Source organism: Pan troglodytes, chromosome 19, assembly GCF_028858775.2.
Source record: "Pan troglodytes isolate AG18354 chromosome 19, NHGRI_mPanTro3-v2.0_pri, whole genome shotgun sequence".
Classification (NCBI taxonomy): Eukaryota; Metazoa; Chordata; class Mammalia; order Primates; family Hominidae; genus Pan; species Pan troglodytes.
The window spans coordinates 5,111,563-5,255,741 of NC_072417.2; positions in this window are offsets into that span (position 1 = coordinate 5,111,563).

Below are 144,179 nucleotides of genomic sequence, written 5' to 3' on the forward strand. Positions count from 1 at the left end.
CTGTAGAAACCTGGAAATATCTACACTGCCATCTCTATACACATGGAAATATCTACACTGCCAACTGTATAAGCATGGAAATACCTACACCACTATCTCTATAAACATGGAAATATCTACACCGCTATCTGTATAAACATGGAAATATCTACACCGCTAACTGCATAAACATGCAAATATCTACAGCGCTATCTGTGTAAACATGGAAATATCTCCACCGCTATCTGTATATACATGGAAATATCTACACCGCTATCTTTATAAACATGGAAATGTCTGCACTGCAATCTCTATAAACATGGAAATATCTACAACACTATTTGTGTTAACATGGAAATATCTTCACAGCTGTCTGTGTAAACATGGAAATATGTACACCGCAATCTGTGTGAAGATGGAAATATCTTCACCTCTGTCTCTGTAAACATGGAAATATCTACACCACTATCTGTATAAACATGGAAATATCTACATCGCTATCTGTAGAAACATGAACATAGCTAAACCGCTATCTGTCTAAACATGGAAATATCTACACCGCCATCTGTAAAAATATGGAAATATCTTCACAGTCATCTGTATAAACATGGAAATATCTCCACCGCTATCTGTAAAAACATGGAAATACCTACACCACTATCTGTATAAACATGGAAATATCTACACCGCTATCTGTATAGACATGGAAATATCTCCAATGCCATCTGTATAAACATGGAAATATGTACACCGCTATCTGTATAAACACGGAAATATCTACACCGCTATCTGTATAAACATGGAAATGTCTATACTGCCATCTGTATAAACATGGAATTATCTGCAGCGCTATCTATATAAACATAGAAATATCTACACCGCCATCTGTATAAACATGGAAATATCTACAACGCCATCTGTATAAACATAGAAATATCTACACTGCCATCTGTAGAAAGACGGAAATCTCTACACCACGATCTGTATAAACATGGAAATATCTATACCTCTACCTGTATACACATGGAAATATCTACACCGCTATCTTTATAAACATGGAAATATCTACACTGCTATCTGTATAAACATGGAAATATGAACAACACTATCTGTGTAAACTTAGAAACATCTACACAGCTATCTGTGTAAACATGGAAATATATGCACCGCTATCTGTTTAAAGATGGAAATATCTACACGGCAATCTCTGCAAATATGGAAATATCTACACCACTATCTCTGTAAACATGGAAATATCTACACCGCTATCTGTATAAACATGGAAATATCTACACCACTATCTGTATAAACATGGATATATCTACACCACGATCTGTATAAACTTGGAAATATTTACACCGCTATCTGTATAAACATGGAAATATCTACTCCGCTATCTCTGTAAACATGGAAATGTCTACACCGCTATCTGTATAAACATGGAAATATCTACATGGCTATCCCTATAAACATGGAAATATCTACACCGCCATCTGTATAAACATGCAAATACCTACACATTCATCTGTATAAACGTAGAAATAACTACACCACTATGTGTATAAACATGGAAATATCTACAATGACATCTGTATAAAGATGGAAATATCTACACAGCCATCTCAATAAACATGGAAATACCTACACTGCTATCTGTATAAACATAGAAATAGCCACACCGCTATCTCTATAAACATGGAAATATCTACACCGCCATCTGTAAAACATGGAAATATCTACACAGTCATCTGTATAAACATGGAAATATATACACGTCCATCTATATAAACATGGACATATCTACACTGCCATCTGTATACACATGGAAATTTGTACACTGTCATCTGTATAAACACGGAAATATCTACACCTCTATCTCTATAAACATGGAAATAGGTACACCGCAATCTGTATAAACATGGAAATATCTACGCCGCTATATGTATAAACATGGAAATATCTCCACCGCTATCTGTATAAACATGGAAATATCTCCACCGCTATCTTTATAAATATGGAAATATCCATGCCGTTATCAGTATAAACATGGAAATATCTACAACGCTATCTCTATAAACATGGAAATATTTACACTGCTATCTGTATAAATATGGAAATATCTTCACCGCTATCTGTATAAACATGGAAATATCTACACCGCTATCTGTATAAACATGGAAATATCTACACTGCTATGTGTATAAACATGCAATTATGTACAACGATATCTGTGTAAACATGGAAATATCTACACCGCTATCTGTGTAAACATGGAAATTTCTAGACCACTATCTGTGTAAAGATGGAAATATCTACACCGTAATCTGCGTAAAAATGGAAATATCTACACCTCTATCTGTGCAATGATGGAAATATCTACACCGCAATCTGTGCAAAGATGGAAATATCTACACCGCTATCTGTGCAAACCTCGCAATATCTACATCGCTATCACTATAAACATGGAAATATCTACCCCATCAGCAGTATAAACATGGAAATATCACCACCGCTATCTGTATAAACATGGAAATATCTACACCGCCATCTGAATAAACATGGAAATATCTACACCGCTATCTGTATAAACATGGAAATATCTAGACCGCTGTCTGTATAAACATTCAAATATCTACCTTGCTATCTGTATAAACATGGAAATATCTCCTCCGCTATCTCTATAAACATGGAAATATCTACCCCGCAATCTGTATAAACATGGAAATACCTACACTGCTATCTGTGTAAATATGGAAATATCTACACCGCTATCACTATAAACATGGAAATGGCTACACCGCTATCTGTATAAACATGGAAATATCTACATGACTATCTCTTTAAACATGGAAATATCTACAACGCCATCTGTATAAACATGGAAATACCTACACAGTCATCTATATAAACATGGAAATATCTACACCACTATCTGTACAAACATGGAAATATCTACACTGCCATCTGTATAAACATGGAAATATCTACAACTACATCTGTAGAAACCTGGAAATATCTACACTGCCATCTCTATACACATGGAAATATCTACGCTGCCAACTGTATAAGCATGGAAATACCTACAGCACTATCTCTATAAACATGGAAATATCTACACCGCTATCTGTATAAACATGGAAATATCTACACCGCTAACTGCATAAACATGCAAATATCTACAGCGCTATCTGTGTAAACATGGAAATATCTCCACCGCTATCTGTATATACATGGAAATATCTACACCGCTATCTTTATAAACATGGAAATGTCTGCACTGCAATCTCTATAAACATGGAAATATCTACAACACTATTTGTGTTAACATGGAAATATCTTCACAGCTGTCTGTGTAAACATGGAAATATGTACACCGCAATCTGTGTGAAGATGGAAATATCTTCACCTCTGTCTCTGTAAACATGGAAATATCTACACCACTATCTGTATAAACATGGAAATATCTACATCGCTATCTGTAGAAACATGAACATAGCTAAACCGCTATCTGTCTAAACATGGAAATATCTACACCGCCATCTGTAAAAATATGGAAATATCTTCACAGTCATCTGTATAAACATGGAAATATCTCCACCGCTATCTGTAAAAACATGGAAATACCTACACCACTATCTGTATAAACATGGAAATATCTACACCGCTATCTGTATAGACATGGAAATATCTCCAATGCCATCTGTATAAACATGGAAATATGTACACCGCTATCTGTATAAACACGGAAATATCTACACCGCTATCTGTATAAACATGGAAATGTCTATACTGCCATCTGTATAAACATGGAATTATCTGCAGCGCTATCTATATAAACATAGAAATATCTACACCGCCATCTGTATAAACATGGAAATATCTACAACGCCATCTGTATAAACATAGAAATATCTACACTGCCATCTGTAGAAAGACGGAAATCTCTACACCACGATCTGTATAAACATGGAAATATCTATACCTCTACCTGTATACACATGGAAATATCTACACCGCTATCTTTATAAACATGGAAATATCTACACTGCTATCTGTATAAACATGGAAATATAAACAACACTATCTGTGTAAACTTAGAAACATCTACACAGCTATCTGTGTAAACATGGAAATATATGCACCGCTATCTGTTTAAAGATGGAAATATCTACACGGCAATCTCTGCAAATATGGAAATATCTATACCACTATCTCTGTAAACATGGAAATATCTACACCGCTATCTGTATAAACATGGAAATATCTACACCACTATCTGTATAAACATGGATATATCTACACCACGATCTGTATAAACTTGGAAATATTTACACCGCTATCTGTATAAACATGGAAATATCTACTCCGCTATCTCTATAAATATGGAAATGTCTACACCGCTATCTGTATAAACATGGAAATATCTACATGGCTATCCCTATAAACATGGAAATATCTACACCGCCATCTGTATAAACATGCAAATACCTACACATTCATCTGTATAAACGTAGAAATAACTACACCACTATCTGTATAAACATGGAAATATCTACAATGACATCTGTATAAAGATGGAAATATCTACACAGCCATCTCAATAAACATGGAAATACCTACACTGCTATCTGTATAAACATAGAAATAGCCACACCGCTATCTCTATAAACATGGAAATATCTACACCGCCATCTGTAAAACATGGAAATATCTACACAGTCATCTGTATAAACATGGAAATATATACACGTCCATCTATATAAACATGGACATATCTACACTGCCATCTGTATACACATGGAAATTTGTACACTGTCATCTGTATAAACACGGAAATATCTACACCTCTATCTCTATAAACATGGAAATAGGTACACCGCAATCTGTATAAACATGGAAATATCTACGCCGCTATATGTATAAACATGGAAATATCTCCACCGCTATCTGTATAAACATGGAAATATCTCCACCGCTATCTTTATAAATATGGAAATATCCATGCCGTTATCAGTATAAACATGGAAATATCTACAACGCTATCTCTATAAACATGAAAATATTTACACCGCTATCTGTATAAATATGGAAATATCTTCACCGCTATCTGTATAAACATGGAAATATCTACACCGCTATCTGTATAAACATGGAAATATCTACACTGCTATGTGTATAAACATGCAATTATGTACAACGATATCTGTGTAAACATGGAAATATCTACACCGCTATCTGTGTAAACATGGAAATTTCTAGACCACTATCTGTGTAAAGATGGAAATATCTACACCGTAATCTGTGTAAAAATGGAAATATCTACACCTCTATCTGTGCAATGATGGAAATATCTACACCGCAATCTGTGCAAAGATGGAAATATCTACACCGCTATCTGTGCAAACCTCGCAATATCTACATCGCTATCACTATAAACATGGAAATATCTACCCCATCAGCAGTATAAACATGGAAATATCACCACCGCTATCTGTATAAACATGGAAATATCTACACCGCCATCTGAATAAACATGGAAATATCTACACCGCTATCTGTATAAACATGGAAATATCTAGACCGCTGTCTGTATAAACATTCAAATATCTACCTTGCTATCTGTATAAACATGGAAATATCTCCTCCGCTATCTCTATAAACATGGAAATATCTACCCCGCAATCTGTATAAACATGGAAATACCTACACTGCTATCTGTGTAAATATGGAAATATCTACACCGCTATCACTATAAACATGGAAATGGCTACACCGCTATCTGTATAAACATGGAAATATCTACATGACTATCTCTTTAAACATGGAAATATCTACAACGCCATCTGTATAAACATGGAAATACCTACACAGTCATCTATATAAACATGGAAATATCTACACCACTATCTGTACAAACATGGAAATATCTACACTGCCATCTGTATAAACATGGAAATATCTACAACTACATCTGTAGAAACCTGGAAATATCTACACTGCCATCTCTATACACATGGAAATATCTACACTGCCAACTGTATAAGCATGGAAATACCTACACCACTATCTCTATAAACATGGAAATATCTACACCGCTATCTGTATAAACATGGAAATATCTACACCGCTAACTGCATAAACATGCAAATATCTACAGCGCTATCTGTGTAAACATGGAAATATCTCCACTGCTATCTGTATATACATGGAAATATCTACACCGCTATCTTTATAAACATGGAAATGTCTGCACTGCAATCTCTATAAACATGGAAATATCTACAACACTATTTGTGTTAACATGGAAATATCTTCACAGCTGTCTGTGTAAACATGGAAATATGTACACCGCAATCTGTGTGAAGATGGAAATATCTTCACCTCTGTCTCTGTAAACATGGAAATATCTACGCCACTATCTGTATAAACATGGAAATATCTACATCGCTATCTGTAGAAACATGAACATAGCTAAACCGCTATCTGTCTAAACATGGAAATATCTACACCGCCATCTGTAAAAATATGGAAATATCTTCACAGTCATCTGTATAAACATGGAAATATCTCCACCGCTATCTGTAAAAACATGGAAATACCTACACCACTATCTGTATAAACATGGAAATATCTACACCGCTATCTGTATAGACATGGAAATATCTCCAATGCCATCTGTATAAACATGGAAATATGTACACCGCTATCTGTATAAACACGGAAATATGTACACCGCTATCTGTATAAACATGGAAATGTCTACACTGCCATCTGTACAAACTTGGAAATAGCCACACCGTTATCTGTATAAACATGGAAATATCTACACCACCATCTGAATAAACATGGAAATATCTACAGGGCTATCTGTATAACTATGGAAATATCTACACCGCTATCTCTATAAACATGGAAATGTATACACAGCTATCTGTATAAACATGGATATATCTACAGCGCTATCCCTATAAACATGGAAATATCTACACAGCCGTCTGTATAAACATGGAAATATGTACACAGTCATCTGTATAAACATGGAAATAACTACACCGCTATCTGTATAAACATGGAAATATATACACCGCTATCTGTATAAACATGGAAATATCTACACCGCTATCTGTATAAATATGGAAATATCCACACCGCTATCCCTATAAACATGGAAATGTCTACACCGCTATCTGTATAAACATGGAAATATCTACATTGCTATCTCTATAAACATGGAAATATCAACACCGCTATCTGCATAAATACGGAAATATCTACACCGCTATCTGCATAAACATGGAAATATCTACATCGTTATCTGTACAAACATGGAAATATCTCCACCGCTATCTCTATGAACATGGAAATATCTCCACTGCTATCTCTATAAACTTGGGAATATCTGCACTGCTATATTTATAAACATGGAAATATCTACTCCACTATCTGTATAAACATGGATATATCTACAATGCCATCTGTATAAACATGGTAATAGCCACAACGCTATCTGTATAAACATGGAAATATCTACACCACCATCTGAATAAACATACAAATATCTAAACTGCTACCTTTATAAATATGGAAATATCTTCACCGCTATCTCTGTAAACATGTTAATATCTACACAGCTACATGTATAAACATGGACATATCTACACGGCTATCTCCAGTAACATGGAAATATCTACACCGCTACCTGCATAAACTTGGAAATATCTACACAACCAACTCTAGAAACATGGAAATATCTCCACCGCTATCTGTATAAACATGGAAATATCTCCACCAGTCCCTGTATAAACATGGAAATATCTCCACCACTCCCTGTATAAACATGGAAATATCTACATCGCTATCTGTATAAAGATGGAAATATCTACACCGCTATCTGTATAAACGTGGAAATATGTACACGGCAATCTGTGCAAATATGGAAATATCTACACCTCTATCTCTGTAAATATGGAAATACCGACACCGCTATCTGTATAAACATGGAAATATCTACACCGCTATCTGTATAAACATGGATATATCTGCAGCACGATCTGTATAAACATGGATATATCTACACTGCTATCTGTATAAACATGGAAACATCTACACCGCTATCTGTATAAACATGGATATATCTACACCGCTATACATATAAATATGGAAATATCTACACCGCTATCTCTATAACCATGGAAGTGTCTACACCGCTGTCTGTATAAACATGGAAAGATCTTCATGGCTATCTATCTAAACATGGAAATATCTACACCGCCATATGTATAAACATGGAAATATATACACAGTCATCTGTATAAACTTAGAAATATCCACACCACTATCTGTATAAACACGGAAATATCTACACAGCCATCTGCATAAACATGGAAATATCTACACAGCCATCTCTATAAACATGGAAATATCTACATCGCTATCTGTATAAACATGAAAATAGCTAAACCGCTATCTGTATAAACATGGAAATATCTACACCGCTATCTGTATAAACATGGAAATATCTACACCACCATCTGAATAAACATACAAATATCTACACCGCTACCTTTATAAATATGGAAATATCTTCACCGCTATCTCTGTAAACATGGAAATATCTACACCGCTACCTGTATAAACATGGACATATCTACACCGCTATCTCTATAAACATGGAAATATCTACACCGCTACCTGCATAAGCTTGGAAATATCTACACAACCATCTCTAGAAACATGGAAATAACTCCACCGCTATCTGTATAAACATGGAAATATCTCCACCACACCCTGTATAAACATGGAAATATCTACACTGCTATCTGTATAAACATGGAAATATCTACACCGCTATCTATATAAACATGGAAATATCTACACCGCTATCTGTATAAACATGGAAATATCTACACTGCTACCTTTAAAAACATGGAAATATCTACACCGCAATCTCAATAAACATGGAAATATCTACAACACTATCTGTGTAAACATGGAAATATCTACACAGCTGTCTGTGTAAACATGGAAATATGTACACCGCAGTCTGTGTGAGGATGGGAATATCTACACCGTAATCTGTGCAAATATGGAAATATCTACACCTCTATTTCTGCAAACATGGAAATATCTACACCACTATCTGTGTAAACGTGGAAATAACTACACCGCCATCTGTATAAACATGGAAATATCCACACCAAAATCTCTATAAACATGGAAATATCTACACCGCAATCTGTATAAACATGGAAATATCTACACCAATATCTGTATAAACGTGGAAATATCTACACTGCCATCTGTATAAACATGGAAATAACTAAACCACTATCTCTATAAACATTGAAATATCTACACTGCCATCTGGATATACATGGAAATACCTACACAGTCATCTGTGTAAACATGGAAATGTCTACAGAGCCATCTCTATAAACATGGAAATACCTACACCGCTATCTCTATAAACATGAAAATAGGCACACCGCAATCTGTATATATGGAAATATCTACTCCGCTATCTATATAAACGTGGAAATGTCTACACCGCTGTCTGTATAAACATGGAAATATCTACACCACGATCTGTATAAACATGGATATACCTACACCGCTATCTGTATAAACATGGAAACATCTACACCGCTATATGAATAAACATGGAAATATCTACACCGCTATCTTTATAAACATGGAAATATCTAAACTGCAACCTCTATAAACATGGAAATATCTACAACACTATCTGTGTAAACACGGAAATACCTACACAGCTGTCTGTGTAAACATGGAAATATGTACACTGCAATCTGTGTGAAGATGGAAATATCTTCACCTCTGTCTCTGTAAACATGGAAATATCTACACCACTATCTGTATAAACATGGAAATATCTACACCGCTATCTGTATAAACATGGAAATATCTACACCACAATCTGTATAAACATGGATATATCTACACTGCTATCTGTATAAACATGGAAATATCTTCAATGCTATCTGCATGAACATGGAAATATCTACTCCGTTCTCTGTATAAATATGGAAATATCTACACCGCTATCTCTATAAACATGGAAATGTCAACACCGCTATCTGTATAAACATGGAAATATCTACATGGCTATCTCTAAAAACATGGAAATATCTTCAGCGTATACAGATCTAAAACGCTATCTCTATAAACATGGTAATAGTTACACCGTGAGCTCTATAAACATGGATATGTCTACACCGCTATCTTTATAAACTTGGAAATATCTACACTGACATCTGTATACACATGGAAATATCTACACAGCCATCTGTATAAACATGGAAATATCTACACCGTTATCTCTATAAACATGGAAATACCTGCACCACTATCTCTATAAACATGGAAATATTTACACTGCCATTTCCATAAACATGGAACTATGTACACCGCCATCTGTATAAACATGGAAATATCTACACTGCCATCTGTATAAAGATGTAAATATCTACACCGCGAGCTGTGTAAACATGGAAATATCTACACCGCTATATATGCAAACAGGGAAATACCAACACCGCTATCTGTATAAACTTGGAAATGTCTACAACGCTATCTGTATAAACATGGAAATATCTACTCCGCTATCTCTATAAACATGGAAATACCTACACCGCTATCTCTGTAAACAAGGAAATATCTACACCGCTATCTCTATAAACATGGAAATGTATACACCGCCATCTCTATAAACATGGAAAATCTACACCGCCATCTACATAAAAAAGGAAGTATCTACACAGCCATCTCTATAAACGTGGAAATATCTACCCCGTTATCTGTATAAACATGGAAATATCTACTCAGCTGTCTGTGTAAACATGCATATATGTACACCGTTATCTGTGTGAAGATGGAAATATCTACACGGCAATCTGTGCAAATATGGAAATATCTATAACTCTATCTCTGTAAACATGGAAATAGCTACACTGCTATCTCTATAAACATGGAAATATCTACACCGCTATCTGTATAAACATGGAAATATCTACACAGCCATCTCTATAAATATGGAAATATCTACACCACTATCTCTATAAACATGGGAATACCTGCACCGCTATCTGTATAAAGACGAAAATATCTACACCTCTATTTGTATAAACTTGGAAATCTCTACCCCGCCATCTCTATAAACATGAAAATATGTCCACCGCTATCTGTATAAACTTGAAAATACCTCCACCGCTATCTCTATAAACATGGAAATATCTACACCGCTATCTGTATAAATATGGAAATATCTACACCGCTATCTGTATAAACATGGAAATATCTAGACCACTCTCTGTATAAACATTCAAATATCTACATTGCTATCTGTATAAACATGGAAATATCTCCTCCGCTATCTCTATAAACATGGAAATATCTACACCGCTATCTGAATAAACATGGAAATATCTACACCGCTATCTGTATAAACATGCAAATATCTAAAGCGCTATCTGTATAAACAGGGAAATATCTCCACCGCTATCTGAATAAACATGGAAATATCTACACCGCTATCTTTAAAAACATGGAAATGTCTACAATGCAATCTCTATAAACATGGAAATATCTACAACACTATCTGTGTAAACATGGAATTATCTTCACTGCTCTCTGTGTAAACATGGAAATATGTACACTGCAATCTGTTTGAAGATGGAAATATCTACACCCCTGTCTCTGTAAACTTGGAAATATCTACACCACTATGTGTATAAACATGGAAATATCTACACCGCTATCTGTATAAACATGGTAATATCTACACCACAATCTGTATAAACATGGATATATCTACACCGCTATCTGTAAAAACATGTTAATATCTACACAGCTACCTGTATAAACATGGAAATATCTACTCCGCTATCTGTATAAACATGGAAATATCTACATCGCTATGTCTATAAACATGGAAATGTCAACACCGCTATCTGTATAAACATGGAAATATCTACATGGCTATCTCTAAAAACATGGAAATATCTTCACCGCCTTGTGTATAAACATGGAAATATCTACACTGCCATCTGTAAAAACATGGAAATAACTAAACTGCTATCTCTATAAACATTGAAATGTCTACACTGCCATCTGGATATTCGTGGAAATACCTGCAGAGTCATCTGTGTAAACATGGAAATATCTACAGAGCCATCTCTATAAACATGGAAATACCTACACCGCTATCTCTATAAACATGAAAATAGCCACACCGCAATCTGTATAAACATGGAAATATCTACAGTGCCATCTGTATAAACATGGAAATATCTACACTGCCATCTGTATACACATGGAAATATCTACACAGTCATCTGAATAAATATGGAAGTATCTCCACCGCTATCTGTCTAAACATGGAAATATCTCCACAGCTATCTGTATAAACATGGAAATATCTACAGCGCTATCTGTATAAACATGGAAATGTCTACACCGCTATCTGTATAAACATGGAAATATCTACACCGCTATCTGTATAAACATGGAAATATCTAAACCGCTATCTGTATAATCGTGGAAATATGTACACCGCAATCTGTGCAAATATGGAAATATCTACACCACGATCTGTATAAACATGGATATATCTACACTGTTATCTGTATAAACATGGAAACATCTACACCGCTATCAGTATAAACATGGATATATCTACACCGCTATGTGTATTAACATGGAAATATCTCCATTGCTATCTGTGTAAACATGGACATATCTCCACCGCAATCTGTATAAACATGAAAATATCTACACCGCTATCTCAATAAACACGGAAATATCTACAATGCCATCTGTACAAACATGGAAATATCTACACAGTCATCTGTAGAAACATGGAAATATCTACACCGCTATCTCTATAAACATGGAAATATCTACACCGCTATCTCAATAGACATGGAAATATCTACAACGCTATCTCCATCAACACGGAAATATATACACCGCCATGTCTTTAAACATGGAGATATCTACAATGCCATCTAGATAAATAAGAAAATATCTACACTGCCATATATATAAACATAGAAATATCTACACCGCCATCTCTATAAACATGGAAATATCTACACTGCCATTTGTAGAAAGATGGAAATAACTACACCGTCATCTGTATAAACGTGGAAATATCTACACCTCTATCTGTATAAACATGGAAATATCTACACCGCAATCTGTATAAACATGGAAATATCTACACCGATATCTGTATAAATATGAAATATCTAAACCGCTATCTCTATAAAAATGGAAATATCTACACCGCTGTCTGTATAAACATGGAAATATCCACACTGCTATCTCTATGAACAGGGAAATATCTACACCACTATCTCTATAAACATGGAAATATCTACACTGCCATCTCTATAAACATGGAAATATCTACACCGCCATCTGTATAAACATGGAAATATCTACACCGCGATCTGTATAAACACGGAAATATCTACACCGCGATCTGTATAAACATGGAAATATCCACACCGCGATCTGTATAAACATGGAAATAACTACACCGCAATCTGTATAAACATGGAAATATCTACACCGCGATCTGTATAAACATGGAAATATCAACAATGCCAACTGTAGAAAGATGGAAATATCTACACCGCCATCTGTATAAACATGGAAATACCTACAAAGTCATCTGTATAAACATGGAAATATCTACACCGCCATCTGTATAAACATGGAAATATCTACACAGCCATTAGTATATACATGGAAATATCTACACCGCTATCTGTATAAACATGGAAATAAGTACACCGCTATTTGAATAAACAAGGAAATAACTACACCGCCATCTGTTTAAACATGTAAATATCTACACAGACATCTGTTTATACATGGAAACATCTTCACCGCTATCTGTATAAACATGCTAATAACTACACCGCTCTCTGTATAAATATGGAAACATTTGCACCGCAATACCTATAAACATGGTAATAGCAACACCGCGATTTGTATAAACATGGAAATATCTACACCATGATCTGTATAAACATGGAAATATCAACACCGTGATCTGTATACACATGGAAATACCTACAATACCGTCTGTATACACTTGGAAATATCTACACAGACATCTGTATAAATATGGAAATATCTACACCGCCATCTCTATAAACATGAAAATATCTACACTGCCATCTGCATAAACATGGAAGTATCTACACCGCCATGTGTATAAACACGGAAATATCTACACCACCTTCTGAATAAACATGGAAATATCTACACCGCTAACTGTATAAACATGGAAATATCTACACCGCCATCTCTATAAATGTGGAAATATCTACACCGCTATTTCTATAAACATGGATATATCTACAACGGCATCTGGATAAACATGGATGTATCTACACCACTATCTCTATAAACGTGGAAATATATACACAGCCATCTCTATAAACATGGAAAATCTACACCGCCATCTACATAAACAAGGAAATACCTACACCGCCATCTATATAAACATGGAAATATCTACACTGCCATCTGTGTAAACATGGAAATATCTACACTGCCAACTGTAGAAAGATGGGAATATCTACACCGTGGTCTGTTTAAACATGGAAATATCTACACCGCTATCTAGATAAACATGGAAATATCTACAACGCTATCTGTATAAACATGGAAATATCTACACCATGGCATGTATAAACATGGAAATATGTACAGCGCTCTCTGTATGAAGATGGAAATAACTAAACCGCTATCTGTATAAATATGGAAATATTTACACCGCTATCTCTATAATCATGGAAATATCTACACCGCTATCTCTATAAACATGGAAATATTTACACCGCTATCTCTATTAACATGGAAATATCTACACAGTCATGTGGAGAAAGATGGAAATATCTACACCACCATCTGTATAAACCTATAAATAACTACACCGCTATGTGAATATACATGGAAATATCAACACCGTGATCTGCATATCCATGGAAATATCCACGCCGCCATATGTATGAACATGGAAATATCTATGCGGCCATCTCTGTATAGATGGAAATATCAACACCGCCATCTGTACAAACATGGAAATATCTGCACCGCTATCTGTATAAACATGTAAATATCTACACCGCGGTCTGTATAAACATGGAAATATCTACACTGCTATCTGTATAAACATGGAAATGTCTACACCGCTATCTGTATAAACATGGAAATACCTACACCGCTATCTCTATAAACATGAAAATATCTACACCGCTATTTGTATAACCATGGAAATATCTACACCGCTTTCTGTATAAATATGGAAATATCTACAATGCTATCTCTATAAACATGGAAATATCTACACCGCCATCTGTATAAACATGGAAATAACTACACCGCCATCTCTATAAACATGGAAATTTCTACACTGCCATCTGTAAAAACATGGAAATACCTATACAGTCATCTGTATAAACATGGAAATATCTACGCAACCATCTGTATAAACATGGAAATATCTACAATGCCATCTGCATACACATGGAAATACCTACACTGTCATCTGTATAAACACGGAAATATCTACAATGCTATCTCTATAAACATGGAAATATCTACACTGCTATCTCTATAAACATGGAAATATCTACACTGCCATCTCTTTAAACATGAAAATATCTACACTGCCATCTCTCATAAACATGGAACTCTCTACTCCGCCATCTGTATAAACATGGAAACACCTACACCGCCATCTGTATAAATAAGGAAATATCTACACTGCTATCTGTATATAGATATAAATATCTGCACCACGAGCTGTATAAACATGGAAATATCTAAATCGCTATCTGTATAAACGTGGAAATACCAAATCCGATATGTCTATAAACATGGAAATACTTACACCGCTATCTCTATAAACCAGGAAATATGCACACCGCTATCTGTATAAACATGGAAATATCTACATCGCTATCTGTATAAACATGGAAATGTCAATATCGCTATCTGTATAAACATGGAAATATCTACACCGCCATCTGTTTAAACATGGAAATATCTACACAGACATCTGTTTAAACATGGAAATATCTACACACACATCTCTTTATACATGGAAATATCTACACCGCTATCGGTATAATCATGCTAATAACTACACCGCTATCTGTATAAACATGGAAATAACTACACCGCTATCTCCGTAAACATGGAAATATCTACACGGCAATCTCTATAAACATGGAAATATCTACAACGCCAGCTCTATAAACATGAAAATATCTCCACCGCCATCTCCAGAAACATGGAAATATCTACACCGCCATCTGGATAAACATGGAAACATCTACAGTGCCATCTGTATAAAGATGGAAATATTGACACCGAGCGCTTCATAAACATGGAAATATCTACACCGCTGTCTGTATAAACTGGAAATAACAACACCGCTATGTGTATGAACATGGAAATATCTACACCGCAATTTCTAAAAAGATGGAAATATCTACAACGAAATCTGTGTAAACATGGAAATATCGACACAGCTATCTGTGTAAATTTGGATACATCTACAAAGCTATCTGTGTAAAGATGGAAATATCCACACCGCAATCTGTGCAAAGATGGAAATATCTACACCGCTATCTCTGTAAACATGGAAATATCTGCACCGCTGTCTGCATAAACATGGATATATCTATAGCGCTATTTGTAAAACGTGGAAATATCTACACCGCTATCTGTGTAAACGTGGAAATATCTACACCGCTATCTGTATTAACGTGGTAATATCTATACCGCTATGTGTATAAACATGGAAATATCTACACTGCTATCTGTATAAACATGGAAATATCTACAATGCTATCTTTATAAACATGGAAATATCTACAATGCTATCGGTGTAAACATGGAAATATGTACACCGATATCTCTATAAACATGGAAATGTCTCCATCGCTATCTGAATAAACATGTAAATATCTACACCGCCATCCCTATAAACATGAAAATATCTACACCGACATCTGTATAAACATGGAAATACCTACACAGTCATCTGTAAAACATGGAAATATCTACATCACCATCTATATAAACATGGAAATATCTACACTGACATCAGTATAAACATGGAAATATCTACAAAGACATCTGTATAAACATTTAAATATCTCTATCGCTATCTGTATAAATATGGAAATACTTACTCCGCTATCTGTATAAACATGGAATTATCTACACCGCTATCCCAATAAACATGGAAATATCAACACAGCTATCCGTATAAACATGGAAATATCTACACCGCTATCTGTATAAACATGGAAATAACTACACCGCTATCACTATAAACATGGAAATACCTACACCTCTATCTCTATAAACATGGAAATATCTACACCGCCATCTCTATAAACTAGGAAATATCTACACTGCCATCTGCATAAACATGGAAATATCTACTCCGCAATCTGTAGAAACATGGAAATATCTACACGTCTATCTGTATAAACATGGAAATATCTGCAACACTATCTGTGTAAACATGGAAATATCTACACAGCTATCTGTGTAAAAATGGAAATATGTACTCGGCTATCTGTATAAAGATGGAAATATCTACACCGTAATCTGTATAAAAATGGAAATGTCAACATGGCTATCTGTATAAACATGGAAATATATACACCGCTATCTCTATAAAGCTGGAAATATCTACAACGCCATCTGCATAACCTCGAAATATCTACACCGCTATCTCTATAAACATAAAAATATATACACAGCGATCTCTATAAAGAGGGAAAAATCTGCACCGCCATCTACATAAAAAAGGAAATATCAACACCGCCATCTATATAAACATGGAAATATCTACACTGCTATCTTTATAAATATGAAAATACCTACACCACCATCTCCATAAACATGGAACTATCTACACCACCATTTGTGTAAATCTGGAAATATCTACACCGCTATCTGTTTAAACATGGAAATATTTACCTTGCCATCTGTATAAAGATGGAAATATCTACACCGTGAGCTGTATAAACATGGAAATATCTACACCGCTATCTGCATAAACACGGAAACATCTACACTGTCATATGTATAAACATGGAAATAGCCACTCCGCTATCTGTATCAACATGGAAATATCTACACCGCCATCTGTGTAAACATGGAAATATCTCCACCGCTATCTGTATAAACATGGAAATATCTCCACCACTATCTGTATAAACATGGAAATATATACAACGCTATCTCTATAAAGATGGAAATACCAACACCGCTACCTGTATAAACATGGAAATATCTACACCGGTATCTGAATAACCACGGAAATATCTAAACCACTATCTTTATAAACATGGAAATACATACACCGCCGTCACTATAAAAATACTATTTCCTACACCACTATCTCTAAAAACATAGAAATATCTGCACCGCCATCTCTATAAACGTGGAAATATCTACAGTGCCATCTGCATAAACATGGAAATATCTACACCGCTATCTGTATAAACATGGAAATATCTACACCATGATCTTTATACACATGGAAATATCTACACCTCTCTTTGTATAAACATGGAAATATCTACACCGATATCTGGGTAAACATGGAAATATTTACACCACTATTTGTATAACTATGGAAATATTTACACCGCTATCTCTATAAACGTGGAAATGTCTACACTGCTATCTGTACTAACATGGAAATATCTACATGGCTATCTCTATAAACATGGAAATATCTGCACCGCCATCTGTATAAACATGGAAATACCTACACAGTCATCTGTATAAACATGGTAATAGCTACACCGCTCTCTGTATAATCCTGGAAATATCTACACAGCCATCTGTATAAACATGAAAATATGCACACTGCCATCTCTATAAACATGGAAATATCTACACCGCTATCTGTATAAACTTGGAAATAGCCACACCGCTATCTGTATAAACATAGAAACATCTACACCGCCACCTGTTAAAACATGGAAATATCTACACAGTCATCTGTATAAACATGGAAATTTCTACACCTCCATGTGTATAAGCATGGAAATACGAACTCTGCCATCTGTATTCTCATGGAAATATCTACACAGCCATCTGTATAAACCTGGAAATATCTACACCGCTATCTCTATAAACATGGAAATAACTTCAGCGCAATCTGCATATATATGGAAATATGTACAACGGTATCTGTATAAACATGGAAATATCTACACTGCTCTCTGTATATACATGGAAATATCTACACCGTGATCTGTATAAACATGGAAATATCTACACCGCTATATGTATAAACATGGAAATATCTACACAGCTATCTGTATACACATGGAAATCCCTACACCCCTATGTGTATAAATATGGAAATATCTACACCGCTATCTCTACAAACATGGAAATGTCTTCACCGCTATCTGTATAAACGTGGAAATATCTACATGGCTCTTTCTATAAACATGGAAATACCTACACCTCCATCTGCATAAACATGGAAATACTTACACAGTAACATCTGTACAAACATGGAAATATCTACACCACTATCTGTATAAACATGGAAATATCTACACAGACATCTGTATAAACATGGAAATATCTACACCGCTATCTGTATAAACTTGGAAATAGCCACACCGCTATCGGTATTAACATGGAAATATCTATACCGCCATCTGAATAAACATGGAAATATCTACACCGCTATCTGTATACATATGGAAATATATACAACACACTCACTATATACATGGAAATGTCTACACTGCTATCTCTATAAGCATCAAAATATCTACACCACCATCTGTATAAACATGGAAATATCTACACAGTCATCTGTATAAACATGGATATATCTGCACCACCATCACTATAAACAAGGAAATAACTACACTGCTATCTGGGTAAACATGGAAATATGTACACAGCCATCTGTATAAACATGGAAATATCTACACCGCTATCTCTATACACATGGAAATACTAACACAGCTATCTCTATAAACATGGAAATACCTACATCGCGATCTCTATAAACATGGAAATATCTACACCGCCATCTCTATAAACATGGAAATATCTACACCGCTATCTTCATAAATATGAAAATATCTACACCACCATCTCCATAAACATTGAAATACTTACACAGTAACATCTGTATAAATATGGAAATAACTATACCACTATCTGTATAAACGTGGAAATATCTACACTGCCTTCTGTGTAATCATGGAAATATCTACACAGACATCTGTATAAACATGGAAATATATACACCGCTATCTGTATATACATGGAAATAGCCTCACCGCTATCGGTATAAACATGGAAATAACTATACCACCACCTGAAAAAACATGGAAATATCTACACTGCTATCTGTATAAATATGGAAATATATACACCGCACTCTCTATAAACATGGAAATATCTACACCGCTATCTACGTAAACATGGAAATATCTACAATGATATGTCTATAAACATGGAAATATCTACACCGCCATCTGTATAAACATGGAAATATCTGCACCACCATCACTATAAACATTGAAATATCTACACTGTCATCTCTATAAACATGGAAATATGTACACAGCCATCCGTATAAACATGGCAATATCTACACCGCTATCTCTATACACAAGGAAATAGTTACACAGCCATCTCTATAAACATGGAAATATCTACACCGCTATCTTTATAAACATGAAAATATCTACACAACCATCTCCATAAACATGGAACTATCTTCACCACCATTTGTGTAAATATGGAAATATCTACACCGCTATCTGTATAAACATGGAAATATCTACCTTGCCATCTGTATAAAGATGGAAATATCTACACTGTGACCTGTATAAACATGGAAATATCTACACCGCTATCTGCATAAACACGGAAATATCTACACTGTCATCTGTATAAACATGGAAATAGCCGCACAGCTATCTGTATAAACATGGAAATATCTACCCCACCATCTGAGTGAACATGGAAATATCTACACTGCCATCTGTATCCAAATGGGAATATCTACACAGACATCTGTATAAACATGGAAATATCTACACCGCTATCTGTATAAACATGGAAATATTATTACAGCTATCTGTATAAACATGGAAATATCTACACCACCATCTGAAAAAACAAGGAAATATCTACGCAGTCATCTGTATAAACATGGAAATATCTACACCTCCATCTGTATAAACATGGAAATATCTACACTGCCATCTGTATACAAATGGGAATATCTACACAGACATCTGTATAAACATGGAAATATCTACACCGCTATCTCTACAAACATGGAAATACCTACAACGTTATCTGTATAATCATGGAAATATCTACACCGCTATCAGTAAAAACATGGAAATATCTCCACCGCTATCTATATAAAGATGGAAATATCTGCACCGTTATCTTTATAAACATGGAAATATCTACACCGCTATCTGTATAAACATGGAAATATAGAAAACACTATCTGTGTAAACATGGAAATATCTACACAGCTATCTGTTTAAACTTGGAAATATATACACTGCTGTCAGTGTAAAGACGGAAATATCTACATCACAATCTGTGCAAATATGGAAATATCTACACCGCTATATGTATAAACATGGAAATATCTACACCGCTATCAGTATAAACATGGAAATATCTACACCGCTATTTGTATAAACATGGAAATATCTACACCGCTATCAGTGTAAACATGAAAATATCTACACCGCTATCAATATAAATATGGAAATATCTACACTGCTATCTCTATAAACATGGAAATATCTACACCGTTATCTGTATAAACATGGAAGTATCTCCACTGCTGTCTGTATAAACATGGAAACATCTACACCGCTATCTGTATAAACAAGGGAATATCTACAGCGTTATCTTTGTAAACATGGAAATATCTACAACGCTATCTGTGTAAACATGGAAATATCTACACAGCTATCTGAGTAAACATGGAAATATCTACAGCGCTATCTGTGTAAAATGGAAATATGTACACTGCAGTCTGTGCAAAGATGGAAATATCTACAACTCTATCTCTGTAAACATGGAAATATCTACACCGCTATTTCTATGAACATGGAAATGTCTACACCGCTCTATGTATAAACATGGAAATATCTATATTTCTATCTCTATAAACATGTAAATATCTACACCGCTATCTGTATAAACCTGAAAATATCTGCATCACTATCTGTATAAACATGGTAATATACACACCGCTATCTCAATAAACATGGAAATATCTACACTGCTATCTGTATAAACGTTTAAATATGTACACCACGATCTGTATAAACATGGAAATAGCTACACCGCTATCTGTATAAACATGGAAATATCCACACCGCTATCTCTACAAACATGGAAATGACTTCACCGCTATCTGTATATACATGGAAATATCTACATGGCTATCTCTATACACATGGAAATATCTACACCGCCATCTGTATAAACATGGAAATACCTACATAGTCATCTGTATGAACATGGAAATATCTCCACGGCAATCTGTATATATAAGGAAATATCTACACCGCCATGTGTAAAAACATGGAATCATCTACACAGTCATCTGTATAAACATGGAAATATCTACACCGCCAACTGATTAAACATGGAAATATCTTCATGGCTATCTGTATAAATATGGAAATATATGCACCGCTATGTCTATAAACATGGAAATATCTGCACCGCCATGTGTATAAACATGGAAATATCTACACCGCTATCTGTATAAACCTGGAAATATCTGCATCGCTATCTGTATAAACATGGAAATATCTACACCACTATGTCTATAAATATGGAAATTTCTACACCGCTATCTTTATAAACATGGAAATATCTACAAAGCTATCAGTATAAAGATGGAAATATGTACAACACTATCTGTGTATACATGGAAATATCTACACAGCTATCTGTGTAAACATGGAAATATGTACACTGCTATGTGTGTAAAGATGGAAATATCTACACCGCAATCTGTGTAAACATGGTAATATCTAAACCGCTATCTGTAAACATGGAAATGTCAACACCGTTATCTGTATAAACATGGAAATATCTACACCACGGTCTGTATAAACATGGAAATATGTACACCGCTATATGTGTAAACATGGAAATATCTACACCGCCATCATTATAAACATGGAAATATCTACACCACCATCATTATATACATGGAAATATCTACACCGCCATCTGTATAAACATGGAAATATCTACACCACGATCTCTATAAAAATGGAAATATCTACACCGCTATGTGTATAAACGTGGAAATATCTACACCGCTATCAGTATAAACATGGAAATATCTACACCGCTATCTGTATAAATATGGAAATATCTACACCGTGATCTCTATAAACATGGAAATATCTACACCGTTATCTTTATAAACATGGAAATATCTCCACCGCTGTCTGTATAAACATGGAAACATCTATACCGTTATATGTATAAACATGGAAATATATACAGCATTATCTGTATAAAGATGGAAATATCTACAACGCTATCTGTGTAAACATGGAAATATCTACACAGCTATCTTTGTAAACATGGAAATATACACACCGCTATCTGTATAAACATGGAAATATCTGCCCTGCAATCTGTATAAAGATGGAAATATCTACAAGTCTCTCTGTATAAACATGGAGATAAATACACCGCTGTCTGTATAAACATGGAAATATCTATACCGCCCTCTGAATAAACATGGAAATATCTACACTGCTATCTCTATAAATATGGAAATATATACACCGCTATCTCTATAAACATGGAAATATCCATGCCGCCATCTGTATAAAATTGGAAATATCTACACAGCCATCTGCATAAACATGGAAATAACTACACCGCTATTTCTATACAGATGGAAATAATTACACAGCTATCTCAATAAACATGGAAATATCTACACCGCCATCTCTATAAACCTGGAAATATCTACACTGACATATTTATAAACATGAAAATATCTACACCACCATCTCCATAAACATGGAACTATCTACACCACCATCTGTGTAAAATGGAAATATCTAAACCGCTATCTGTATAAACATGGACATATCTTCACTGCTATCTGTATAAAGATAGAAATATCTACACCGCGAGCAGTATAAACATGGAAATACCTACACCGCTATCACTATAAACATGGAAATACCAACACGGCAATCTGTATCAACATGGAAATATGTATACCGCTATCTGTGTAAACATGGAAATATCTACACCACTATCTAAATAAACATGGAAATACCTGCATTGCCATCTCTATAAACATGGAATTATCTACACCACTATCTCTATAAACATAGAAATACCTACACAGACATCTCTATAAACATGGAAATATCTACAACACTATCTCTACAAACATATAAATATCTACACCGCCATTTCTATAAACATGGAAATATCTACACCGCCATCTGCATAAACATGGAAATATCTACACCGCCATCTGTATAAACATGGAAATATCTATGCAGCCGTCTGTATAAACATAGAAATATCTACAATGCCATCTGTGGAAAGATGGAAATGTCTACACCGCAATCTGTATAAACTTGGAAATATCTACACCGCTACTTGTATAAACATTGAAATATCTACACTGCTATCTGTATAAACATGGAAAAGTCTACACCACTATCTGTATAAACATGGAAACATCTACAAGGTTAACTCTATAAATATGGAAATACCTAAACCGCCTTCTGTATAAACATGGAAATTACAACACAGTCATTTATATAAACATGGAAATATCTACAGCGCCATCTGTGAAAACGTGGAAATACCTACACCGCCATCAGTATAAACATGGTAATATCTCTAGGGCTATCTGTATAAACATGGAATTATCTCCACTGCTATCTGTATAAACATGGAAATATCTACACCACGATCTGTATAAACATGGAAATATCTCCACCGCTTTCTGTTTAAACATGGAAACATCTACACTGCTATGTGAATAAACATGGAAATATATACACCGCTATCTATATAAACATGCAAATATCTACAACACTATCTGTGTAAACATGGAAATATCAACTCCGCTATCTGTGTAAACATTGAAATATCTACACTGCTATCTCAGTAAAGATGGAAATATCTACACTGCAATCTGTGCAAAGATGGAAATATCTACACCGTTATCTTTGTAAAGTAGGAAATATCTACACCGCAATCTGTGCAAAGATTTAAATATCAACACCGCTATCTGTGTAAACATGGTAATATCTACACCACTCTCTGTATAAACATGGAAATATCTACACTGCTATCTGTATAAACATGGAAATATCTACACCGCCATCTGTAAAAACGTGGAAATATCTACACCACCATCTGAATAAAAATGGAAATATCTACACCGCTAACACTATAAATATGGAAATATCTACACCGGTATCTCTATAAGCATGGAAATATCTACACCGCTATCTGTATAAACAAGGAAATAACTCCACCGCTATCTGTATAAACATTGAAACATCTACACAGCTATATCTATATACATGGAATTATCTACACCGCTATCTGTTTAAACATGGAAATGTCTACAACGCTATCTGGGTAAACATGGAAATATCTACACCGCTATCTGTGTAAAGTTGGAAATATCTACTCCACAATCTGTACAAAGATGGAAATATATACAACACTATCTCTATAAACATGGAAATATCTTCACCGCTATCTGTATAAACATGGAAATATCTACATTGCTATCTCTATAATCATGGAAATATCTACAACACCATCTCTATAGACATGGAAATATCTACACGACCATGTGTATACACGTGGAAATATCTACACAGCCATCAGTATAAACATGGAAACATCTGCCCCGCTATCTGTATACACATGGAAATACCTACATCCCTATCTCTATAAACATGGAAATAACTACACCGCTATCTGTATAAAAATAGAAATATCTACACCACTATCTACATAAACATGGAAATTACTACACTGCCATCTATATAAAGATGGAAATATCTACACCGCGAGCTGTATAAACATGGAAATATCTACACAGCTATGAGTATAAACATGGAAATACCAACACCACTATCTGTATAAACATGGAAATATCTACAGCACTGACTGTATACATGGAAATATCTACCCCACTATTTCTATAAACATGGAAATTCCTACACCGCCATCTCTATAAACATGGAATTATCTACACCACTATCTCTATAAACATAGAAATATCTACAACGCAATCTCAGTAAACATGGAAATATCTACACCGCCATTTGCATAAACATGGAAATATCTACAACACCATGTGAATAAACATGGAAATATCTACACCGCTATCTGTATAAATATGGAAATATCTACACCGCTATCTCCATAAACATGGAAATATCTACACCACGATCTGTATAAACATGGAAATATCTCCACCGCTATCTGTATAAACATGGAAACACCTACACCGCAATCTCTATAAACATGGATATAGCTACACCGCAATCTGTAAAAACATGGAAATATCTACACCACCATCTGTATAAACATGAAAATATCTACACAGCAATCTTCATAAACATGGAACAATCTACACTGCCATCTGTGGAAACATGGAAATTTCTACACCGCTATCTGTATAAACATGGAAATACCAACACCACTATCTGTATAAACTTGGAAATATCTACAGCTCTATCTGTATAAACATGGAAATATCTACACCACTATCTCTATAAACATAGAAATACCTACACCGCCATCTGTATAAACATGGAATTATCTACAACGCTATCTCTACAAACCTTGAAATATCTACACCGCCATCTCTATGAACATTTAAATATCTACACCGCCAGCAGCATAAACATGTAAATAACTTCACCGCCTTCTGTATAAACATGCAATTATCAACACTGACATCTCTATAAACATTGAAATATCTACACTGCCATCTGTATAAACATTTAAATATCTACAAAGCTATCTGTATAAATATGGAAATATCTACACCGCTTTCTTTATGAACATGGAAATGTCTACACCGTTATCTTTATAAACATGGAAATATTAAACCGCCATCTGTATAAACATGGAAATAACCACACAGTCATCTGTATAAACATGGAAATATCCACATCACTATATGTCTAAACATGGAAATATTTACACAGCCATCTGTATAAACATGGAAATATCTACAAAGCCATCTCTATAAACATAGAAATATCTACACCGCTATCTGTATAAACATGGAAATATCGACACCACGATCTGTATAAACATGGAAATATCTACAACGCTATCTGTATAAACATGGAAATATCTACACCGCTATCTGTTTAAACATGGAAATATCTACACCACCATCTGTGTAAACATGGAAATATCTACACCGCGATCTGTATAAACATGGAAATACCTCCACCGCTACCTGTAGAAACTTGGAAATATATACACCGCTATCTTTATAAATATGGAAATATATACACTGCGATCTCTACAAACATGGAAATGTCTACACTGCTATCTGTATACACATAGAAATATCTATATGGCTATCTCTACAAACATGGAAATATCTACACCACCATCTGTATAAACATGGAAATACCTACACAGCCATCTGTATAAACATCGAAATATCTACAACACTATCTGTATAAACATGGAAATATCTACACTGACATCTCTATAAACATGCAAATATCTACACAGCAATATCTATAAACACGGAAATATCTACACAGCTATCTGTATAAACATGGAAATATCTCCACCGCTACCTGTATAAACATGCAAATATATACACCGCTCTCTTTATAAATATGGAAATATATACACTGCTATCTCTATAAACATGGAAATGTCTACACCGCTATCTGTATAAACATAGAAATATCTACATGGCTATCTCTAAAAACATGGAAATATCTACACCACCATCTGTATAAACATGGAAATACCTACACAGCCATCTGTATAAACATGGAAATATCTACATCACTATCTGTATAAACATACATATATCTACACTGACATCTGTATAAACATGCAAATATCTACACAGCAATATCTATAAACATGGAAATATCTACACCACCATCTGTAAAAACATGGAAATATCTTCACAGTCATCTGTATAAACATAGAAACATCTACACCTCCATCTGTATACACATGGAAATATCAACACCACCATCTGTATAAACATCGAATTATCTACACCGCTATCTCTATAAACATGGAAATACCTATACCGCTATCGGTATAAACATGGAAATATCTACACCGCTATCTGAATAAACATGGAAATATCTACACCGCTATTTTTATAAACATGGAAATATCTACACCGCAATCTGTATAAACATGGAAAATCTACACCGCTCTCTGTATAAACATGGAAATATCTACATGGCTATCTCTATAAACATGGAAATATCTACACCACCATCTGTATAAACATGGAAATATATCCACCGCTATCTGTATAAACATGGAAATATCTACATCGCTATCTGTATAAACATGGAAATATCTCCACCGCTGTCTGTATAAACATGGAAATATCTGCACCGCAATCTTTATAAACATGGAAATATCTATACCACAATCTCTATAAACTTGGAAATATCTACAAAACTATCTGTGTTAACATGGAAATATCTACACCGCTATCTGTGGAAACATGGAAATATGTACACCTGTATCTGTGTAACGATTGAAATATCTACACCGCTATCTGTGCAAATATGCAAATATCTACACCGCTATCTGTATAAACATGGAAATATCTACACCATTATCTGTATAAATATGGAAATAACTACACCACGATCTCTATAAACATGGAAATAGCCACACCGCTATCTGCATAAACATGGAAATATCTATACCGCCATCTGTAAAAACATGGAAATATGTACACCGCTATCTGTATATACATGGAAATTACACCGCTACCAGTATAAAAATGGAAGTATATACACTGCCATCTGAATAAAGATGGAAATATATTACACCGCTATCTGTATAAACATGGAAATACCTACACCATTATCTGCACCAACATGGAAATACCAACCCTGCCATCTGTATAAACATGGAAATATCTACACCGCCATCTGTAAAAACATGGAAATATCTACACTGTCATCTGTATAAACATGGAAATACCTACACATCCATCTGTATAAAAATGGAAATATCTACACTGCCATCTGTATACACAAGGAAATATGTACACTGCCGTCTGTATGAACACGGAAATATCTACAACTCTATCTCTATAAATATGGAAATACCTACACCGCCGTCTGCATAAACATGGAAAAATCTACACCGCTGTCTGTGTAAAGATGGAAACATCTACACCGCTATCTTTATAAACATAGAAATATCTGCACTACTATCTCTATAAACATGGAAATTTCTACAACACTATCTATGTAAACATGGAAATATCTACACCGCTATCTGTGTAAACATGGAAATGTGTACACCGCTATCTGTGTAAAGATGGAAATATCTACACCGCAATCTGTGCAAAGATGGAAATGTCTACACCGCTATCTCTGTAAACATGGAAATATCTACACTGCTATCTCTATTAACATGAAAATATCAACACTGCTGTCTGTATAAACATGGAAATATCTACACCACGATCTGTATAAACATGGAAATATCTACACCGCTATCTGTATAAACATGGAAATATCTACAACACTATCTGTGTTAACACGGAAATAAATACACTGCTATCTGTGTAAACATGGAAATATGTACACAGCTATCTGTATAAACATGGAAATATCTGCAACACTATCTGTATAAACACGGAAATATCTCCACCGCTATCTGTATAAACATGGAAATATCTACATTGCTATCTTTATAAACATGGAAATATCTACAATGCTATCTGTATAAACATGGAAATATCTGCAACACTATCTGTATAAACATGGAAATATCTACACCGCTATCTGTATAAACATGGAAATATCTACACCACGATCTGTATAAACATGGAAATATCTTCACCGCTATATGTATAGACATGGAAACATCTACACCGCTATCTGCATGAACATGGAAATATCCACACCGCTATCTGTATAAACCTGGAAATATCTACAACGCTATCTGTGTAAACATGGAAATATGTAAACAGCTATCTGTGTAAACATGGCAATATCTACACCGCTATCTCTGTAAAGATGGAAATATCTACACCGAAATCTGTGCAAAGATGGAGATATCTACAATGCTATCTCTATAAACATGGAATTATATGCACCGCTCTCTGTATAAACATGGAAATAGCTACACCGCTATCTGTAATCATGGAAATACCTACAAGGCTATCTCTATAAATATGGAAATATCTACACTGCCACCTGTATAAATATGGAAATATCTGCACCGCGAGCTGTATAAACATGGAAACATCTACACTGCTATCAGAATAAATATGGAAATATCCACACCGCTATCTCTATAAACATGCAAATGTCTACACGGCTATCTGAATAAACATGAAAATATCTACATGGCTATCTGTATGAACTTGGAAATATCTACACTGCCTTCTGTATATTCATGGAAATACCTACACAGTCATCTTTATAAACATGGAAATATCTACACAAATATCTGTATAAACGTGGAAATATCTACACTGCCATCTGTATAAACATGGAAGTATCTACACCGCTATCTCTATAAACATAGAAAACCTATACCGCTATCTTCATAAACATGGAAATATCTACACCGTGAGCTGAATAAACATGGAAATGTCTACACTGCTATGTGTATAAACATGGATATATCAACACCACTATCTGTATAAACATGGAAACATCTACACCGCTATCTAAATAAACATGAAAATACCTACAACATTATTTCTATAAACATGGAAATACCTACACCACCATCTCTATAAACATGGAATTATCTACACCGCTATCTCTATAAACATAGAAATATCTACACCACCATCTCTATATACATGGAAATATCTACACCGCCATCTGCATAAACATGGAAATATCTACACCACGATCTGTATAAACATGGAAATATCTACACTGCTATCTGTATAAACTTGGAAATATCTACACGGCCATCTGTATAAACTTGGAAATATCTACACGACCATCTGTATAAAGATGGAAATATCTCCACGGACATCTGTATAAACATGGAAAGATCTCCACCGCTATCTGTATAAACATGGAAATATCTAAAACACTAGCTGTATAAACATGGAAATATCTACAACACTATCTGTGTAAACATGGAAATATCTACACAGCTATCTGTGTAAACATGGAAATATGTACACCGCTATCTGTGTAAAGATGGAAATATCTACACCGCAACCTGTGCAAATATGGAAATATCTACATCGCTATCTCTGTAAACATGGAGATATCTAAACCGCTATCTGTGTAAACATGGAAATATCTACACCACTATCTGTATAAACGTGGAAATATCTACACCACTATCAGTATAAACATAGAAATATCTACACCACCATCTGCATAAACATGGAAATATCTACAACACCATGTGAATAAACGTGGAAATATCTACACCACTATCTGTATAAATATGGAAATATCTACACCAATATCTGTATAAACATAGAAATATCTACACCACTGTCAGTATAAACATGGAAATATCTACACCACCATCTGTATAAACATGGAAATAACTTCACCGCCTTCTGAATAAACATGGAAATATCTACACAGCTATCTGTATAAATATGGAAATATCTACACCGCTATCTCCATAAACATGGAAATATCTACACCACTATCTGTATAAACATGGAAATACCTACACGGCTATCTGTATAAACATGGAAACATCTACACCGCTATCTGAATAAACATGGAAATACCTAAACCGCTATCTGTTTAAACATGGAAATATCTACACTGCTATCTCTATAAACATAGAAATATCTAAAACGCCATCTCTATAAACATGGAAATATCTACAACGCTATCTGTGTAAACATGGAAATACCTACTCCGCTATCTGTATAAACATGGAAATATCTACATCGCTATCCGCATAAAGATGGAAATATCTCCACCGCTATTTTTATAAACATGGAAATATCTACACTGCTATGTTTATAAGCATGGAAATATCAACACCGCTATCTGTAAACTTGGAAATATCTACAACACTATCTGTGTAAACATGGAAATATCTACACAGCTATGTGTGTAAACATGGAAATGTGTACGCCGCTAGCTGTGTAATGATGGAAATAACTACACGGATATCTGTGCAAATATGGAAATATCTACAGTGCTATCTCTGTAAACATGGAAATATCTTCACCGCTATCTGTATAAACATGGAAAGATCTACACTGTTATCTGTATAAACATGGAGATATGTACACTGCTATTTGTATAAATATAGAAATATGTACACCGCTATCTCTATAAACATCAAAATATCTACACCGCTATCTGTATAAACATGTAAATACCACACGGCTACGTCTGTAAACATGGAAATGTCTACACCGCCATCTGTATAAACATGGAAATACCTACACAGTCATCTGTATAAATGTGGAAATATCTACAGCACTATCTGTATAAACATGGAAATATTTACAATGCCATCTGTATAAACTTGGAATTATCTACACAACCATCTGTATAAACATGGAAATATCTAAACAGCAATCTCTATGAACATGGAAATATCTACACAGCCATTTCTACAAACATGGAAATATCTACAAAGCTATCTATATGAACATGGAAATAGTCACAACGCTATCTGTATAAACATGGAAATATCTACACCACCATGTGTATAAACATGGTAATATCTACACTGCCATCTGTATACATATGGAAATATCTACACAGCCATCTGTATAAACATGGAAATATCTACACCCCTCTCTCTATAAACATGGAAATACCTACACCGCAATCTGTATAAACCTGGAAATATGTACACCGCTATCTGTATAAACATGGAAATATCTACACCAATATCTGGACAAATATGGAAATAACTACACAGCTATTTCTATAAACATGGAAATGTCTACACCGCTAGCTGTATAAACATGGAAATATCTACATGGCTCTCTCTATAAACATGGAAATATCTACACCGCGATCTGTATCAACATGTAAATACCTACACAGTCATCTGCAGAAACATGGATATATCTACACCACTATCTGTATAAACATGGAAATACCTATGCTGCCATCTGTATAAACATGAAAATATCTACACAGTCATCTGTATAAACATGGAAATATCTACACCGCGATCTGTAAAACATGGAAATATCTACACTGCCATCTGTATACATATGGAAATACCTACACAGCCATCTGTATAAAAATGGAAATATCTACACCGTTATCTCTATAAACATGGAAATACCTGCACCGCCATCTGTATGAACATGGACATATCTAAACCACTATCTGTATAAACATGCAAATATCTACAGTGCTATCTATATAAACATGAAAATATCAACACCGCTATCTGTATAAACACGCAAACATCCTCACCGCTATCTGCATAAACATGGAAATATCAACACCGCCATCTGTATAAACATGGAAATATCTATACCGCAATTTGTAAAAACATGGAAATATCTACCCGCTCATCTGTATAAACTTGGAAATATCTACACCTCCGTGAGTATAAACATGGCAATATCTACACTGCCATCTGTATACACATGGAAATATCTACACAGCTATCAGTATAAACATGGAAACATCTACACCACTATGTCTATAAACATGGTAGTACCTACACTGATTTCTGTATAAACATGGAAATGACTACACCGATATCTGTATAAACATGGAAATACCGACACCACTATCTGTATAAACTTGGAAATATCTACACTGCTATCTGTATAAACATGGAAATATCTACACCGCCATCTGTATAAACATGGAAATATCTCCAACGCTATGTGCATAAAAATGGAAATATCTACTCCGCTATCTGTATAAACATGAAAATATCAACACCGTTATCTGTATAAACACGCAAACATCCTCACTGCTATCTGTATAAACATGGAAATATCTACACCGACATCTGTATAAACCTGGAAATATCTACACATTCATCTGTATAAACATGGAAATATCTACACCACCATCTCTATAAACATGGAAATATCAACACTGACTTCGGTATAAAAATGGAAATACCTACACAGCCATCAGTATAAACATGGAAACATCTACACCGCTATCTCTATACACATGGAAATACCTACACCGCTATCTCTATAAACATGGAAATATCTACAGCGCAATCTCTATAAACATAGAAATATCTACACCGCCATCTCTATAAACATGAAAATATCTACACCACCATCTCCATAAAGATGGTAATATCTACACCACCATTTGTGTAAACATGGAAATAACGATACCGATATCTGTATAAACATGGAAATATCTACACTGCCATCTGTATAACGATCGAAATAACAACAACGTGAGCTAAATAAACATGGAAATATCTACACCGCTATGTGTATAAACATGTAAATACCAACACCGCTATCTGTATAAACATGGAATTACCTACACCACTAGATGTATAAACTTGGAAATATCTACACCGCTATCTGTATAAACATGTAAATATCTACATCGCCATCAGTATAAACATGGAAATATCTACACTTCCATCTTTATAAAGAGGTAAATATCTACACCGCGAACTGTATAAACAAGGAAGTATCTACACCGCTATCTGTATAAACATGGAAATACCAACACTGCTACCTGTATAAACATGGAAATATCTACACCGCTATCTCTATAAACAGGGAATTACCTACACCGCTATCTCTATAAACATGGAAATATCAGCACCGCTATCTCTACAGACATGGAAATATATACTCTGCCATCTCCATAAACATGGAAATACCTACACAGCCATCTACATAAACAAGGAAATATCTACACGGCCATCTATATGAACATGGAAATATCTACACCGCTATCTCTATAAATATGGAAATATCTACACCGCCATCTGTATAAACATGGAAATATGTACACCGCCATTTGTAAAAACATGGAAATATCTACACGCTCATCTGTATAAACTTGGAAATATCTACACCTCCGTGAGTATAAACATGGAAATATCTACACTGCCATCTGTATACACATGGAAATATCTACACAGCTATCACTATAAACATGGAAACATCTACACCGCTATCTCTATAAACCTGGAAATACCTACCTGCTTTCTGTATAAACATGGAAATGACTACACCGATATCTGTATAAACATGGAAATACCGACACCACTATCTGTATAAACTTGGAAATATCTACACTGCTATCTGTATAAACATGGAATTATCTACACCGCCATCTGTATAAACATGGAAATATCTCCAAAGCTATGTGCATAAAAATGGAAATATCTACTCCGCTATCTGTATAAACATGAAAATATCAACACCGCTATCTGTATAAACACGCAAACATCCTCACTGCTATCTGTATAAACATGGAAATATCTACACCGACATCTGTATAAACCTGGAAATATCTACACAGTCATCTGTATAAACATGGAAATATCTACACCACCATCTCTATAAACATGGAAATATCAACACTGCCATCGGTATAAAAATGGAAATACCTACACAGCCATCAGTATAAACATGGAAACATCTACACCGCTATCTCTATACACATGGAAATACCTACACCGCTATCTCTATAAACACGGAAATATCTACAGCGCAATCTCTATAAACAGAAATATCTACACCGCCATCTCTATAAACATGAAAATATCTACACCACCATCTCCATAAAGATGGTAATATCTACACCACCATTTGTGTAAACATGGAAATAACGATACCGATATCTGTATAAACATGGAAATATCTACACTGCCATCTGTATAACGATCGAAATATCAACAACGTGAGCTGAATAAACATGGAAATATCTACACCGCTATGTGTATAAACATGTAAATACCAAAACCGCTATCTGTATAAACATGGAAATACCTACACCACTAGATGTATAAACTTGGAAATATCTACACCGCTATCTGTATAAACATGTAAACATCTACATCGCAATCAGTATAAACATGGAAATATCTACACTTCCATCTTTATAAAGATGTAAATATCTACACCGCGAACTGTATAAACAAGGAAGTATCTACACCGCTATCTGTATAAAAATGGAAATACCAACACTGCTAAATGTATAAACATGGAAATATCTACACCGCTATCTCTATAAACAGGGAATTAACTACACCGCTATCTCTATAAACATGGAAATATCAGCACCGCTATCTCTACAAACACGGAAATATATACTCTGCCATCTCCATAAACATGGAAATACCTACACAGCCATCTACATAAACAAGGAAATATATACACGGCCATCTATATGAACATGGAAATATCTACACCGCTATCTCTATAAACATGGAAATATCTACACCGCCTTCTGTATAAACATGGAAATATCTACACCGCCATTTGTAAAAAGATGGAAATATCTACACACTCACCTGTATAAACTTGGAAATATCTAATCTGCTTTCTTTGTAAATATGGAAATATCTACACCTCTATCTCTATAAACATGGAAATATCTACACCGCTATCTCTATAAACAGGGAATTACCTACACCGCTATCTCTATAAACATGGAAATATCAGCACCGCTATCTCTACAGACATGGAAATATATACTCTGCCATCTCCATAAACATGGAAATACCTACACAGCCATCTACATAAACAAGGAAATATCTACACGGCCATCTATATGAACATGGAAATATCTACACCGCTATCTCTATAAATATGGAAATATCTACACCGCCATCTGTATAAACATGGAAATATGTACACCGCCATTTGTAAAAACATGGAAATATCTACACGCTCATCTGTATAAACTTGGAAATATCTACACCTCCGTGAGTATAAACATGGAAATATCTACACTGCCATCTGTATACACATGGAAATATCTACACAGCTATCACTATAAACATGGAAACATCTACACCGCTATCTCTATAAACCTTGAAATACCTACCTGCTTTCTGTATAAACATGGAAATGACTACACCGATATCTGTATAAACATGGAAATACCGACACCACTCTCTGTATAAACTTGGAAATATCTACACTGCTATCTGTATAAACATGGAATTATCTACACCGCCATCTGTATAAACATGGAAATATCTCCAAAGCTATGTGCATAAAAATGGAAATATCTACTCCGCTATCTGTATAAACATGAAAATATCAACACCGCTATCTGTATAAACACGCAAACATCCTCACTGCTATCTGTATAAACATGGAAATATCTACACCGACATCTGTATAAACCTGGAAATATCTACACAGTCATCTGTATAAACATGGAAATATCTACACCACCATCTCTATAAACATGGAAATATCAACACTGCCATCGGTATAAAAATGGAAATACCTACACAGCCATCAGTATAAACATGGAAACATCTACACCGCTATCTCTATACACATGGAAATACCTACACCGCTATCTCTATAAACACGGAAATATCTACAGCGCAATCTCTATAAACAGAAATATCTACACCGCCATCTCTATAAACATGAAAATATCTACACCACCATCTCCATAAAGATGGTAATATCTACACCACCATTTGTGTAAACATGGAAATAACGATACCGATATCTGTATAAACATGGAAATATCTACACTGCCATCTGTATAACGATCGAAATATCAACAACGTGAGCTGAATAAACATGGAAATATCTACACCGCTATGTGTATAAACATGTAAATACCAAAACCGCTATCTGTATAAACATGGAAATACCTACACCACTAGATGTATAAACTTGGAAATATCTACACCGCTATCTGTATAAACATGTAAATATCTACATCGCAATCAGTATAAACATGGAAATATCTACACTTCCATCTTTATAAAGATGTAAATATCTACACCGCGAACTGTATAAACAAGGAATTATCTACACCGCTATCTGTATAAAAATGGAAATACCAACACTGCTAAATGTATAAACATGGAAATATCTACACCGCTATCTCTATAAACAGGGAATTAACTACACCGCTATCTCTATAAACATGGAAATATCAGCACCGCTATCTCTACAAACATGGAAATATATACTCTGCCATCTCCATAAACATGGAAATACCTACACAGCCATCTACATAAACAAGGAAATATATACACGGCCATCTATATGAACATGGAAATATCTACACCGCTATCTCTATAAACATGGAAATATCTACACCGCCATCTGTATAAACATGGAAATATCTACACCGCCATTTGTAAAAAGATGGAAATATCTACACACTCACCTGTATAAACTTGGAAATATCTAATCTGCTTTCTTTGTAAATATGGAAATATCTACACCTCTATCTCTATAAACATGGAAATATCTACACCGCCATCTGCATAAACATCTAAATATCTACATCCCCATCTGTATAAACATGGAAATATCTACACTGCCATCTGTATAAACATGTAAATATCAACACCGCCATCTGTATCAGCATGGAAATATCCACACGGCCATCTGTATAAACATGGAAATACCTAAACCGCCATCTGTAAAATCCTGGAAATATCTACACAGTCATCTGTATAAACATGGAAATATCTACACTGCCATCTGTACACACATGGAAATATCTACACGGACATCAATATACACATGGAAATATCTACACCGCTATCTCAATAAACATGGAAATTACTACAACGCTATCTGTATAAACATAGAAATATCTTCACCGCTATCTGTATAAATATGCAAATATATACACAGTCATCTGTATAAACATGGAAATATCTTCACCACCGTTTCTATAAACATGGAAATAACTACATTGCCATCTGTATATACATGGAAATATCTACACAGCCATCTGCATAAACATGGAAATATCTTCACCGCTATCTCCATAAACATGGAAATATCTACAACGTTATCTGTATAAACATGGAAATATCTACATCGATATATGTTTAAACATGGAAATATCTCCACCGCTATCTGTGTAAATATGGATATATCTAAAATGCTATCTATGGAAAAATGGAAATATCTACACTGCTCTCTGTGTAAACTTGGAAATATCTACACCGCTATCGGTGTAAAGATGGAAATATCTACACCGCATTCTGTGCAAAGATGGAAATATCAACACCGCTATCTCTGCAAACATGGAAATATCTACACCGTTTTCTGCATAAACATGGAAATAACTTCACCGCAATCTGTATAAACATGGAAATTTTTACACAGACATCTGAATAAACATAGAAACATCTACACCACCATCTCTATAAACATGGAAATTTGTTCACTGTCATCTGTACACACATGGAAATATGTACACAGCTATGTGTATAAACATGGAAATATCTACACCGCTACCTGTATAAACATGGAAATATCTACACCGCCATCTGATTACACATGGAAAAACCTACACTGCTATCTCTATAAACATGGAAATATCTACACCGCCATCTGTATAAACATGGAAATAACTACAAAGTCATCTGTATAAACATGGAAATATCTACACCACTATAAGTCTAAACATGGAAATATTTCACTGCCATCTGTATAAACATGGAAATATCTACAAAGCCATCTCTATAAACATGGAAATATCTACACCGCTATCTGTATAAACATGGAAATAATTACTAAGTTATATGTAAAAACATGGAAACTCCTTCGCAGTCATCTGTATAAACATGGAAATATCTACACCTCCATCTGTATACACATGGAAATATCTACACTGCCATCCGTATAAACATGGAATTATCTACACCGCCATCTGTATAAACATGGAATTATCTACACCGCTATCTCTATAAACATGGAAATATCTACACTGCTATCTCTATAAACATGGAAATATCTACACCGTTGTCTGTATAAATATGGAAATATCTATACGACGATCTCTATAATCATGGAAGAAGCCACACCGCTATCTGCATAAACATGGAAATATCTACACCGCCATCTGTAAAAACATGGAAATATCTACACCGCTATCTGTATAAACATGGAAATTACACCGCTACCAGTGTAAAAATGGAAGTATCTACACCGCAATCTGAATAAACATGGAAATATTTTACACCGCTATCTGTATAAACATGGAAATATCTACACCATTATCTGTACAAACAAGGAAATATCAAGCCTGCCATCTGTATAAACATGGAAATATCTACACCGCCATCTGTAAAAACAAGGAAATATCTACACTGTCATCTGTAGAAACATGGAAATAACTACACCTCCATCTGTATAAACATGAAAATATCTACACTGCTGTCTGTATAAACATGGAAATATCTACACCACGATCTGTATAAACATGGAAATATCTACACCGCAATCTGTATAAACTTGGAAATATCTACAACACTATCTGTGTTAACATGGAAATAAATACACCGCTATTTGTGTAAACATGGAAATATGTACACAGCTATCTGTGTAAAGATGGAAATATCTACAGCACAATCTGTGCAAATATGGAAATATCTACACCACTCTCTCTGTAATCATGGAAATATCTAAACCGCTGTCTGTATAAACACGGAAATATCTACACCGCTATCTTTATAAACATGGAAATATCTACACCGCTATCTGTTTAAATATATCTAAACATCTACACCGCAACGTCTATAAACCTAGAAATGTCTACACCACTATCTGTATAAACATGGAAATATCTACACAGTCATCTGTACACACATGGAAATATCTACACAGACATCAGTATAAACATGGAAATATCTACACAGTCATCTGTATATACATGGAAATATGTACACCACCATCTCTATAAACATGGGAATATCTACACTGCCATCTCCATAAACATGGAACTAACTGCTCCGCCATCTGTATAAACATGGAAACATCTACACCGCCATCTGTGTGAATAAGGAAATATCTACAATGCCATCTGTATAAAGATATAAATATCTGCAATGCGAGCTGTATAAACATGGAAATATCTACATCGCTATCTGTATAAACGTGGAAACACCAACACCGCTATCGGTATAAACATGTAAATATCTACAACGCCATCTAAATAAACATGGAAATATCTACACCTCTATGTCTATAAACATGGAAATACCTACACCGCTATCTCTATAAACATGGAAATATCTACACCGCCATCTGTATAAACATGGAAATATCTACACCGTGATCTGTATAAACATGGAAATATCTACACCGCTATCTGTATAAACATGGTAATATCTACACCACCATCTATATAAACATGGAAATATCTACACCGCCATCTGTATAAACATGGAAATATCTACAATGCCATCTGTAGAAAGATGGAAATACCTACACCGCAATCTGAATAAACATGGAAATATCTACAACACCATCTGTAAAAACATGAAAATATCTACACAATCATCTGTATAAACATGGAAATATCTACACCTCCGTCGGTATAAACATGCAAATATCTACACTGCCATCCGTATACACATGGAATTATCTACACCGCTATCTCTATAAACAGGGAATTACCTACACCGCTATCTCTATAAACATGGAAATATCAGCACCGCTATCTCTACAAACATGGAAATATATACTCTGCCATCTCCATAAACATGGAAATACCTACAAAGCCATCTACATAAACCAGGAAATATCAACACGGCCATCTACATGAACATGGAAATATCTACACTGCTATCTCTATAAACATGGAAATATCTACAGCGCCATCTGTATAAACATGCAAATATCTACACCGCCATTTGTAAAAAGATGGAATTATCTACACACTCACCTGTATAAACTTGGAAATATCTACACCGCTCTCTGTGTAAATATGGAAATATCTACACCTCTATCTCTATAAACATGGAAATATCTACAACGCCATCTGCATAAACATCTAAATATCTACATCGCCATCTGTATAAACATAGAAATATCTACACCGCCATCTGTATAAACATGTAAATATCAACACCGCCATCTGTATAATCATGGAATTATCCCAACGGCCATCTGTATAAACATGGAAATATCTAAACCGCCATCTGTAAAAACCTGGAAATATCTACTCAGTCATCTGTATAAACATGGAAATATCTACACTGCCATCTGTACACACATGGAAATATCTACACGGACATCAGTATAAACATGGAAATATCTACACCGCTATCTCTATAAACATTGAAATTACTACACCGCTATCTGTAGAAACATGGAAATACCTACACCACTATATCGTTAAATATGGAAATATCTACACTGCTATCTCTATAAACATGGAAATTTCTACACCGCTATCTTTATAAACTTGGAAATATCTAAACCGCTATCTCTATCAATTTAGAAATATCTACAATTCTATCTGTGTAAACATGGAAATACATAAACTGCTATCTCTATAAACATGGAAATATCTACAACGTTATCTGTGGAAACATGGAAATATCTACACCGCTATCTGTATAAACATACAAATACCTACTCCGCTATTTGTATGAACATGGAAATATCTACATAACCATCTGTATAAACATGGAAATTTCTATACCGCTATCTCTGTAAACATGGAAATACCTACACCGCTATCTCTATAAACATGGAAATATCTACAATGCCATCTCTATACTCATGAAAATATCTACACTGCCATCTCCATAATCAGGCTACTATCTACAACGCTATCTGTATAAATATGGAAATATCTACACTGCCATCTGTATGAACAAGGAAATATCTACACCGTTATCTCTATGAACATGGAAATAAATACACCACTATCTCTAAAAACATGGAAATATCTACGCCGCTATCTGTATAAACATGTAAATATCTACACCGCCATCTCTAAAACATGAAAATATCTACACTGCCATCTCCATAATCGTGGAATTATCTACACCGCCATCTGTGTAAATATGGAGATATCTACACCGCCATCTGAATAAACATGGAAATATCTACAATGCCATCTGTGTAAAGATGTAAATATCTACTCCGCGAGGTAAAGAAACATGGAAATATCTACACCGCTACCTGTAAACATGGAAATATCAACACCGCCATCTGCATAATCACTGAAAAATCCTCACTGCCATCTGTATAAACATGGAAATATCTACACCGCAATTTGTAAAAACATGGAAATATCTACACAGTCATCTGTATAAACTTGGATATATCTACACATCCGTGAGTATAAACATGGAAATATCTACACTGCCATCTGTATACACATGGAAATATATACACAGCTATCAGTATAAACATGGAAACATATACACTGCTATCTCTATAAACATGGATATACCTACACCGCTTTCTGTATACACATGGAAATGTCTACACCGATATCTGTATAAACATGGAAATACCGACACCACTATCTGTATAAACTTGGAAATATCTACACTGCTATCTGTATAAACATGGAAATATCTACACCGCCATCTCTAAAACATGAAAATATCTACACTGCCATCTCCATAATCGTGGAATTATCTACACCGCCATCTGTGTAAATATGGAGATATCTACACCGCCATCTGAATAAACATGGAAATATCTACAATGCCATCTGTGTAAAGATGTAAATATCTACTCCGCGAGGTAAAGAAACATGGAAATATCTACACCGCTACCTGTAAACATGGAAATATCAACACCGCCATCTGCATAATCACTGAAAAATCCTCACTGCCATCTGTATAAACATGGAAATATCTACACCGCAATTTGTAAAAACATGGAAATATCTACACAGTCATCTGTATAAACTTGGATATATCTACACATCCGTGAGTATAAACATGGAAATATCTACACTGCCATCTGTATACACATGGAAATATATACACAGCTATCAGTATAAACATGGAAACATATACACTGCTATCTCTATAAACATGGATATACCTACACCGCTTTCTGTATAAACATGGAAATGTCTACACCGATATCTGTATAAACATGGAAATACCGACACCACTATCTGTATAAACTTGGAAATATCTACACTGCTATCTGTATAAACATGGAAATATCTACACCGCCATCTGTATAAACATGGAAATATCTCCACCGCTATGTGCATAAAAATGGAAATATCTACTCCGCTATCTGTATAAACATGAAAATATCTACACCGCTATCTGTATAAACATGGAAATATCTACATCACCATCTGTATAAACATGGAAATATCTACACTTCCATCTTTATAAAGATGTAAATATCAACACCGCAAACTGTATAAACAAGGAAGTATCTACACCGTTATCTGTATAAACATGGAAATACCAACACTGCTACCTGTATAAACATGGAAATATCTACACTGCTCTCTGTATAAACATGGAAATATCTACACCGCTATCTCTATAAACAGGGAATTACCTACACCGCTATCTCTATAAACATGGAAATATCAGCACCGCTATCTCTACAAACATGGAAATATATACTCTGCCATCTCCATAAACATGGAAATACCTACAAAGCCATCTACATAAACAAGGAAATATCTACACGGCCATCTACATGAACATGGAAATATCTACACCGCTATCTCTATAAACATGGAAATATCTACAGCGCCATCTGTATAAACATGCAAATATCTACACCGCCATTTGTAAAAAGATGGAAATATCTACACACTCACCTGTATAAACTTGGAAATATCTACACCGCTGTCTGTGTAAATATGGAAATATCTACACGTCTATCTCTATAAACATGGAAATATCTACAACGCCATCTGCATAAACATCTAAATATCTACATCGCCATCTGTATAAACATGGAAATATCTACACCGCCATCTGTATAAACATGTAAATATCAACGCCGCCATCTGTATAATCATGGAAATATCCCCACGGCCATCTGTATAAACATGGAAATATCAAAACAGCCATCTGTAAAAACCTGGAAATATCTACTCAGTCATCTGTATAAACATGGAAATATCTACAATGCCATCTGTACACACATGGAAATATCTACACGGACATCAGTATAAACATGGAAATATCTACACTGCTATCTCTATAAACATTGAAATTACTAAACCGCTATTTGTATAAACATGGAAATACCTACACTACTATATCGTTAAATATGGAAATATCTACACTGCTATCTCTATAAACATGGAAATATCTACACCGCTATCTGTATAAACTTGGAAATATCTAAACCGCTATCTCTATCAATTTAGAAATAGCTACAACGCTATCTATGTAAACATGGAAATACATAAACTGCTATCTCTATAAACATGGAAATATCTACAACGTTATCTGTGGAAACATGGAAATATCTACACCGCTATCTGTATAAACATAGAAATACCTACTCCGCTATCTGTATGAACATGGAAATATCTACATAACCATCTGTATAAACATGGAAATTTCTACACCGCTATCTCTGTAAACATGGAAATAACTACACCGCTATCTCTATAAACATGGAAATATCTACAATGCCACCTCTATACTCATGAAAATATCTACACTGCCATCTCCATAATTAGGCTACTATCTACACCGCTATCTGTATAAACATGGAAATATCTACACTGCCATCTGTATAAACAAGGAAATATCTACACCGTTATCTCTATGAACATGGAAATAGATACACCACTATCCCTATAAACATGGAAATATCTACACCGCTATCTGTATAAACATGTAAATATCTGCACCGCCATCTCTAAAACATGAAAATATCTACACTGCCATCTCCATAATCGTGGAACTATCTACACCGCCATCTGTGTGAATATGGAGATATCTACACCGCCATCTGAATAAACATGGAAATATCTACAATGCCATATGTGTAAAGATGTAAATATCTACTCCACGAGGTAAAGAAACATGGAAATATCTACACCGCTATCTGTAAACATGGAAATGTCAAAACCGCCATCTGCATAATCATGGAAAAATCCTCACTGCCATCTGTATAAACATGGAAATATCTACACCGCAATTTGTAAAAACATGGAAATATCTACACAGTCATCTGTATAAACTTGGATATATCTAAACATCCGTGAGTATAAACATGGAAATATCTACACTGCCATTTGTATACACATGGAAATATATACACAGCTATCAGTATAAACATGGAAACATATACACTGCTATCTCTATAAACATGGATATACCTACACCGCTTTCTGTATAAACATGGAAATGTCTACACCGATATCTGCATAAACATGGAAATACCGACACCACTATCTGTATAAACTTGGAAATATCTACACTGCTATCTGTATAAACATGGAAATATCTACACCGCCATCTGTATAAACATGGAAATATCTCCACCGCTATGTGCATAAAAATGGAAATATCTACTCCGCTATCTGTATAAACATGAAAATATCTACACCGCTATCTGTATAAACCTGGAAATATCTACAACTCTATCTGTATAAACATGGAAATATCTACACCGCCATCTGTAGAAACCTGGAAATATCTACACATTCATCAGTATAAATATGGAAATATCTACACCGCCATCTGTATAATCCTGGAAATATCTACACAGTCATCAGTATAAACGTGGAAATATCTACACCACCATCTCTGTAAACATGGAAAGATCTACACTGCCATCGGTATACAAATGGAAGTACCTACACAGCCATCAGTATAAACATGGAAACATCTACACCGCTATATCTATACACATGGAAATACCTACACCACTATCTCTATATACATGGAAATAACTACAGTGCAATCTGTATAAACATGGAAATAACTACACCGCCATCTCTATAAACATGAAAATATCTACACCACCATCTCCATAATGATGGAAATACCTACACCACCATTTGTGTAAACATGGAAATAACGATACCGATATCTGTATAAACATGGAAATAACGGTACCGATATCTGTATAAACATGGAAATATCTACACGGCCATCTGTATAATGATGGAAATATCAACAACATGAGCTGAATAAACATGGAAATACCTACACCGCTATCTGTATAAACATGGAAATAACAACACAGCTATCTCTGTAAACATGGAAATACCTACACCACTATCTGTATACACTTGGAAATATCTACACGACTATCTGTATAAACATGGAAATATCTACACCGCCATCTGTATAAACATGGAAATATCTCCACCACGATCTGTATGAACATGGAAATATCTACACTGCTATCTGTATAAAGATGGAAATACCTACACCGTTATCTGTATAAACATGCAAATACCTAAACCGCTATCTGTATAAACATGGAAATATCTACACCTCCATCTGTAAAAACATGGATACACCTACACAGTCATTTGTATAAACATGGAAATATGTGCACCGCTATCTGTATAAACATGGAAATATCTACACCAGTATCTGTGCAAAGATTGAAATATCTACAGCACAATCTGTGCAACGATGGAAATATCTACACCGCTATCTGTGTAAAGATTTAAATATCTACACCACAATCTGTGCAAAGATGGAAATAACTACACCGCTATCTGTGTAAACATGCAAATATCTACACCGCGAGCTGTATAAACATGAAAATATCTACACCACTATCTGTATAAACATGGAAATACCAACACCGCTATCTGTAAACATGGAAATATCTACACTGCTATCTCTATAAACATGGAAATAATTACACCGCCATCTCTATAAACATGGAAATATCTACACCGCTATCTGCATAAACATGGAAATATCTACACCACCATCTGTATAAACTTGTAAATAACTTCACCGCCATCTGTATAAATATGGAAATATCTAAACAGCCATCTGTATAAACATGGAAATATCTCCACCGCTATCTCTATAAAAATGGAAATATCTTCACCGCCACCTGTATAAACATGGAAATAGCTACAACGCTATCTGTATAAACATGAAAATATCTACACCGCTATCTGTATAAACATGAAAATATCTACACCGCTATCTGCATATACATGGAAATATCTACACCGCTGTCTGTATAAAAATGGAAATATCTCCATCGCTATCTGTATATACATGGAAATATCTCCATCGCTATCTCTATAAACATGGAAATATGTACACCGCTATCTTTATAAACATGGAAATATTTACACCACTGTCTGTATAAACATGGAAATATCTACAACACTATCTGTGTAAACATGGAAATATCTACACCGTTTTATGTATAAATGTGGAAATATCTACAACGCTCTCTGTATAAACATGGAAATATCTACACCGCTATCTCTATAAACATGGAAATATCGACACCGCTATCTGCATAAACACCTAAATATCTACACCGCTATCTGTATAAACATGGAAATAACTACACCGCTATCTGTATAAACACGGAAATATCTACAGCCCTATCTCTATAAACATGGAAATGTTTACACTGCTATCTGTATAAACATGGAAATATCTACATGGCTATCTCTGTAAACATGGAAATATCTATACCGTCATCTGTATAAACATGGAAATAACTACACAGTCATCTGTATAAACACGGAATTATCTACAACACTATCTCTAAAAACTTGTAAATATCCACACTGCATCTGTATAAACATGCAAATATCTACACTGCCATCTCCGTAAACATGGAAATATTTACAGCACTATCTGTATAAACATGCAAGTAGCCACTCCGCTATGTGTATAAATGTGGAAATATGTACACCGCCATCTGAATAAACATGGAAATACATACACCGCTATCTTTATAAATATGGAAATATCTACACCACTATCTCTATAAACATGGAAATATCTTCACAGCTATCTGCATAAAAATGGAAATATCTACACCGCTATCTGTATAAACATGGCGGTATCTGCACCACTAACTGCATAAACATGGAAATATCTACACCACTATCTGTATAAACATGGAAATATCTCTATCGCTATCTGTATAAACATGGAAATATCTCCACCACTATCTGTATAAACATGGAAACATCTACACCGCTATCTGTATAAACATGGAAATATCTACAACGCTATCTGTATAAACATGCAAGTATATACAATGCTATCTGTGTAAACATGGAAATATCTACACCGCTGTCTGTGTAAACATGGAAATATCTGCGCCACTATCTGTGTAAAGATGGAAATATCTACAGCACAATCTGTGCAACGATGGAAATATCTACACCGCTATATGTGTAAAGGTGGAAATACCTACACCGAAATCTGTGCAAAGTTGGAAATATTTACACCGCTAACTGTGTACACATGGAAATATCTATACCGCCATCTGTATAAACATGGAAATATCTACACCACTACCTGTATAAAAATGGAAATATCTACACCGCTATCTGTATAACCATGGAAATACCAACACCGCTATCTGTAAACATGGAAATATCTCCACCGCTATGCGTATAAACATGGAAATATATACACCGCGATCTCTATAAACATGGAAATACTTACACCGCCATCTCTATAAACATGGAAATATCTACACCGCTATCTCTATAAACGTAGATATATCTACACCGCCATCTCTATATACATGGAAATATCTACACCGCCATCTGCATAAACATGCAAATATCTACTGCGCCATCTGTATAAACACGGAAATATCTACAAAGCCATCTGTATAAACATGGAAATATTTACACCGCAATCTGAATAAACATGGAATTATCTACACCGCTATCTGTATAAATTTGGAAATATCCACACCGCTATCTTTATACACATGGAAATATCTACACCGCCATCTGTGAAAACATGCAAATATCTACACAGTCATCTGCATAAACATGGAAATATCTACACTTCCGAGACTATAAACATGGAAATCTCGACACTGCCATTTGTATACACACGGAAATATCTTCACAGCCATCTTTATAAACATGGAAATATATACACCACTATCAATAAAAAAACGGAAATTACTACACCGCTATCTGTATACACCTGGAAATATCTTCACAGCCATCTGTATAAACATGGAAATATATACATAGCCATCAATAAAAAAAACGGAAATTCCTACACCACTATTTGTATAAAAATGAAAATATCTACACCGCTATCTGTATAAACATGGAAATACCTACCCCACTGTCTTTATAAACTTGGAAGAAACTACACCACTATCTGTATAAACATGGAAATATCTACATCGCCATCTGCATAAACATGCAAATATCTACAACGCTATCTCTATAAACATGGAAATACCTACAGCGCTATCTCTATAAACATGGAAATATCTACACCGCTATCTCTATAAACATGGAAATATCTACACCGCTATCTCTATAAACATGGAAATACATACAACGCCATCTCTATACACATGGAAAAACCTACACCGCCATCTACATAAACAAGGAAATATCTCCACGGCGATCTGTAAAAACATAGAAATATCTACATCGCTATCTCTATAAACATGGAAATAACTACACCGCCATCTGTTAAAACATAGAAATATCTCCACAGGCATCTGTATAAACATGGAAATATTTACACCACCATCTGTATAAACATGGAAATATCTACACCAACATCTGTATAAACATGGAAATATCTACAGTGCCATCTGTGTACACATGGAAATATGTACACAGCCATCTGTAGAAACATGGAAATATCAACACCGCTATCTCTATAAACATGGAAATACCTACAACGCTATCTCTATAAACATGGAAATATCTACACTGCTATCTCTATAAACATGGAAATATCTACACGATCATCTGTATAAACATGAAAATATCTACACTGTCATTTCCATAATCATGGAACTACCTACATCGCTATCTGTATAACAATGGAAATATCTACACTGCCATCTGTATAATCATGGAAATATCTACACAGACATCTGTATAAACATGGAAATATCTACACAGCCATCTGTATAAAAATGGAAATATCCACACAGCTACCTGAATAAACTTGGAAATATCTACACTGCTATCTGTATAAATATGGAAATATCTACACCAATATCGTTATATACATGGAAATATCTACACCACTATCTGTATAAACATGGATATATCTACAATGATATCTGTATGTACATGGAAATACCTACACCGCCATCTGTAAAAACATGGAAATATATACACCGCTATCTCTATAAACATGGAAATGTCAAAACCGCTGTCTGTATATACATGGAAATATCTACATGGCTATCACTAAAAACATGGAAATATCTTCACCGTATACAGATCTACAATGCTATCTGTATGAATATGGAAATAGCTACCCCGCGATCTCTATAAACATGGATATGTCTACACCGCTATCTTTATAATCATGGAAATATCCACACTGCCACCTGTATAAACATGGAAATACCTACACTGCCATCTGTATACACATGGAAATATCTACACAACCTTCTGTATAATCATGCAAATATCTACACCGTTATCTCTATAAACATGGAGATACCTGCACCACCCTCTGTATAAACATGGAAATATCTACACTGCCTTCTGTATACACATGGAAATATCTGCACAGCCATCTGTATAAACATGGAAATATATACACCGCTATCTCTATAAACATGGAAATTCCTATAGCGGTATCTCTATAAACATGGAAAAATCTGCACCGCTATCTCTATAAACATGGAAATATCTACACCACCATCGCTATAAACATGAAAATATCTACACTGCATTTCCATAATCATGGAAAAATCTACACCGCCATCTGTATAAAAATGGAAATATCTACACCACCATCTGTATAAACATGGAAATATCTACGCAGCCAACTCTATAAACATGGAAATATCTACACCACCATCTGTATAAACATGGAAATATCTACACCGCAATCTGTGTAAACATGAAAATATCCACACCGCTATCTCTATAAACATGGAAATATTTACACCGCCATATGTATAAACGTGGAAATATCTTCAGGGCTGTGGAAACATGGAAATATCTATACCGCTATGTGTATAAACATGGAAACACCAACACTGCTATCTGTATAAAATGGAAATATCTACACCGCTATCTCTGTAAACTTGGATACCCAACACCGCTTTCTCTATAAACATGGAAATATCTACATCGCAATCTCTATAAACATGGAAATATCTACACCACCATCTCTATAAACATGAAAATATCTACACCGCCATCTTCAGAAACATGGCTGTATCTACACCGCCATCTGTATAAACATGGAAATATGTACACCACTATCTGTATAAACATCGAAAAATCTTCACTGCCATCTGTATAAAGATGGAAATATCTGCACTGCGGGTTGTATAATCATGGAAATATCTACACCACTATCTCTATAAACATGGAAATATCTACACCGCTATCTGTATACACCTGGAAAGATGTACACAGCTATCTGTATAAACAAGGAAATATGTACAACGCTGTCTCTCTAAACATGGAAATGCCTACACCGCTATCTGTATAAACATGGAAATATCTACATCGTTATCTCTATAAACATGAAAATATCTACACTGACATATGCATGAACATGGAAATAACTTCACAGTCATCTGTATAAACATGGAAATATCTACACCACCATCTGTATAAACATGGAAATATCTACACGGAAAGCTGTATAAACATGGAAATATCTAGACAGTCATCTCTATAAACATGGAAATATCTCTACCGCTATCTGTATAAACATGGAAATACCCACACCGCTATCTGTATAAACATTCAAATAGCCACACCGCTCTCTGTATAAAGATGGAAATGTCTGCACCGCTATCTTTATAAACATGGAAATATCTGCAACTCTATCTGTGTAAACATAGAAATATCTACACCACTATCTGTAAAACGTGGAAAAATCTACACCGCTCTCTGTATAAACCTGGAAATATCTACACCGATGTCTGTATAAACAAGGAAATATCTACACCCCCATCTGTATAAACATGGAAATACCTACACCGCTATCTGTGTAAATATGGAAATATCCACACCGCTATCTCTATAAACATGGAAATACCTACATCGATTTCTCTATAAACATGGAAATATCTAGACCGCAATCTCTATATACATGGAAATATCTACACCGTCTTCTCTATATACATGAAAATATCTACACCGCCATCTTCAGAAACATGGATGTATCTACACCGCCATCTGTATAAACATGGAAATATCTACACCGCAATCTGTATAAATATGGAAATACATACACCGCTACCTCTATAGACATGTAAATATCTACACCGCCATCTATATAAACATGGAAATATCTGCAATGCCATGTGTATAAAAATGGAAATATCTACACTGCGAGCTGTATAAACATTGAAATATCTACACCGCTATCTGTATAAACATGGAAATACCAACACCGTTATCTGTATAAACATGGAAATATGTACACTGTTATCTCAATAAACATGAAAATACTTACACCACCATCTCTATAAGCATGGAAATATTTACAAGGCTATCTCTATAAACATAGAAATAACTACAACGCCATCCCTATAAACATGGAAATATCTACACCGCCATCTGCATAAACATAGAAATACCTACACAGACATCTGTATAAACATGGAAATATCTACACTGCCATCTGTATAAACTTGGAAATATCTACACTGACATCTGTAGAAAGATGGAAATGTCTACAAAGCGATCTGCATAAACATGGGAATTTCTACGCTGCTACCTGTATAAACGTGGAAATATCTACACCGCTATCTGTATCAACATGGAAATAACTACACCGCAATCTGTATAAACATGGAAATAACTACAATGCTATCTCTGTAAACATGGAAATATCTACACAGCTATCTGTGTAAACTTGGAAATATCTACAACGCTGTCTGTGTAAATTTGGCAATAATTACACCGCAATCTGTGCAAAGATGAAAATATCTACACCTCTATCTCTTTAAATATGGAAATATATACACCGCTATCTGTATAAACATGGAAATATCTACACTGCCATCTGTATAAACCTTTAAATATGTACAGCGCCACCTGTATAAACATGGAAATATCTACACTGCCATCTGTACACACATGGAAATATGTACACAGCAATCTGTATAATCATGGAAATATCTACACCGCTATCTCTATAAACATGGAAATATCTACACCGCTATCTGTATAAACATGGTAATATCTACACCAGTATCTGCATAAACATGGAAATATCTACACCGCTATCTGTATAAACATGGAAATATGTACAATGCTATCTGTGTAAACATGGAACTATCAACATAGCTATCTGTGTAAACTTGGAAATATCTACCCAGCTATCAGTGTAAAAATGGAAATATTTACACAGCAATCTGTGTAAAGATGGAAATATCTACACCGCTATCTCCGTAAACATGGAAATATCTACACCGCTATCTGTATAAACATGGAAATATCTATACGGCAGTCTCTATAAACATGGAAATATCTCCACCGCTATCTCTATAAACATGAAAATATCTACACCGCTTTCTGTATAATCATCGATATATCTACACCGCAATCTGTATAAACATGGAAATATCTATCACGCTATGTGTGTAAACATGGAAATATCTACACCGCGGTCTGTATAAACATGTTAATATCTAAACCACAATGTGTATAAACATGTAAATTTCTACACCACGATCTGTATAAACCTGGAAATATGTACACCGGTATCTGTATAAAGATGGAAATACCTTCACCGATATCTGTGCAAACATGAAAATATCTACACCGCCATCTCTATAAACATGGAAATATCTACACTGCCATCTCTATAAAGATGGAAATATCTACACCGCGAGCTGTATAAACATGGAAATATCTACACCGCTATCTGTATAAACATGGAAATACCAACACTGTTATCTGTATAAACATGGAAATATCTACACCGTTATCTCAATAAACATGAAAATACTTACACCACCATCTCTATAAGCATGGAAATATTTACAAGGCTATCTCTATAAACATAGAAATAACTACAACGCCATCCCTATAAACATGGAAATATCTACACCGCCATCTGCATAAACATAGAAATACCTACACAGACATCTGTATAAACATGGAAATATCTACACTGCCATCTGTATAAACTTGGAAATATCTACACTGACATCTGTAGAAAGATGGAAATGTCTACAAAGCGATCTGCATAAACATGGGAATTTCTACGCTGCTACCTGTATAAACATGGAAATATCTACACCGCTATCTGTATCAACATGGAAATAACTACACCGCAATCTGTATAAACATGGAAATATCTACAATGCTATCTCTGTAAACATGGAAATATCTACACAGCTATCTGTGTAAACTTGGAAATATCTACAACGCTGTCTGTGTAAATTTGGCAATAATTACACCGCAATCTGTGCAAAGATGAAAATATCTACACCTCTATCTCTTTAAATATGGAAATATATACACCGCTATCTGTATAAACATGGAAATATCTACACTGCCATTTGTATAAACCTTTAAATATCTACAGCGCCACCTGTATAAACATGGAAATATCTACACTGCCATCTGTACACACATGGAAATATGTACACAGCAATCTGTATAATCATGGAAATATCTACACAGCCATCTGTATAAACATGGAAATATCTACACCGCTATCTGTATAAACATGGTAATATCTACACCACTATCTGTATAAACATGGAAATATCTACACCGCTATCTGTATAAACATGGAAATATGTACAATGCCATCTGTGTAAACATGGAACTATCTACACAGCTATCTGTGTAAACTTGGAAATATATACCCAGCTATCAGTGTAAAAATGGAAATATCTACACAGCAATCTGTGTAAAGATGGAAATATCTACACCGCTATCTCCGTAAACATGGAAATATCTACACCGCTATCTGTATAAACATGGAAATATCTATACTGCAGTCTCTATAAACATGGAAATATCTCCACCGCTATCTATATAAACATGAAAATATCTACACCGCTTTCTGTATAATCATGGATATATCTACAACGCAATCTGTATAAACATGGAAATATCTATCACGCTATGTGTGTAAACATGGAAATATCTACACCGCGGTCTGTATAAACATGTTAATATCTAAACCACTATCTGTATAAACATGTAAATTTCTCCACCACGATCTGTATAAACCTGGAAATATCTACACCGCTATCTGTATAAACATGGAAATATCTTCACCGATATCTGTGCAAACATGAAAATATCTACACCGCCATCTCTATAAACATGGAAATATCTACACTGCCATCTCTATAAAGATGGAAATATCTACACCGCGAGCTGTATAAACATGGAAATATCTGCAATGCTAGTTCTATGAACATGGAAATACCAACACCGCTATCTGTATAAACATGGAAATACCTACACCGCCATCTGTATAAACATGGAAATATCTACACAACTATCTCTATAAACATGGAAATACCTACACCGCCATCTCTATACACATAGAAATATCTACACCGCTATCTCTATAAACATAGAAATATCTACACCGCCATCTCTATAAACATGGAAATATTTACACCGCCATCTGCATGAACATGGAAATATCTATGCTGCTATCTCTATAAACATGGAAATATCTACACTGTCATCTGTATAAACATGGAAATATCTACAACGCTATCTGTGTAAACATGGAAATATCTACACAGCTATCTGTGTAAACTTTGAAATATCTACACAGGTATCTGTGTAAAAATGGAAATATCTACACCGGTATCTCTGTAAACATGGAAATATCTACACCGCGGTCTGTATAAACATGGAAATATCTACTCCGCTATCTGTATAAACATGGAATTATTTACATCGCTATCTGCATAAACTTGGAAATATTTCCACCGCAATCTGTGTAAACCTAGAAATATCTACACTGCTATCTTTATAAACATGGAATTATCTACACTGTCATCTGTATAAACATGGAAACATCTTCACCGCTATCCGTATAAACATGGACATATCTACACCGCTATCTGTATAACTATGGAAATATATACACCGCAATCTCTATAAACATGGAAATGTCTACACCGCTATCTCTGTAAACACGGAAATATCTACACCGCTACCTGTATAAACATGGAAGTATCTACACTGTCATCTGTATATACATGGAAATAGCTACACTGTCATCTCTATAAACATGGAAACATCTACACCACTATCTGTATAAACGTGGAAATATCTACACTGCCATCTGTATAAACATGGAAATATCTACACAGCCATCTCTATAAACATGGAATTATCTACAACGCTATCTGTATAAACATGGAAATATGTAAACCGCAATCTGTGCAAATATGGAAATATCTACACCTCTATCTCTGTAAATATGGAAATATCTACACTGCTATCTGTATAAACATGGAAATATCTACAGCGCAATCTGCATAAACATGGATATATCTACACCGCTATCTGTATAAACATGGAAATATCTACACCGCTATCTGTATAAACGTGGAAATATCTACACTGCTATCTGTATAAACGTGGAAATATCTACACCGCTATCTGTATAAACGTGGAAATATGTACAACGCATTCTGTGCAAATATGGAAATATCTACACCTCTATCTCTGTAAATATGGAAATATCTACACCGCTCTCTGTATAAACATGGAAATATCTACACCGCTATCTGTATAAACATGGAAACATCTATACCGCTATCTGTATAAACATGGAAATATCAACACCACTATCTGTATAAATATGGAAATATCTACACCGCTATCTCTATAAACATGGAAATGTCTACACCGCTGTCTGTATAAACATGGAAATATATTCATGGCTATCTCTCTAAACATGGAAATATCTTCACCGCCATATGTATAAACATGGAAATACCTACACAATCATCTTTATAAACATAGAAATATCTACCCCACTATCTGTATAAACATGGAAATATCTACACTGCAATCTACATAAACATGGAAATATCTACAGAGCCATCTCTATAAACATGGAAATATCTACACTGCCGTCTCTATAAACATAGATATATCTACATCGCTATCTGTATAAACATGGAAATATCCACACCGCTATCTGTGTAATATGGAAATATTTACTCCGCCATCTGTAAAAAACATGGAAATATCTACACATTCATCTGTATAAACATGGAAATATCTACACCACAATGTGTATAAACATGGAAATATCTACACGGCCACATGTATACACTTGGAAATATCTACACAGCCATCTGTATAAACATGGAAATATCTACACCGCTATCTCTATAAACATGGAAATACCTGCACCGCTATGTGTATAAACACGGAAATATCTACACCGCTATCTGTATATACTTGGAAATATCTACACCGCCATCAGTATAAACATGGAAATATCTACAATGACATCTGTATAGACATGGAAATGCCTACACCGCAAACTGTGTATAGATGGAAACAGCAACACCGCCATCTGTAAAAACATGGAAATATCTAAACCGCTATCTGTATAAACATGGAAATATCTACAATGCGGTCTGCATAAACATGGAAATTTCTACACCACTATCTGTATAAACATGGAAATATCTACACCACGATCTGAATAAACATGGAAATATTTACACCGCTATCTGTATAAACATGGAAATATCTACACCGCTATGTCTATAAACATGGAAATATCTACAAAGCCATCTGTATAAACATGGAAATATCCACACAGCCCTCTGTATAAATATGGAAATATCTGCATAGGCATCTGTATAAACATGGAAATATCTACAACGCTATCTGTATAAACATGGAATTACCTACACCGCTGTCTCTATAAACATGGAAATATGTACACCGCTGTGTGTATAAACATGGAAATATCTCCACTGCTGTCTGTATAAACATGGAAATATCTCCACCGTTATCTGTATAAACATGAAAATATCTACAGCACCATCTCTATAAACATTGAAATATCTACATTGCAATCTGTAAAAACATGGAAATACCTACACAGTCATCTGAATAAACATGGAGATAACTACACCGCCATCTGTATAAACATGGAAATATCTACACAGCCATGTGTGCATACATGGAAATATCTACACTGCTCTCTATATAAACATGGAAATGACTACACCGCTATCTGTATATATATGGAAATATCTACACTGCCATCTACATATCCATAGAAATATCTGCACCGCCGTCTGTATAAATATGGAAATATCAACACGGTCATCTGTGTATAGATGGAAATATCAACACCGCCATCTGTACAAACATGGAAATATCTGCACCGCTATCTGTATAAACATGGAAATATCTACACCGCGGTCTGTATAAACATGGAAATATCTACACCGCTATCTGTATAAACATGGAAATATATACACCGCTATCTCTATAAACATGGAAACATCTACACCGTGATCTGTATAAACATGGAAGTATTTACACTGATATCTGTATAAACATGGAAATTTCTACACCGTTATCTGTATAAATATGGAAATATCTACACCGCTATCTCTATAAACATGGAAATATCTACACCGCCATCTGCATAAACATGGAAATACCTACACAGTCATCTGTGTAAACATGGAAATATCTACACCACCATCTGTATAAACGTGGATATATCTACAATGCCATCTGTATACACATGGAAATACCTACACGGCAATCTGTGTATAGATGGAAACATCAACACCGCCATCTGTACAAACATGGAAATATCTACACTGCTATCTCTATAAACATGGAAATATCTACACTGCGGTCTGTATAAACATGGAAATATGTACACCGGTATCTGTATAAACATGGAAATATCTACACCACGATCTGTATAAACATGGAAATATATACACCACGATCTGTATAAACATGGAAATATCTGCACCGCTATCTCTATAAACATGGAAATATCTACAAAGCCATCTGTATGAACATGGAAATACCTACAGAGTCATGTGTAGGAACTTAGAAATATCTAAACTGCCATCTGTATAAACATAGAAATATCTACACAGCCCTCTTTATAAATATGGAAATATCTGCATAGGTATCTGTATAAACATGTCAATATCTGCACCGCTATCTGTATAAACATGGAAATACCTACACCGCTGTCTCTATAAACATGGAAATATGTTCACCGCTATGTGTATAAACATGGAAATATCTCCACTGCTGTCTGTATAAACATGGAAATATCTCCACCGTTATTTGTATAAACATGGAAATATCTCCATCGCTATCTTTATAAACATGGATATATCTACACCGTTATCTGTATAAATATGGAAATATCTACACCGCAATCTGTATAAATATGAAAATAACTGCACCGCCATTTTTGTAAACATACAAATATCTACAGAGTCATCTGTATACACTTGGAAATATCTACACAGCCATCTGTATAAACATGGATGTATCTACACAACTATCTCTATAAACAAGGATATACCTACAGCGCTATCTCTATAAACACGGAAATATGAACACCACAATCTCTACAAACATGGAAATATCTACACCGCCATCTATATAAACATGAATATATCTACACTGCCATCTCCATAAACATGGTACTATCTACAACGCCATCTGTATAAACATGGAAATATCTACACCACTATCTGTTTAAAGATGGAAATATCTACAACGCAATCTCCATAAACATGGAAATATCTACACCGCCATCTGTTTATACATGGAAATATCTACACAGACATCTGTTTATACATGGAAATATCTACACCGCTATCTGTATAAACAATCTAATAACTACACCGCTATCTGTATAAATGTGGAAATATTTGCACCGCTATCCCTATAAACATGGTAATATCAACACCGCGATCTGTATAAACATGGAAATATCTACACCATGATCTGTATAAACATGGAAATATCTACACCGCCATCTCTATAAACATGGAAATATCTACAATGCCATCTGTAAAAACATGGAAATACCTATACAGTCATCTGTATAAACATGGAAATATCTACACAGCCATCTGTATAAACATGGAAATACCTACACAGTCATGTGTAGAAACATGGAAAAATCTACACTGCCATCTGTATAAACATGGAAATATCTACACAGCCCTCTGCATAAATATGGAAATATCTGCATAGGCATCTATATAAACATGGAAATATCTGCACCGCTATCTGTATAAACATGGAAATATCTACACTGCAGTCTGTATAAACACGGAAATATCTACACCGGTATCTGTATAAACATGGAAATATCTACACCACGATCTGTATAAACATGGAAATATTTACACCGCTATCTCTAAACATGGAAATATCTACACCACTATCTCTATAAACATAGAAATATCTACACCGTCATCTGTATTAACATGGAAATATCTACACACTCATCTGTAGAAACCTGGAAATATCTACACTCTCCTCTATATAAACATGGAAATATCTGCAATGCCATCTGTAGAAAGATGGAAATATCTTCACCGCAATGTGTGTAAACATGGAAATATCTACACCGATATCTGTAAAAATATGGAAATATCTACACCGCTATCTATATAAACATGGAAATATCTACACCGCGATCTGTATAAACATGGAAATATCTACACCGCTATCTGTATAAACATGGAAATATCTACAAAGCTATCTCTATAAACATGGAAATATCTACACCGCTATCTGTATAAACGTCGAAATATCTACGCTGTCATCTGTATAAACATGGAAATATCTAAACTGCCATCTGTGGATAGATGAAAATATCTTCACCACGATCTGTATAAATATGAAAATATCTACACTGCTATCTTTGTAAAGATGGAAATATCTTCACCGCAATCTGTGCAAAGATGGAAATATCTACCCCGCTATCTCTGTAAACATGGAAATACCTACGCCACTATCTGTATAAACATGGAAATATCTACATCGCTATCTGTATAAACATGGGCATATCTACACCGTTATCTGTATAAACATGGAAATATCTACTGTGCTATCTGTATAAATATGGAAATATCTACTCAGCCATTTGTGTAAACATACAAATATCTACATAGTCATCTGTATACACATGGAAATATCTACACAGCCATCTGTATAAACATGGATGTATCTACACAACTATCTCTATAAACAAGGAAATACCTACAGCGCTATCTCTATAAACATGGAAATATGAACACCACAATCTCTACAAACATGGAAATATCTACACCGCCATCTATATAAACATGAAAATATTTACACCGCCATCTCCATAAACATGGAACTATCTACACCGCCATCTGAATAAACATGTAAATATCTACACTGCTATCTATATAAATATGGAAATATCTACACTGCTATCTCTACAAACATGGAAATATCTACACCGCTATCTGTATAAACATGGAAATATCTACACCGCCATCTCTATACACATGGAAATAACTCCACCGCTGTCTCTATAAACACGGAAATATCTACAAAGCCATCTCCATAAACCTGAAAATATCTACACCGCCATCTCCATAAACATGGAACTATCTTCAACATCATCTGTGTAAAAATGGAAATATCTACACCGCTATCTCTAGAAAGACGGAAAATTCTACACCGTGATCTGTATAAACATGGAAATATCTACAACGCTACCTGTATAAACATGGAAATACCTACACCGCTATCTGTATGAACATGGAAATATCTACACCACGATCTGTATAAACATGTAAATATCTACACCGCTATCTGTAAAAACATGGAAATATCTACACCGCCATCTGAATAAACATGGAAATATCTACACCGCTAATTGTATAAATATGGAAATATCTACACCGCCATCTCTATAATCATGGAAATAGCTACACCACTATCTGTATAAACATGGAAATATCTACAGCGCTATCTCTATAAACATGGAAATATCTACACCGCCATCTGTATAAACATGGAAATATCTACACAGTCATCTGCATAATCCTGGAAATATCTACAACACCATTTCTATAAACATGGAAATACCTACACCGCTATCTGTATAAACATGGAAATATCTAAACCGCTATCTCTATAAACATGGAAATGTCTACACCGCTATCTCTATAAACCTGGAAATACCTACACCGCTATCTGTATAAACATGGAAATATCTGCACCGCTATCTGTAAAAACTTTTAAATAGCTACACCGCTATCTGTATAAACTTGGAAATATCTACACCGCTATCTTTATAAACATGGAAATATCTACACCACCATCTGTATAAACATGGAAATATCTATACAGTCATCTGAATAAACATGGAAATATCTCCACTGCTATCTGTATAAACATGAAAATATCTACACCGCTATCTGCATAAACCTGGAAGTATCTACACCGATATCTGCATAAAAATGGAAATATCTACACCGCCATCTGTATAAACTTGTAAATATCTTCACCGCCATCTTTATAAATAGAGAAATATCTACACAGCCATCTGTATAAACATGGAAATATCTCCACCGCTATCTGTATAAAAATGGAAATATCTACACCGCTTTATGTATAAACGTGGAAATATCTGCACCGCTATTTGTACAAACATGGAAATATCTGCACCGCTATCTGCATAAACACCTAAATATCTACACCGCTATCTGTATAAACATGGAAATAACTACACCGCTATCTGTATAAACATGGAAATATCTACACCCCTATCTCTATAAACATGGAAATGTTTACACCGCTATCTGTATAAACATGGAAATATCTACATGGCTATCTCTATAAACATGGAAATATCTATACCGTCATCTGTATAAACATGGAAATACCTACACAGTCATCTGTATAAACATGGAAATATCTACACCACTATCTGTGTAAACATGGAAATATCTACCCTGCATCTGTATAAACATGCAAATAGCCACACCGCTATGTGTATAAATGTGGAAATATCTACACCGCCATCTGAATAAACATGGAAATACATACACCGCTATCTTTATAAATATGGAAATATCTACACCGCTATCTGTATAAACATGGAAATATCTACACAGCTATCTGTATAAAAATGGAAATATCTACACCGCTATCTGTATAAACATGGAGGTATCTGCACCGATATCTGTATAAACATGGAAATATCTACACCACAACCTGTATAAACATGGAGCTATCTACACCACTATCTGCATAAAAATGGAAATATCTACACCGCAATCTGTATAAACATGGAAATATCTCCATCGCTCTCTGTATAAACATGGAAATTCCTACACCGCTATCTCTATAAACATGGAAATATCTACACCGCAATCTCTATAAACATGGAAATATCTACACCGCCATCTCTATAAACATGAAAATATCTACACCACCATCTCCATAAAGATGGAACTATCTACACCACCATTTGTGTAAACATGGAAATAACGACACCGATATCTGTATTAACATGCTAATATCTACACTGCCATCTGTATAACGATGGAAATGTCTACATCGTGAGCTGAATAAACATGGAAATGTCTACAACGCTCTCTGTATAAACATGGAAATACCAACACCGCTATCTGTATAAACATGTAAATATCTACTCCGCTATCTGTATAAACATGGAAATACCAACACAGCTACCTGTATAAACATGGAAATATCGACACCGCTATCTGTATAAACATGGAAATTTCTACACCACTATACCCATAAACATGGAAGTACCTACAACGCCATCTGTATAAACATGGAATTTTCTGCACTACTATGTCTATAAACATAGAAATATCTACACCGTCATCTCTATAAACATGGAAATATCTACAACGCTATCTGCATAAACGTGGAAATATCTACACCGCTATCTGTATAAACTTGGAAATATCTACAACACGATCTGAATCAACATGGAAATATCTACACCACTATCTGTATAAACATGGAAATATCTACACCGTTATCTCTATAAACATTTAAATAACTAAACAGCCATCTGTATAAACCTGGAAATATCTACAACGGGATCTGTATACACATGGAATTATCTAAACCACTATCTGTATAAACATGGAAATATCTACACCACTATCTCTATAAACATGGAAAATCTACACCACCATGTCTATAAACATGGAAATATCTACACTGCCGTTTGTATACAAATGGAAATATCTACACAGCCATCTGTATAAACATGGAAATATCTACACTGCTATCTCTATAAACATGGAAATAACTACACAGGTATCTCTAGAATCATGGAAATATCTACAACGAAATCTCTATAAGTATGGAAATATCTACACCGCCATCTCTGTAAACATGAAAATATCTACACCGCAATCTACATTATCATGGAACTAACTACACCACCATCTGTATAAACTTGGAAATATCTATACTGCTTTCTGTATAAACATGGAAACATCTATACTTCCATCTGTATAAAGATGGAAATATCTATACCGCAAGTTGTGTAAACATGGAAATATATAAACTGCTATTCGTATAAACATGGAAATACCATCACCGCTATCTGTATAAACGTGGAAATATCTACACCGCTATCAGTATAAACATGGAAATATCTCCACAACTATCTTTATAAACATGGACATACCTACACCGCCATCTCCATAAACATGGTAATATCAACACCGATATCTGCATAAGCATGGAAATATCTTCACCGCTATCTGTGCGAACATGGAAATATTTACATCGCTATCTGTATAAATATGGAAATATCTGCAGTGCTATCCCTATAAACATGGAAATTTCTACACCGCTATCTGTATAAACATGGAAATATCTACACTGATATCTCTATGAACATGAAAATATCTACACCAACATCTGTATAAACATGGAAATATCTCCACAGCCATCTGTATAAACATGGAAATATCTACACTGCCATCTGTACAAACATGGAAATATCTACACAGCCATCTCTGTAAACATGGAAATATCCACATCGATAACTGTATAAAAATGGAAATACCTACACCGCTATCTGTATAAACATGGAAGCATCTATAACGCTATCCCTATAAACATGGAAATAACAACACCACTATCCGTATAAACATGGAAATATGTACACTGCTACCTCTATAAACATAGAAATATCCACACCGTTATCATTATAAACATGGAAATACCAACACCGCTATCTCTATAACATGGAAATATCTACACCGCCGTCTGTATAAACATGGAAATATCTACACAGCTATCTGTATAAACATGGAAATATCTGCAATGCTATCTGTGTAAACATGGAAATATCTACACTGCTATGTCTATAAATATCGAAATATCTACAACGCTAATTGTGGAAACATGGAAATATCTACACAGCTATCTGTGTAAACTTGGTAATATCTACAACGCCTTCTGTATAAACATGGAAATATCTACACCGCTATCTGTATAAATATGGAAATATCTACACTGCTGTCCATAGAAACATGGAAATATCTACACCGCGATCTGTATAAATATGGAAATATCTACACTGCATTCTCTATAAACATGGAAATATCTACACCGCCATCTCTATAAACATGAAAATATCTACAGCGCCATCTCCATAATCATGGAACTAACTACACCGCCATGTGTATAAACGTGGAAATATCTACACCGCTTTCTGTATAAACATGGAAACATCTACACTGCCATCTGTATAAAGATGGAAATAACTATACCGCGAGCTGTATAAACATGGAAATATCTAAATTGCTATCTGTATAAACATGGAAATACCAACTCCGCTATCTGTATAAACGTGGAAATATCTACACCGCTTTATTTATAAATATGGAAATATCTACACCAATATCTCTATTAACATGGAAATACCTACACCGCTATCTGTATAAACATGGAAATATGTACACCGATATCTCTATAAACATGAAGATATCTACAGCAACATCTGTATAATCATGGAAATATCTACACCGCCATCTGTATAAACATGAAAATATCTACACAGCCATCTCTATGAACATGGAAATATCTACAGTGCTAACTGTATAAAAATGAAAATACCTACAACATTATCTGTAGAACCACAGAAATATCTACACCGCTATCCCTATAAACATGGAAATATTAACACCGCTATCTGCATAAACATGGAAATATCTACACCGCTACCTGTATAAACATGGAAATACCTTCACCGCTATCACTATAAACGTGGAAATACCTACACCGGTATGTCTATAACATGGAAAAATCCACACCGCCATCTGTACTAACATGGAAATATCTAAACCGCTATCTGTATAAACATGGAAATATTTACAACCGTATCTGTGTAAACATGGAAATATCTACACCGCTATCTCTATAAAGATGGAAATATCTACACCGCTATCTGTATAATCGTGGAAATATCTACACTGCTATCTGTATAAACGTGGAAATATCTACACTGCTATCTGTATAAACGTGGAATTATCTACACTGCTATCAGTATAAACGTGGAAATATCTACACCGCTATCTGTATAAACATGGAACTATCTACACCGCTATCTTTATAAACATGGAAATATCTACATCGCCATCTGTAAACAGGAAAATATCTACATCGCTATCTGCATAATCATGGAAATATCTACACCGCCATCTACATAAACAAGGAAATAACTACACCGCCATCTGTATAAACATGGAGATATCTACACCGCGACCTGTATAAACATGGAAATATCTACACCGCTATCTGTATAAACATGGAAATATCTACACCACGATCTGTATAAAGATGGAAATATCTACACCACGATCTGTATAAACATGGAAATATCTACACCACTATCTGTATAAACATGGAAATATCTGCACCACAATCTGTATAAACATGGAAATATCTACAGCGATATCTTTATAAATATGGAAATATCTACATGACTATCTCTATAAACGTGGAAATGCCTACACCGGTATCTGTATAAACATGGAAATATCTACATGGCTATCTCTATAAACATGGAAATATCTACACGGCCATCTGTTTAAACATGGAAATAAGTACACAGTCATCTGTATTAACATGGAAATATCTACACCACCATCAGTATAAACATGGAAATATCTACACTGCCATTTGTATAAACATGGAAATATATACACAGCCATCTCTATAAACATGGAAATAGCTACACCGCTATCTGTATAAACATGTAAATATCTACACCAACATCTGTATAAAGATGGAAATATCTACACCGCGAGCTGTATAAACATGGAAATATGTACACCGCTATTTGTATAAACAAGGAAATATGTACACCGCCATCCGTTTAAACTTGGAAATATATACACAGACATCTGTTTATACATGGAAATATCTACACCGCTATCTGTATAAACATGCTAATAACTACACTGCTATCTGTATAAATGAGGAAATATCTGCACCGCTATCCCTATAAACATGGTAATATCAACACCGCGATCTGTATAAACATGGAAATATCTACACCATGATCTGTATAAACTTGGAAATATCTACACCGTGATATGTATAAACATGGAAATATCTACACCGTGATCTGTATAAACATGGAAATATCTACACCGCCATCTCTATAAACAGGGAAATATCTACACCCATATCTGGATAAACATGGAAATATCCACACAGCTATCTCTATAAACATGGAAAAATCAACACCGCTATCTCTATGAACATGGAAATACCTACACCGCCATCTGTATAAACATGGAAATATCTACACCGCGGTCGGTATAAACATGGAAATATCTACACCGCTATCTGTATAAACATGGAAGTATCTCCACTGCTATCTCTATAAACATCGAAATATCTACACCGCCGTCTGTATAAACATGGAAATACTTACAAAGTTATCGGTATAAACATGGAAATATCTACACCGCCATCTGTATAAACATGGAAATATCTACACCATGATCTGTATAAACATGGAAATACTTACACCGCTATCTGTATAAACATGGAAATATCTACACAGTTTTCTGTATAAATATGGAAATATCTACAACGCTATCTCTATAATCATGGAAATATCTACACCGCCATCTGTATAAGCATGGAAATATCTACACTGCCATCTGTATAAAGACGGAAATATCTACACCGCGAGCTGTATAAACATGGAAATAGCTACACCGCGATCTGTATAAACATGGAAGTATATACACCACGATCTGTATAAACATGGAAATATCTACAATGCCATCTGTATTCACATGGAAATACCTACACGGCAATCTGTGTATAGATGGAAACATCAACACAGCCATCTGTAAAAACATGTAAATATCTACACCGCTATCTGTATAAACATGGAAATATCTACACAGCTATCTCTATAAACAGGGAAATATGTACACCGCCATCTCTATAACCATGGAAATACCTACAAAGTCATCTGCATAAACATGGAAATATCTACAGAGCCATCTGTATAAACGTGGAAATATCTGCACAGCCATCTTTATATACATGGAAATATCGACACCGCTACCTGTATAGACATGGAAATAACTACAACGCTATTTGTATAAACAAGGAAATATCTACACCGCCATCTGTTTAAACATGGAAATATATACACAGACATCTGTTTATACACGGAATTATCTACATCGCTATCTGTATAAACATGCTAATAACTACACCGCTATCTGTATAAATGTGGAAATATTTGCACCTCTATCCCTATAAACATGGTAATATCAATACCGCGATCTGTATAAACATGGAAATATCTACACCATGGACTGTATAAACATGGAAACATCTACACCGTGATCTGTATAAACATGGAAATATCTACACCGCCATCACTACAAACATGGAAATATCTACACCCCTATCTGTAAAAACATGGAAATATCCACACCGCTATCTCTATAAACATGGAAAAATCAACACCGCTATCTCTACGAACATGGAAATATCTACACCACCATCTCTATAAACATGGAAATATCTACACCGCGATCAGTATAAACATGGAAATATCTACACCGCTATCTGTAAAAATATGTAAATATCTCCACTGCTATCTCTATAAACATGGAAATATCTACACCGCCATCTGTATAAACATGGAAATACCTATAGAGTCATCTGTGTAAACATGGAAATATCTACACCACCATTTGTATAAACATGGAAATATCTACAATGCCATCCGTATACACATGGAAATACCAACACAGCAATCTGTGTATAGATGGAAACACCAACACCGCCATCTGTACAAACATGGAAATATCTACATTGCTATCTCTATAAACATGGAAATATCTACACTGCGGTCTGTGTAATCATGGAAATATCTACACCGGTATCTGTATAAACATGGAAATATCTAAATCACGATTTGTATAAACATGGAAATATTTACACCGCTATCTGTATAAACATGGAAATGTCTGCACCGCTATCTCTATAAACATGGAAATATCTACAAAGCCATCTGTTTAAACATGGAAATAACTACAAAGTCATGTGTAGGAACATGGAAATATCTACACTGCCATCTGTATAAACATAGAAATATCTACACAGCCCTCTGTATAAATATGGAAATATCTGCATAGGAATCTGTATAAACATGGAAATATCTGCACTGCTATCTGTATAAACATGGAAATACCTACACCGCTGTCTCTATAAACATGGAAATATGTACACCGCGATGTGTATAAACATGGAAATACCTCCACTGATGTCTGTATAAACATGGAAATATCTCCACCGTTATCTGTATAAACCTGGAAATATCTACAGCGCCATCTCTATAAACATTGAAAAGTCTACACTGCCTTGTGTGAAAACATGGAAATATCTACCCAGTCATCTGAATAAACATGGAAATATCTACACCACCATCTGTATAACCATGGAAATAGCTACAATACCATCTGTATACACGTGGAAATATCTACACAGACATCTGTATAAATATGGAAATATCTACACCGCCATCTGTATAAACATGGAAATATCTACAATGCCATCTGTAGAAAGATGGAAATATCTACACTGCTATCTCTATAAATATGGAAATATCTACACCGCAATCTCTATAAACATGAAAATATCTGCACTGCCATCTCCATAAAGATGGAAGAATCTACTCCGCCGTGTGTACAAACACGGAAATATCTACACCACCATCTGTGTAAACATGGAAATATCTACACCGCTATATGTATAAACATGGAAATAACTACACCACCATCTGCATGTCCATGGTAATATCTACGCCGCCATCTGTATAAACAAGGAAATATCTACACGGCCATCTGTGTATAGATGGAAATATCAACACCCCCATCTGTACAAGCATGGAAATATCTACATAGCCATCTTTATAAACATGGAAATATCTGCACTGCCATCTGTGAAAACATGGAAATACCTATACAGTCATCTGTGTAAACATGGAAATATCTACAATGCCATCTGTATACACATGGAAATGTCTACACAGCCATCTGTATAAACATGTAAATATCTACAATGCTATCTCTATAAACATGGAAATATCTACACCGCCATCTCTATAAACATGAAAATATCTACACTGCCATCTCCATAATCATGGAACTAACTACTCCGCCATCTGTATAAACATGGAAAGATCTACACCGCCATCAGTGTGAATAAGGAAATATCTACAATGCCATCTATATAAAGATATAAATATCTGCACCGCGAGCTGTATAAACATGGAAATAACTACATCGCTCTCTGTATAAACGTGTAAATACCAACACCGCTATCGGTATAAATATGGAAATATCTACAACGCCATCTATATAAACATAGAAATATCTACACAGCTATGTCTATAAACATGGAAATACCTACACCGCTATCTCTATAAACATGGAAATATCCACACCACCATCTGCATATCCATGGAAATATCTACAACGCCATCTGTATAAAGATGGAAATATCTACACGGCAATCTGTGTACAGATGGAAATATCAACACCGCCATCTGTACAAACATGGAAATTTCTACACCGCTATCTGTATAAACATAGAAATACCTACACTGCAGTCTGTATAAACATGAAAATATCTACACCGGTAACTGTATAAACATGGAAATATCTACACCACGATCTGAATAAACATGGAAATATTTACACCGCTATCTGTATAAACCTGGAAATATCTACACTGCTATCTCTATAAATATGGAAATATCTACACCGCCATCTGTATAAACATGGAAATAACTACACATTCATGTGTAGGAACATGGAAATATCTACACCACCGTTTGTATAAAGATGGAAATATCTACAACGTTATCTGTATAAACATGGAAATATCTACACAGTGATCTGTATAAACATGGAAATATGTACAGCACTCTCTGAATAAAGATGGAAATATCTACACCGCTATCTGTGAAAACATGGGAATATCTACACCACTATCTGTATAAATATGGAAATATTTACACCGCTATCTCAATAAACATGGAAATATCTACACCGCTATCTCTATAAACATGGAAATATCTACACCGCTATCTGTATTAACATGGAAATATCTACACAGTCATCTGCATAAACCTGGATATATCTACACTGTCATCTATATAAACATGTAAATATCTACAGAGAACTCTGTATAAACATGGAAATATCGACACAGCCATCTGTATAAACATGGAAATATCTACACCGCTATCTCTATAAACATGGAAATATCTACACCGCTATGGCTATTAACGTGGAAATATCTCCATTGCTATCTGTATAAACATGGACATATCTCCACCGAAATCTGAATAAACATGAAAATATCAACACAGCTATCTCTATAAACATGGAAATATCTACATTGCCATCTGTACAAACATGGAAATATCTACACAGTCATCTGTAGAAATATGGAAATATCTACACCGCTATCTCAATAAACATGGAAATAACTACACCGCTATCTCTATAAACATGGAAATACCTACACCGCTATCTCCATAAATATGGAAATATATACAACGCCATCTGTATAAACATGGAAATATCTACACCGATATCTGTATAAACATGGAAATACCTACAAAGTCATATGTATAAACATGGAAATATCTACACAGCCATCTGTATATACATGGAAATATCTACACCGCTATCTGTATAAACATGGAAATAACTACACCGCTATTTATATAAACAAGGAAATATCTGCACGTTGATCTGTATAAACATGGAAATATCTACACCGCTATTTGTATAAACAAGGAAATATCTACACCGCTATCTGTATAAACATGGAAATAACTACACCGCTATTTGTATAAACAAGGAAATATCTACACCGCCATCTGTTTAAACATGGAAATATATACAAAGACATCTGTTTATACATGGAAATATCTACACCGCTATCTGTATAAACATTCTAATAACTACACCGCTATCTGCATAAATGTGGAAATATTTGCACTGCTATCCCTATAAACATGGTAATATCAACACCGCGATCTGTATAAACATGGAAATATCTACACCATGATCTGTATAAACATGGAAGTATCTACACCGCGATCTGTATAAACATGGAAATATCTACACCGTGATCTGTATAAACATGGAAATATCTACACCGTCATCTCTATAAACATGGAAATATCTACACCTCTATCTGTATAAACATGGAAATATCCACACCGCTATCTCTATAAACATGGAAAAATCAACACCGCTATCTCTATGAACATGGAAATAGCTACACAGCCATATCTATAAACATGGAAATATCTACACCGCGATCAGTATAAACGTGGAAATATCTTCACCGCTATCTCTATAAACATGGAAATATCTCCACTGCTATCTCTAGAAACATCGAAATATCTACACCGCCATCTGTATAAACATGGAAATACTTACAAAGTTATCGGTATAAACATGGAAATATCTACACCGCCATCTGTATAAACATGGAAATATTTACACTGCTATCTGTATAAACTTGGAAATATCTACACCGTTATCTGTATAAATATGGAAATACCTACACCGCAATCTCAATAAACATGGAAATATCTACACCGCCTTCTGTATAAACATGGAAATATCTACACTGCTATCTCTATAAACATGGAAATATCTACAATGCCATCTGTAAAAACATGGAAATACCAATAGAGTCATCTGTAGAAACATGGAAATATCTACACCACCATCTGTATAAACATGGAAATATCTACAATGCCATCTGTATACACATGGAAATACCTAAACGGCAATCTGTGTATAGATGGAAACATCAATACCGCCATCTGTACAAACATGGAAATATCTACACCGCTGTCTGTATAAACATGGAAATATCTACACTGCGGTCTGTACAAACATGGAAATTTCTACACTGTTATCTGTATAAACATGGAAATATCTACACCACGATCTGTATAAACATGGAAATATTTACACCGCTATCTGTATAAACATGGAAATATCTACACCGCTATCTCTATAAACATGGAAATATCTACAAAGCCATCTGTATAAACATGGAAATAACAACACAGTCATGTGTAGGAACATGGAAATATCTACACCGCGAGCTGTATAAACATGGAAATATCTACACCGCTATCTGTATAAACATGGAAATAACAACACCGGTATCTGTATAAACATGGAAATATCTACACCGCTATCTCTATAAACATGGAAATGCCTACACCTCTATCTGTATAAACATCTAAATATCTACATGGCTATCTCTGTAAACATGGAAATATCTACACCGCCATCCGTTTAAACATAGAAATACCTACACAGTCAACTGTATAAAGATGGAATTATCTACACCATTATCCGTATAAACATGGAAATATCTACACTGCCATCTGTATAAACATGGAAATATCTACACCGCTATCTGTATAAACATGGAAATGTCTACAAAGCTATCTCTATAAACATGGAAATAACTACGCTGCTATCTGTATAAACATGGAAATAGCCACACCGCTATCTGTATAAACATGGAATTATCTACACCACCATCTATAAAAACATGAAAATATCTACAGAGTCATCTGTATAAACATGGAAATATCTACACCTCTATCTGCATAAACATGGAAATACCTACACTGCCATCTGTATAAACATGGAAATACCTGCACCACGAGCAGAATAAACATGGAAATGTCTGCACCGCTATGTGTATAAACATGGAAATATCAACACCACTATCTGTATAAGCATGGAAATGTCTACACCGCTATCTGAATAAATATGGAAATATCTACTCCACTATCTTTATATACATGGAAATACCTACACCACCATCTCTATAAACATGGAATTATCTACACCGCTATCTCTATAAACATGGAAATATCTACACCACCATCTCTATAAACATGGAAATATCTACACCGCCGTCTGCATAAACATGGAAATATCTACACCGTGATGTGTATAAACATGGAAATATCTACACATCTTCCTATATAAACATGCAAATATCTACACCACTATCTGTATAAACATGGAAATATCTACACCGCCATCTGTATAAACAGGGAAATATCTCCATGGCCATCTGTATAAACATTGAAAGATCTCCACCGCTATCTTTATAAACATGGAAATATCTACAACGCTATCTGTATAAACATGGAAATATCTACAACACTATCTGTGTAAACATGGAAATATCTACACAGCTATCTCTGTAAACATGGAAATATGTACACCGCTATCTGTGTAAAGATGGAAATATCTACACCGCAATCTGTGCAAATATGGAATTATCTACATCGCCATCTCTGTAAACATGGAGATATCTACACCGCTATCTGTATAAACATGGAAATATCTACACCACTATCTGTATAAACATAGAAATATCTACACCACTGTCAGTATAAACATGGAAATATCTACACCGCTATCTGTATAAATATGGAAATATCTACATCGCTATCTCCATAAACATGGAAATATCTACACCACGATCTGTACAAACATGGACATATCTCCACCGCTATCTGTATAAACATGGAAACATCTACACCGCTATCTGTATAATCATGGAAACATCTACGCCTCTGTCTGTATAAACATGGAAATATCTACAACACTATCTGTGTAAACATGGAAATATCTACGCCGCTATCTATATAAACATGGAAACATATACACCACGATCTGTATAAAAATGGAAATATCTACACTGCCATCTGTATAAACATGAAAATATCTGGACTGCCATCTGTATAAACACAGAAATATCTACACTGTCATCTGTATAAACATGGAAATACCTACACAGTTATCTGTATAAACATGGAAATATCTACACCACTATCTGTGTAAACATGGAAATATCTACACCGCAATTTGTGTAAACATGGAAATATCTACACCGCTATCTTTGTAAACATGGAAATATCTACACCGCAATCTGTGCAAAGATGGAAATATCTAAACCGCTATCTGTGTAAACATGGTAATATCTACCCCACTGTTTGTATAAACATGGAAATATCCACACTGCTATCTGTATATACATGGAAATATCTACACAGCCATGTGTAAAAACATGGAAATATCTACACCGCAATCTGTATATACATGGAAATACCTACACAAACATCTGTATAAACATGGTGACATCTACACAGCTATCTGTATAGTCATGGAAATATCTACAGAGCTATCTGTATAAACATGCAAATAGCCACACCGCTATCTGTATAAACATGGAAATATCTACACCGCCGTCTATAAAAACATGGAAATATCTACACAGTTATCTGTAAAAACTTGGAAATATCTACATCTCCATGAGTATAAACATGGAAATATCTACACCGTCATCTGTATACACATGGAAATATCTACACAGACATCTGTATAAACATGGAAATATCTACACAGCTATCTCCATAAACATGGAAATACCCACACCGCAATCTGTATAAACAGGGAAATATCTACAACGCAATCTGTATAAACATGGAAGTATCTACAATGCTATCTGTAAAAATATGGAAAAATCTAAATCGCTATCTCTATAAACATGGAAATATCTACACCGCTAGCTGTATAAACGTGGAAATATCTACTTGGCTATCTCTAGGAACATGGAAATACCTACACCGCCATCTGTATAAACATGGAAGTATCTACACTGCTATCTGTATAAACATGGAAATATCTACACCGCTATCTGTATAAATATTGAAATATCTACACCGCGATCTCTATAAACATGGAAATGCCTACACCTCTATCTGTGTAAACATGTAAATATCTACATGGCTATCTCTGTAAACATGGAAATATCTACACCGCCATCCGTTTAAACATAGAAGTACCTACACAGTCAACTGTATAAAGATGGAATTATCTACACCATTATCTGTATAAGCATGGAAATATGTACACTGCCATCTGTATAAACATGGAAATATCTACACCGCTATCTGTATAAACATGGAAATGTCTACAAAGCTATCTCTATAAACATGGAAATAACTACACTACTATCTGTATAAACATGGAAATAGCCACACCGCTATCTGTATAAACATGAAATTATCTACACCGCCATCTATGAAAACATGAAAATATCTACAGAGTCATCTGTATAAACATGGAAATATCTAAACCTCCATCTGTATAAACATGGAAATATCTACAATGCCATCTGTAAAAACATGGAAATATCTACACAGTCATCTGTATAAACATGGAAATATATACATGGCTATCTATATAAACATGGAAATACCAACACCGCAATCTGTATAAACATGGAAATATCGACAACGCTATCTGTATATACATGGAAATAACTACACCGCTATCTGTATAAATATGGAAATTTCTACACCGCTCTCTCTATATACATGGAATTGTCTACACCGCTATCTGTTTAAAAATGGAAATATCTACACCGCTTTTTGTATAAACAAGAAATATCTCCACCGCTATCTGTATAAACAAGGAAATATGTACACTGCTATCTGTATAAATATGGAAATAACTACACGGCTAATTCTATAAACATGGAAACGTCTACACAGCGTGCTGTATAATCATGTAAATATCTCCATGGCTATCTCTATAAACATGGAAATATCTACACCGCCATCTCTATCAACATGGATATAACTACACCGTCATCTGCATAAACATGGAAATATCTACAACACTATGTGTATAAACATGGAAATACTTTCACTGCCATCTGTATAAACACGGAAATATCTACACAGCCATCTCTATAAACATGGTAATATCTACAACGCTATCTGTATAAACATGGAAATATCTACACCGCCATCTGTAAAAACATGGAAATATTTACACAGTCATCTGTATAAACATGGAAATATCTACACCTCCATTTGTAAAACATGGAAATATCTACACTGCCATCTGTATACATATGAAAATATGTACACAGCCATCTGTATAAACATGGAAATATCTACACCGCCATCTCTATAAACATGCAAATACCTACACCGCCATCTGTATACATTTAAATATCTACACCGCTATCTGTATAAACTTGGAAATATCTACACCGCCATCTGTATAAACATGGAAATTTCTCCACCGCTATCTGTATAAAAATGGATATATCTCCACCGCTATCTGTATAAACATGGAATTATCTACACTGCTATCTGTATAAACATGGAAATACCTACACGTCGATCTGTATAAACATGGATGTAGCTACAACGTTATCTGTATAAACATGAAAATATCTACATTGCTATCTGTATAAACATGGAAATATCTCCACTGCTATCTCTATAAGCATGGAAATATCCACAACACTATCTTTATAAACATGGAAACATCTACACAGCTATCTGTATAAACATGGAAATATCTACCACGCTCTCTGTGTAAATATGGAAGTATCTACACAGCTATCTGTGTAAACATGGAAATATGTACACCGCTATCTGTGTAAAGATGGAAATGTCTACACTGTAGTCTGTGCAACTATGGAAATATATACACCGCTATCCCTGTAAACATGGAAGTATCTAAACCGCTATCTGTATAAACATGGAAATATCTACTCCACTATCTGTATAAACATGGAAGTATCTACACCACGATCTGTATAAACATGGAAATATCTACACCGCTAACTGTATAAACATGGAAATATCTACAACGCTATCTGTAAAAACATGGAAATATCTCCAACGCTGTCTGTATAAACATGGAAATATCTACATCAATATCTGTATAAACATGGAAATATCTACAACGCTATCAGTATAAACATGGAAATACCTACACCGCTATATGTATAAACATGGAAATATCTACATCGCTATCTCTATAAAGATGGAAATATCTCCACCGCTATTTTTATAAACATGGAAATATCTACACCGCTATGTTTATAAGCATGGAAATATCTACACCGCTATCTGTATAAACATGGAAATAGCTACAACACTATCTGTGTAATCATGGAAATATCTACACAGCTATCTGTGTAAACATGGAAATATGTATGCCGCTAGCTGTGTAATGATGGAAGTATCTACACGGCAATCTATGCAAATATGGAAATATCTACAGCGCTATCTCTGTAAACATGGAAATATCTTCACCGCTATCTGTATAAACATAGAAATATCTACACATCTATCTGTATAAACATGGAAATATCTACACTGTTATCTGTATAAACATGGAGATATGTACACTGCTACTTTTATAAATATAGAAATATCTACACCGCTATCTCTATAAACATCGAAATATCTACACCGCTATCTGTATAATCATGTAAATATCCACATGGCTATGCCTATAAACATGGAAATGTCTACACCGCCATCTGTATAAACATGGAAATACCTACACACTCATCTGTATAAACGTAGAAATATCTACACCACTATCTGTATAAACATGGAAATAACTAAAATGCCATCTGCATAAACTTGGAAGTATCTACACAACCATCTGTATAAACATGGAAATATCTAAACAGCAATCTCTATGAACATGGAAATATCTACACAGCCATTTCTATAAACATGGAAATATCTACAAAGCTATCTATATGAACATGGAAATAGTCACACCGCTATCTGTATAAACATGGAAATATCTACACCTCCATGTGTATAAACATGGAAATATCTACACCGCTCTCTCTATAAACATGGAAATACCTACACCGCAATCTGTATAAATATGGAAATATCTAAACCGCTATATGTATAAACATGGAAATATCTACACCGCTATCTGTAAAAATATGGAAATAACTACACAGCTATTTCTATAAACATGGAAATGTCTACACTGCTCGCTGTATGAACATGGAAATATCTACATGGCTATCTCTATAAACATGGAAACATCTACACCGCCATCTGTATCAACATGGAAATACCTACACAGACATCTGCATAAACATGGATATGTCTACACCACTATCTGTATAAACATGGAAATACCTACCCTGCCATCTGTATAAACATGGAAATATCTACACAGCCATCTCTATTATCATGGAAATATCTACAACGGTATCTGTATAAACCTGGAAATATCTACACCGCCATCTGTACAACATGGAAATATCTACACTGCCATCTGTATACATATGGAAATACCTACACAGCCATTTGTATAAACATGGAAATATCTACACCGCTATCGCTATAAACATGGAAATACCTGCACCGCCATCTGTATAAACATCGAAATACCTACACTGCTATCTCTATAAACATGGAAATAACTACACCGCTATCTCTATAAACATGGAAATATCTCCACCGCTATCTGTATAAACATGGAAATGTCTCCAATGCTATCTGTATAAACATGGAAAATCTACACCGCTATCTGTATAAACATGGAAATATCTATACCACTCTCTGTATAAACATGGAAATTCCTACACCGCCATCTGTATAAATATGGAAATATCTACACCGCTATCTGTATAAACATGGAAATATCTACAACACTAACTGTGTAAACATGGAAATATCTACCCAGCTGTCTGTGTAAACTTGGAAATATGTACTCCGCTATCTGTGTAAAGATGGAAATATCTACATCGCAATCTGTGCAAATACTGAAATATCTACAGCTCTATCTCTGTATACATTGTAAAATCTACACCGCTATCTGTATAAACATCGAAATGTCTCCACCACTATCTGTATAAACATTGAAATATCTACACGGCAATCTGTATAAACATGGAAATATCTACACAGTCATCTGTACAAACATGGAAATATCTACACCTCCATCTGTATAAACATGGAAATATCTACACTGCAATCTGTAAACACATGGAAATATCTACACAGCCATCTATATAAACATGGAAATACCTATACCGCTCTCTCTATCAGCATGGAAATAGTGGCACCGCAATCTGTATAAACATGGAAATACCTACACCGCCATCTGTATAAACATGGAAATACCTACACAGTCATCTACATAAACATGGAAATATCTACACCGCTGTCTGTATAACCATGGAAATACTTACACTGCCATCTGTATAAACATGGAAATATCTACACAACGATATCTATGAACATGGAAGTAGTTCCACTGCTATCTGTATAAACATGGAATTAGACACAACGCTATCTGTATAAACAATGAAATATCTACACTGCCATGTGAAAAAACATGAAAATATCTACACAGTCATCTGTATAAATATGGAAATATCTACACCTCCATCTGTATAAACATGGAAATATCTACACTGCCTTCTGTATACATATGGAAATATCTCCACAGCCATCTGTATAAACATGGAAATATCAACACTGCTATCTCTATAAACATGGAAATACCTACACAGCCATGTTTATAAACATGGAAATATCTACACCGCTATCTGTATAAACATGGAAATATCTACACCGCTGTCTGTATAACCATGGAAATACTTACACTGCCATCTGTGTAAACATGGAAATATCTACACAACGATATCTATGAACATGGAAATAGTTCCACTGCTATCTGTATAAACATGGAATTAGACACAACGCTATCTGTATAAACAATGAAATATCTACACTGCCATGTGAAAAAACATGAAAATATCTACACAGTCATCTGTATAAATATGGAAATATCTACACCTCCATCTGTATAAACATGGAAATATCTACACTGCCTTCTGTATACATATGGAAATATCTCCACAGCCATCTGTATAAACATGGAAATATCAACACTGCTATCTCTATAAACATGGAAATACCTACACAGCCATGTTTATAAACATGGAAATATCTACACCGCTATCTGTATAAACATGGAAATATCTACACCGCTTTCTTCATAAACTTTGAAATATCTACACCGCCATCTGTATAAACATGGATGTATATCCACCGCTATCTATATAAACATGGAAATACCTCCACCGCTATCTGTATAAACAGGGAAATATCTACAACATTATCTGTATAAACATGGACATATCTACATGGCTATTTCTATAAACACGGAAATACCTACACCGCAATCTGTATAAACATGGAAATATCTACACCGCTATCTCTATAAACATGGAAATATATACACTGCAATCTGTATAAATATGGAAATATCTACACCGCTATCTCTATAAACATAGAAATGTCTACAACGCTATCCGTATTAACACGGAAATAGCCACAACAGTATCTGTATAAACATGGAAATATCAAAACCGCCATCTGTAAAAACATGGAAGTAACTACAAAGTCATCTGTATAAACATGGAAATATCTACACCTCCATCTGTATAAACATGGAATTATCTACACTGCGATCTGTATAAACATGGAAATATTTACACCGCTATCTATATAAGCATGGAAACACCTACACCGCAATCTTTATGAACATGGAAATATCTATGCCGCCATATATATAAACATGGAAATATCTACACCGATATCTGTATAAATATGGAAATATCTACACTGCTATCTTTATATACATGGATTTGTCTATACCGCTATCTGTATAAACATGGAAATACATACACCGCTATCTGTATAAACATGGAAATATCTACACCGCTTTCTGTATAAACATGGAAATATCTACAGCGCTATCTGTATAAACATGGAAACATCTACATGGCTATCTCTATAAACATGGAAATATATACACGGCCATCTGTATAAACATGGAAATACCTACAGAGACATCTGTATAAACATGGAAATATCTACGCCTCCATCTGCATAAACATGGAAATATTTACACTGCCATCTGTATACACATGGAAATATCTACACAGCCATCTGTATAAACATTGAAATATCTACACCGCTATCTCTATAAACCTGGAAATACCTACACTGCAATCTGTATAAACATGGAAATAACTGCACTGCTATCTGTATAAAAATGGAAATATCTAAACCGCTAACTCTGTAAACATGGAAATATCTTCACTGCTTTCTGTATAAACATGGAAATACCTACATTGCTATCTCTATAAAGATGGAATTATCTACATCGCTATCTGTATGAACATGGAAATATCTCCACCGATATCTCTATAAACAAGGAAATATCTACACCTCCATCAGAAGAAACATGGGAAATCTACAGTGCAATCTGTATACACATGGAAATATCTACACAACCATCAGTATAAACATGGAAATGTCCACACCGCAATCTCGGTAAACGTGGAAATATGTACACCGCTATGGGTATAAACATGCAAATATCTACACCGCTATCTGCATAAACATGGAATTCTCAACACCGCTATCTGTATAACCATGGAAATATCTACAGCGCTATCTCTATAAATATGGAAATATCTACAACGCTCTCTCTATAAACATGGAAATGTCTACACCGCTATCTGTATAAACATGGAAACATCTACATGGCTATCTCTATAAACACGGAAATATATACACGGCCATCTGTATAAACATGGAATTACCAACACAGACATTTGTATAAACATGGAAATATCTACACCACTATCTGTATAAACATGGAACTATATACTCTGCCATGTGTATAAACATGGAAATATCTACACAGCCATCTCTATAAACATAGAAATAGCTCCACTGCTATCTGTATTAACATGGAAATAGCCACACAGCTATTTGTATAAACAATGAAATATCTACACCGCCATGTGTAAAAATATGAAAATATCTTCACAGTCATCTGTATATTCATGGAAATACCTACACCTCCATCTGTATAAACATGGAAATATCTACACTGCCATCTGTATACACACGGAAATATCTACACAGCCATCTGTATAAACATGGAAATATCTACACCGCTATCTCCATAAACCTGGAAATACATACAATGCAATATGTATAAACATGGAAATAACTCCACTTCTATCTGTATAAACATGGAAATATCTACACCGCTATCTGTAGAAATTCGGAAATATCTACACCGCCGCCTGTATAAATAAGGCAATATCTCCACCACTAACTGTATAAACATGGAAATATCTCCACTGCTATATGTATAAACATTGAAATATCTACACCGCTATCTCTATAAACATGGAAATATCTTCACCGCTATCTGTATAAACATGGAAATACCTACACTGCTGTCTGTATAAACATGGAAATATCTACATCGCTATCTGTATAAACATGGAAATATCTCCACCGCTATCTCTATTAACAAGGAAATATCTACACCTCCATCAGTATAAACATGGGAAATCTACACTGCCGTCTGTATACACATGGAAATATCTACAAAGCCATCAGTATAAACATGGAAATATCTACACCGCAATCTCTGTAAACGTGGAAATATATCCACTGCTATGGGTATAAACCTGCAAATATCTACACCGCTATCTACATAAACATGGAAATATCTACACGGCTATCTGTACAAACTTGGAAATATGGACAACGCTATCTGTAAAAACATGAAAATATCTACACCCCGATCTGTATAAAAATGGAAATATCTCCACAGCTATCTGTATAAACATGGATATATCTCCACCGCTATCTGTATAAACATGGAAATATATACACTGCTATCTGTATAAATATGGAAATATCTACACCGCTATCTGTATAAATATGGAAATATGTACACCGCTATCTGTATAAATATGGAAATATCTACACCGCTATCTGTGTAAAAATGGAAACATCTACACCACAATCTGTGCAAAGATGGAAATATCTACACCGCTATCTGTGTAAACATGGAAATATCAACACCGCTACCTGTATAAACACAGAAATAATCACAGCGCTGTCTCTATAAACAGGGAAATAACTACACCGCCATCTGAATAAACATGGAAATATCTACACAGTGATCTGAATAAACATGGAAATATTTACACCGCTATCTGTATAAATATGGAAATATATACAACGCTGTCTCTATAAACATGGAAATATCTGCACCGCTATCTGTATAAACACGGAAATATCTACACCACTATCTCTATAGACATGGAAATATTTACACCGCCATCTGTATAAATATGGAAATAACTTCACAGTAATCTGTATAAACATGGGAATATCTACACCACAATCTCTATAAACACGAAAATATCTACACCGCCATCTCCATTAATATGGAACTATCTACACCACCAGCTCTGAAAACATGGAAATATCTACACCGCTATCTGTATAAACATGGAAATATCTACACTGTCATCTGTATAAAGATGGAAATATCTATACCGCGAGCTGTATAAACATGGAAATATCTACACCGCTATCTGTATAAACATGGAAATACCAACACCGTAATCTGTATAAACATGGAAATATCTACACCGCTATCTGTATGAACATGGAAATATCTACACCGCTATCGCTATAAACCTGAGAATACCTACACCGCCTTCTCTATAAACATGAAATTATCTACACCGCTATCTCTATAAACATAGAAATATATACACGGCCATCTCTATAAACATGGAAATATCTACTCCACCATCTGCATAAACATGGAAATATCTACACCGCCATCTGTATAAACATGGAAACATCTACACCGCTATCTCTATAAACATAGACATATCTACACCGCCATCTCTATAAACAGGGAAGTATCTACACTGCCATCTGTATAAACATTGAAATATCTACACTGCCATCTCTAGAAAGATGGAAATGTCTACACCTCTATCTGTATAAACATGGAAATATCTACACCGCCATCTGTATAAACATGGAAATATCTACACGGATATCTGAATAAACATGGAAATATCTAGACCGCCATCTGAATAAATATGGAAATATCTACACCGCTATGTCTGAAAACATGGAAATACCTACACCGCTATCTGTATAAACATGGAAATATCTCCACCGCTATCTGTATAAACATGGAAATATCTACACCGTTATCTGTATGAACATGGAAATATCTGCACCGCTATCTCTATAAACTTGGAAATATCTACACCGCCATCTGAATAAACATGGAAATATCTCCACCGCTATCTGTATAAACATGGAAATATCTACACCGATATCTGTATAAACATGGAAATATCTACACCGTTATCTGTATAAACATGGAAATATCTACACGGCTATCTGTATAAACATGGAAATGTCTACAACGCTAACTCTATAAACATGCATATGTCTACACGGCTAAATGTATAAACATGGAAATATCCACACCGCTATCTCTATAAACATGGAAATATCTACACCACTATCTGTATAAACATGGAAATATCTCCACCGCTGTCTGTATAAACATGGAAATATCTACATCGCTGTCTCTATAAACATGGAAATATCTCCACCGCTATCTGTATAAACATGGAAATATCTACACCGCTATCTGTATAATCATGGAAATATCTACACCCCTATAAATATAAATATGGAAATATCTACACCGCTATGTCTATAAACATGGAAATGTCTACGCCGCTATGTGTATAAACATGGAAATATCTACAGGGCTATCTCTGTAAACATGGAAATATCTACACCGCCATCTGTATAAACATGGAAATATGTACACTGTCATCTGTATGCACATGGAAATACCTACACAGCCATCTGTATAAACATGGAAATATCTACACCGCTATCTCTATAAACATGGAAAAACCTAAACCGCAATCTGTATAAACATGGAAATATCTACACCGCTATCTGTATAAACTTGGAAATATCTACACCGCCGTCTGTATAAACATGGATATATCTACACCACGATCTGTATAAACATGGAAATATCTACACCGCTATCTGTATAAACATGGAAATATCTACAAAGCTATCTGTATTATCTTGGAAATATGTACACCCCTGTCTGTATAAATATGGAAATACCTACACCGCTATCTCTATAAAAATGGAAATGTCTTCACCACAATCTGTATAAACATGGAAATATCTACATGGCTATCTCTATAAACATGGAAATATCTACAACGCCATCTGTAGCAACATGGAATTATCTACACAGTCATCTGTATAAACATGGAAATATCTTCACCAATATCTGAATAAACATGGAAATATCTACACTGCCATCTGTATATACATGGAAATATCTGCAGATCCATCTTTATAAACCTGGAAATAACTACATTGCTCTCTGTATAAACATGGAAATAGCCACACCGCTATCTGTATAAACATGGAAATATCTACACATCCATCTGTATAAACATGGAAATATCTACACTGTCATCTGTATACAGATGGGAATATCTTCACAGCCATCTCTATAAACTTGGAAATATCTACACCGCTATCTCCGTAAACATGGAAATACCTACACCGAAATCTGAATAAACTTGAAAATATCTACACCGCTATCACTATAAACATGGAAATATCTACACCGCCATCTGTATAAACATGGAAATACCTACACAGTCATCTGTATAAACATGGAAATATCTACACCACTATGTGTATAAACATGGAAATATCTACACTGCCATCTGTATAAACTTGGAAATATCTACACAACCATCTCTATAAACGTGGAAATATCTACACTGCTATCTGTATAAACATGGAAATATCTAGACCACCTTGTGTAAAAACATGGAAATATTTACACAGTTATCTGTATAAACAGGGAAATATATACACCACCATCTTTATAAACATGGAAATATCTACACAGCCATCTGTAGATACATGGAAATATCTACATCGCTATCTCTATAAACATGGAAGTAGCTGCACCGCAATCTGTATCAACATGGAAATATCTACACCGCTATCTGTATAAACATGGAAATATCTATACCACTATCTCTATAAAACTGGAAATATCTACACCGCCGTCTGTATAAACATGGAAATATGTCCACCGCTATCTGTAAAAACATGGAAATATCCCCACCGCTATCTGAATAAACATGGAAATACCTTCACCGCTTTCTGTATAAACATTTAAATATCTACACTGCTATCTTTATAAACATGGAAATATCTACACCGCTATCTGTAATCATGGAAATATCTACACCGCTATCTGTATAAACATGGAAATATCTACACCACTATCTTTATAAACATGCAAATATATAAAACGCTATCTGTTTAAACATGGAAATATCCACACCGCTATATTGATAAACATGGAAATATCTTCACCGCTATCTGTATAAACATGGAAATATCTTCAACACTGTCTGTGTAAACATGGAAATATCTACACAGCTATCTCTGTAAAGTGGAAATATGTACATCGCTATCTGTGTAAAGATGGATATATCTACACCGCAATATGTGCAAATATGGAAATATCTCCACTGGTATCTCTATAAACATGGAAATAGCCAAACTGCTATCTGTATAAACATGGAAATATCAACACCGACATCTGTAAAAACTTGGAAATATCTACACAGTCATCTGCATAAACATGGAAATACCTACACCTCCATCTGTATTAACATGGAAATATCTACATTGCCATCTGTATACACATGGAAATATCTACACAGCCGTCTGTATAAACATGGAAATATCTGCACCGCTATCTGTAAAAACTTGGAAATACCTTCACTGCTATCTGTGTAAACATGGAAATGTCTCCACCGTTATCTGTATAAACATGGAAATATCTCCACCGCTATCTGTATAAACATGGAAATATCTACACCACAATCTGTATAAAGATGGAAATATCTACACCGCTATCTGTATAAACATGGAAATATCAACAACACTATCTCTATAAACATGGAATTATCTACATGGCTATCTCTATGAACACGGAAATATCTCCACCGCTATCTATGTAAACATGGAAATATCTTCAACACTCTCTGTGTAAACATGGAAATATCTACACTGCTATCTGTGTAAACATGGAAATATGTTCACCGCTATCTCTGTAAAGATGGAAATATCTACACCGCAATCTGTGCAAATATGGAAATATCTACACCGCTATCTCTGTAAACATGGAAATATCTACACCGCTTTCTGTATAAACAGAGAAATAACTACACCTTTATCTGTATAAACATGGATATATATACACCGCTATCTGTATAAACTTGGAAATTCCTACACCGCCATCTGTATAAACATGGAAATATCTCCACGGCTATCTCTATAAACATGGAAATATCTACACCGTTATCTTTTTAAACATGGAAATATCTAACCCGCTATCTGTAAACTTGGAAATATGTACACCGCCATCTGTATATACATGGAAATATCTCCACCGCTATCTGTATAAACATGGAAATATCTACAACACTATCTGTGTAAACATGGATATATCTACATCGCTATCGGTATAAACATGGAAATATCTTCTCCGCTATCTGTATAAACATGGAAATACCTACACCACGGTCTGTATAAACATGGAAATATCTACAACACTTTCTGTGTAAACATGGAAATATCTTCACAGCTGTCTGTTTAAACATGGAAATTTGTACACCGCTATCTGTGTAACGATGGAAATATCTACAACGCATTCTGTGCAAATATGATAATATCTACACTGCTATTTCTGTATACATGGAAATATCTACACCGCTATCTGTATAAACATGGAAATATCTACACCACTATCTGTATAAACCTGGAAATATCTACACAAAGATCTGTATAAACATGGAAATAGCTACACCGCAATCTGTATAAACATGGAAATATCTACACCACTATCTTTATAAACATGGAAATATTTACAGCGTTATCTGCATAAACATGGAAAAATCAACAACACTGTCTCTATAAACATGGAAATATCTACATGGCTATCTCTACGAACATGGAAATATCTTCACCGCTATGTTTACAAACATGGGAATATCTCCAGCGTTATCTGTATAAACATGGAAATATCTACAACGCTATCTGTGTAAACATGGAAATATCTACACAGCTATCTGTGTAATCATGGAAATATGTACACCGCTATCTGTGTAAAGTTGGAAATATCTACACCGCAATCTGTGCAAATATGGAAATATCTACACCGCAATCTGTATCAACATGGAAATATCTACACCGCTGTCTGTATAAACATGGATATATCTACACCACTATCTGTATAAACATGGAAATATCTACAACGCCATCTGTATAAACACGGAAATATCTCCACCGCTATCTGTATAAACATTGAATTATCTCCACCGCTATCTGAAAAACATGGAAACATCTACACTGGTATCTATATAAACATGGAAATATCTACACCGCTATCTGTATAAACATGGAAATATCTACACCGCTATCTGTATAAACATGGAAATATCTACACCGGTATCTGTATAATCATGGAAATATCTACACCGCTATCTGTATAAACATGGAAATATCTACACCGCTATCTGTATAAACATGGAAATAACTACACCGCTATTTGTATAAACAAGGAAATATCTACACCGTGATCTGTATAAACATGGAAATATCTACACCGCCATCTCTATAAACATGGAAATATCTACAGCGCTATCTGTATAAACATGGAAATATCCACACCGCTATCTATCTCTATAAACATGGAAAAATCAACACCGCTATCTCTATGAACACGGAAATATCTACACCGCCATCTCTATAAACATGGAAATATCTACACCACGATCAGTATAAACATGGAAATATCTACACCGCTATCGGTACAAACATGGAAATACCTCCACTGCTATCTCTACAAACATCGAAATAACTACACCGCCATCTGTATAAACATGGTAATACTTACAAAGTTATCTGTATAAACATGGAAATAAATACACCGCCTTCTGTATAAACATGGAAACATCTACACACCCATCTCTATAAACATGGAAATATCTACAATGCTAACTGTATAAACATGGAAATAGCCACATCGCTATCTGCATAAACGTGGAAATATCTACATCGCCATCTGTAAAAACATGAAAATATCTAGAGAGTCATCTCTATAAATATGGAAATATCTACACATCCATCTGTATGAACCTGGAAATATCTACACTGACATCTGTATACACCTGGAAATATCTACACAGCCATATGCATAGACATGGAAATATCTACAACGTTATCTCTATAAACATGGAAATAACTACACCGCAATCGGTATAAACAAAGAAATATCTACACAGCTATCTGTATAAACATGGAAATATGTACACCGCTATCTGTATAAACTTGGATATATCTACACCGCTCTCTCTAAAAACATGGAAATATCTACACCGCCATCTCTATAAACATGGAAATACCTACATAGTCATCTGTATAAACATGGAAATATCTACACCACTATCTGTATAAACAAGGAAATATCTACACTGCCATCTGCATAAACATGGAGATATCTACACAGCCATCTCTACAAACATGGACATATCTACACTGCTATTTCTATAAACATGGAAATATCTACACCACTATCTGTATAAGTATGGAAATAACTACACAGCTATCTGTATAAACATGGAAATATCTACATCGCTATCTGTATAAACATAAAAATATCTACACCGCAATGTGTATAAACATGGAAATATCTACATCGCTATCAGTATAAACATGGAAATATCTACATCGCCATCTGTATAAACATGGAAACAACTATACAGTCATCTGTATAAGCATGGAAATATCTACACTACTATCTGTATAAACAAGGAAATATCTACACTGCCATCTGTATAAACACGAAATATCTACACATCCATCTTTATAAACATGGAAATATCTACTCTGCTATTTGTATAAACATGGAAATAGCTCCACCACTATCTGTATTAACATGGAAAAATCTACACCGCTATCTGTATAAACTTGGAAATATCTACACCACTATCTGTATAAACATGGAAATATCTACACCGCTATCCGTATAAACATGGAAATATCTCCAACGCCCTCTGTATAAACATGGAAATATCTACACCGATGTCTGTATAAACATGGAAATATCTACACAGCTATCTGTTTAAACATGGAAACATCTACACCGCTATCTGTATAAACATGGAAATATCTACACCGCTATCTATATAAACATGGAAATATCTACAACGCTATCTGGGTAAAAATGGAAATATCTACACCGATATCTGTGTAAACATGGAAATATCTGCACCACTATCTGTGTAAAGATGGAAATAACTACACCACAATCTGTGCAAAGATGGATTATCTACACCTCTATCTGTGTAAAGTTGGAAATATCTACACCGCAATCGGTGTAAACATCGTAACAGATACACTGCTATCTGTATAAACTTGGAAATATCTATATCGCTGTCTGTACTAACATGGAAATATCTCCACCACCATTTGTATAAACATGGAAATATCTACACCGCTATTTTTATAAACATGGAAATATCTACAACACTGTGTGTGTAAATGTGGAAATATCTAAACAGCTATCTGTGTGAAGCTGGAAATATGTACACTGCTATCTGTGTAAAGATGGATATATCTACACCGCAATCAGTGCAAATATGGAAATATCTACACCGCTATCACTGTAAACATGTAAATATTTACACAGCTATCTGTATAAACATGGAAATATCTACAACGCTATCTTTATAAACATGGAAATATCTACACCACAATCTGTATAAACATGGCAATATCTTCACCGGTATCTGTATAAACATGGAAATATCCTCACCGCCATCTGTAAAAACATGGAATTATCTACAGAGTCATCTGTATCAACATGGAAATATCTACACCTCCATCTGTATAAACATTGGAATATCTACATTGCCATCTGTATACTCAGGGAAATACCTACACAGGCATCTGTAGAAACATGGAAATATCTACACCGTTATCTCTATAAACATGGAAATACCTACACCGCAATCTCTATGAACATGGAAATATCCACACCGCTATCTCTATAAACATGGAAATGTCTACACCGCCGTTCTATAAACTTGGAAACACCTACTCCGCCATCTGTATAAACATGGAGATATCTACACCGCCATATGTATAAACATGCTAATATCTACACAGTCATCTGTATAAACATGAAAATATCGACAACACCATCTTTATAAACATGGAAATATCTGCACTGCCATCTGTATACACATGGAAATATCTACACCGCTCTCTATAAACATGGAAATATCTACACTGCTATTGGTATAAACATGGAAATATCTACACCGCCATCTGTATAAACATGGAAATATTTACACAGCTATCTTTATAAACATGAAAATATCTGAAACGCTATCTGTGTAAACTTGGAAATATCTACACTGCGATCTGTATAAACGTGGAATTATCTACACCGCTATCTGTATAATCGTGGAAATATCTACACCGCTATCTGTATAAACATGGAAATATCTACACCTCCATCTGTATAAACATGGAAATATCTGCACTTCCATCTGTATACACATGGAAATATCTACACAGCCATCTGTATAAACTTGGAAATATCTACACCGCTATCTCTGTAAACATGGAAATACCTACACCGCAATCCGTATAAACCTGGAAACATCTACACCGCTACATGTATAAACATGGAAATATCTACACTGCTATCTGTACAAACATGAAAATATCTACAATGCTATCTGTGTAAACATGGAAATATCTACAAAACTATCTGTATAAACATGGAAAGATCTACACCGCAGTCTATATAAACATGGAAATATCTACATCGCTGTCTGTATAAACATGGAAATATCTCCACCACCATCTGTATAAGCATGGAAATATCTACACCACTATCTTTATAAACATGGAAATATTTACACTGCTATCTGCATAAACATGGAAATATCAACAACAATATCTGTATAAACATGGAAATATCTACATGGCTATCTCTATAAACATGGAAATATCTACACGGCCATCTGTATAAACATGGAAATATCTACACAGTCATCTCAATAAATGTGGAAATATCTACACCGCTATCTGTATAAACACGGAAATAGCCACACCGCTATCTGTAGAAACATGGAGATATCTACAAAGCCAACTGTAAAAATATGAAAACACCTACAGAGTAATCTGTATAAACAAGGAAATATCTAAACCTCCATCTGTATAAACATGGAAATATCTACACTGCCATCTGTATACACATGGAAATATCTACACAGCCATCTGTATAAACTTGGAAATATCTACACCGCTATGTCTGTAGACATGGAAATACCTACACTGCAATCTGTATAAACATGTAAATATCTACACAGCTATCTGTACAAACATGGAAATATCTACACCACTATCTGTATAAACTTGTAAATATCTACACGGCTATCTCTATAAACATGGAAATATCTACACCGCCATCTGCATAAAAATGGAAATATCTAAACAGTCATCTGTATAAACATGGAAATATCTACACCACTATGTGTATAAACATGGAAATATCTTCACTGCCGTCTGTATAAACTTGGAAATATCTAGACAGCCATTTCTATAAACATGGAAATATCTACACTGCTATCTGTATAAACATGGAAATATCTAGACCGCCATCTGTAAAAACATGGAAATATATACACAGTCATCTCTATAAACTGGGAAATATCTACACCACCATGTTTATAAACATGGAAATATCTACACTGCCATCTGTAAACTCATGGAAATATCTACTCAGCCATCTGTAGATAAATGGAAATATCTACACCGCTATCTCTATAAACATGGAAATAGCTACACCGCAATCTGTATCAACATGGAAATATCTACACCGCTATCTGTATAAACATGGATATGTCTACACCACTATCTGTATAAACATGGAAATATCTAGACCGCCATCTGTATAAACAAGGAAATATCTCCACCGCTATCTGTTTAAACATGGAAATATCTACTCCGCTATCTGTGTAAACATGAAAATATCTACACCTCCATCTGTATAAACATGGAAATATCTACACTCCCAACTGTATACACATGGAAATATCTACACAGCCATCTTTATACCCATGGAAATATCTACAAAGCCATCTGTACAAACATGGAAATATCTACACCGCTATCTGTATAAACATGGAAATAGCTACAAAGCAATCGGTAAAAACATGGAAATATCTACACCGCTATCTGTATAAACATGGAAATATCTGCACCGCTATCTGTGTAAAGATGGAAATATCTACACAGCAATCTGTGCAAAGATGGAAATATCTACACCACTATCTGTGTAAAGAGGGAAATATCTAAACCACTATCTGTGTAAAGATAGATTGAAATATCTACACCTCTATTTGTGTAAACATGGTAATCCCTACACTGCTATCTGTAAAAAATGGAAATATATACAGAGTCATCTGTATAAACATGGAAATATCTACACCTCCATCTGTATAAACGTGGAAATATCTACACTGCCATCTGCATACACATGGATATATCTACACAGCCATCTGTATAAACATGGAAATATCCACACAGTCATCTCTATAAAAATGGAAATATCTACACTGCTATCTGTATAAACATGGAAATAGCCACACCGCTATCTGTATAAACTTGGAAATATCCACACCGCCATCTGTAAACATGGAAATATCTACACCGCTATCTCTATAAACATGGAAATATGTACACCACGATCTGTATAAACATGGAAAGAACTACACCGCTATCTGTTTAAACATGGAAATATCTACACCGCTATCTGTATAAACATGGAAATATCCGCCATTCTATCTGTATAAAAATGGAAATATCTACACCGCTATCTCTATAAACCTGGAAATGTCTACACCACTATCTGTGTAAACATGGAAGTATCTACAGGGCTATCTCTATAAACATGGAAATATCTACACCGCCATCTGTATAAATATGGAAATAACTACACGGACATCTGTATAAACATGGAAATTTCCACAACACTATCTGTAAACATGGGAAAATCTACACTACCATATGTATAAACATGGATATATCTACACAACCATCTGTATAAACATGGAAGTACCTACACAGCCATCTCTGTAAGCATGGAAATATCTACACCTCCATCGGTATAAACATGGAAATATCTACACAGTCATCTTAATAAACGTGGAAATATCTACTCCGCTATATGTATAAACATGGAAATACCTACACCGCTATCTGTGTAAACATGGAAATATCTACACCGCCACCTCTATAAACATGAAAGTATCTACACCGCCATCTCCATAAACATGGAACTATCACGCCATCTGTATAAATATGGAAATATCTACACCGCTATGTGTTTAAACAAGGAAATATCTACACAGCCATCTCTACAAACATGGAAATATCTACACTGCTATCTGTATAAACATGGAAATATCTACACCGCTTTCTGTATAAACATGGAAATATCTACACCGCTTTCTGTATAAACAGTGGAATATCTACACCGCAATCTGTATGAACTTGGAAATATCTACAATGCCATCTGTATAAACATGGAAATATCTACATCTCTATCTGCATAAAGTTGGAATTATCTACACCGCCATCTGTATAAACATTGAAATATCTCCACTTCTATCTCTATAAAAATGGAAATATCTACAGCGCTATCTGTATAAACATGGAAATATATACAATGCTATCTGTGTAAACATGGAAATATCTACACAGCTATCTGTTTAAACATGGAAATATCTACACTGCTATCTGTTTAAAGATGGAAATATCTACACCGCAATCTGTGCAAAGATGGAAATATCTACATCGCTATCTCTATAAACATGGTAATAGCTGCACCACTATCTGTATAAACATGAAAATATCTAAACCGCTATCTCTAGAAACATGGAAATATCTACACCGCCATCTATATAAACATGGAAATATCTACACAGTCATCTGTATAAACATGGAAATATGTACACTGCCATCTGTATAAACATGGAAATATCTTCAGAGTCACCTACATAAACATGGAAATATCTACACCGCCATGTTTATAAGTATGGAAATATCTACACTGCCATCTTTATACACACGGAAATATCTACACAGCCATCTGCATAAACATGGAAATATCTACACTGCTATCTCTATAAACATGGAAATATCTACACTGCTATCTGTATAAACATGGAAATTTCTACATCACTGTCTGTATAAACATGGAAATATCTCCATCGCTGTCTGTATAAACATGGAAATATCTACACCGCTATCAGTATAAACATGGAAATATCTACGAAGCTATCTGTATAAACAAGGATATATCTACAACGCTATCTGTGTAAACATGCAAATATCTACACAGTTATCTGTGTAAACTTCGAAATAGCTTCAACGCTATCTGTGTAAAGGTGGAAATATCTACACCGCTTTCTGTATAAATATGGAAATATCTACACTGCCATCTGTATAAACATGGAAATAGCTACACCGCAATCTGTATCAACATGGAAATATGTACACCGCTATCTGTATAAACATGGATATGTCTACACCACTATCTGTATAAACATGGAAATATCTAGACCGCCATCTGTATAAACAAGGAAATATCTCCACCGCTATCTGTTTAAACATGGAAATATCTACTCCGCTATCTGTGTAAACATGAAAATATCTACACCTCCATCTGTATAAACATGGAAATATCTACACTCCCAACTGTATACACATGGAAATATCTACACAGCCATCTTTATACCCATGGAAATATCTACAAAGCCATCTGTACAAACATGGAAATATCTACACCGCTATCTGTATAAACATGGAAATAGCTACAAAGCAATCGGTAAAAACATGGAAATATCTACACCGCTATCTGTATAAACATGGAAATATCTGCACCGCTATCTGTGTAAAGATGGAAATATCTACACAGCAATCTGTGCAAAGATGGAAATATCTACACCACTATCTGTGTAAAGAGGGAAATATCTAAACCACTATCTGTGTAAAGATAGATTGAAATATCTACACCTCTATTTGTGTAAACATGGTAATCCCTACACTGCTATCTGTAAAAAATGGAAATATATACAGAGTCATCTGTATAAACATGGAAATATCTACACCTCCATCTGTATAAACGTGGAAATATCTACACTGCCATCTGCATACACATGGATATATCTACACAGCCATCTGTATAAACATGGAAATATCCACACAGTCATCTCTATAAAAATGGAAATATCTACACTGCTATCTGTATAAACATGGAAATAGCCACACCGCTATCTGTATAAACTTGGAAATATCCACACCGCCATCTGTAAACATGGAAATATCTACACCGCTATCTCTATAAACATGGAAATATGTACACCACGATCTGTATAAACATGGAAAGAACTACACCGCTATCTGTTTAAACATGGAAATATCTACACCGCTATCTGTATAAACATGGAAATATCCGCCATTCTATCTGTATAAAAATGGAAATATCTACACCGCTATCTCTATAAACCTGGAAATGTCTACACCACTATCTGTGTAAACATGGAAGTATCTACAGGGCTATCTCTATAAACATGGAAATATCTACACCGCCATCTGTATAAATATGGAAATAACTACACGGACATCTGTATAAACATGGAAATTTCCACAACACTATCTGTAAACATGGGAAAATCTACACTACCATATGTATAAACATGGATATATCTACACAACCATCTGTATAAACATGGAAGTACCTACACAGCCATCTCTGTAAGCATGGAAATATCTACACCTCCATCGGTATAAACATGGAAATATCTACACAGTCATCTTAATAAACGTGGAAATATCTACTCCGCTATATGTATAAACATGGAAATACCTACACCGCTATCTGTGTAAACATGGAAATATCTACACCGCCACCTCTATAAACATGAAAGTATCTACACCGCCATCTCCATAAACATGGAACTATCACGCCATCTGTATAAATATGGAAATATCTACACCGCTATGTGTTTAAACAAGGAAATATCTACACAGCCATCTCTACAAACATGGAAATATCTACACTGCTATCTGTATAAACATGGAAATATCTACACCGCTTTCTGTATAAACATGGAAATATCTACACCGCTTTCTGTATAAACAGTGGAATATCTACACCGCAATCTGTATGAACTTGGAAATATCTACAATGCCATCTGTATAAACATGGAAATATCTACATCTCTATCTGCATAAAGTTGGAATTATCTACACCGCCATCTGTATAAACATTGAAATATCTCCACTTCTATCTCTATAAAAATGGAAATATCTACAGCGCTATCTGTATAAACATGGAAATATATACAATGCTATCTGTGTAAACATGGAAATATCTACACAGCTATCTGTTTAAACATGGAAATATCTACACTGCTATCTGTTTAAAGATGGAAATATCTACACCGCAATCTGTGCAAAGATGGAAATATCTACATCGCTATCTCTATAAACATGGTAATAGCTGCACCACTATCTGTATAAACATGAAAATATCTAAACCGCTATCTCTAGAAACATGGAAATATCTACACCGCCATCTATATAAACATGGAAATATCTACACAGTCATCTGTATAAACATGGAAATATGTACACTGCCATCTGTATAAACATGGAAATATCTTCAGAGTCACCTACATAAACATGGAAATATCTACACCGCCATGTTTATAAGTATGGAAATATCTACACTGCCATCTTTATACACACGGAAATATCTACACAGCCATCTGCATAAACATGGAAATATCTACACTGCTATCTCTATAAACATGGAAATATCTACACTGCTATCTGTATAAACATGGAAATTTCTACATCACTGTCTGTATAAACATGGAAATATCTCCATCGCTGTCTGTATAAACATGGAAATATCTACACCGCTATCAGTATAAACATGGAAATATCTACGAAGCTATCTGTATAAACAAGGATATATCTACAACGCTATCTGTGTAAACATGCAAATATCTACACAGTTATCTGTGTAAACTTCGAAATAGCTTCAACGCTATCTGTGTAAAGGTGGAAATATCTACACCGCTTTCTGTATAAATATGGAAATATCTACACTGCCATCTGTATAAACATGGAAATATCTTCACCGCTATCTGTATAAACATGGAAATATCTACACCGCTATCTCTATAAACATGGAAATACCTGCACCGCTATCTGTATAAGCATGGATATATCTACACCGCTATCTGTATAAACATGGAAATATCTTCACCGCTATCTTTATAATCGTGGAAATATTTACATCGCTTTTTGTATAAACATGGAAATATCTCCAACTCTATCTGTACAAACATGGAAATATCTATACCGCAATCTTTACAAACATGTAAATATCTACAACGCTGTCTGTGTAAACATGGAAATATCTACACAGCTATCTCTGTAAACATGGAAATATCTAAACTGCTATCTGTGTAAAGATGGAAATATCTACACCGCAATCTGTACAAAAATGGAAATATCTACACCGCTATCTCTGTAAACATGGAAATATCTACACCGCTATCTGTATAAACATGGAATTATCTACACTGCCATCAGTATAAAGTTAGAAATATCTACACCGCGAGCTGTATAAATATGGAAATATCTATAACACTGTCTGTAAAAACTTGGAAGTACCAACAGCGCTGTCAGTATAAACATGGAAATATCTACACCGCCATATCTGTAAACTTGGAAATTTCTACACCGCCATCTGCATAAACATGGAAATATCTACACCGCTATCTCTATAAACATGGAAATATCTACAATGCTGTCTGTGTAAACATGGAAATATCTACACAGCTATCTCTGTAAATATGGAAATATCTACACCGCTATCAGTGTAAAGATGGAAATCTCTACACCGCAACCTGTGCAAGGATGGAAATATGGGCACCGCTATCTCTGTAAACATGGAAATATCTACACTGCTATCAGTATAAACATGGAAATATCTACATTGCCATCTGTATAAAGATGGAAATATCTACACCTTGAGGTGTATAAATATGGAAATATCTACACCGCTGTCTGTACAAACGTGGAAATACCAACACCGCTATCTGTATAAACATGGAAATATCTACACCAATATCTGTATAAACTTGGAAATATCTACACCACCATCTCTATAATCATGGAAATACCTACACCGCCATGTCTATACACATGGAAATGTCTGGACCGCTATCTCTATAAACATAGAAATATCTACTCTGCCATCTCTATAAACATGAAAATATCTACACCGCTATCTGCATGAACATGGAAGTATCTACAACGCTATATGTGTAAACAAGGAAATATCTCCACAGCTAATTGTATAAACATGGAAATATCTACAACGCTATCTGCGTTAACATGGAAATATCTACAAAGCTATCTGTGTAAACGTGGAAATAACTACATCGCTATCTGTGTAAAGATGGAAATATCTACAACGCAATCTGTGCAAGATGGAAATATCTACACTGCTATTTGTATAAACATGGAAATACACGGCCATGTATATAAACATGGAAATATCTACACCTCCATCTGTATAAACATGGATATATCTACACCGCTATCAGTATAAATATGGAAATACCTAGACGTCTGTCTCTATAAACATGGAAATATCTACACCACCATCTCTATAAACTTGGAAATATCTACACTGCCATCTGTATACACATGGAAATATCAACACAGCTATCTCTATAAACATGGAAATATCTACACCGCAATCTGTGCAAAGATTGAAATATCTACAACGCTATCTCTGTAAATATGGAAATATCTACACCGCTATCTGTATAAACATGGGAATATCTACACCGTTATCTGCATCAACAAGGAAATATCTACACCGCTATCTGTAGAAACATGGAAATATCTACAATGCTATCTGTGTAAACATGGAAATATTTACACCGCTATCTGTCTAAACTTGGAAATATCTACACCGCTATCTGTGTATAGATGGCAATATCTACACTGCAATCTGTGCAAATATGGAAATATCTACACCGGTATCTCCGTAAACATGGAAATACCTACACCGCTATCCCTATAAACATGGAAATATCTACACTGCCACCTGTATAAACACGGAAATATGTACACCGCCCTCTGTATAAACATGGAAATACCTACACCGCCATCTGTATAAACATGGAAATATCTACACCGCTATCTGTATAAATATGGAAATATCTACACCACTATCTCTTATAAACATGGTAATATCTACACCGCTGTCTGTATAAACATGGAAATATCTACACTGCTATCTCTATAAACATGGAAATATCTACACCGCCATCTGTAAAAACATGCAAATATCTACACAGTCATCTGTAAAAATATAGAAATATTTACACCACCATCTTTATAAACATGTAAATATCTACACTGCCATTTGTATACACATGGAAATTTCTACACAGCTATCTGTATAAACATGGAAATATCTACATCGCAATCTGTGCAAAGATTGAAATATCTACAACGCTATCTCTCTGAAATATGGAAATATCTACACCGCTATCTGTATAAACATGGCAATACCTACACCGTTATCAGTATAAACATGGAAATATCTACACTGCCATCTGTATAAACATGGAAATATCTACATCGCCAACTGTATAAACATGGAAATATCTACACCAATATCTGTATAAGTATGGAAATAACTACACCGCTATCTGTATAAACATGGAAATAGCTACACCGCTATCTATATAAACATGAATATATCTACACTGCCATCTGTATAAAGATGGAAATATCTACACTGCCATCTGTATAAACATGGAAATATGTATACCGCTATCTGTATAAACATGGAAATATCTACACCACTATCTGTAAAAACATGCAAATATCTACAACGCTATCTGTGTAAACATGGAAATATCTACACAGCTATGTGTGTAAACTTGGAAATATCTACATCGCTATCTGTGTAAACATGGAAATATCTACACTGCTATATGCATAAACATGGAAATATCTACTCCGCTATCTATATAAAAATGGAAATATCTACACCACCATCTGTATAAACATGGAAATAACTACAACGCCATTTGTATAAACATGGAAATATCTACACCGCTATCTCTATAAATATGGAAATATCTACACCGCTATCTGTATAAACATGGAAATATCTACACTGCTATCTGTATAAAGATGGAAATATCTACACCGCTATCTGTAAAACGTGGAAATATCTACACTGCAATCTGTATAAACGTGGAAATACCTTCAACGCTATCTGTATAAACGTGGAAATATCTGCATCGCTATCTTTATAATCGTGGATATATCTAAACCGCTATCTGTATAAACCTGGAAATATCTACACCGTTATCTGTATCAACAAGGAAATATCTACACCGCTATCTGTGGAAACATGGAAATATCTACAATGCTATCTGTGTAAACATGGAAATATTTACACCGCTATCTGTCTAAACTTGAAAATATCTACACTGCTATCTATGTAAAGATGGCAATATCTACACTGCCATCTGCACAAATATGGAAATATCTACACCGGTATCTCTGTAAACATGGAAATTCCTACAGCTCTATCCCTATAAACATGGAAATATCTACACTGCCACCTGTATAAACACGGAAATATCTACACCGCCATCTGTATAAACATGGAAAAACCTACACCACCATCTGTATAAACATGGAAATATCTACACCACTATGTGTATAAACATGGAAACACATTCACTGCATCTGTATAAACTTGGAAATATCTACACCGCTATCTCTATAAACGTGGAAATATCTACACCGCCATCTGTATAAACATGCAAATGTCTCCACCGTAATTTGTATAAACATGGGAATACCTACACTGCTATCTGTATAAACATGGAAATATCTACACCGATATGTGTATAAAGATGAAAATATGTACACCTCTATCTGTGTAAACATGGAAATGTCTACACAGCTATCTGTGTAAATTTGGAAATATCTACAGAGCTATCTGTGTACAGATGGAAATATCTGCACTGCTATCTCTGTAAACATGGAAATATCCACACCGCTATCTGTATAAACATGGAAATATCTACACCGCTATCTGTATAAACAAGGAAATATCTACACCGACTTCTGTATAATCATGGCAATATCTACACGGCTATCTTTATAAACATAGAAATATCAACACCGCTATCTCTGTAAACATGGAAATATCTACACAGCTATCAGTATAAACATGGAAATATCTACACCGCTATCTGTATAAACAAGGAAATATCTACACCGCCATCTGTATAAACATGGCAATATCTACACCGCTATCTGTATAAACATGGAAATATTTACACCGCTATCTCTATAAACAAGGAAATATCTACACCGCTATCTGTATAAACATGGAAATATCTACACCGTAATCTCTATAAACATGGAAATATCTACACCGATATCTGTATAAACAAGGAAATATCTACAACGCCATCTGTATCAACATGGAAGTATCTACACCGCCATCTGTACAAACATGGAAATATCTACACCGCTATCTGTATAAAGATGGAAATATCTACACCGCTATCTGTAAAACGTTGAAATATCTTCAACGCTATCTGTATAAACGTGGAAATACCTACATCGCTATCTTTATAACCGTGGAAATATCTCCACCGCTATCTGTATAAACCTGGAAATATCTACACCGTTATCTGTATCAACAAGGAAATATCTACACCGCTATCTGTAGAAACATGGAAATACCTACAATGCTTTCTGTGTAAACATGGAAATATCTACACCGATATCTGTGAAAACTTGGAAATATCTACACCGCTATCTGTGTAAACATGGAAATATCTACATGGCTATCTCTATAAACATGGAAATATCTACACCGCCATATGTTTAAATGTGGAAATAACTACACGGACATCTGTATAAATATGGAAATTTCCACACCACTATCTGCATAAACATGGAAATATGTACATTGATATGTGTATAAATATGGAAACATGTACACCACGATCTGTATAAACATGGAAAGATCTACACCGCTATCTGTATAAACATGGAAATATCTACACCGCTATCTGTATAAACATGGAAATATGTACACCTCTATCTGTATAAATATGGAAATATCTACACCGCTATCTCTATAAACCTGGAAATGTCTACACCGCTATCTGTGTAAACATGGAAATATCTACATGGTTATCTCTATAAACATGGAAATATCTACACCGCCATGTGTATAAATATGGAAATAACTACACGGACATGTGTATAAACATGGAAATTTCCACACCACTATCTGTAAACATGGGAAAATCTACACTACCATCTGTATAAACATGGCAATATCTACACCGCTATCTGTATAAACATGGAAATATTTCCACCGCTATCTCTATAAACAAGGAAATATCTACACCGCTATCTGTATAAACATGGAAATATCTACACCGTAATCTCTAAAAACATGGAAATATCTACACCGATATCTGTATAAACAAGGAAATATCTACAACGCGATCTGTATCAACATGGAAGTATCTACACCGCCATCTGTACAAACATGGAAATATCTACACCGCTATCTGTATAAAGATGGAAATATCTACACCGCTATCTGTAAAACGTGGAAATATCTTCAACGCTATCTGTATAAACGTGGAAATACCTACATCGCTATCTTTATAACCGTGGAAATATCTCCTCCGCTATCTGTATAAACCTGGAAATATCTACACCGTTATCTGTATCAACAAGGAAATATCTACAGCGCTATCTGTAGAAACATGGAAATACCTCCAATGCTATCTGTGTAAACATGGAAATATCTACACCGATATCTGTGAAAACTTGGAAATATCTACACCGCTATCTGTGTAAACATGGAAATATCTACATGGCTATCTCTATAAACATGGAAATATCTACACCGCCTTATGTTTAAATGTGGAAATAACTACACGGACATCTGTATAAATATGGAAATTTCCACACCACTATCTGCATAAACATGGAAATATGTACATTGATATCTGTATAAATATGGAAACATGTACACCACGATCTGTATAAACATGGAAAGATCTACACCGCTATCTGTATAAACATGGAAATATCTACACCGCTATCTGTATAAACATGGAAATATGTACACCTCTATCTGTATAAATATGGAAATATCTACACCGCTATCTCTATAAACCTGGAAATGTCTACACCGCTATCTGTGTAAACATGGAAATATCTACATGGTTATCTCTATAAACATGGAAATATCTACACCGCCATCTGTATAAATATGGAAATAACTACACGGACATCTGTATAAACATGGAAATTTCCACACCACTATCTGTAAACATGGGAAAATCTACACTACCATCTGTATAAACATGGAAATATCTACACAACCATCTGTATAAACATGGAAGTACCCACACACCCATCTCTATAGGCATGGAAATATCTACACCTCCATCTGTATAAACATGGAGATATCTCCACCGCTATCTGTTTAAACATGGAAATATCTACTCCGCTATCTGTGTAAACATGGAAATATCTACACCTCCATCTGTATAAACATGGAAATATCTACACTCCCATCTGTATACACATGGAAATATCTACACAGCCATCTGTATACCCTTGGACATATCTACACAGCCATCTGTAGAAACATGGAAATATCTACAACCCTATCTCTATAAACATTGAAATACCTACACCGCAATCTGTATAAACATGGAAATATCTACACTGCTATCTGTATAAACATGGAAATATCTGCACCGCTATCAGTATAAACAAGGAAATATCTACAACGCCATCTGTATCAGCATGGAATTATCTACACCGCCATCTGTACAAACATGGAAATATCTACATCGCTATCTGTATAAAATGGAAATATCTACACCGCTATCTGTAAAACGTGGAAATATCTTCAACACTATCTGTATAAACGTGGAAATACCTACATCGCTATCTTTATAACCGTGGAAATATCTCCACCGCTATCTGTATAAACCTGGAAATATCTACACCGTTATCTGTATCAACAAGGAAATATCTACACCGCTATCTGTAGAAACATGGAAATACCTACAATGCTATCTGTGTAAACATGGAAATATCTACACCGATATCTGTGTAAACGTGGAAATATCTACACCGCTATCTGTGTAAACATGGAAATATCTACATGGCTATCTCTATAAACATGGAAATATCTACACCGCCATCTGTTTAAATGTGGAAATAACTGCACGGACATCTGTATAAACATGGAAATTTCCACACCACTATCTGCATAAACATGGAAATATGTACACCGCTATCTGTATAAATATGGAAATATGTACACCACGATCTGTATAAACATGGAAAGATCTACACCGCTATCTGTATAAACATGGAAATATCTACACCGCTATCTGTATAAACATGGAAATATGTACACCTCTATCTGTATAAATATGGAAATATCTACACCGCTATCTCTATAAACCTGGAAATGTCTACACCGCTATCTGTGTAAACATGGAAATATCTACATGGTTATCTCTATAAACATGGAAATATCTACACCGCCATCTGTATAAATATGGAAATAACTACACGGACATCTGTATAAACATGGAAATTTCCACACCACTATCTGTAAACATGGGAAAATCTACACTACCATCTGTATAAACATGGAAATATCTACACAACCATCTGTATAAACATGGAAGTACCCACACACCCATCTCTATAGGCATGGAAATATCTACACCTCCATCTGTATAAACATGGAGATATCTCCACCGCTATCTGTTTAAACATGGAAATATCTACTCCGCTATCTGTGTAAACATGGAAATATCTACACCTCCATCTGTATAAACATGGAAATATCTACACTCCCATCTGTATACACATGGAAATATCTACACAGCCATCTGTATACCCTTGGACATATCTACACAGCCATCTGTAGAAACATGGAAATATCTACAACCCTATCTCTATAAACATTGAAATACCTACACCGCAATCTGTATAAACATGGAAATATCTACACTGCTATCTGTATAAACATGGAAATATCTGCACCGCTATCAGTATAAACAAGGAAATATCTACAACGCCATCTGTATCAGCATGGAATTATCTACACCGCCATCTGTACAAACATGGAAATATCTACATCGCTATCTGTATAAAATGGAAATATCTACACCGCTATCTGTAAAACGTGGAAATATCTTCAACACTATCTGTATAAACGTGGAAATACCTACATCGCTATCTTTATAACCGTGGAAATATCTATCTCCACCGCTATCTGTATAAACCTGGAAATATCTACACCGTTATCTGTATCAACAAGGAAATAACTACACCGCTATCTGTAGAAACATGGAAATACCTACAATGCTATCTGTGTAAACATGGAAATATCTACACCGATATCTGTGTAAACTTGGAAATATCTACACCGCTATCTGTGTAAACATGGAAATATCTACATGGCTATCTCTATAAACATGGAAATATCTACACCGCCATCTGTTTAAATGTGGAAATAACTGCACGGACATCTGTATAAACATGGAAATTTCCACACCACTATCTGCATAAACATGGAAATATGTACACCGCTATCTGTATAAATATGGAAATATGTACACCACGATCTGTATAAACATGGAAAGACCTACACCGCTATCTGTATAAACTTGGAAATATCTACACCGCTATCTGTATAAACATGGAAATATGTACACCTCTATCTGTACAAATATGGAAATATCTACACCGCTATCTCTATAAACCTGGAAATGTCTACACCGCTATCTGTGTAAACATGGAAATATCTACATGGTTATCTCTATAAACATGGAAATATCTACACCGCCGTCTGTATAAATATGGAAATAACTACACCGCTATCTCTGTAAACCTGGAAATGTCTACACCGCTATCTCTGTAATAATGGAAATATCTACATGGTTATCTCTATAAACATGGAAATATCTACACCGCCATCTGTATAAATATGGAAATAACTACACGGAAATCTGTATAAACATGGAAATATGTACACTTCTATCTGTATAAATATGGAAATATCTACACCGCTATCTCTGTAAACCTGGAAATGTCTACACCGCTATCTGTGTAATAATGGAAATATCTACATGGTTATCTCTATAAACATGGAAATATCTACACCGCCATCTGCATAAATATGGAAATAACTACACGGACATCTGTATAAACATGGAAATTTCCACACCACTATCTGTAAACATGGGAAAATCTACACTACCATCTGTATAAACATGGAAATATCTACACAACCATCTGTATAAACTTGGAAGTACCTACACAGCCATCGCTATAGGCATGGAAATATCGACATCGCTGTCTGTGTAAACATGGAGATATCTCCACCGCTATCTGTACAAACATGGAAATATCTACTCCACTATCTTTATAAATATGGAAATATTTACACCGCTATCTGCATAAACATGGAAATATCAACAACACTATCTGTATAAACATGGAAATATCTACATGGCTATGTCTAAGAACTTGGAAATATCTACACCGCTATCTGTACAAACATGGAAATATCTCCACCGCTATCTGTATAAACATGGACATATCTACAGCACTATCTGTGTAAACATGGAAATATCTACACAGCTATCTGTGTAAACATGGAAATATGTGCACCGCTATCTGTGTAATGATTGAAATATCTACACCATAATCTGCGCAAATACGGAAATACATACACCGCTATCTCTGTAAACATGGAAATATCTATACCGCTATCTTTATAAATATGGAAAAATCTACACCGCTATCAGTATAAACATGGAAATATCTACACCACGATCTGCATAAACATGGAAATATCTACACAGCTATCTGTATAAACATGGAAATATCTACACCGCTATCTGTATAAACATGGAAATAACTACACTGCCATCTGTATAAACATGGAAATGTCTACACAACCGTCTGTATAAACATGGAAGTATCTACACAGTCATCTCTATAAGCATGGAAATATCTACATCGCTATCTGTATAAACATGGAAATATCTACACGTCAATCTGTTTAAACATGGAAACATCTACACCGCTATCTGTATAAACATGGAATTATCTACGCCGCTATCTTTATAAACATGCAAATATCTACAACGCTATCTGTGTAAACATGGAAATATCCGCACCGCTATCTGTGTAAAGATGGAAATATCTACACCGCAATCTGTGTAAAGATGGAAATAAATACACCGCAATCTGTGCAAAGATGGAGATAGCTACAACGATATCTGTGTAAACAGGGTAATATCTACCCTGCTATCTATATGAACATGGAAATATCTACACCGCCATCTGTAAAAACATGGAAATATCTACACATTCATCTGTATAAACATGGAAATATCTACAGCTCCATCTGTATAACCAAGGAAATATCTACACTGCCATCTGTATACACATGGAAATATCTACTCAGCCATCTGTATAAACAAGGAAATATTTACAACGATATCTCTATAAACATGGAAATACCTACATCGCTATCTGTATAGACACGGAAATAACTTCACCTTTATCTGTAAACATGGAAATATCTACACTGCTATCTGTATAAACTTGGAAATATCTACACCGCCATCTGTATAAACATGGAAATATCTACATCGCTATCTGTATAGACATTGAAATTTCTCCACTGATATCTCTATGAAAACGGAAATATCTACACCGTTATCTTTATAAACATGGAAATATCTACACTGCTATCTGTATAAACTTGGAAATATACACACGGCCATCTGTATAAACATGGAAATATCTTCACCGCTATCTGTTTAAACATGGAAATATCTACACCGCTATCTGTGTAAACATGGAAATATCTACACCGCTATCTGTATAAACATGGAAATACCTACATCGCTATCTGTATAAACATGAAAATATCTACATCGCTATCTGTATAAACAAGGAAATAGCTCCACCGCTATGTCTATAAACATGGAAATATCTACACCGTTATCTTTATAAACGTGGAAAGATCTACACCGCTGTCTGTATAAACATGGAAATATCTTCATCGCTGTCTGTATAAATATGGAAATATCCCCACCGCTATATGTATAAGCATGGAAATATCTACAACACTATCTTTATAAACATGGAAATATTTACACCGCTATCTGCATAAACATGGAAATATCAACAACAATATCTGTATAAACATGGAAATATCTTCTTGGCTATCTCTATGAACATGGAAATATCTACACCGCCATCTGAATAAACATGGAAATTCCTACACGGTCATCTGTATGAACATGGAAATATCTACACCACTATCTGTATAAACATTTAAATATCTACAGCACTATCTGTATAAACCTGCAAATATCTCCACCGCTATCTGTATAAACATGGAAATATATCCACCGCTATCTGTATAAACATGGAAATATCTACAATGCTATCTCTATATACATGGAAATATCTACACCGCTATCTGTATAAACATGGAAATATCTACACTGCTATCTGTATAAACGTGGAAATATATTCACCGCTATCTGTATAATCGTGGACATACCTACACCGCTATCTGTGTAAACATGGAAATATCTACAACTCCATCTCTATAAACATGGAAATATCTACACTTCCATTTGTATAAACACGGAAATATCTACATTTCCATCTGTATACACATGCAAATATCTACACAGCCATCTGTATAAACTTGGAAATATCTACACCGCTATCTCTGTAAACATGGAAATACCTACACCGCAATCTATATAAACATGGAAACATCTACACCGCTATCTGTATAAACATGGAAATATCTACACTGCTATCTGTACAAACATGCAAATATCTACAACGCTATCTGTGTAAACATGGAAATACCTACACCGCTATCTGTGTAAATATGGAAATATCTACAACGCTATCTGTATAAACATGGAAAGATCTACACCGCTGTCTGTATAAACATGGAAATATCTACATCGCTGTCTGTATAAACATGGAAATATCTCCACCGCTATCTTTATAAGCATGGAAATATCTACACCACTATCTTTATAAGCATGGAAATATTTACACCGCTATCTGCATAAACATGGCAATATCAACAACAATATCTGTATAAATATGGAAATATCTACGTGGCTATCTCTATGAACATGGAAATATCTACACCGCCATCTGAATAAACATGGAAATACCTACACGGTCATCTGAATAAACATGGAAATATCTACACCGATATCTATATAAACATGGAAATATCTACACGGCTATCTGTATAAATATGGAAATATCTACACCGCTATCTGTATAAACATGGAAATATCTACACCGCTATCTGTATAAACATGGAAATATCTACACCGCTATCTGTATAAACATGCAAATATATACAACGATATCTGTTTAAACATGGAAATATCTACACCGCTATATGTGTAAATATGGAAATATCTGCACCGCTATCTGTGTAAAGATGGAAATATCTACACCGCAATCTGTGCAAAGATGGAAATATCTACACCACTATCTGTGTAAAGATGGAAATATCTACACCACCATCTGTGCAAAGATTGAAATATCTACATCGCTATCGGTGTAAACATGGTAATCTCTACACTTCTATCTGTAAAAACATGGAAATATCTACAGAGTTATCAGTATAAACATTGAAATATCTACAACTCCATCTGTATAAACGTGGAAATATCTACACTGCCATCTGAATACACATGGATATATCTACAGAGCCATCGGTATAAACAGGGAAATATCCACACAGTCATCTCTATAAACATGGAAATATCTACAATGCTATCTGTATAAACATGGAAATAGCCACACCGCTATCTGTATAAACATGGAAATATCCACAGCGCCATCTGTAAACATGGAAATATCTACACCGCTATATCTATAAACATGGAAATATCCCCACCGCTATCTGTATAAACATGGAAATATCTACACCGCTATCTCTATAAACATGGAAATATCTACACCGCTATCTGTATAAACATGGAAATATCTACGCTGCCATCTGTATACACTTGGAAATACATACACAGATATCTGTATAAACTTGGAAATAACTACACCGCTATCTCTATAAACATGGGAAAACCTAAACCGCAATGTGCATAAACATGGAAATATCTACACAGATATCTGTACAAACATGGAAATATCTACACCACTATCTGTATAAACTTGGAAATATCTACACCGCTATCTCTATAAACATGGAAATATCTACACCGCCATCTGCATAAAAATTTAAATACCTAAACAGTCATCTGTATAAACATGGAAATATCTACACCACTATGTGTATAAACATGGAAATAATTTCACTGCCCTCTGTATAAACTTGGAAATATCTACACAGTCATTTCTATAAACATGGAAATATCTACACTGCTATCTGTATAAACATGGAAATATCTAGTCCACCATCTGTAAAAACATGGAAATATATACACAGTCATCTGTATAAACAGGGAAATACCTACACCACCATCTTTATAAACATGGAAATATCTACACTGCCATCTGTATACTCATGGAAATATCTACACAGCCATCTGTAGATACATGGAAATATCCACACCATTATCTGTATAAACATGGAAATAGGCACACCGCAATCTGTATCAACATGGAAATATCTACACCACTATCTGTATAAACATGGATATATCTACACCACTATCTGTATAAACATGGAAATATCTACACCGCCATCTGTATAAACATGGAGATATCTCCACCGCTATCTGTTTAAACATGGAAATATCTACTCCGCTATCTGTGTAAACATGGAAATATCTACACCTCCATCTGTATAAACATGGAAATATCTACACTCCCATCTGTATACACATGGAAATATCTACACAGCCATCTGTATACCCTTGGACATATCTACACAGCCATCTGTAGAAACATGGAAAGATCTACAACCCTATCTCTATAAACATTGAAATACCTACACCGCAATCTGTATAAACATGGAAATATCTACACTGCTATCTGTATAAACATGGAAATATCTGCACCGCTATCAGTATAAACAAGGAAATATCTACAACGCCATCTGTATCAGCATGGAATTATCTACACCGCCATCTGTACAAACATGGAAATATCTACATCGCTATCTGTATAAAATGGAAATATCTACACCGCTATCTGTAAAACGTGGAAATATCTTCAACACTATCTGTATAAACGTGGAAATACCTACATCGCTATCTTTATAACCGTGGAAATATCTCCACCGCTATCTGTATAAACCTGGAAATATCTACACCGTTATCTGTATCAACAAGGAAATATCTACACCGCTATCTGTAGAAACATGGAAATACCTACAATGCTATCTGTGTAAACATGGAAATATCTACACCGATATCTGTGTAAACTTGGAAATATCTACAGCGCTATCTGTGTAAACATGGAAATATCTACATGGCTATCTCTATAAACATGGAAATATCTACACCGCCATCTGTTTAAATGTGGAAATAACTGCACGGACATCTGTATAAACATGGAAATTTCCACACCACTATCTGCATAAACATGGAAATAGGTACACCGCTATCTGTATAAATATGGAAATATGTACACCACGATCTGTATAAACATGGAAAGATCTACACCGCTATCTGTATAAACATGGAAATATCTACACCGCTATCTGTATAAACATGGAAATATGTACACCTCTATCTGTATAAATATGGAAATATCTACACCGCTATCTCTATAAACCTGGAAGTGTCTACACCGCTATCTGTGTAAACATGGAAATATCTACATGGCTATCTCTATAAACATGGAAATATCTACACCGCCATCTGTATAAATATGGAAATAACTACACGGACATCTGTATAAACATGGAAATTTCCACACCACTATCTGTAAACATGGGAAAATCTACACTACCATCTGTATAAACATGGAAATATCTACACAACCATCTGTATAAACATGGAAGTACCCACACACCCATCTCTATAGGCATGGAAATATCTACACCTCCATCTGTATAAACATGGAGATATCTCCACCGCTATCTGTTTAAACATGGAAATATCTACTCCGCTATCTGTGTAAACATGGAAATATCTACACCTCCATCTGTATAAACATGGAAATATCTACACTCCCATCTGTATACACATGGAAATATCTACACAGCCATCTGTATACCCTTGGACATATCTACACAGCCATCTGTAGAAACATGGAAATATCTACAACCCTATCTCTATAAACATTGAAATACCTACACCGCAATCTGTATAAACATGGAAATATCTACACTGCTATCTGTATAAACATGGAAATATCTGCACCGCTATCAGTATAAACAAGGAAATATCTACAACGCCATCTGTATCAGCATGGAATTATCTACACCGCCATCTGTACAAACATGGAAATATCTACATCGCTATCTGTATAAAATGGAAATATCTACACCGCTATCTGTAAAACGTGGAAATATCTTCAACACTATCTGTATAAACGTGGAAATACCTACATCGCTATCTTTATAACCGTGGAAATATCTCCACCGCTATCTGTATAAACCTGGAAATATCTACACCGTTATCTGTATCAACAAGGAAATAACTACACCGCTATCTGTAGAAACATGGAAATACCTACAATGCTATCTGTGTAAACATGGAAATATCTACACCGATATCTGTGTAAACTTGGAAATATCTACACCGCTATCTGTGTAAACATGGAAATATCTACATGGCTATCTCTATAAACATGGAAATATCTACACCGCCATCTGTTTAAATGTGGAAATAACTGCATGGACATCTGTATAAACATGGAAATTTCCACACCACTATCTGCATAAACATGGAAATATGTACACCGCTATCTGTATAAATATGGAAATATGTACACCACGATCTGTATAAACATGGAAAGACCTACACCGCTATCTGTATAAACTTGGAAATATCTACACCGCTATCTGTATAAACATGGAAATATGTACACCTCTATCTGTACAAATATGGAAATATCTACACCGCTATCTCTATAAACCTGGAAATGTCTACACCGCTATCTGTGTAAACATGGAAATATCTACATGGTTATCTCTATAAACATGGAAATATCTACACCGCCATCTGTATAAATATGGAAATAACTTCACCGCTATCTCTGTAAACCTGGAAATGTCTACACCGCTATCTGTGTAATAATGGAAATATCTACATGGTTATCTCTATAAACATGGAAATATCTACACCGCCATCTGTATAAATATGGAAATAACTACACGGAAATCTGTATAAACATGGAAATATGTACACTTCTATCTGTATAAATATGGAAATATCTACACCGCTATCTCTGTAAACCTGGAAATGTCTACACCGCTATCTGTGTAATAATGGAAATATCTACATGGTTATCTCTATAAACATGGAAATATCTACACCGCCATCTGTATAAATATGGAAATAACTACACGGACATCTGTATAAACATGGAAATTTCCACACCACTATCTGTAAACATGGGAAAATCTACACTACCATCTGTATAAACATGGAAATATCTACACAACCATCTGTATAAACTTGGAAGTACCTACACAGCCATCGCTATAGGCATGGAAATATCTACATCGCTGTCTGTGTAAACATGGAGATATCTCCACCGCTATCTGTACAAACATGGAAATATCTACTCCACTATCTTTATAAACATGGAAATATTTACACCGCTATCTGCATAAACATGGAAATATCAACAACACTATCTGTATAAACATGGAAATATCTACATGGCTATGTCTAAGAACTTGGAAATATCTACACCGCTATCTGTACAAACATGGAAATATCTCCACAGCTATCTGTATAAACATGGACATATCTACAGCACTATCTGTGTAAACATGGAAATATCTACACAGCTATCTGTGTAAACATGGAAATATGTGCACCGCTATCTGTGTAATGATTGAAATATCTACACCATAATCTGCGCAAATACGGAAATACATACACCGCTATCTCTGTAAACATGGAAATATCTATACCGCTATCTTTATAAATATGGAAAAATCTACACCGCTATCAGTATAAACATGGAAATATCTACACCACGATCTGCATAAACATGGAAATATCTACACAGCTATCTGTATAAACATGGAAATATCTACACCGCTATCTGTATAAACATGGAAATAACTACACTGCCATCTGTATAAACATGGAAATGTCTACACAACCGTCTGTATAAACATGGAAGTATCTACACAGTCATCTCTATAAGCATGGAAATATCTACATCGCTATCTGTATAAACATGGAAATATCTACACGTCTATCTGTTTAAACATGGAAACATCTACACCGCTATCTGTATAAACATGGAATTATCTACGCCGCTATCTTTATAAACATGCAAATATTTACAACGCTATCTGTGTAAACATGGAAATATCCGCACCGCTATCTGTGTAAAGATGGAAATATCTACACCGCAATCTGTGTAAAGATGGAAATAAATACTCCGCAATCTGTGCAAAGATGGAGATAGCTACAACGATATCTGTGTAAACAGGGTAATATCTACCCTGCTATCTATATGAACATGGAAATATCTACACCGCCATCTGTAAAAACATGGAAATATCTACACATTCATCTGTATAAACATGGAAATATCTACAGCTCCATCTGTATAACCAAGGAAATATCTACACTGCCATCTGCATACACATGGAAATATCTACTCAGCCATCTGTATAAACAAGGAAATATTTACAACGATATCTCTATAAACATGGAAATACCTACATCGCTCTCTGTATAGACACGGAAATAACTTCACCTTTATCCGTAAACATGGAAATATCTACACTGCTATCTGTATAAACTTGGAAATATCTACACCGCTATATGTATAAAAATGGAAATATCTACATCGCTATCTGTATAGACATTGAAATATCTCCACTGATATCTCTATGAAAACGGAAATATCTACACCGTTATCTTTATAAACATGGAAATATCTACACTGCTATCTGTATAAACTTGGAAATATACACACGGCCATCTGTATAAACATGGAAATATCTTCACCGCTATCTGTTTAAACATGGAAATATCTACACCGCTATCTGCGTAAACATGGAAATATCTACACCGCTATCTGTATAAACATGGAAATACCTACATCGCTATCTGTATAAACATGAAAATATCTACATCGCTATCTGTATAAACAAGGAAATAGCTCCACCGCTATCTCTATAAACATGGAAATATCTACACCGTTATCTTTATAAACGTGGAAATAAGTACAGCGCTATCTATATAAACATGGAAATATCTACAACACTATCTGTGTAAACATGGAAATATCTACACCGCTATCTGTATAAACGTGGAAATATCTACTCCGCTATCTGTATAAACATGGAAAAATCTACACCACGATCTGTATAAACATGGAAAATCTACACCGCTACCTGTATAAACATGGAAATATCTACTCCGCTATCTGTATAAACATGGAAATATCTACAAAGCTATCTCTGCAAACATGGAAATATGTACACCGCTATCTGTATAAACATGGAAATATGTACACCACGATATGTATAAACATGGAAAGATCTACACCGCTATCTGTATAAACATGGAAATATCTACACCGCTATCTGTATAAACATGGAAATATCTACACCTCTATCTGTATAAATATGGAAATATCTACACGGCTATCTCTATAAACCTGGAAATGTCTACATCGCTATCTGCGTATACATGGAAATATCTACATGGCTATCTCTATAAACATGGAAATATCTACACCGACATCTGTATAAATATGGAAATAACTACACGGACATCTGTATAAAGATGGAAATTTCCACACCACTGTCTGTAAACATGGGAAAATCTACACTACCATCTGTATAAACATGGAAATATCAACACAACCATCTGTATAAACATGGAAGTACATACACAGCCATCTGTATAAGCATGGAAATATCTACACCTCCATCTGTATAAACATGGAAATATCTCAAATGCTATCTTTTTAAACATGGAAATATCTACTCCGCTATCTGTGTAAACATGGAAATATCTACACCTCCATCTGTACAAACATGGAAATATCTACACTCCAATCTCTATACACATGGAAATATCTACAAAGCCATCTGTATACCCTTGGACATAACTACACAGCCATCTGTAGAATCATGGAAATATCTACACCGCTATCTGTATAAACGTGGAAATAGCTACACCGCAATCTGTATAAACATGGAAATATCGGCACCGCTATCTGTATGAACATGGAAATATCTACACAACTATCTCTATAAACCTGGAAATATCTACACCGTCATCTGTATAAACATGGAAATATCTCCACCGCTATCAGTATAAACATGGAAATATCCCCACGGCTATCTGTATAAACATGGAAATATCTACACCGCTATATCTACAAACATAGAAATATCTACACCGCTATCTGTATAAACGTGGAAATATCTACACCGCTATCTGTATAATCGTGGAAATAGCTACACCGCTATCTGTATAAATATTGAAATATCTACACCTCCATCTGCATAAACATGGAAATATCTACACTTACATCTGTATACACATGGAAATATCTACACAGCCATCTGTGTAAACTTGGAAATATCTACACCGCTATCTCTGTAAACATGGAAATACCTACACCGCAATCCGTATAAACATGGAAACATCTACACCGCTACCTGTATAAACATGGAAATATCTACCCTGCTAACTGTACAAACATGCAAATATCTACAACGCTATCTGTGTAAACATGGAAATATCTACACCGCTATCTGTGTAAACATGGAAATATCTACAAAGCTATCTGTATAAATATGGAAAGATCTACACCGCAGTCTATATAAACATGGAAACATCTACATCGCTGTCTGTATAAACATGGAAATATCTCCACCGCTATCTGTATAAGCATGGAAATATCTACACCACTATCTTTATAAACATGGAAATATTTACACCGCTATCTGCATAAACATGGAAATATCTACACAGCTATCTGTATAAACATGGAAATATCTACACCGCTATCTGTATAAACATGGAAATAACTACACTGCCATCTGTATAAACATGGAAATGTCTACACAACCATCTGTATAAACATGGAAGTATCTACACAGTCATCTCTATAAGCATGGAAATATCTACATCGCTATCTGTATAAACATGGAAATATCTACACGTCTATCTGTTTAAACATGGAAACATCTACACCGCTATCTGTATAAACATGGAATTATCTACGCCGCTATCTTTATAAACATGCAAATATCTACAACGCTATCTGTGTAAACATGGAAATATCCGCACCGCTATCTGTGTAAAGATGGAAATATCTACACCGCAATCTGTGTAAAGATGGAACTAAATACACCGCAATCTGTGCAAAGATGGAGATAGCTACAACGATATCTGTGTAAACAGGGTAATATCTACCCTGCTATCTATATGAACATGGAAATATCTACACCGCCATCTGTAAAAACATGGAAATATCTACACATTCATCTGTATAAACATGGAAATATCTACAGCTCCATCTGTATAACCAAGGAAATATCTACACTGCCATCTGCATACACATGGAAATATCTACTCAGCCATCTGTATAAACAAGGAAATATTTACAACGATATCTCTATAAACATGGAAATACCTACATCGCTCTCTGTATAGACACGGAAATAACTTCACCTTTATCTGTAAACATGGAAATATCTACACTGCTATCTGTATAAACTTGGAAATATCTACACCGCCATCTGTATAAACATGGAAATATCTACATCGCTATCTGTATAGACATTGAAATATCTCCACTGATATCTCTATGAAAACGGAAATATCTACACCGTTATCTTTATAAACATGGAAATATCTACACTGCTATCTGTATAAACTTGGAAATATACACACGGCCATGTGTATAAACATGGAAATAACTTCACCGCTATCTGTTTAAACATGGAAATATCTACACCGCTATCTGTGTAAACATGGAAATATCTACACCGCTATCTGTATAAACATGGAAATACCTACATCGCTATCTGTATAAACATGAAAATATCTACATCGCTATCTGTATAAACAAGGAAATAGCTCCACCGCTATCTCTAAAAACATGGAAATATCTACACCGTTATCTTTATAAACGTGGAAATAAGTACAGCGCTATCTATATAAACATGGAAATATCTACAACACTATCTGTGTAAACATGGAAATATCTACACCGCTATCTGTATAAACGTGGAAATATCTACTCCGCTATCTGTATAAACATGGAAAAATCTACACCACGATCTGTATAAACATGGAAAATCTACACCGCTACCTGTATACACATGGAAATATCTACTCCGCTATCTGTATAAACATGGAAATATCTACAAAGCTATCTCTGTAAACATGGAAATATGTACACCGCTATCTGTATAAACATGGAAATATCTACAACGCTATCTGTATAAACATGGAAATATGTACACCACGATATGTATAAACATGGAAAGATCTACACCGATATCTGTATAAACATGGAAATATCTACACCGCTATCTGTATAAACATGGAAATATCTACAACGCTATCTGTATAAACATGGAAATATGTACACCACGATATGTATAAACATGGAAAGATCTACACCGCTATCTGTATAAACATGGAAATATCTACACCGCTATCTGTATAAACATGGAAATATCTACACCTCTATCTGTATAAATATGGAAATATCTACACGGCTATCTCTATAAACCTGGAAATGTCTACATCGCTATCTGCGTATACATGGAAATATCTACATGGCTATCTCTATAAACATGGAAATATCTACACCGACATCTGTATAAATATGGAAATAACTACACGGACATCTGTATAAACATGGAAATTTCCACACCACTGTCTGTAAACATGGGAAAATCTACACTACCATCTGTATAAACAAGGAAATATCAACACAACCATCTGTATAAACATGGAAGTACATACACAGCCATCTGTATAAGCATGGAAATATCTACACCTCCATCTGTATAAACATGGAAATATCTCAAATGCTATCTTTTTAAACATGGAAATATCTACTCCGCTATCTGTGTAAACATGGAAATATCTACACCTCCATCTGTACAAACATGGAAATATCTACACTCCAATCTCTATACACATGGAAATATCTACAAAGCCATCTGTATACCCTTGGACATAACTACACAGCCATCTGTAGAATCATGGAAATATCTACACCGCTATCTGTATAAACGTGGAAATAGCTACACCGCAATCTGTATAAACATGGAAATATCTGCACCGCTATCTGTATGAACATGGAAATATCTACACAACTATCTCTATAAACCTGGAAATATCTACACCGTCATCTGTATAAACATGGAAATATCTCCACCGCTATCAGTATAAACATGGAAATATCCCCACGGCTATCTGTATAAACATGGAAATATCTACACCGCTATATCTACAAACATAGAAATATCTACACCGCTATCTGTATAAACGTGGAAATATCTACACCGCTATCTGTATAATCGTGGAAATAGCTACACCGCTATCTGTATAAATATTGAAATATCTACACCTCCATCTGCATAAACATGGAAATATCTACACTTACATCTGTATACACATGGAAATATCTACACAGCCATCTGTGTAAACTTGGAAATATCTACACCGCTATCTCTGTAAACATGGAAATACCTACACCGCAATCCGTATAAACATGGAAACATCTACACCGCTACCTGTATAAACATGGAAATATCTACCCTGCTAACTGTACAAACATGCAAATATCTACAACGCTATCTGTGTAAACATGGAAATATCTACACCGCTATCTGTGTAAACATGGAAATATCTACAAAGCTATCTGTATAAATATGGAAAGATCTACACCGCAGTCTATATAAACATGGAAACATCTACATCGCTGTCTGTATAAACATGGAAATATCTCCACCGCTATCTGTATAAGCATGGAAATATCTACACCACTATCTTTATAAACATGGAAATATTTACACCGCTATCTGCATAAACATGGAAATATCTACACAGCTATCTGTATAAACATGGAAATATCTACACCGCTATCTGTATAAACATGGAAATAACTACACTGCCATCTGTATAAACATGGAAATGTCTACACAACCATCTGTATAAACATGGAAGTATCTACACAGTCATCTCTATAAGCATGGAAATATCTACATCGCTATCTGTATAAACATGGAAATATCTACACGTCTATCTGTTTAAACATGGAAACATCTACACCGCTATCTGTATAAACATGGAATTATCTACGCCGCTATCTTTATAAACATGCAAATATCTACAACGCTATCTGTGTAAACATGGAAATATCCGCACCGCTATCTGTGTAAAGATGGAAATATCTACACCGCAATCTGTGTAAAGATGGAACTAAATACACCGCAATCTGTGCAAAGATGGAGATAGCTACAACGATATCTGTGTAAACAGGGTAATATCTACCCTGCTATCTATATGAACATGGAAATATCTACACCGCCATCTGTAAAAACATGGAAATATCTACACATTCATCTGTATAAACATGGAAATATCTACAGCTCCATCTGTATAACCAAGGAAATATCTACACTGCCATCTGCATACACATGGAAATATCTACTCAGCCATCTGTATAAACAAGGAAATATTTACAACGATATCTCTATAAACATGGAAATACCTACATCGCTCTCTGTATAGACACGGAAATAACTTCACCTTTATCTGTAAACATGGAAATATCTACACTGCTATCTGTATAAACTTGGAAATATCTACACCGCCATCTGTATAAACATGGAAATATCTACATCGCTATCTGTATAGACATTGAAATATCTCCACTGATATCTCTATGAAAACGGAAATATCTACACCGTTATCTTTATAAACATGGAAATATCTACACTGCTATCTGTATAAACTTGGAAATATACACACGGCCATCTGTATAAACATGGAAATATCTTCACCGCTATCTGTTTAAACATGGAAATATCTACACCGCTATCTGTGTAAACATGGAAATATCTACACCGCTATCTGTGTAAACATGGAAATACCTACATCGCTATCTGTATAAACATGAAAATATCTACATCGCTATCTGTATAAACAAGGAAATAGCTCCACCGCTATCTCTATAAACATGGAAATATCTACACCGTTATCTTTATAAACGTGGAAATAAGTACAGCGCTAACTATATAAACATGGAAATATCTACAACACTATCTGTGTAAACATGGAAATATCTACACCGCTATCTGTATAAACGTGGAAATATCTACTCCGCTATCTGTATAAACATGGAAAAATCTACACCACGATCTGTATAAACATGGAAAATCTACACCGCTACCTGTATAAACATGGAAATATCTACTCCGCTATCTGTATAAACATGGAAATATCTACAAAGCTATCTCTGTAAACATGGAAATATGTACACCGCTATCTGTATAAACATGGAAATATCTACAACGCTATCTGTATAAACATGGAAATATGTACACCACGATATGTATAAACATGGAAAGATCTACACCGCTATCTGTATAAACATGGAAATATCTACACCGCTATCTGTATAAACATGGAAATATCTACAACGCTATCTGTATAAACATGGAAATATGTACACCACGATATGTATAAACATGGAAAGATCTACACCGCTATCTGTATAAACATGGAAATATCTACACCGCTATCTGTATAAACATGGAAATATCTACACCTCTATCTGTATAAATATGGAAATATCTACACGGCTATCTCTATAAACCTGGAAATGTCTACATCGCTATCTGCGTATACATGGAAATATCTACATGGCTATCTCTATAAACATGGAAATATCTACACCGACATCTGTATAAGTATGGAAATAACTACACGGACATCTGTATAAACATGGAAATTTCCACACCACTGTCTGTAAACATGGGAAAATCTACACTACCATCTGTATAAACATGGAAATATCAACACAACCATCTGTATAAACATGGAAGTACATACACAGCCATCTCTATAAGCATGGAAATATCTACACCTCCATCTGTATAAACATGGAAATATCTCAAATGCTATCTTTTTAAACATGGAAATATCTACTCCGCTATCTGTGTAAACATGGAAATATCTACACCTCCATCTGTACAAACATGGAAATATCTACACTCCAATCTCTATACACATGGAAATATCTACAAAGCCATCTGTATACCCTTGGACATAACTACACAGCCATCTGTAGAATCATGGAAATATCTACACCGCTATCTGTATAAACGTGGAAATAGCTACACCGCAATCTGTATAAACATGGAAATATCTGCACCGCTATCTGTATGAACATGGAAATATCTACACAACTATCTCTATAAACCTGGAAATATCTACACCGCCATCTGTATAAACATGGAAATATCTCCACCGCTATCAGTATAAACATGGAAATATCCCCACGGCTATCTGTATAAACATGGAAATATCTACACCGCTATATCTACAAACATAGAAATATCTACACCGCTATCTGTATAAACGTGGAAATATCTACACCGCTATCTGTATAATCGTGGAAATAGCTACACCGCTATCTGTATAAATATTGAAATATCTACACCTCCATCTGTATAAACATGGAAATATCAACACTTACATCTGTATACACATGGAAATATCTACACAGCCATCTGTGTAAACTTGGAAATATCTACACCGCTATCTCTGTAAACATGGAAATACCTACACCGCAATCCGTATAAACATGGAAACATCTACACCGCTACCTGTATAAACATGGAAATATCTACCCTGCTAACTGTACAAACATGCAAATATCTACAACGCTATCTGTGTAAACATGGAAATATCTACACCGCTATCTGTGTAAACATGGAAATATCTACAAAGCTATCTGTATAAACATGGAAAGATCTACACCGCAGTCTATATAAACATGGAAACATCTACATCGCTGTCTGTATAAACATGGAAATATCTCCACCGCTATCTGTATAAGCATGGAAATATCTACACCACTATCTTTATAAACATGGAAATATTAACACCGCTATCTGCATAAACATGGAAATATCAACAACAATATCTGTATAAACGTGGAAATATCTACATGGATATCTCTATGAACATGGAAATATCTACACCGCCATCTGAATAAAAATGGAAATACCTACACGGTCATCTGTATGAACATGGAAATATCTACACCACTATCTGTATAAACATGGAAATATCTGCATGGCTATCTCTATAAACATGGAAATATCAACACGGCCATCTGTATAAACATGGAAATATCTACAGAGTCATCTGTATAAACATGGAAATATCCACTCCAATATCTGAATAAACATAGAAATATCTACACTGCCATCTGTATAAACATGGAAATATCTACACAGTCATCTCAATAAACGTGGAAATATCTACAACGCTATCTGTATAAACATGGAAATAGCCACACCGCTATCTGTAGAAACATGGAAATATCTACAATGCCATCTGTATACACATGGAAATATCTACACAGCCATCTGTATAAACTTGGAAATATCTACAACGCTATCTCGGTAAACATTGAAATAGCTACACCGCAATCTGTATAAACATGGAAATATCTACACAGCTATCTGTACAAACATGGAAATATCTACACCACTATCTGTATAAACTTGGAAATATCTACGCCGCTATCTCTATAAACATGGAAATATCTACACCGCCATCTGCATAAAAATGGAAATATCTAAAGAGTCATCTGTATAAACATGGAAATATCTACACCAGTTTTTGTATAAACATGGAAATACCTTCACTGCCATCTGTATAAACTTGGAAACTTCTACAAAGCCATTTCTATAAACATGGAAACATCTACACTGTTATCTGCATAAACATGGAAATATCTAGACCGCCATCTGTAAAAACATGGAAATATATACACAGTCTTCTCTATAAACAGGGAAATATCTACACCACCATGTTCATAAACATGGAAATATCTACACTGCCATCTGTATACTCATGGAAATATCTACACAGCCATCTGTAGACACATGGAAATATCTACACCGCTATCTCTATAAACATGGAAATAGTTACACCGCAATCTGTATCAACATGGAAATATCTACACCGCTATCTGTATAAACATGGATATATCTACACCACTATCTGTATAAACATGGAAATATCTACACCGCCATCTGTATAAACATGGAAATGTCTCCACTGCTATCTGTTTAAACATGGAAATATCTACTCCGCTATCTGTGTAAACATGGAAATATCTACACCTCCATCTGTATAAACATGGAAATATCTACACTCCCATCTGTATACACATGGAAATATCTACACAGCCATCTTTAGAAACATGGAAATATCTACACCGCTATCTGTATAAACATGGAAATACCTACACCGCAATCTGTATAAACATGGAAATATCTACACCGCTATCTGTATAAAAGTGGAAATATCTACACCACTATCTATATAAACCTGGAAATATCTACACCGCCATGAGTATAAACATGGAAATATCTCCACCGCTATCTGTATAAACATGGAAATATCCCCACCACTATCTGTATAAACATGGAAATAACTACACCGCTATCTCTAAAACATGGAAATATCTACACAGCTATCTCTATAAACATGGAAATATCTACACCGCCATCTGTATAAACGTGGAAATATATACATTTCCATCTGTATACACATGGAAATATCTACAAAGCCATCTGTATAAACTTGGAAATATCTATACCGCTATCTCTGTAAACATGGAAATACGTACACCGCAATCTGTATAAACATGGAAACATCTACACCGCTATCTGTATAAACATGGAAATATCTACATCGCTATCTGTACAAACATGCAAATATCTTCAACGCTATGTGTGTAAACATGGAAATAACTACACCACTATCTGTGTAAACATGGAAATATCTACAACGCTATCTGTATAAACATGGAAAGATCTACACCGCTGTCTGTATAAACATGGAAATATCTTCATCGCTGTCTGTATAAATATGGAAATATCCCCACCGCTATCTGTATAAGCATGGAAATATCTACAACACTATCTTTATAAACATGGAAATATTTACACCGCTATCTGCATAAACATGGAAATATCAACAACAATATCTGTATAAACATGGAAATATCTTCTTGGCTATCTCTATGAACATGGAAATATCTACACCGCCATCTGAATAAACATGGAAATTCCTACACGGTCATCTGTATGAACATGGAAATATCTACACCACTATCTGTATAAACATTTAAATATCTACACCACTATCTGTATAAACCTGCAAATATCTCCAACGCTATCGGTATAAACATGGAAATATATCCACCGCTATCTGTATAATCATGGAAATATCTACAATGCTATCTCTATATACATGGAAATATCTACACCGCTATCTGTATAAACATGGAAATATCTACACTGCTATCTGTATAAACGTGGAAATATATACACCGCTATCTGTATAATCGTGGACAAACCTACACCGCTATCTGTGTAAACATGGAAATATCTACAACTCCATCTCTATAAACATGGAAATATCTACACTTCCATTTGTATAAACACGGAAATATCTACATTTCCATCTGTATACACATGCAAATATCTACACAGCCATCTGTATAAACTTGGAAATATCTACAACGCTATCTCTGTAAACATGGAAATACCTACACCGCAATCTATATAAACATGGAAACATCTACACCGCTATCTGTATAAACATGGAAATATCTACACTGCTATCTGTACAAACATGCAAATATCTACAACGCTATCTGTGTAAACATGGAAATAGCCACACCGCTATCTGTATAAACATGGAAATATCTGCACTGCAATCTGTATAAACTTGGAAATATCCACATCGCCATCTGTATAAATAGGGAAATATCTCCCCCGCTATCTGTATAAACATGGAAATATCTGTACCGCTAACTGTATAAACATGGAAATATCTACAGAGTCACCTGTATAAACATGGAAATATCTAGAACAATATCTGAATAAACATAGAAATATCTACACTGCCATCTGTATAAACATGGAAATATGTACACAGTCATCTCTATAAACGTGGAAATATCTACACCGCTATCTGTATAAACATGGAAATATCCACACCGCTAACTGTAGAAACATGGAAATATCTTCACCACCTTCTGTAAAAATATGAAAATATCTACAGAGTAATCTGTATAAACATGGAAATATCTACACTGCCATCTGTATACACATGGAAATATCTACACAGCCATCTGTATAAACTTGGAAATATCTACACCGCTATCTCTGTAAACATGGAGATACCTACACCGCAATCTGCATAAACATGGAAATATCTACACAGATATCTGTACAAACATGGAAATATCTACACCACTATCTGTATAAACTTGGAAATATCTACACCGCTATCTCTATAAACATGGAAATATCTACACCGCCATCTGCATAAAAATTTAAATATCTAAACAGTCATCTGTATAAACATGGAAATATCTACACCACTATGTGTATAAACATGGAAATAATTTCACTGCCCTCTGTATAAGCTTGGAAATATCTACACAGTCATTTCTATAAACATGGAAATATCTACACTGCTATCTGTATAAACATGGAAATATCTAGTCCACCATCTGTAAAAACATGGAAATATATACACAGTCATCTGTATAAACAGGGAAATACCTACACCACAATCTTTATAAACATGGAAATATCTACACTGCCATCTGTATACTCATGGAAATATCTACACAGCCATCTGTAGATACATGGAAATATCCACACCATTATCTGTATAAACATGGAAATAGGCACACCGCAATCTGTATCAACATGGAAATATCTACACCGCTATCTGTATAAACATGGATATATCTACACCACTATCTGTATAAACATGGAAATATCTACACCGCCATCTGTATAAACATGGAAATATCTCCACCTCTATCTGTTTAAACATGGAAATATCTACTCCGCTATCTGTGTAAACATGGAAATATCTACAGTTCCATCTGTATAAACATGGAAATATCTACACTCCCATCTGTATACACATGGAAATATCTACACAGCCATCTGTATACCCATGGAAATATCTACACAGCCAACTGTAGAAAATTGGAAATAACTACACCGCTATCTGTATAAACATGGAAATATCTACACCACTATCTGTATAAACCTGGAAATATCTACACCGCCATCTGTATAAACATGGAAATATCTCCACCGCTATCTGTATAAACATGGAAATATCCCCACCGCTATCTGTATAAACATGGAAATAACTACACCGCTATCTCTATAAACATGGAAATATCTACACAGCTATCCCTATAAACATGGAAACATCTACACCGCTATCTGTATAAACGTGGAAATATCTACACTGCTATCTGTACAAACATGCAAATACTACAACGCTATCTGTGTAAACATGGAAATACCTACACCGCTATCTGTGTAAATATGGAAATATCTACAACGCTATCTGTATAAACATGGAAAGATCTACACCGCTGTCTGTATAAACATGGAAATATCTACATCGCTGTCTGTATAAACATGGAAATATCTCCACCGCTATCTTTATAAGCATGGAAATATCTACACCACTATCTTTATAAACATGGAAATATTTACACCGCTATCTGCATAAACATGGAAATATCAACAACAATATCTGTATAAATATGGAAATATCTACGTGGCTATCTCTATGAACATGGAAATATCTACACCACCATCTGAATAAACATGGAAATACCTACACGGTCATCTGAATAAACATGGAAATATCTACACCGATATCTATATAAACATGGAAATATCTACACGGCTATCTGTATAAATATGGAAATATTTACACCGCTATCTGTATAAACATGGAAATATCTACACCGCTATCTGTATAAACATGGAAATATCTACACCGCTATCTGTATAAACATGCAAATATATACAACGATATCTGTTTAAACATGGAAATATCTACACCGCTATATGTGTAAATATGGAAATATCTGCACCGCTATCTGTGTAAAGATGGAAATATCTACACCGCCATCTGTGCAAAGATGGAAATATCTACACCACTATCTGTGTAAAGATGGAAATATCTACACCACCATCTGTGCAAAGATTGAAATATCTACATCGCTATCGGTGTAAACATGGTAATCTCTACACTTCTATCTGTAAAAACATGGAAATATCTACAGAGTTATCAGTATAAACATGGAAATATCTACAACTCCATCTGTATAAACGTGGAAATATCTACACTGCCATCTGTATACTCATGGAAATATCTACACAGCCATCTGTAGATACATGGAAATATCCACACCACTATCTGTATAAACATGGAAATAGGCACACCGCAATCTGTATCAACATGGAAATATCTACACCGCTATCTGTATAAACATGGATATATCTACACCACTATCTGTATAAACATGGAAATATCTACACCGCTATCTGTATAAACATGGAAATATCTCCACCTCTATCTGTTTAAACATGGAAATATCTACTCCGCTATCTGTGTAAACATGGAAATATCTACAGTTCCATCGGTAGAAACATGGAAATATCTACACTCCCATCTGTATACACATGGAAATATCTACACAGCCATCTGTATACCCATGGAAATATCTACACAGCCAACTGTAGAAAATTGGAAATAACTACACCGCTATCTGTATAAACATGGAAATATCTACACCACTATCTCTATAAACCTGGAAATATCTACACCGCCATCTGTATAAACATGGAAATATCTCCACCGCTATCTGTATAAACATGGAAATATCCCCACCGCTATCTGTATAAACATGGAAATATGCCCACCGCTATCTGTATAAACATGGAAATAACTACACCGCTATCTCTATAAACATGGAAATATCTACACAGCTATCCCTATAAACATGGAAATATCTACACCGCTATCTGTATAAACGTGGAAATATCTACACCATTATCTGTATAATCGTGGAAATATCTACACCGCTATCTGTATAAACATGGAAATATCTACACTGCTATCTGTATAAACATGGAAATATCTCCACTGCTATCTGTATAAACATGGAAATATCTACACCGCTATATGTATAAACATGGAAATATCTACATCCTTATCTGTATAAACATGGAAATATCTCGACGGCTATCTCTATAAACATGGAAATATATCCACCCCTATCTCTGTAAACATGGAAATATCTACACCACTATCTTTACAAACATGGAAATATCTACACCACTATCTGTACAAACATGGAAATAACTGCACTGCCATCTGTATAAACATGGAAACACCCACACAGCTATCTGTATAAACATGGAAATATCTACACCGCTATCTGTATAAACATGGAAATATCTACACCGCTATCTGAATAAATATGGAAATATCTACACCTCCATCTATATAAACATGGAAATATCTACACAGATATCTCTATAAACATGGAAATATCTACACTGCCATTTGTAGAAAGATGGAATAATCTACAACGTCATCTGCATAAACGTGGAAATATCTACACCGCTATCTGTATAAACATGGAAATATCTACACCGCAATCTGTATATACATGGAAATATCTACACCGCTATCTGTATGAATATGAAATATCTAATCTGCTATCTCTATAAAAGTAGAAATATCTACTCTGCTATCTGTATAAACATGGAAATATCCTCACTGCTATCTATATGAACATGGATATATCTACACCGCTATCTCTATAAACATGGAAATATCTACACCGCCATCTGTATAAACATGGAGATGTCTACAACACTATATGAATAAACATGGAAATATCTACACCGCTATCTGTATAAACATGGAAATATCTACACAGCTATCTCTATAAACATGGAAATATCTACACCGCCATCTGTATAAACATGGAAATAACTACAAAGTCATCTGTATAAACATGGAAACATCTACACAGCAAACTGTATAAACATGGAAATATCTACACAGACATCTGTATAAACATGGAAATATCTACCCCGCTATTTGTATAAACAAGGAAATATCTACACCATCATCTGTTTAAGCATGGAAATATATACACAGACATCTGTTTACACATGGAAATATCTACACCGCTATCTGTATTAATGTGGAAATATTTGCACCGCTATCCCTATAAACATGGTAATATCAACACCGCGATCTGTATAAACATGGAAATATCTACACCATGATCTGTATAAACAAGGAAATATCTACACCACGATCTGTGTAAACATGGAAATATCTACACCGTGATCTGTATAAACATGGAAATATCTACACCGCCATCTCTATAAACATGGAAATATCTACACCCCTATCTGTATAAACATGGAAATATCCAAACAGCTATCTCTATAAACATTGAAAAATCAACACCGCTATCTCTATGAACATGGAAATATCTACACGGACATCTCTATAAACATGGAAATATCTACACCGCGATCAGTATAAACATGGAAATATCTATACCGCTATCGTTATAAACATGGAAATATATCCACTCCCATCTGTATAAAGATGGAAATATCTACACCGCGAGCTGTATAAACATGGAAATATCTACACCGCTATCTGTATAAACATGGAAGTAGCAACACCGCTATATGTATAAACATGGATATATCTACACCGCTATCTCTATAAACATGGAAATATCTACACCGCTGTCTCTATAAACATGGAAATATCTACACAGTCATCTGTATATACATGGAAATATCTACACCGCTACCTCTATGAACACGGAAATACCTATACCGCTATCTGTATAAACATGGAAATATCTACAGCCATCTGTATATACATGGAAATATCTACACAGTAATCTGTATAAACATGGAAATATCTACACCGCTATCTCTATAAACATGGAAATATCTACACCACGATCTGTATAAACATGGAAATATTTACACCGCTATCTCTATAAACATAGAAATATCTACAGCGCCATCTCTATAAACATGGAAATATCTACACCGCCATCTGCATAAACATGGAAATATACACACAGACATCTGTATAAACTTGGAAATTTCTACACTGAAAATTTGTAGATAGATGGAAATATCTACAAAGCGATCTGTATAAACATGGGAATTTCTACACCGCTATCTGTATAAACACGGAAATATCTACACCGCTATCTGTATAAACAAGGAAATATCTACACCGCTATCTATATAAACATGGAAATAACTACACCGCTATCTGTATAAACATGGAAATATCTACACCGCCATCTACATATCCATAGAAATATCTGTGCCGCCATCTGTATAAACATGGAAATATCTACAAGGTCATCTGTGTATAGATGGAAATATCAACACCGCCATGTGTACAAACATGGAAATATCTGCACTGCTATCTATATAAACATGGAAATATCTACACCACTGTCTGTATAAACATGGAAATGTCTACAACGCTATCTGTATAAACATGGAAATATCTACACCGCTATCTCTATAAACATGGAAATATATACAAAGCCATCTGTATAAACATGGAAATACCTACACAGTCATGTGTAGGAAAACGTAAATATCTACACTGCCGTCTGTATAAACATTGAAATATCTACACAGCCCTCTGTATAAAGATGGAAATACCTGCATAGGCATCTGTATAAACCTGGAAATATCTGCACCGCTATCTGTATAAACATGGAAATATCTACACCGCCATCTGCATGTCCATGGAAATATCTACGCCGCCATCTGTATAAACATGGAAATATCTACACGGCCATCTGTGTATAGATGGAAATATCAGCACCACCATCTGTATACACATGGAAATATCTACACCGCCATCTCTATAAACATGAAAATATTTACACTGCCATCTCCATAAACATGGAACTAAATACTCCGCCATCTGTGTAAACATGGAAACATCTACACCGCCATCTGTGTGAATAAGGAAATATCTACAATGCCATCTGTATAAAGATATAAATATCTGCTCCGCGAGCTGTATAAACCTGGAAATATCTACTTCGCTATCTGTATAAACGTGGAAATACCAACACCGCTATCGTTATAAACATGGAAATATCTACAACGCCATCTATATAAATATGGAAATATATACACCGCTATGTCTATAAACATGGAAATAACTACACCGCTATCCCTATAAACATGGAAATACCTACACCGCTATCTGTATAAACATGGAAATATCTACACCGCTATCTGTATAAACATGGAAATATCTACACCGCGATCTGTATAAAGATGGAAATATCTACAACCCGATCTGTATAAACATGGAAATACCTTCACCATGATCTGTATAAACATGGAAATATCTACACCACTATCTGTATAAATATGGTAATATCTACCCCACCATCTATATAAACATGGAAATATCTACACCGCAATCTGTGTAAACATGGAAATATCTACACCGATATCTATAAAAACATGGAAATATCTACATCCCTACCTGTATAAACATAGAAATATCCACACCGCTATCTCTATAAACTTGGAAAAATCAACACCGCTATCTCTATGAACATGGAAATATCTACACCGCCATCTCTATAAACATGGAAATATCTACACCACGATCAGTATGAACATGGAAATATCTACAACGCTATCTGTATAAACATGGAAATATCTCCACTGCTATCTCTATAAACATCGAAATATCTACACCGCCATCTGTATAAACATGGAAATACTTACAAAGTTATCTGTATAAACAAGGAAATATCTACACCACAATCTGTATAAACATGGAAATATCTACACAGTCATGTGTATAAACATGGTAATATCTACACCGCTATCTATATAAACATGGAAATAACTACACCTCTATCTGTATAAACATGGAAATATCTACACCGCCATCTACATACCCATGGAAATATCTGCACCGCCATCTGTATAAACATGGAAATATCTACACGGTCATCTGTGTAGAGATGGAAATATCAACACCGCCACCTGTACAAACATGGAAATATCTGCACCGCTATCTGTATAAACATGGAAATAACTACACCGTGGGATGCATAAACATGGAAATATCTACACCGCTATCTGTATAAACATGGAAACATCAGCACCGCTATCTCTATAAACATGGAAATATCTACACCGTGATCTGTATAAACATGGAAATATTTACACCGCTATCTGTATAAAGATGGAAATTTCTACAATGTTATCTGTATAAAAATGGAAATATCTACACCGCTATCTCTATAAACATGGAAATATCTACAACGCCATCTTTATAAACATGGAAATACCTATACAGTCATCTGTGTAAACATGGAAATATCTACACCACCATCTGTATAAACATGGAAATATCTACAATGCCATCTGTATACACATGGAAATACCTACACGGCAATCTGTGTATAGATGGAAACATCAACACCGCCATCTGTACAAACATGGAAATATCTACACTGCTATCTCTATAAACATGCAAATATCTACACTGCGGTCTGTATAAACATGGAAATATGTACACCGGTATCTGTATAAACATGGAAATACCTTCACCATGATCTGTATAAACATGCAAATATATACACCGCTATCTGTATAAACATGGAAATAACTGCACCGCTATCTCTATAAACATGGAAATAGCTACAAAGACATCTGTATAAACATGGAAATACCTACACAGTCATGTGTAGGAACATTTAAATATCTACACTGCCATCTGTATAAACATAGAAATATCTATACAGCCCTCTGTATAAATATGGAAATATCTGCATAGGCATCTGTGTAAACATGGAAATATCTGCACTGTTATCTGTATAAACATGGAAATACCTACACCGCTGTCTCTATAAACATGGAAATATGTACACCGCTATGTGTATAAACATGGAAATATCTCCACTGCTCTCTGTATAAACATGGAAATATCTCCACCGTTATCTGTATAAACATGGAAATATCTACAGCGCCATCTCTATAAACATTGAAATATCTACCCTGCAATCTGTAAAAACATGGAAATATCTACACAGTCATCTGAATCCACATGGAAATATCTACACCACCTTCTGTATATACATGGAAATACCTACAATACCATCTGTTTACACTTGGAAATATCTACACAGACGTCTGTATAAATATGGAAATATCTACACGGCCATCTGTATAAACATGGAAATATCTATACTGCCATCTGTAGAAAGATGGAAATATGTAAACCGCTATCTCTATAAATATGGAAATATCAACACCGCCATCTCTATAAACATGAAAATATCTACACTGACATCTCCATAAAGATGGAAGTATCTACTCCGCCATGTGTATAAACACGGAAATATCTACACCAACATCTGTGTAAACATGGAAATATCTACACCGCTATCTGTATAAACATGGAAATATCTACACCGCCATCTGCACGTCCTTGGAAATATCTACACCGCCATCTGTATAAACATGGAAATATCTAGAAGGCCATCTGTGTATACATGGAAATACCAACACCGCCATCTCTACAAATATGGAAATATCTACCACGCTATCTCTATAAACATGGAAATATCTACACCGCCATCTCTATAAACATGAAAATATCTACACTGCCATCTCCATAAACATGTAACTAACTACTCCGCCATCTGTAAAAACATGGAAACATGTACACCGCCATCTGTGTGAATAAGGAAATATGTACAATGCCATCTGTATAAAGATATAAATATCTACACCGTGATCTGTATAAACATGGAAATATCTGCACCGCTATCTGTATAAACATGGAAATACCTACACCGCTGTCTCTAAAAACATGGAAAGATGTACACCGCTATGTGTATAAACATGGAAATATCTCCACTGCTGTCTTTATAAAATGGAAATAGCTACACCATTATCTGTTTAAACATGGAAATGTCTAAAGCGCCATCTCTATAAACATTGAAATATCTACACTGCAATCTGTTAAAACATGGAAATATCTACACAGTCATCTGAATACACATGGAAATATCTACACCACCATCTGTATATACATGGAAATACCTACAATACCATCTGTATACACAGGGAAATACCTACACAGACATCTGTATAAATATGGAAATATCTACACGGCCATCTGTATAAACATGGAAATATCTACACTGCCATCTGTAGAAAGATGGAAATATGTACACGGCTATCTCTGTAAATATGGATATATCTTCACCGCCATCTCTATAAACATGAAAATATCTACACTGCCATCTCCATAAAGATGGAATTATCTACTCCGCCATGTGTATAAACACGGAAATATCTACACCACGATCTGTGTAAACATGGAAATATCTACACCGCTATCTGAATACACATGGAAATATCTACACCTCCATCTGCATGTCCATGGAAATGTCTACGCCGCCATCTGTATAAACATGGAAATATCTACACGGCCATCTCTGTATAGAGGGAAATACCAACACCGCCATCTGTACAAACATGGAAATATCTACATAGCTATCTCTATAAACATGGAAATATCTGCACTGCCATCTGTAAAAACATGGAAATACCTATACAGTCATCTGTATAAACATGGAAATATCTACAATGCCATCTGTATACACCTGGAAATATCTACACAACCATCTGTATAAACATGTAAATATCTACACTTCTATCTCTATAAACATGGAAATATCTACACCGCCATCTCTATAAACATGAAAATATATACACTGCCATCTCCATAAACATGGAACTAACTACTTCGCCATCTGTATAAACATGGAAATATCTACACCGCCATCTGTGTGAATAAGGAAATATCTACAATGCCATCTGTATAAAGATATAAATATCAGCACCGCGAGCTGTATAAACATGGAAATATCTACATCGCTATCTGTATAAACGTGGAAATACCAACACCGCTATCGGTATAAACATGGAAATATCTACAATGCCATCTATATAAACATTAAAATATCTACACCGCTATGTTTATAAACATGGAAATACCTACACCGATATCTGTATAAACATGGAAATATCTACACCGCTATCTGTATAAACATGGAAATATCTACACCGCGATCTGTATAAACATGGAAATATCTTCAGCACGATCTGTATATACATGGAAATATCTACACCGCCGTCTATATAAACATGGAAATAACTACAATGCCATCTGTAGAAAGATGGAAATATCTACACCGCAATCTGTGTAAACATGGAAATATCTATAGCGATATCTGTAAAAACATGGAAATATCTACACCGCTATCTGTATAAACATGGAAATATCAACACCGCGATCGGTTTAAACATGGAAATATCTACACCGCGATCTGTATAAACATGGAAATTTCTACACCGCTATCTGTATAAACATGGAAATATCTACACAGCTATCTCTATAAACATGGAAATATCTACACCGCCATCTATATAAACATGGAAATACGTACAAAGTCATCTGTATAAACATGGAAATATCTACACAGCCATCTGTATAAACTTGGAAATATCTACACAGCCCTCTGTAAATACATGGAAATATCTACACAGCTATCTGTATAAACATGGAAATAACTACACGGCTATTTGTATAAACAAGCAAATATCTACACCGTGATCTGTATAAACATGGAAATATCTACACCACTATCTCTATAAACATGGAAATATCTACACCGTGATCTGTATAAACATAGGAATATTTACACCGCTATCTGTAGAAACATGGAAATTTCTACACAGTTGTCTGTATAAATATGGAAATATCTACACCGCTATCTCTATAAACATGGAAATATCTACACCGCCATCTGTAAAAACATGGAAATACCTACACCGCCATTTGTATAAACTTGGAAATATCTATACAGTCAACTGTGTAAACATGGAAATATCTACACCACCATCTGTATAAACATGGAATTATCTACAATGCCATCTGTATACACATGCAAATACCTACACGGCAATCTGTGTATAGATGGAAACATCAACACCGCCATCTCTACATACATGGAAATATCTACACTGCTATCTCTATAAACATGGAAATATATACACCGCTATCTGTATAAACATGGAAATATCTGCACCGCTATCTCTATAAACATGGAAATATCTACAAAGATATCTGTATAAACATGGAAATACCTACACAGTCATGTGTAGGAACATTTAAATATCTACACTGCCATCTGTATAAACATACAAGTATCTACACAGCCCTCTGTATAAATATGGAAATATCTGCATAGGGGTCTGTATAAACATGGAAATATCTGCACCGCTATCTGCTTAAACATGGAAATACCTACACCGCTGTCTCTATAAAGATGGAAATATGTACACCGCTATGTGTATAAACCTGGAAATATCTCCTCTGCCCTCTGTATAAACATGGAAATATCTCCACCGTTATCTGTATAAACATGGAAATATCTACAGCGCCATCTCTATAAACATTGAAATATCTACACTGCCATCTGTAAAAACATGGAAATATCTACACAGTCATCTGAATAAACATGGAAATATCTTCACCACCATCTGTATAAACATGGAAATACCTACAATAGCATCTGTATACACATGGAAATATCTACACAGACATCTGTATAAATATGGAAATATCTACACCGCCATCTGTATAAACATGGAAATATCTACACTGCCATCTGTAGAAAGATGGAATTATCTACACCAGTATCTCTATAAATATGGAAATATCTACACCACCATCTCTATAAACATGAAAATATCTACACTGCCATCTCCATAAAGATGGAAGTATCTACTCTGCCATGTGTATAAACGCGGAAATATCTACACCACTATCTGTGTAAACATGGAAATATCTACACCGCGATCTGTATAAACATGGAAATATCTACACCGCTATCTGTATAAACATGGAAATAACTACACCGCTATTTGTATAAACAAGGAAATATCTTCACCGTGATCTGTATAAACATGGAAATATCTACATCGCCATCTCTATAAACATGGAAATATCTACACCCCTATCAGTATAAACATGGAAATATCCACACCGCTATCTCTGTAAACATGGAAAAATCAACACCGCTATCTCTATGAACATGGAAATATCTACACCGCCATCTCTATAAACATGGAAATATCTACACCACGATCTGTATAAACATGGAAATATCTACACCTCTATCTGTATAAACATGGAAATATCTCCACTGCTATCTCTATAAACATCGAAATAACAACAACGCCATCTGTATAAACATGGAAATTCTTACAAAGTTATCTGTATAAACATGGAAATATCTACACCTCCATTTGTATAAACATGGAAATATCTACACAGGCCTGTGTATATACATGGAAATATCTACACCGCTATCTATATAAACATGGAAATAAGTACACCGCTATCTGTATAAACATGGAAATATCTACACCGCCATCTACATATCCATGGAAATATCTGCACCGCCATCTGTATAAACATGGAAATATCTACATGGTCATCAGTGTATAGATGGAAATATCAACACCACCATCTGTACAAACATGGAAATATCTCCACCGCTATCTGTATAACCCTGGAAATATCTACACCACGGTCTGTATAAACATGGAAATATCTACACCGCTATCTGTATAAACATGGAAATATCTACACCGTGATCTGTATAAACATGGAAATATTTACACCGCTATCTGTATAAACATGGAAATTTCTACACCGTTATCTGTATAAATATGGAAATATCTACACCGCTATCTCTATAAACATGGAAATATCTACTTCGCCATCTGTATAAACATGGAAGTACCTATAGAGTCATCTGTGTAAACATGGAAATATCCACACCACCATCTGTATAAACATGGAAATATCTACAATGCCATCTGTATACACATGGAAATACCTACACGGCAATCTGTGTATAGATGGAAATATCAACACCGCCATCTGTACAAACATGAAAATATCTACACTGCTATCTCTATAAACATGGAATTATCTACACTGCGGTCTGTATAAACATGGAAATATCTACACCGGTATCTGTATAAACATGGAAATATCTACACCACGATCTGTATAAACATGGAAATATATACAGCGCTATCTGTATAAACATGGTAATATCTACATCACCATATATATAAACATGGAAATACCTAAACCGCCATCTGTATAAACATGGAAATATCTACAATGCCATCTGTAGAAAGATGGAAATATCTACACCGCCATCTGTGTAAACATGGAAATATCTACAACGATATCTGTAAAAACATGGAAATATCTACACCGCTATCTGTATAAACATGGAAATATCTACACCGCGATCTGTATAAACATGGAAATATCTACACCGCTATCTGTATAAACATGGAAATATCTACACAGCTATCTCTATAAACATGGAAATATTTACACCGCCATCTGTATAAACATGGAAATACCTACAAAGTCATCTGTATAAACATGGAAATATCTACAAAGCCATCTCTATAAACATGGAAATATCTACACAGCCATCTGTATATACATGGAAATACCTACACCGCTATCTGTATAAACATGGAAATAACTACACTGCTATTTGTATAAACAAGGAAATATCTACACCGTGATCTGTATAAAAATGGAAATATCTTCACCGCCATCTCTCTAAACATGGAAATATCTACACCCCTATCTGTATAAACAAGGAAGTATCCACACGGCTATCTCTATAAGCATGGAAAAATCAACACCGCTATCTCTATGAACATGGAAATATCTACACTGCCATCTGTATAAACATGGAAATAT